Source organism: Diabrotica undecimpunctata, chromosome 1 (assembly GCF_040954645.1).
Source record: "Diabrotica undecimpunctata isolate CICGRU chromosome 1, icDiaUnde3, whole genome shotgun sequence".
Taxonomy (NCBI): domain Eukaryota; kingdom Metazoa; phylum Arthropoda; class Insecta; order Coleoptera; family Chrysomelidae; genus Diabrotica; species Diabrotica undecimpunctata.
The window spans coordinates 45,271,032-45,374,074 of record NC_092803.1 but is presented as its reverse complement, the minus strand read 5'-3'; the positions used below and the strand labels follow the sequence as shown (position 1 = coordinate 45,374,074).

The following is a 103,043-nucleotide window of genomic DNA, read 5'->3' as shown; positions in this document are numbered from 1 at the left end:
TTATCTGGACGAAACGTGGGTGAATGCTGGTCATACAGTATCTAAGATCTTGCAAGATACTACTGTCACGAGTTCTTATTGTGCCCACGAAGGTTGGCGATCACTTCTTTAAACGCTAAAACACTGAGGTTAGTCCAATCTCTGATATTCCTCAGCCAAGATTTCTTCTTTCTTCCCAAGCTTTTGCTTCCCTCTACTCTTCCTTGCATGGTGACTTGCAGAACGCCAAGCATTTGTGGAAGGTTTATTAACAGGTTTATTAACATGAGGGTAAACGGGTAAAGGGTAACGACTGATTGCCGCCCATATAGGTAGTGAGAGTGGTATTTTAGACGATAGTGCACTAATTTTTTTTATTCAAAAACGGGCGATTATCACGAAGATATGGGCGCCCAACGCTTTGACAAATAGTTTGAATTCCTTCATTCACGAGTCGAGCCAAATTCGGTAATGGTGATGGATAACGCTTCTTATCACAGCCGATTAGTAGAACATCTGCCAACTGTGGCCACCAGAAAAGCAGACATGCAGAATTGGTTAGGACACAAAGGAATTTCATTTTTTCCGGGGACATGGTTAAGGCTGAGCTAATAAGGGTCATTAGACAGCATCGTGACAGATATCGCCACAATGGCTCGTGATAAAGGCATCACCATTTTGATACTTCCTTCTTACCATTGCGAGGTAAACCCGATATAATTAATTTGGGCTCAAGCAAACGGTTACGTTGCTCATGACGTGACTTATAATTTCTGAATATTGTTCTGAAGCTATTTTCTTGTGGCATTTTAAATTAATTAATATTTAAATGGGAATAAGCCACAATTAAAGGTTAAAATACATTTATTGACGTTTCAATTTCCACTTCGGAAATCGTTCTCAAAATACAAACATTAGTCTTCTTCTTCAAGTGCCATCTTCGTTCCGAAGGTTGGCGATCATCAGGGCTATACGTATTTTCGAAACTGCTGACCGAAACAATTCGTTGCTGCTACAGCTATACCATTCCCGTAGATTCTTTAGCCAGGAGTTTCGTCTTCTTCCTATGGACCTTTTTCCTGCTATTTTCCCTTGCATAATTATTATTATTATTATTATTATTATTATTATTATTATTATTATACAAACATTAGTAAATTAAACAAATTTTGTTTTTGTTACTTAGTGAAAAATTCTTCTAATAATTTAATTTTATCTGACTCATCTATATTGACAATTCAGACATACATTATAGTATTATGTAAGCTTGAATTGGAAAAGTCTAATAAAATTGAACAAAACATAAGCAAAGAGGAACTAAAGTCTATAAGAACTTTAAAAAATGACGACTCCATAATCATCCTACCAGCAGACAAGGGGAATGCAACTGTGGTAATGGATAGAATTCAATATGAAAACAAAATTAAAGATCTAATAATAAACGGACCTTACACAAAATTAACAAAGGATCCAACAAAACCTTTGGAAAACAAAATATATAGAACTTTATTCAAGTTTAAAGATTGTTTACCCAGTTATCAGAGAAGATTAATTACACCTCATTATAGTAAGACCCCTCATTTTTATGCAGTACCGAAAATTCATAAAACGAATATACCACTTAGACCCATTTGTAGTACCATGAATTCTCCTTGTAGTGAACTATCAAAATTTTTATTAAATATTTTAAAACCAATTGCAAATAAAAATGACACATTTATAAAAAATACACAACATTTTTTAAATAAATTATCAAATATTGAATTTAATTCAAATAATACTTTAGTAAGTTTTGACATAAATAGTTTATTTACGAATGTGCCATTAGATAAGACTTTAAATATAGTCAAGACAAAATTAGAGAGTGATGATACATTGGCAACTAGAACAAGACTAAATATATCAGCTATAATGGAGTTAATAACAGTATGTACTGATAATACATATTTTCAACTAAATAATGAATTCTATAAACAAAGTTTTGGACTAGCAATGGGCTCTAGTTTATCTCCATTATTAGCCGATATATTTATGGAAGATTTTGAAACAAATATTATTTCTAAACAAAATTTAAAACCCTCAGTATGGTGGAGATATGTAGATGATGTATTCTCAATATGGCCTCATAGATCAGAGTTGTTGGACACATTCCTAAATGATATAAACGATAAAGAAGAGACAATAACATTTACCATGGAAAAGGAATATAATAACACATTACCTTTTCTGGATGTTTTAATCTCTAAGAACGATACTGGATACGAAACTCAGGTGTATAGAAAACCAACACACACCAACAGATATTTAAATTTCAAATCAAATCACAATATTAATATTAAAAAGGGAATCATTAAATCCTTATACGATAGAGCCAAAATTACTTGTTCTAACGAAAATTCGTTCTTGGAGGAGAAACATTTGTTAACAACTGTTTTATTAAAAAATGATTATCCTTTATCGTTTATAAATAAGGAATTTTCAACAATCGATCGAATAGAACAAAACAACTTAGAACGAGATCCTACAGCATATACAAGGAATAATACGAGGAAAATAACAATACCATACATAAAAGGATTATCGGAAAAGCTTAAAAGGATAGGAAATAAATTCAACATTTCAACAACATTCAAAACAACAAACACGTTGAGATCTATTTTGTCCAAAACCAAACCTAACAATGAACAAGAAAGGACAAAGAATTGCATTTATAAAATACCTTGTGAATGCGATCAGTTTTATTTAGGTGAAACATCAAGGCCATTAAATGTTAGAATAAGTGAACATCAATCCTATATTAAAAATAGAGAATTTGATAGATCTCAAATATGTAAACATGCATGGGATAATGAACATAGGGTTCAATGGAATGATTCAAATATAGTCCTAAAAGAAACTGATGGTAAAAAGAGAAAAATCAAAGAAGCGGCTCTAATTATGCTAAATGAGACCAATTGCTTCGCGAATTCCTCGGCAGAATGTAGTAGGATCTGGTTACCCATATTGAAAGAGGAAGTTATTAAAAGGAAAATACCAGTATTGGTAAGTCAGTAACATATAGAGAATACATCATTTATATTTTTTAAATAACAAACATATAAAATCGGAATTTGGTATTTATTGAAGGTAAACTAAATGCAAGATCAAATACTTACCATGTCGGGATAGTATTATGAGGTTTTTTCCTGGGTTTTCCCTCATAATTTACTATGGAATCACTAACGGGAGAATTTTACTGTCATCATGGCATGTATATGTCTTTTTAAAGACGAATTACATGTTATGATTTTTTCTGACGGATATTCTCACGTTAAAGTTGATTTCATGTAATCGAATGAACTATCTTATAAGTAAAGTCGTCCCAGGAACGCAACTCAACAATATTGGCAATATCATTTTAAAGTCGTCTACTTTAAAATGTATAATGTATGTCTGAATTGTCAATATAGATGAGTCAGATAAAATTAAATTATTAGAAGAATTTTTCACTAAGTAACAAAAACAAAATTTGTTTAATTTACTAATGTTTGTATTTTGAGAACGATTTCCGAAGTGGAAATTGAAACGTCAATAAATGTATTTTAACCTTTAATTGTGGCTTATTCCCATTTAAATATTAATTAATTTAAAATTTCTGATGCCCAACTTTTGCTAGAACTCGCAATAGAACGTATACGGAAAGAAGACTTGGCTAATGCCGTAGCCCATGTTAAGTAATTATTTCTTTGTGTTGTAGTTCTATATAAATGAAACATAATTATTTTGGAAAGTTTTCTGTTTTTTTAGTACTGTATTAGGCTCTTTATAATAACAATATTTTTCTTTATTTTGGTAGATAACTATGATGACAAGATACTTGTCAAAACACACATAATAATTTAATAATTATATCGGTCTTAGATTTAATTTTTACTTAATTACTTATGTGTTTAAATAAATAATAAATAACTAAAATTTTGTTTTGGTACGCCTCTGCAAAGGTGATAAGAGGAATATCGTTTGGTCGCTTTAAGTGCGATGTTGCCAATTAATCACCTTCAATTGAAAATTGTTTTAGTATTAGTATGTCAGTGACGGATCATAATATTTGAGTTTGGGGCACTTGGGGAATTATTTCAAGTTTCTTCGTATCTACAACATAGCTAGAGCATTTGGTGGGTCATTTCGCTCATTTACTTTTGTAAATGTAGAGTGTAGACTTTTCTACTAATACATTGGTTGCGAGGTTTGTGGGCTGAGCCTCTGAAATTGTTTCTTCTGTAATTGCTGCAGGCATTATAAAATCAAGATAAGCTGAAGCCCTCCTAACGTTCTGTCTGTATCTTAAGACATCAGGCAGGCTACAGCCATTGCCGCGTTTCTGTTGATGTTAAGCTTATCAGTAAGAAACAGTTTCACAGCCTATAAACCACGAACATAAATAGGTGGAAGGGAGGCTGGTACAGACCAGCTAGAAGGCTACTGTCTGAGCTCTACGGCAGAATATACCTGTCCGGTCTGGTCCAGATTAACTCACACCAAAAAAAGTTGATGGCATCCTTAATGAAACGTGCCAACCAATATCAGGCTGCAAGCAGACGAATTTATGGATTAATCAGACAATTGATGAATTGAATCTGAACCCAACAGATTAAAATCTCGCAGAGGATTTCTGGATGTGGACCTGGATCGAGATTTCAGGGGCCAGTAAGAAGAACAACCTAATAAGAACCGGCGTGACACCAGTGAACACCAACCAAATATAGTGGAGCCTTAGACACAAAATAGATAATATGTAGCAATGCGGCACCATACAGAACATGTAACATCTACTGATGTGTTCAAACTGCCCCACTACCTGCAGCCTCCATGACCTTTGGCTTAACAAGCTAGATGCATTAGAAATAGCCCAGTAGAGCGCCGAAAATTTTGAACTTCTGGACATGAAAATATGGGCCGGGCTGTCAACCAAAACAACTCTTGATCTTTTAATACTCTTCTCAAACTTAAAACTTAATGTTTTTATTTTATGTTTATTTAATTAACTTGTCTCGACTACTTGGGGTCATTAACCCGGACACAGTTTACAACAATTGTTACATTGAATATAAAGTTACACAATTTAAGTTTAAAATTAGATTTATTTGGACGTTTCGATTTCCACTTCGAAAATCGTTTTCAAAATACAAAACATTGATAAATTAAACAAATTTTGTTTTGTGTTACTTGGTGAAAAATGCTTCTAATAATATAATTTTATTTGACTCATTATGGTATATATATATATATGGAATATATCCTCGATATGTTATTTGCTCTCTAATAGTGGTATTTTCTTTTTATTGATTTTCTCCTTTATTATGGATAACCAGATCCTACTGCATTCTGCCGAGAAATTTGCGACGCAATTGGTCTCATTAAGCGTAATTAGATTCGCTTCTTTGATTTTTCTCTTTTTGCCATCTGTTTCTTTTGGGACTATACTTGAATCGTTCCGTTAAACCCTATGTTTATTTTCCCACACGTGTTTACTTATTTGAGATCCATCAAATTCTCTATTTTTAATATAAGATTGATGTTCACTTATTTTAACATTTAATGGTCTTGATGTTTCACCTAAATAACAATGATTCACATTCACAAGGTATTTAATAAATACAATTCTTTGTTTTTTTTTTTGTTCATTGTTAGGTTTAGTTTTAGATAAAATAGATCTCAATGTGTTTTTGGGTTTGAATGTTGTTGAATGTTGAATTTCCTATTGTTTTAAGTTTTTCTGATAATCCTTTTATGTATCTTTCTCTCTCTCTCTCCCTCTCTCTCTCTCCCTCCCTCTCTCTCTTGTCGTTTCCCCATTACTGCGGATTGTGATTCCTTCTAATTAATACCCCTAACAAGTTTTCTCCATTGGTCTCTATCTTCAGCTGCTCTGAGAGCTTCGCAGAATGAGTTTCCAGCTTAATTCTTAATTTGGTCGGACCATCTAGTTGGTGATCGTCCTCTGATCGGACCACAGATTTATCCAGCTTACACAATAAAATTCCTTTTGGTAGTCAACGAAGCATATAATCATAGGTACTTGAAATTCTATAGACTTTTCAGTGAGTTGTGTCAAGTTTAGGATTTGTTCCCGTGTACCTTTATCCTTTACAAACCCCGCTTGTTTCTGATGTATTTGGTAATGTAGATAGGTTTTTAATCTATTTTTGAAGGTATGCAACAAGGTTTTACTAGCATGTGTTATTAGTGACAGTATGCGGTAGTTTTCACATCTAGTAGTAGTTCCTTTTTCGTGTAGCGGGATATAAATTGAGGTTACTAATTAGATGGCCATTTTCTTGAACTCCAAACAGCGACACAGATAGAATGGATGATATGTAATCCTTTGTTACCTAGAAACTGCAGTGTTTCAACTAGTATTGAATCAATCCATGGGGATTTATTTCTCTTTACCTATTTAATTTCAACTTTGACTTTAACGAGTAAGACAGTAGGTTCTCTAGGGTAGTCAGAGGGCTACTGATTTTCTGCTGGTACCTCGTTATTTTTATATAGTTCGCCACAGTAGTTTCGCGATGTTTCCAATATTACGTCAGTATCGGTCTTTAGATTACATTCCTTATCTATTACAGACCACGTTTGAGATTTATATTCTCTGGTAAGGAGTTTGATCTTCTGAAATAAATCCCATGGTTCATTTCGATAGCCATGTTCCTCTATCTCTCTGCATATTTGATATTTGCGATACTGTTTTCTGATTTCTTTCGATAACGCTCTGTATCATCGTTTGTTCCGTATCTAGTTTTATTTTCTTTTCTGCGTTGAATCACAGTCCACGTATTATCGGATATCCACGGCTTACGGCCCGTGGAAACCGCTGCCTCACAATCTTTTGCAGCCTCCATTACCTTCTCTTTGAGATAGATCCAAGTGCTCTCAGGATCACTATCTACTTGGTCTAAAGATTTAGATTTAGAGACATGACTCTTCTTAAGGGTCTTCTTTTGGGGACTTTAAATCGAACTCGAACGTTCAATACCACGAGTTGATGAACGCTTCCACGCTTCCCTTTTATGTATGGTATTGTCATTTTCCTCGTTTTATTCCTTGTGGGTGCTGTAGGATCCCGTTCTAAGTAGTTATGTTCCATTCGGTCGATTCTTCAAAATTCCTTTTTTATAAACATCGAAGGGAAATCATTGTTTAATAAAATAGATGTTAACAAAATGTTTCTCCTCTAAGATCGAATTTTCGTTAGAACAAGTAATTTTTGCTCTATCGCATAAAGATTTAATGATCCCTTTTTAATATTGATGTTGTGATTGGATTTGTAATTTAAATATCTGTTGGTGTGTGTTGGTTTTCTATACATCTGAGTCTCATATCCAGTATCGTTCCTTGGTTAGTATTGTCTCTTCTTTGTCGTTTATATCATTCAATGTGTCCAACAACTCTAGAAACAAACCCTAAAATTGTGGTATACCGTAATATACATAATATACATACATATTCACTTATTATAATTTTATATAATACATTTTTTTATAACAACTCGAGAACGACTGGATCGATTTGGCTAATTTTTATTCGGATATGACGCTGCTTAGATATGAAGTGCCTGAATATGACGCTGATAGAAAAGATTCACGTATCAAATATACGAAAATATTTTCAGGCTATGGTAATGAAAAAACCTCCAAGATTCCAAAATACATAACAAGATACAATGAGTCTATGGTTCTTTACCCGTGCGTTATCATATGCATATGCGATAATATATATCTTCTCACAATTACTGCACCAAAAACCACGGTTTAATCTGTACCTGTCTTTTTGTCTAACTACACATAAATGTCGACAATTTCAAATTTTACATTTAAGTTGTTCTTTAATTAGTCCAACATTTTGCAAATGTTAGATTAATTGCGCATCGTTTTTTGTGTAATATTTGTTAAATTGACATTGCCAAAAAGTTGTAAATTACATCATTTAAAATGTTTGAAACTGAGAGAAACCTACGACAAAAGTTGGCAACCGCGCACAAACGCTGTCATAATTCAATGCATGTGTCATAATAAAGACAGCAAAATTTATTATTTTGGTGAGAAGAATACCAACAACTATTGCATTACAATCCAGTATTCTAATAAAAATTATTAAATATTCCGTACTATGATATAAATAAAAGGTAGGTAGAAATATGTCGTTTTGTTTTATAAAAATATGTCTCAAATTAGTGTTGTTAATAACCCAACCGGCATCATGTTTTCAATGAATTAAAATTTATAGAAAAAAAATTAAAAGCAATGATTTTTTTTAAATATTCTGTAAAATGGACTACTTAAGTCTGACGTCACAATTCACGGGGCTTAAAAACCTTTCCAAACATTTCTAATTTATGTGTATTTATCCCATAAGAAGTTGGAAATATTGGTTTTTTTAATTGTTTGAAGAATAGATAAAGACTTTTGTTTATGAACATTCATTCTGTGCGATTGGTATTATTTGTTGTTCGTGAATTTGTGAGGTAAGAATAACAAAGGAATAAGATATTTAGTATGAATGCTCATATTTTAAGGTTATGTTATGGTTTGATTCAAACTTTAATTATTGAAGTTATACTTCTATACGCGCTTTCAACGTTGGAAATTTGTACGGGAGTAAATCGGCAAAATCATTACATATGTAAGATATAGGTAAGAGAGAGACAGAAGATCTAGTTTCTCTCTCGAGAATAAAAAAATCCTTTTGTAAATATATTTAATATTTATTAATATTATTATTATTTTTCCATTCTGTTCAGATTTGTCTTGAGCCTCGTTAGGCATGTTAAATTATAAATTAAAACTTGTAAATATCTCAAGAAAGTTCAAATGTGTGGTTATATATACAACAAACAACAATTAAATTGTGTATCTGTCAATGTCAGACAAATTGACAGTTGTATCACCAAACAATATTTTTATTTTATTAATATTATTATCATGGTAAATTAAACATCTGCGTAAATAAGTTATGTGTATTGTCATTTTTAAATACTTATGAATATTGCATTTTAATTTGTATTGTATTATTATATTGAATTATGGTGCAGTGTATTGTATTGTATTTTTATATTAATAACAAAATAAACAATGAATTTTACTGCAGAGTATGTGTAAAAAAATTTTTATATAAAATATACCTAATTCTGTTTCTTTTTGTGCTCTCTCTTACCTATATCATTACATGTGTAATGATTGTGCAGGTTGACTTCCATATAAATTTGTAACGGCGAACGCGTGTACAGAAGTATAACTTCTACCGGCAGTCCCACTGGACTGCCACACCCATTTTTTTACTGTATTTCAAGATATATTGTTTTTTTTATCGGAGTCATTTCAAAATTACTCAATAAATCGATGAATATATTTACGAAGTTAAAAAATATATGAACTATATATTATAATTTTTGAGTTATTTTGAAAAACGAAGAATTTTCTAGAAATTTTCACTTTTTTCAAAATTAATGCACTTTAAACCAGTCAAACACCTGGATCTAATGAAGAACACTAAAATGAAATGAACTGTAGAAGAAAAACGATTAATTTTGACTCTGGTGGATGGTTAATTATATATATTTTTTCCTTAAAAACTTTAACATCTATACAGCGTTCCACGTTAAGAAAATAACATTGCGGAGATAGGGCCATGTATTTCTCATGGACGATAGAAGCGCAGCGATGCCACGATGAACACAAGCACGATTCAGGGTTGTATAATTTGTATTTTCGTTTTCACAGACATGAATTAAATAATTGTTTTTTAACGTAATTGACCAAAAGTGTCCATTCGAAACAAGAGATGAAAAGTAGGGAAAATGATTTTAATTAAATAAATAGTATTTACAAAAGATATTTTTATTTTATCTTATTTTAATTATATTTTTCGGTAAGAATATCATATACCATGAATCATAGAAATCAGTAGAAAATATTGCTTAGTTAAATCATGCACTTTGCCGGCTATTAAAGATTTAAAAGCAAATAAACGGACCGCTTGGAATGCGTACATCTAATTACTAATTGCAACTTAAAATAATACGGTGTGCGTATGTCAGCGATTTTATGTCGTTCTCTGAGACTACATAATGATAATAAGGCTTTGTGGTTCTTGAGGTGTTATTCTGACTTTACAGTTAAATGTTAATTGAAAATGGAAATTCGAAAAATATATCGACAATCTAGTAAACCGCATGCCTGAGAGTTTTGGCAACACTGATCTCCATAAGCCCAATGTTATTTTCTTAACGTGAAACGGTCTATAGTTAATCGTTAAGATCGTTAAAGAGTCCATCTTTAACGAGCTGTAACTTACTCAGTTTATATGCAAATGACTTTTTGTAGAGCTTTAATATTATTACCTCCGAAAAATAGACTCTTTTCTTACAATTTAATGTTGAATACATTAATCCAAATATTCGCAAAAAATATGTCTCCTTTCAACGACCATATCTCACTTTGTGTTGTATCTATAATACCTTGTTGCAACCGAACCTCATTCTTCTGTTTTAAGCTTCATTTTTGTTTTGCATACTTTTTCGATCAAAGGCACATTCATAGCAAACCGTTAAAAAGCGTGACTTTATCAATGGAAATTCACTGTTTTTAACTATGAATACCTCAAACAGTGACTTTCTGAAAAAACTCTATAGAACAAAAGTTGCTTAGAATTTAATCGATTCCCGTAATTATGTTGAGCAAAGAAATTTCCACCACGAGTAGGGGTGGCAACGAGCCCTGGGACGGAAGCACACATCGTTGTTATATAACTTTTGTTATTTGAGCACTTTCCCATCAACTTACCAAAATTCATGTGAATCGGTTCAGTCCGAAAAAATTGGGAGGTAATAGCCCCAGTGACTGGAGTAATTGGGAGCTTACCAGATCCGGGCCCTCTTCCGTTTCACAGTTTCCAAAGCATATTGAATCTCCGTTTTCGTTATATCTGGTGCTTTTAAATTTATTAGAGTATCGTTTCGTTTTCGTCTCGGTTATCTTCAAAAAGGTTTTCAATACCGTTTTTCTAGTTTAATTTTTTCCTTTGATGTTGCTTATGATTGAATTATACTCGTCTAACAAATACGGGCTTCCTTTAGTTTTTGTTTTTTCTGTTAGTTCTTCTACCCCCTATATAAATTAAAAGAGTCGTGTTTTCTTGTAGTTTCACTATATCTACGAACTTATTTGTAAACCAATTTTCTTTTGCTTTTCGAATTTTCTATTTAATTAGCTATTCTATTTAATTTTCTATTTAATTAATATGGGCATTAAAATTTCCTCTGTCAAATGTTTCAATGGCGGTGGTACCACGGCTTCTTTGATAGATATCCACATTTTATTGATATTTTTCGACGTTATTTTCAGGTAGATTCTCTACTTCTTCTAAATTTTCATTAATTTCTTCTCCTAGTTTTCCTTTTATTACGTTTTTGTTTAGATTCCTTACGTCTATTTTCCCGGAGATTTGCTCCTTTTTAATATCTGTAATTCTATTTTTATTTTAGCAATAAAGGGTTGTGATCTGATCCTGCATCTGCTCCGGGATATGTCATCGATTTGATACTGTTTTTATATCTTGTGTTAATCATCAAATAAGCTATTTGGTTCATCATGATTTTGTCTTTTGAGATAATGTCCAGGTATAAAGTCTTCATTTTGAAAGTTTAAAGAACGTATTTGAGATGACCATGTTATTTACTTGTCAGAATTCAATTAGATGGTCTTCTCTGTCATTGCGAGTCCCAATCCATGATTTTCTCCATCTTTGGGCTTTATTTTAGTATATCCTTGATTTATCATTCATCCTCTTTATCTGCTGTAGGTGCATAGATCTGGACTATATAGGTGTCCCGAATGTTGTCTTTACCAGGAGTTAACATTATTCGTTCAGAATAAACTGTGATATTGATAGAGAAGTTAAATATTTTCTTTTTGATAATAACAGCTATGCCATGTCTGTGTTGGCAATCATTGCTTCCAGAGAAATATATTTTGTAATCATTTGCAATTTTTTATTTTCTTATACATGGACATTCATTAATTTTGATTAAAAACTTTCCATCTGTAAATACTAATCTATAAACGACTGTAAAATGTTAAAAAAAAAACATTTAGATCGAGCAGGTACTCTGGTAAATGGAACTCGAAACAACTCTATGTTGAAAATGTATGAAAATGGAACCTGATTTTTATGGTCTGCAAAATGAAATATGGCGCTTCATAAGAGGTCAAAGAACGGAGGTCGGGAGGTGAAGGAACTAATAGAACCAAAACACATAGAAAATAATACGTGGATTGACTACCTAAAAAAGCTCTATGCAGAGAAAGAACAAACGACGCTAGAACCGGATACACCAGAAATTGCCACAAATGAAGAACCTAATATAAATGTACAGGAAGTTCGGAAAATACTTGAAAACCTGAAGAACAGAGCAGCAGGTAAAGACGAGATACCAAATGAATTACTGAAATATTGTGAAAGCGTTTGACAGAGTAAAAGATGTAATCCATCTTCTGTATAATAGAAAAGTTCCCCTAAATATTATAAAAACTATCGAAAACATCTACCAAACCAACAAAATGGAAGTCAGAATGGATAGACAATTTACGGAACCTATAGAAATAGGCAGCGGAATCAGACAAGAGGATTCATTAAGCCCCATGCTCCCTTTTTGGTCATTTATGAAATCATGTTACACAGAAGACGCAATATTGATAGCCCAAGATAAAGATAAGTTGCAAAGGCTGGTCCACAAATTTAACATAAGAGCAAAAAAATTTAATATGATAATTTCATCTCAGAAAACTAAAACAATAGTAGTCAGCAAAGAACCAACCAGATGTAAAATAGAAATTGATGGCATCAGTATTGAACAAGTAATGGAAATAAAATACCTGGGAATTACACTGTCTAGCTATGGAGACCTGGACAAAAAAGTGAGAGATCAAGTACAAAAAGCAAATAGACTGGTAGGATGCCTTAATAACACTATATGGCGAAATAGATACATTAACACTGAGATGAAGTCAAGAATTTATAAAGCCGGTGTAAGACCAATAATGACATATGCCTCAAAAATAAGACCCGACACAGTCACAACGTAAAGGCTGCTGGAAACGGCAGATATGAGAATACTGAGAAGAATTACAGGAAATACGCTAAGAGATCGACTGAGAAGTGAAGACATTAGAAGAAAATGTAACGTACAGTGTATAAATGAATGAACACAATAGAAAAAAAAAAGAATGGAATAACCACATAGCAGAATGGAGGATACCCGTGTCGTCATAATAGCAAGAGGTAAGTGACCAACCGGTAGAAGAAGTATCGGACGACCACGCAAAAGATGAAGTGACAACAATTTAAGAAATTGGTTTGACCATACACATTCAGTCAACTATTTATTGCAGCTGGACGTAAAACATTGTGACTGTCGTTAATCTTAAAAAGACGATAAAATAACGGGGAAGGGGTTTAAAAGAATTTATTTAGTTATTGGTAATTATATTATACATCTCCATCAGCCAATTCATTTTCCTCTTCGATAGAATCTGACGCAACTTCTTGATAATCCATTTCCAAAGTTGCCAAGTTCTCCCTCGCTTCTCCAAACTCGCCGTCTTCCATTCCCTCTCCTATATACCAATGCACAAAGGCTCGTTTGCAAAACATCAAGTCAAATTTCTTGTTCAGTTTCTTCCACGCAGATTCAATTGCTGTCGTATTTGAAAGCATACAAACAGCTCTTTGTACGGGAGCTAAATCACCTCCTTTTACTACAGTCGGGGGCTGGTTGTTGATACCGACCTTGAATCCAGTGGGACACCAGTCGACGAATCTGACGTTACTTTTGGCTTTCATCAAGGCTATGGATGCGTTGACGTCTTTAGGAACTACGTCTCCGCGGTAGAGTAGACAGCAAGCCATGTATTTACCTAAAAAGTGGAAAAATTAAAAAATAGTAAATATAGAAAGTGGTCAATCAGATAATACTATAACGCGATTATTGTAAAACAAAGTTTATAACAAATAGTTATACATGAATAACTGTTATAAATGAAATAGACTGTCAAATGTTCATGTATAACTATTTGTAGCATATCCCTGATGATGTCGATGACCATCGACGAAATATTGGAATAATAAAGGAATAAGATTACACTTAGCCTATTCTTTCAGCTGTGTTTACCCAAAGAGTCTCAAAGTTTATATATATATATATATATATATATATATATATATATATATATATATATATATATATATATATATATATATATATATATATATATATATATATATATATAAAGTAGTTAGTTATAATTATTATTATATTATTTTTATTTATTAAAACTTTATTTTATATATATATATATATATATATATATATATAAAGGGAGACTGCATATTACTAAAAAACTACAAGCCAATAAGGCCACTATGTCAAATCTATAAATAACTTACCAAGATTATCACAACCAGATTAAAAAATAAACTCGAATGCTACCAACTATAAGAGCAGGCCGAATTCGTATTCGACAAAGAGACACTATGTCACTACAGTTGTTCAACTTAGCGATGAAAAATTCTTAAAAAGCTAAACTGAGGGGACTACGGAATAAACATAAATGGTGTAAAGATGAACAATCTGAAATACGCAGATGATATACTGACATTACCGACAGTCTTATTTTCAGAAAACGGAAAGTTCTGAACATAATAACAGAGCTATAAAAGAAATCAAAAGAGATAGGTCTAAGGATGAGTATGAAAAAATTAAAAGTGATAAGTCCGGATGATGAAGAAATCACACTAAACAACAAGAAATTGGAAAATATGAAACATTTTCCTACAATTTAGGCCAAAATATAGATAACAATGGGAAAAGAAAATAAAGATATTGAAGTAGACATGAGAGTGAGAATGGGGTTTGAGCCTTTAGTAAAATGAAATACATCCTATTTCCCAACTTTTGAGTACAAGACCAGAGCACAACCTGGACACAGACAAAATAAAAGTTGCGCAAGGATCTTAAAGAGAAAAATGAGTTACTCTGAGAGACATAATTAGAAATGGAGAGAACAAAAGCAACTGATGTATTAGAAAGAACAAGAAAGAAAGCTATATTTGGACACATTGCAAGAATAAAAGATGAAAGGTGGAATGAAAAAATTACAAAATCCGGAAATTATGAAAAGAAAGGTCAACCAGATGCCTTCCCTGAAGTTCAAATGATACAACAAATATGAATAATCAAATAAAGAATCCCTCAAGATCATAAAATGCTTCATCACCATCATCACTAGTGCTACAGCCCTATACTTTTTTTCGTCTTTATAGAGGGGGGGGCTGGAATCTTTAAATACCCTCTCGTCGTGGAGACTATGTCGAACGCCTACCTGCTAAACCAGACCCTCCTCTATCATCCAGCGATCCGGAAGCGGAATGGCCGCTGTAAGGCCGGCATCACTTCCGAAGCACTACCTCCATTCATTCATTCTCCATGCATCCAGGAGACTCTCTGTCTGGTTCCAGGTAGCGCGTAGAAGACCCTCATCGCTCCTAGTATGGCATCACTTCCAGATGGGCATTTCTTCCTTCCCCACAGTCTGACTTACGCAGTCTAACTCATACAGTCTAACCCACTTTTCTAGCTTCAACTTCCAGCATCTTTCCCTCTTACCTTTGCCTTGGTCCAGCTGTCTTTCTTCCTCTTCTTTTTTCTTAAACATTCTCTCAATCATTTCTCTCACTGTAACAAAATTCACATTTGTCTCTCTTTCCATTCTGTTCCTTTCTACTATCCATCTGTTGCACTCTAACATCGTATGTGTCACAGTGCCCGAGTGTCTACAGTATAGGCATTCATCTGTGTCAGCCTTTCCGAACCTAGAGAGGTAAGCCCTAAAACACCCGTGTCCATTCTTCTTGCCATCTTTGAATTGACCTTTCCCTTTCCTGTCTTCTCTCGGCCATAGTAAGGTTTGGGCTTCTTCCCTCATAGAGCTCTTTTCTTTCCACCGCCAAAACATGGAAGGAACACATCCAGTGATAGTCCACAAGGCTGTCGAAGACACAGTCTTGTAGGCGCATGCCACTTCAGAATGATGGCTTCGGTTTTCTCTGTCGCAAGTTTCAGTCTGAGCTGCGTCATCTATTTCTTTACGACGCGGCTTGCGTTCCGAACCCGGTATTTGAGATCTGGCTCATCCCGGGCCGGTACCAGTACAGCGATGTCATCCGCGAATGCGATGGGGGGTTGTACCCTCTCTGTATTCACAGTTCATAACCCCGTCATATGCGAGGTTCATAACGTCGGACCCAAGACAGATCCCTGGGGAACCCCGGCCGTCACATCCTCGATCGCCCACGATGCCCTTTTCCACCATAATCCTTCTCTCGGCCAGATACTCCGCCAACACATTCATCAAGCAACCAGGACATTCTCTCTCCTTCATTCCCTTCATTACCTAGTTCCACTGGAGCGTATTTAATGCATTCCTAACATCGAACAACAGCAGAGCCGTCCAGCGCTGGTCGTTGCCTGTGTTGCGCAATGCTTCGAATACACTCACGATTGCATCAATTGTGCTTTTGCTTTTACAAAAACCAAATTGCCTTAGTGATAAACCACCTGACCTCTCAATCATATCGTCTATGCGTACTCGCAGTATCCTTTCATACAGCTTACCGATACATGGAAGAAGACAGATGGGGCGATACTTTTCCCCAGCCTTGGGGAGCAGTACTAAGCTCGATGTCCTCCAAGGCTCAGGAAAGGTTTGTGTTTCCAGCAGTGTATTCATGTGTTCCAGAAGCCACGCAGGCTCCGCTACAGTCTATGCAGCCCTATACTTGAAGCCTAAACCTTCACATCACAAAAAGAATTCATTTGGGAAATCAACAGGAGCAACTGTAGAATCTTGTTTATATTAGAAGACACTGTTTTGGCTGATAGGAAAAGGTAGGTAAAGATAGCTGAGAGGAAAGGGTCCGTCTATTGAAGGTTTCGAGAATTAATGGCTGAAAGATTTAAACAAAGAAAGATCTAAACCTCTTCTCTTGATATTGACAGAAATTTTTAGATACACTGGGCTCCTTAGTATTCTTGAATTCCTGATTTTTTATGATCCTAATGATTCTAACGATTCCTGAAATAGTGCCTTTTGCTAATAACCTAAAATATGAGTGAAAATTTAGGAAAATAATCTATGAAAAGTGTAACACCAAATTTCTATAATCCAAGACAGCCAGCGTGGACAAAAAACGTTATTTTACCAAGAAAATAAGGAAATTATAATAATAGAATAGTAAGTAAATTTACAAAAAATACAAACACTGCTTATGAACACAAAAAAAAAAGATAGCTACAAGACCAGAAGTCCAGAAACGAGTAATGTTTAAATCAACGGCGGCGTTGCCAACTTGCCAAACTATGCCAGAAATACGAATGGAGAATATAAAGAAATCATAAAGACGTGCACTGATGAGAGTCGAATCATTAAACATTTGATGGGGGTAGGTTCATTCCATGATTAGACGGGTTTTTTGCTTGGACAAATGAAAAAAGAAGGCTCAATAGAAGAAGTGAGATAAAAACAAAACTAGTTAAATCTTGCAAAAGTAGAAACATAGGTAATACAAAACAAAGGTAATTAGGATGCAACTAATAAAGCAAAAAAACAAGAACCTCAAAAATAAAAATGTGGAGAACAAAGTAATTAAGATACTTATAAATTAAGCAGATTTAATGAAACCTGGAAATACGTGATAGACAGAGAGGAAAAAAAATTAACCTAACTGGCCTAACAATTGATACAGATAAACTACAGGAATTTAAGAAGATGATAAATTTATGAAGGTACATTAAAATTAAAGGGTTAAAGTTAAATTTCAAATTAATTTTAAAATGAAAAATTCGGAAACATCGTGTCTAATTCAGATAAACGAAGCTAAAGAAAAGAAAACAGAAATTAAAAAAATATGAAAAATGAAAGAAATATTCATAAACTATGATATTAACAAGATATGAACATGCGTGAAGAATATAAGGAAAAAGATCTGTGAGGAAAAACATAAGGGAATGCATTGAAATATTGACCTTAGTAAACTGACAAAAGGCAAAAGTGTGAACATGGATCAAAAAAGAAGAAAATTAAAGGAAGCAAGTGTATATATTTATACAGTGTAACCGACCCATTGAGATTGGAAATATCTACCATGCGGTCCATATGTATGGAATAAATTCATTTTTGGCGTTAATATGTACTATTTGAAAAAAACCTGAAACAGGTCGATTTTTATTCTTAAATTGACAATTTACAGTATGAAAATATTATCCCGTTCCAGCACCCCCTTTGAATTATAAGCACCCCCTCGAAAATTTTAAATAACCAAGGGGATCATCTGGCACCTTGTTAGAAAGGGATTTTAGTCCTCTGTTCAGCAATATAAAGTTTTTTGAGTTTGTGCAATAACTGAGAAAATTGATTTTTAAGATGTAAAATTTTGATAATGTCTATCACAAAACTTTAGGTTGAATGAAGATAATAATGTCACATAATATTTAGAATGTATTTTTCAATATAATTTTCAATTAAATTAAATGTTCAAAATGACCACCATTCACTTCTTGACAATAGCCGAGGCGATTTTGGAATTCTCGCACAACATTTTGTACGACTTCGGGGGTTATTTTGTAAATTTCTTCCTTTATCCTAACTTTTAAATCAGGAATACTGTTTGGTCTATTAAAATATACTTTAGATTTTAAATAACCCCATGAGAAGTAATCGAGAGTCAAATCGGGGAGTTAGCCGGCCATTCGATCGTTCCACGTCTTCCAATCCACCTATTGGGAAAAACCTCGTTTAAATAATTTCAAACTAAACGTGCAAAATGCGGAAGAACTCTATCTTGTTGGTAGTAAATAGATCGATCTATCTCATTTGGACGATTGATATCAGGAAAAAATCTTCGTAATGTAGGCACTAAAAAGTTAATCAAAAAATCTAGATAAACCTCACCATCAACTGTGCCCTCAAAAAAATAAGGACCAATAATTTTATTGTTAATGATACCAGTCCAAATGTTAATTTTTTTAGGATATTGCGTGAGTCTCACACACCCAGTGAGGATTTTCTCTGAGTTTGTTAACCGTTCCGTTTAAATGAAACGTCTCTTCGTCAGAATAGACTAGTTTGTTTATGAACTGCAAATCTGCGTTCATTCTGTCCATCATCATTTCACAGAATTCTTTCCTACTATCGGCATCATCTTCATTTCACTTCTTAACCAACTAAACTTTGTAAGGGTGGTATTTTTCTTTATGCAAAACTCTCAAAATAGATGATTTACTTACATCATTGACGGCGGCCAGTTTTCGAGTTGTCTTATGCAGATTTTCCTCAATCTCTAGAAGTACATCTAACTTTTTTTCATCAGTAAATTTAACATTTCTACCTGATTTTTCAATATTTTTTACATGTCCAGTATAACGAAACTTATTTTCAATTTTTCTAACTGTTCTTTTTCTAACTTTTCAAAACTTGTTGATCAGGGTATTTATTATTAAACCTTTCACAAACCTCCTTTTGAGTTCTTGTTTTACTCCAACCAATCATAATTAAAATTTCTATTCTTTGAGTCTCGGATTAATGAGCCATAATTAAATTTAATACGCGCAGACATATTACGCTGACGTCTTTTAGTAACTTTAAATACCTAACTGACAGCAGCCTACTAGATTCATATCAATTGTTTATTTGGCTTTTTGACTAATATTTTATTATCTTTAAAGTTTTTTTCCCTAATGTTTAGCAGAACAGATACGAAAATAACTGATTATTTGTAAAGTATATTTTAATGGACCAGTCAATATTGCTGATTTAAAAGTTAGGATAACGGAAGAAACTAACAAAATAATCCCCGAGGCCATACAAAATGTTTTACGAGAATTCCAAAATCGCCTTGGTTATTGTCAAGAAGTGAATAATGGTGGTCAAGTTGAACATTTAATTTAATTGTAAAAATCAATTTTCTCCGTTATGATTGCACAAACACAAACAACTTTATATTGCTGAACAGAGGACTAAAATCCCTTTCTAACAAGGTGCCACACGACCCCCTTTGTTATTTAAAATTTTCGAGGGGGTGCTTATAATTCAAAGAGGGATAATATTTTCATACTGTAAATTGTCAATTTAAAAATAAAAATCGACCTGTTTCAGGTTTTTTTAGATAGTACATAATAACGCTAAAAGTGAATTTATTCCATACATATGGACCGCATGGTATAAAATGTTATAAAAACTATAAAATTTGAAGTTATTAACCTATTTTAACCGTTTCTTTTTTTCTTTAAATATCATGTAGGTTATTTATGGGTAAAATATCTACTTCGGGACATAATTTAAAATATTTTGAAATATACTGCGCATTCTACGATACTTTTTGTTCTTAGAAAATGGAGAATTTTATTTAAAATATATTATCCTAACATTAAGTAAGTTAGCGTATATAAATTTCGAGTGAACAATTTTATGCTTCAATTTTTGTGAATTCAACTTTCATGGAACTGTCGTTATTGGAATGGTATAATAAAAATAGCAAATTGCTTCCTAGAATATATTTTATGGGGCTTCAAAGAAACAAAAACTGCGCTAAAAATTAATTTTACATATTATTTTAGATTTTAACTAACAAAAAAGTTAGAATTTTTATGACTTATGTGAATTATGTTGTTGTGATATTTGTGTAATCCTCAATAATGAATTGAGGTAAATATTTCAACTAAATACTGTTCATGAAGTCGAATATGCCTAAAAATTATCTAGTTATTTTAACTGATTAATAATGTAAGTAATAAAATCCCTTTTTATAATTCCTTCAAACTTGAATACAGAGAAAACCACACAGCTTTTTGCACAATAATTGTATTTGTTAGCTTTGTAGTCATAGCAATCTTATACTGAGTAAGAGCATAATGTTAGAAAAGCTCTACTGTGTAGCCTCTTTTACTTCATATTTCTCAGTATATATTGCCTTGTAATTCTTAAGATATTTGGGTTTGAGAGCAAGTGTATATCTTCACAAAATCTAGTTAATTTGGTATTTTCAGATACTTTTTCCATCGACAATGTCTTTTTAACTATTTCTGTCTTTGTATGTTCATACAACTTTCTTTGTATATCCAGTTTGTGCGACAAACTCAGTGTTCCACAACTCAGTTTAGCCATTATCAATAAAACCTCTCTTCCTGTTGACATAAAACAATCTCTAATTCCTCGTGAAAAGTCTTACAGAACATCTCGAATATATGGCCTGCCAAAATTCACAAACCCGATCTTCTACGTCCCATTGTCAGTGCATACAACTGCTCTACACAACCACTGGCCAAGTACCTGGCCAAAACTATACAACCTCTCGCCGAAAATGCTTCATCCTTCGTCAAAAATTTTCATTTCATCGAACTTCTTAAACAATACCTATCTCACCGTCGGACATTCTAGTGTCTCGATATCGTCACTCTTTACAAACATTCCTATAACGAAACTTTAAACATTCTAAAAACTAAATACAGTATTCAGCAAGACCACTTATCTCTCGTTAAACATTGTATGTCCAACACTTATTTCATCTTCCAAAATCAATTTTACCGACAAATAAATGGTGCCCCAATGGGCTCCCCAGTATCTTCAGTAATTGCCCATATCTTTATGGAAGACTTCGAAACCCGAGCACTATCCACATCAATGCTCAAACCCACATGTTGGCTACGATATGTTGACGATACATTTGTCATTTGGCCCCATGGCAGGAAGCTTTGGTGTATTTTCAAACCCACTGAATGGTATACATCCTAGTATAGAGTTCACAATAAAGGTGGAAACTGATTCATCCCTACCGTTTCTCGACGTTATCATAAAGAAATACCAATCCCCCATATCAATCACCCATAAAAAATCGTTACTTGCATGCCAACTCTCATCATCCTCCTTCACAAATTAATTCAGTCATTAATACCCTTGTCTCCAGATCAATACGCAATTGCGATTATGTAAGTAGACTCGCTGAGCTACCTAGTTTAAAACAAATCCTCATCCAAAGCGGTTACCGCGAAAATCACATCAATATGAGCATCCACAGACATCAATCTCTCACTCAATCTCAACCCAAAGACCCAGCCCCTTATCATACGAAAGCTTTTCTTCCTTACATCAAAGGTGTCACTGACAAAATCGACAAAATTCTTAAATCAAGAGGAATAAAGAGAATATTTACCCCCCAACAAAAACTTTCATCTCTTGTCCGATTAATCGAAGAGAACTTTCCACGGAACATGGAGTTTATGAAATTGCTTGTGGTAGCAATTTCATAAACTCTTTAGAACTCTTTAGAATACATTTCTGTTCGCAATGCCGACTTAATTTCAGCTCTAGGTTAACATCGTCTTCATACAGGTCACAAAATTGACTTTGAAAGCTCTAGAACCATAGCCATCTATAAACCATGAATTATTCGAGAAGCCATAGAAATTAAAAAAAGTCCTAATTATCTGAAAAAGAAATGACGGCATCCGGTTACCTTCGACTTGGAGATCTCTCATAAAGAAAATATCGTCCGCTCCACCCGTCAATCAAAATCCTACTGTCAAAAATGTTCGCCACAACCCCCGCGCCAATCCCACGCTAACACCCACGCCAACCTCTACCCAAACCAGATCACCATCGAAGGTATAAATGAACCGTCTTCTGTTCCCAGTACCAGTAATGCATTGGTTAGTGATTTGTGTAGTAGTGTCTGGAGGCTCGTGAGACTGAGACCTCTGAAGCCCTGAAGAAGACATCGAAGAGGATGTCGAAAGCTCGGTGCAATGATAATCGACGCGGTTCAACCCGAAAGACTGTTGAAATATTAATTCCTGTAATAGTATAAATCTTAGCTCTAGGTTTAATATATATATATATATATATATATATATATATATATATATATATATATATATATATATATATATATATACAGTTTACTCCCTCTATAACAAACACGATTATTACGAGGTTTCGCTTATAACGAGATACATTAGATGTCCCGTGAAATTTCTATTGAACTATAACCGTCTATAGCGAGGCAAATTTGGTTATAACGAGAGAAAATAAGATCCAAAAACGTGTTTTTTACGTTTTTAGTCCGGTCGTGGCTATAAATAAATACCTTTTCAAACAGCCCCTCAATAAACTTAACTGCAGCTCGCAATAAACTTCTTTACAATGAATAAATACAACTGTTTCACATCTTTAGAAAATATATGATAGAATGATACTGGACCATTTAAAGCAGTTAAAAATAACAGAGTTCTTAAAATTGCAGAAGCAGTAGTTTATGTTATCCTTGAAAATACGATTTATACATTATGTAGTTGGAAAAAATATAAGTACAGCTTTTTTGTTTTAACGTCTATCATTGATAATAAAAGTAAACAACTCTTTTATGTTTTAATATATTTCATTGACAATAAAAGTAAATAACTTTTTTTCAAAAACGCCATTCAAACAATATTTATTAGCATCTTATATTGCTCCGAATGGCTTCACTAAAGGAAGTTAATGGTTTAGAAAACTACAGATTCATATGTATGCACAGTATTATGATTGTCTGATATAACGAGATCGGCTTATAATGAGGTAATTAGTCTGTCATTTCAGTTCTCGTTATAGAGGGAGTCTACTGTATATATACATATATATATATATATATATATATATATATATATATATATATATATATATATATATATATATATATATATATTTATATATTTATATATTTATATATTTATATATTTATATTATGTGATTAGGTTTCAGAACCCATGTTTTGCCACAAAGCCTACGGCACGTTCTAAGAGCTATTGCTTTATAGGAGATATTTGCGAGGTGTGCATTCCACATAAATCGCATCCGATAGTTTTACCGCATCAGATAGTGCTGTTTTTGTCGGTTTTTTAGGCTTTACTAAAAGTCCTTCTTTCGAATAGTAGGTAGTCACTGGATTTAATGCACCTTGCAATAATTTTGTCATGCATGCTCACCACTTGCTTACCACTATTAAACAATTAGATAAGTAAAAGCATTCAAAATGTGGGTAATCGATTAATTAATAAGAAAATAAGAAAATAAATAAATGTTGATTAGGAAAACTTAGAAGCTAGGTTTCACTATATAAGGCTACGGTTCTTGTATAATTGTGAACATGGTTAATCATATGTTTACACTTTTCTTCACTGTGATTCATTAATGGAATACCTCTTTCGGCTTCGGGAATCAAGTATCGTGCACCACGTTGTGCATGACAGTTGATACACAAGTATCATGCACCACAACTTCGGTTGACATAAATCTTTTTATCTGTTATCTTTTTTAGCTTTTATCTCAACCGAAGAGAATTTTACAGTTACTTTTGGAATATTGTTTTTACACACTATACTCAACCATTGTTTTAATAACAGTTATTAACTTACCTTCTCTTGGATCACATTTAACCATTTGATTTGTCGGTTCAAAGAGTTCAGCGGTGATTTCGGCCACCGACATTCCTTCATGATATGCTTTTTCAGAAGAAACCACCGGTGCATATGAGGCGAGGGGGAAATGGATCCTTGGGTAAGGAACCAAATTTGTCTGAAACTCGGTGAGGTCGACGTTTAACGCTCCATCAAACCTCAACGATGCTGTGATCGAGGAGACTACTTGGCTGATCAATCTGTTTAAGTTTATGTAATCGGGTCTTTCGATGCCCAATTTTCTTCGGCAAATATCATATATGGCTTCATTGTCGACCATAAAAGCACAGTCAGAGTGATCCAGTGTTGAATTTGTTGTAAGAATAGAGTTGTAAGGTTCAACTACAGCTGTACATACCTATAAAATAAAACAGTAACATTTTAGTTTATTTTCTTTAAGATTAAGAAATTTACATACTTGTGGGGCAGGATAAACTACAAACTCCAATTTGCTTTTCTTTCCGTAATCGTTGGACAACCTTTCCATCAATAAAGAGGAAAAACCGGAACCAGTACCTCCTCCAAATGAATGAAAAACGAAGAAGCCTTGAAGACCATGGCAATTTTCGGCCAGTTTATTAAGTCGCTCCATCACGATGTCCAACATATCCTTACCAATACTGTAGTGACCTCTAGCGTAGTTATTAGCAGCGTCTTCTTTGCCCGTGATCAATTGCTCTGGATGGTAGAGCTTTTTGTAAACACCGGTACGAACCTCGTCTAAATAACAGATAAATATAAATATGAGCATAAAGGATTTGTGTGTATCTTAAGATATCTTACCGACTACAGTTGGTTCTAGATCTACCATAACTGCTCTTGGGACAAGCTTCCCGTTTTCAACTTCGGAGAAAAAGGTACCGTAGCAGTTATCTGAGACTATCTGGTCAGTTACTTCGACAGTACCGTCTGGTTTGATTCCGTGTTCTAGGCAGTAGAGCTCCCATGTCGAATTGCCAATTTGAACACCTGCTTGGCCAATATGGACTGATATGCATTCTCTCTATGGTATTATCAATTGTTAAATTTAAATTCTACCGCTTGCCTAAGTTATATTTATGAAATCAAATATATTAAGTACATTATGTTCTTAATTATTTGAGCAATTAGAAGCTCGTATCTATATCCCATTACGTTCTTTGACCATATAAAATTGATATAAAACTGGCTGTAGCAGCCAAGAAAACCTATTTACAGTTCATTCTGCATCAGGAATGGTCTCATGGATACTTTGTATAACTCACCCTTCTTAAGTCTTTTTTCTTCTTAAAATATAGCTATTCACTTTTAAACTCCAAGAGCGTCGATATTTCTTACAACTATTCCTGCTTTTTTAATGTTTTTGTTGGGCTGGTTCCACAAGGTCATCATTGCCCGTTTTGGCATCTAATATAGTACTAGGTATAGGTAGTGATGCGTGCAAGATGTTGGTTCGTCTTTTAAGACTGATGTTATTCATTTTGGAAGTGCCGATATTATCTAGTGAATACACTCGTTAATTATATCTTCATAAGTTTTGGTTGTGTTGATTCCTTGAGAGCAATAGTTTTCTGACGATTTTGTCCAAATACATTCAAAGAATATAGAAAACATAAAAGCTACCTACTTAATTAAGTCTTAGAATAATTAGGAGCTAGATATACCTAAGCCTTATAAAATTATGATAATTTAACACTATTCTATTGCAAACCATAGTAGATTTCCTCTTCATTCTGTGTTGTGTATCAAGGATCATCTCATATCCAACGTGTCGGTAATTCTTTATTTCTGTGAGGCCATTCTATTTTGAATAATATGGTATCAATATTTTTTTGTGACTATACTCCTTAGGAATATTGTTTTAAAGAATTGGCTAGATTTGCTTCACAAGTCTTCACTGTATCCACCTTTTTGGAAATAATATCAAAGAGGGAATTGTTTTGGGACAAGCCAGTGTTTAAATAAATCATTCTTTACACTAAATTTTGTAGCCACAAATCATTCCTTGTCTGTTACAACAATAATTTTGTGAGATTTTTACAACAAAAACTACTACGGTTCCATTTAACTGATTCTTATAGCTGATAGATGATATTTAGTGTAAGATCAAGATTACCGATATACAAAAAATATATGTTTTCTAACGAAAATAAAATGGATATACATTACCATTTTGCTGTTGTTTATGTTACACTTGAATTTTCACTTTTTCGCAAGAATTTTTAAACTTGACCGAAATTTTGAAAAATAACTTCTCAAATTGTGAATGTCAAACTGAACTTGTCAAAATTTTGTTACCGGTGTTACAGAAGTACAGACTACCAGATTAGCAAAATAAAAAGAAATCAAAAGATATTTTAGTTTTCTGAGAATCAAATAGTTTTCTATTAAAAAAATATTACAAAAACAAAGATAAAATTAAAGTTAATATATCATTAATAAGATAATTTGGGGCAGGAAACATTGCGTGTTTTCTTTGAATACAATTTTTGTTCTGATTATTAATAATCATATTTTTGTCGTTTTCTTTCTTCCTACCAAGTACCTTACCAAGAACGAATTACAGCAAGCGATATCTCTGCTCATTTCTCATAATATATCCCAGATATTTTACTTTGCTCTCTTTGATTATTGTATGATGTATGAACAATATTCCTTCCCCATTCTACTTACAACCTCACAATTAGTTACTCGGTCTACAGATGAAATTCTTAAGATGTGGCTGTAACACCACATCTTGAAGGCCTCGAGCTTTTTTAAAAATCTTTAGAGCCCTTACTCCATACAAGAAGGTAGAAAAAAACATCTGATAACGATGGAGACTTTGGTTCTCAGTAGTAAATCATGACTCCTAAAGATAGTTTCATCTTTTTAAATGCTGATCTTGCCTTTCCTATGTAACAAGAATAATGATCCACCACCTTGAAGACATTGAGTGAGTAGAGAACTACTACAACAAATAGTATTGGCGCAAATGAAAAGAAAGCTCGAAAGAAATATACGAGCATGAAATCCAGCTCCTGACTCAGATATACAATAATAATACTTGGTGCACAGGAGGAATTGAGCAAATTCTGCAAGAATTGCAGGTTATCATTAGAGGAAGTGGAAATACTTTATTTTTGGTTTAAAATCAAGTAATGTTGCATTTTCCAATTAAATGTTTTAACTAAAAACAAGTGATTTTAGTAAATGCTTCAAGAATTTGTTATAGATGTTTAATATGTAATTTATGTAAGAAGAACAGGGAGAATTTTAAACAAAATTTGGGAAGACAAGAGAAACAATATTTTAATTTTGATGAAAAATATAGAAATCGTAATGGATGATATGAATGAAGAAAAGAAAGCAATAAGAAAGGAATTTAGGGATGAAATCAAGATACTAAAAGAAGAACATGAAGAATTATAAAGAAAATATGGGAAATCAAAGAGCAAAAATATTGTAGCGTGTTTCAATAAAACGAGCGGTTCTAATTTATATAAATATATTTATTTATAAGTTTAGAGCACGATAATATCTTATCAACTGAACCTACAAGGTATTATGTACTAGAATATTCTGGAATAGTTCACCGCTATTCACTTTTAGCGCTACGGTGCTACGATCTCCATCTCGGTTGATACATCCGGAAGGTTCCCGAACACAGATCATCGTCGTCTCGAGATGCAACCGTTATATGGGCTACGTGGAAATAAGCATGTTCGGTACACTGCTCCCCTCTTAGATCTGAGCGTCCCGATCAGCAACTCTATATGTAGGCCCACGAATAGCGGAATCTACAGGACTCTCCAGCTCTGCATGAACCCCTCAGAAAGAAATAACAGTCTACTGTCTTTGAAGGACACGATCTCTTCGGATTAATGCAACACACAGTAATTCGTACGCCGGTTTCTCAGAAGATCACTTCAAGCATGCTTCTGACAATCTTCCAATCCAAATTTTCTAGTGCCTGGCCTATCTTATAGGCCCTCGTATATCCTCGTAGCTTGCCCTGTCTGTATACGACTTCCTGATCACCATATATAGCAAAGATCGAGGAGCATCTAATCTCAGTACTTTTAGGCTGCTGATTTTATAAATCATCCAAACGACCGAACTTCTTATAAAATACGGATGAGATTCCTTTAGTCATCTCAAGATCTTGGGCAACACAGTGGGCTAGAGAGACGTTATACGGAACACTAAAAAGATCCTGCTGAACTTCTGTTCAGCTGATCACGCCTAATCTAGCACTCTTTCTCTCTACGTAATTTGACATAAATTCATTAAAGCTTGGTCGCCGGTCATCTTTGATCTCATGTTGAAGGGTTCGTGCTTCTTCTGTTTCATTTGAGCTATCATAAGGTGCAAGACGATTTATGTGAACTACTTTTGGTTTACCTTTCGGCAACGTCTATTACGTATCTTATATTACGTTATTAATTCTCTTTTTAATTTCATGCGGACCTTCCCATTATCTTTGCAGTTTAGGAGACAAGCCTCGACGACGTTATGGTTTATAAAGTCAAACAAGATCACCTACTTCAGAGCTTTCATTCTTGCAACGAGAATCATATTGATCTTTCATTCTGTCACTGGCTAACTGGATGTGTTGTCGGGCTAGTTCATGAATGTTGTTCATTCTTAATTTCAGACGGTCGACAATCTTCGCTTGCAACATGTTCTTCGGAAGGACTGCAGGGCAAACGAACTTCACGACCTAACATCAGGCAGGTTGGAGTCTGACCTGCAGTTTCATTCACGGTAGAGCGGTAGGCCATTAGGAATAAATGAATGTGCTGGTCCCACTCTCTTTGATGTATGACACAACTTTGGACAGGTGTTTACGCATTGTTCGAATCATCCTCTCCACCATTTCATCTGATTGATGATGCAAGTGTGCCGTTCTGGTCTTATTGACACCAATCAATTTACAAACGTTTTGGAAAAGGTTTGACTCGAAGTTTCGCACTTGGTCGGAGTGGATCTCCAAGGGAACACCAAATCGGCTAAAGAATTATTTACCAAGTACCTCTGCAACTGTAGCAGCTTCTTGATTTGGTATCGCATAGGCTTCAGTCCATTTCGTAAAATAATCCATGGCTACCAGGATATATTTATTTCCATCATTCGTCTCTGGAAGTAGACCTGCAATGTCGATTGCTACTCTTTCCATAGGACTACCAACATTATACTGTTTCATGGGTGCCCTCTTTTTACCAACTGGTTGCACACAGTTCACATTTCCGGCACAATCTTCTTACATCATCTTTACAGTTCACCCAATAGAACCATTCTCAAACCTTTTGCAGAGTCTTCGTAATACCAAAGTGTCCACCTGATGCACCGTCATGCAATTGACGCAATACTTCTGACACTTTACTTTAGGTACAATCAACTGAAGCTTAGATTTTGTACCATCATCGTTCCCAAAGGTTCTATACAGAAGATCATCTTTTAGAACTAGGCAATTCCATTGGCTCCAGTAACACTTGACTTCTGGACTATATGCACTAATGTCTTGCCAAGTAGGTCTTTCACTTCTTCCTCTAATTTAAGACAATGGTTACAATTTGCACTGCATGGCCGTCTGAACTGAGCATCAGCATTTGAATGACTTTTCAGCACAGTGTTCGATCTATTCTAGCTTTATGACTGTTGTATTATTTTCTTGCAATTTACGGCGAATATGACCTACATCATTCCAACATCTGTGTTCGCGTCTCTTTAGCATCGTGTTACGAACTACTTTCCATACAATTTTCTCTAGACATTTATCGTTTTGTTCATCGTTCTCTTCAGAGGTTCGTACTCGATAGCTCCGTGAAGCTTGACTAGTTGTTTCGTGTTCCAAGACAATGGCGAGCGCTTCATCTAAAACTTTCGATCTTGCCAGTCATAAGGCTTTCTGTAGTTCACTGTCTCTCAACCCATTGATGAAGGTATCTACAGCAATTTCTTCCAATATGGTGTCTGGTGCCTCTGGATAACTCTCATTTGCTTGTTGAGTTCCACTTCTTATTTGTACTTTGTAGACTTGTTGTAGAAGGGCATCTTTGTAACGTTTGTCTAGCCGAGTGAACAAGGTCTGGTAACATTTTTCTTGACCCTTTGGAATCGATCTTAGGATATCTGTAGCATCACCTCGTAAAGCAGCAGTCAATAAAAGTGAACTGTAAAAGCTGCAATAAATATTAAGTAAATTTAGGGAAGAGCATTTGAATATTGAAATAAAAGTCAGAAATGAATAAAACATAGAGGGAGAACAAATTTAATGGAGCTAGAAAACAGATGTGAAACAAGTGATACATAAGAAGTTGCAATTAAAAAGAAACAAATTAAAGAATCTTCATTAACTATGATCCAACTAAAAAAAGAAATACAGATGTGATAACTATTAACAATTACAGCAAAAGGAGAAAAAAGGTAGGGAAAATCAGTTGAACTTAAATTTAGATGTCAGTTCAAAAAAATCAGTGTAATTAATGTCCATGCACCAAGGAAAAAATCGAGAAGTTTTTAAAAAGAAGTATGATATGAAAATTTTACAAAGTATAGTATGAAAATGACAGCATATAATTTCTATGCCAAAGTTGGAAAAGAATATTATAAGAGCACCACAGGAAACAAGAGTCTACATGATGTAAAAAAATGGGAAAAAGATGATACAACTATTAATCAAATAAATTTGAGGCTAAAGGAAAAACATAAAAGAAATGGGAAATGATGGGTGATAAGTGTTAAGAAAGGTGTTGGCAGGTAAAGTTAAAAAAGAGCTAGTATAATTAAATATCCCTTTTTAGCTCTGTGGTGAGAAAGAACATCCACATTAACATGATGAAGCAGAAGAGAAGATAACTAATCTTCCATATAAATTATAACAGATGACTTCTAAAAAAAGTTAACATAAAACACATGAATAATTCAATAACCTCAAGAAAGACAATGCAATTATAAAAATATCTTTATTACCTTTAATACATAATGTATTTTACCATATATACAAAGAACATATTTATTATTTCTAACTAGATGATTCACATTACAAATTATAGATACAAAATATACAAAAAAAAGTTGTAGTTATAACAATTTAAACCACTTTGGATGGATATATAGACAACTGTTTAATGTAGGCATCCAATTTTGTTTTAAACAAATCTGAATCAATTGGCTGTGATAACCTGCATAATGGATTCTTGATTACATATTCTACATATATCTACAAATAAAACAAAACATTAACTAAGTATTAAAGCGAAGAGATTAACTGAAAGAAAATTAATAATGATGAAGGTAGCATTTAAGCAGAACCCTTATGTACAACATTAAAGTTGAGCCAGTTGTGCTACTAATTGGCCAAACAATACAGATGAAAGACACTATTAGGAATACTTACTTGACTATACAACTGTTGTAAAATCTCCCTAACTCCTTGAGATTGGGTATCTGTATTAAGCACAAACTTTAATCCAGAAGGAGTTTCAAAGAAGTGGAGTGTGTATTTTGAAGTTTTGTAGAAGAGAAAACCTTCTTTGGGATCTGTTGGTGATATTTTGCTGACAAAAGATTTGATTGAAAACAGCATTCCATACATAAGTTTGGCTTCCTAAAAAAATATTGTGTAGACTATCATTCGAGTATAAAGTATTGTAATACCTCTTCCTTGGTCATCCCTGATTGTTTTACTCTATTCCATTCTTGATAGTAAAGCAATATTCCTGACTTGTCGAATATATAAATATTATATATGGTCATTTTATTTAACTAAATCTATGTAATGTAATGTTAACCTAAAATGTTCAATTTAAACTATAAATTGAAATAAAAGCAAAAGCATCAACGTTGTTGTCAAATATTATCAAATATTTTATCAATTTTATTGTTGCAATATACTGTACTGTGCTACAGATGCTACAGAGCCACAGGCCACACTACAGAGCATGCTCGTAGTTCTACGTTCTACGAACCACGAAAATCATCTTATATTTTCTGTTTACACTAATAAAAGTTCTAGAATATACTACACCTGAAAAACTATAACCAGAAATGCCTTAAAAGTGAATACAAGATCATTAAAATTAGATAAATAAATAAGAATTAGATAGATAAATAAATTTACTATCATTAATATGACATTTATATAATATTTACTAAAATATTTCTGAATTATCAATTTCCTCATTAAATTAAAATTATTTCCCTCAAACCCTGTTCTAAAAACAAAAGAAATTCATCCATTTTGACCATTAAAATTAGTTCATTTGCTTGTCCACCCTGTTCTTCATAACAACAAGAAAAGGAAATTAGTTTTGATGGTTACAATTACGTTCATTTGTTTGTCCACCTATATTTCATTACTACGCATGTAAAAAATATATACACATATAAAATAATATAATATCCTGAAAGTAACAGATATAAATGTATATATCTTTAATTCATTGAAGATATAAAATATATTTTACAATATTATAATCGTAAACGTGATTTAAAAAAAATACTACAGTTCTCTATTTATTTATATACCATTAGAAAGAAACGAATATATTTCGCGGCGCGCTTTCTTATGAACACGTGACCCGTCTGCAAAGGTCGTTATATTTTTAGTAGTGCACTGCCGGTCGACTTCTGCTTCTGATATTTGTGAGGTGAAAAAAAAAACATAATTTTAGTTTAAAAGATACGATAATATGTAAATTTTTTGAAGCAAAATACATTCAAATTACTTAATTCAGATTTTTTAATATATTTTGTTTTATGTTGCAAGACCTAGTAGTTCAAACAATAAAATTTGCTGTTGAGTCTTAGAAATGGCGGAAATATAGAAGTATATTTCATAAAATATTGAGGTAACGTATAAGATTTTATGTTTAACTTATAAGAGGTAACGTAGAGTTTAAAGGAGTAATATTTTAATTGTAGAATATTATCTATCTCTATATATTAGGTAGGTATATTTGAAAAAAATTGGGTAAAACCAGAAATAAAAATAAATACCGGCATTCGTCCATTACTTCTATAAATTCTATTTAACTTTAGTATAATTTAAGAATATAGTAATTATAGTAATTGATAATAAATACAGTTTAATAGAAGGTATCTAAACTAAAGAGTAACTAAAATGATAGGACATCCTATAAAGTCACGTAGGCCTTGTAATCAGTATATAAAATGACACACTAACCAAAATTTTGAATGTGAGGTTACTGTATGAAGTTTATAAACAACAGTTTTTAATTTATTAATAATTTAAATTTTTATTCAGGCTGTATATGTATAAAATCATGTTAGTTTTTATAAAAAGTTAATTGAAGTCTTGCTTCCGTAACTTCTCAGGGCCAATTCGTTCTTATTGAGTAAAGAATATTAACATTTACAATTACATCGAGGCAGAAACTTGGGATTCGAAGCCAATAATGTAAAAATACTGTAATACATTTTGTAAATGTTAAAAGTAATCAGTAGATCGAGAATATGCCTAGCATTTTAGATAATTCAAGAAGAAAATATGCCTAACATAACTTTTAAGATTGACATACGTCGCACTGTCAGTCAATTCATAGAACTGTACTCTTCCTTGAATTTTGAATTAGAAAAAACAAGATTTCTAAATTTGAAGAAAACCAAATAAAATTTATTATGAAGATAGATTTTTGTATATTATTGTTGTTTCCAAATCTTTATTTTAGTTTTATTGTATTATGAATTTTTATTTTTTAACAAGTACTATAGTATATAATATGGACACTAAACAAGTCATAAGGATTGCAATAAAGTATCTTAAATATATAACTAAATATGTAATTTCAAAATATGAATTAGGTTGAAAGAAGGCAGTTGAGGTAAGTATTTAATAATGATACATTTTATTAATGAACGTCTAATATTTTTTATTGCAATATTTCTCCTAATGTGTTATAAAAATACAAATGTACATTAGCAAACATTTGTAAAGATATGTGTTGTTTATTTTGATTAAATTATTTATCTCTTAAGTATTTAAATCATGAATTACATATATAACAGACTTGTGGAACCATTTGCATATGTATATTTTTAATTCAGTAATGGTATATTATAATTTTAATCTCTAATACAGTCATTAGATAGTCTTAACTTATTTGTTCTATGTCATTATAATTTGTGCTTGGTTCTTCTAATTTAAGACATTGATTGTTCTTTATATGTTGAAATGTTTTTCGTTTATTATCTATACCCTAGGGATAGTGACTATTAATTTTTAGACACAAGTGACATTGATAGCAGCTTTTGCTGAAGCTGCAAACAAGCTAAGGTCTTAGAAGAGGAAATTATATCTTTTGTAATAACCAGGCAGCACAAATGGATTTGGATTTTATGGGGAACATGCCTAGCTGGCATATTGGTCTCTCGCTGTCTTTACTACTCTAGTTGTTGTCATTCGGCTTATATGATCGTTCCATTCTATTCTTCTATTTCTTACCCAGTCCTTGATGTTCTCCACCTTGCATCTATGTCGTATATCTGTAATTCTAGGTCTGCCCCATAGTGTTTTACTATCAATCTTTCTTAGTGTTTTATCTCTGCTGTTTCTAATATCCTTTTTGTCCTCTATGTGTAAGGTCGTATTTCTGCCGCGTATGTCATTATTGGTCTGATGACTGTTTTGTAAATTCTGCCTTTCATTTGTTTCTTCATATTGTTTCATTCAGGCAACCTGTCGCTCTGTTTGCTCTATTCACTTGATCTTTCACTTCTGTTCTGAGCTTTCCGTAGCTAGATAATGTGATGCCTAAATATTTAAACTCCATCACTTGTTCTATTATCTGACTTTCAAGCTCCAATTTACATCTTAGTAAATTTGCTGTTATGACCATGTATTATGTTTTTTTTTGCGGGAATTAACATGTTAAATTTTCTGGCGGTTATATTAATGCAGCATACATTGTAAATCATCTTCAGTCTGAGAGAGGAGTATTGCATCGTCCGCGTAGCAGATTATTTTAAGCTGTTTCTCTCCCATTTGGTATCCTTTTTTAGTTCTTATTTTTTTTTTATTATTTCATCCATAATCACATTGAAAAATAGAGGACTTGGGGAATCTCCCTGTCTTATCCCATTGCCAGCTTCAATAGAGTCAGGTAGTTCTTTTTCTACTTTTACTTTTATTGTGTTGTTTTGGTGATATTTTTGATCTTTTTGATTATTCCTAAAGGTATCTCTCTTGCGTACAGTAAGTGGATAACGTCCTTTAATTTGACCCGATTAAATGCCTTCTTAAGGTCCACGAAAAATAGATATGTCAGTTTATTGCATTTTAATGATTTCTCTTGCATTTGCTTCATTATAAATATAGCGTCGGTGCTTCCTGACTTAAAACCTTGTTGTTCTTCTGCTAGTGTTATAATTTCATTCAATTTATTTGTTATTACTGTGGTTGTTAATTTTAGTGTTGTATTTAATAAATTAATTCCTCTAATTTTCCGGGTCCAATTTGTCTTCCTTTTTGAAGAGATGTATTAGGATGTTTGAACTCAATTCTTGAGAAATTCTGTTTTGTTCTATTATTTTTTGGATTAGTTTTAATAGTTGTTTGATCAGATCTGGTTAACCCTCACTTTAGGAGTTCGTTCGGTATTCTGTTCTCTCATGGTGATTTTCTATTTTTTAACTTCCTTAATGCTTCCTTTACCTCTGCCTCCTCAATATTTATTTCTTCGTTTGTCGTCACCTCTACTGTTAGTGGTTCATTATCGTTAATTTTAGCAAATAGGGATCAAAAGTAGTCTGCCCATGGTTCCCTCTAAATGTGTTTCGTTTTTATTAGTTCGTTCATCTCTTTTTTGTCCTCTAATCATTCTACATATCTTTGTGTTTTTGTATTATGTAAAGTGTATATTCGTTATTTGTGGTTTACCAGAGAGGTAATTAAGTTTATGTTCCTAAATAAACAAAAATATTATGATAATTAGGGCGTTATATAGGGTTTTTATTTAAGATATGAAATAAACATCCTTGTAAAAAGTTTTTTTTTTTTTTTGGAAATCATCTCGCGATTCCACTGTACTAGAGTATTAGTGTTTTTCTTATTAGACAGACCATCCACTTCATGAACTTTATGTTGCATATTGAACATGTCATATTTATTTTCCAATTTGTTTTCTTCTGTATTTGTCTGCCTTGTCCTTGTATTGTCTCCTTTGCTCCATTAGATTTAGTATTTCTTTTGTCATCCATTTTTGTGTAACAATTTATATTTTTGCTTATTGTGGGCTAAAAGGGGGGACTGAACAATCATTGGGCTTGGAGATAGAGTAAGCAAATACTTGAAACGTTTGCGAACGGTCACTCGTGTTTTGGTTGGAGAGCTAGGTCATGGATAGGGATTCCTTTATTTGGGGGGACTGGGAGAACTAACTACGAAAGAAGAAAAAGAAATCAAAAAACATGCAGAGATTATCCTGGGTAACACTAAACAAGAATATTCCTAAACTATTTAAAATTATCACTCTGTTTAAAAAAATCCTTTTGTTGCTAACAAAGAAAGGTTTTTCTTTCCCAAAAAATTTCACATAGTTCTTACAACTAAAAATATCTAAATTTATCAACAAATATTACATTGAGTTTAACCTTCTAACAAAACAGAAATAAAACTATGGTTATATACCAAATGGCAGAAAAGGATGTACTAATAGTCATATGTCGAAATGAGCATCCAAACTTTTCTGAATTATTAATTAGTTATCAAAAGTTAATTTGATATATAAAAGAAACTAACATATGACAATTAGCTGATACATGAAACTTATATTTATAAACTTTTAAAATTTAATTGAGAGCAAATCTTATTGTATTAACGATGAATGTTTATTTAGAAAAATTACTCGTTTCACTGGTTAATTATTCCTTTTTAATTATTAAAAAAAAGTTTATTACCTTAAATTTGAATATAAAAACACTGTTTCACAAACTTCAAACAATCAAAAACTGGCCCATAGGAAACGAAAAAATTGATGCTGGACAAGTCCTGGGAGAAATTAAATTAGATACCAAAACTGGACTTCAGGTTATCCTGGATGATAACAATCTGTGGTTCCTTAAACTTGTCTGCTCATCTTCCATCAGGACGTCATCAAATCACTTGAGAAAGAAAACAGTTTCCAATAATATGGTGATTTACTCACTATACAAAGACTGTCACATAGCATTTCAAGCTCAAATCACCTTCTTCTAAACAAAACTAATGGAATTCAGCGAAACTGCCGGTTTTTAAAACTCTGTGAAGAGAAACATCGAAAACGATGTTTCTCTTCTCCGTTTAGACCCTAAATTGTTTTTTTCTCACCTAGACCGCCACACACCGCGTCAAACTCGTACCTCTTCGTACTAATTTTTACTCGCAGCAAATTGGATGTCCCATTTGCGATGCCTTAGGTTCGAAATTTGACTTTAAAGCGCCGGACCTTCAAATTTTTGTGGGAACTTGTTTCAATTAAAACGCAGTTAAAATGAGGTCCAATTCGACAATTAATATTTTTTTCCAGATGATTCCTCCAATACCCTTGGGTTAACAAACTTCAGGTCGCTGTGACGTATCAGCCAGGGGCGTTTAAGTAAACAACTTCAGATAGCTGTTACGTGCCAGCCAGGGGCGTATCAAATAAATTTTATATATCTGATATTCAAAGGAAAAAAGTCATGCTACAGTTGTCTATTGAATCTATTAGTTAGACTATGTTCTTCTATTATCTTGGTCATATGTTCACGAAATAATTTAATTTAATTCACAATCATTTTCGATCTTAATTTACACTTGTATTTTAGATTTTACAAAAAATGTCCAAAGATTTCTTGGAATTCTTTTCTTTCAAATGCAAAGAAAGATTATTCATCAGATTTGGAGAACTTTTACCCTGTAAGAAAATTTAAAAAAACTTATGGACAGCTTTTTAACCATTTTTGAGTAATTTTTTTTTAAATTATTTTGTACATCACCTTGTGTACTTTTGTATTTGGAAAGTCACTCTACCTGAGTATGACAAACTTACAAGAAACAAATTTGAAGCATTTTTTGTTTTAGGTGAACCAACGAAATCCCTTAACGTATAAATATATAGTTATTATAAATACAAAATACCAACATGGCCCATAAGAACGAAAAATTTAACTTCAAGGCTACAGAAAAATCTAGGCTATACCTTGAGGATCAGCTCAGTGATTTCGAAAGATCTGACAATTATCCCATTGTACCATATAAAAAATCGGGAAGGACTCAGCTAAGTCCACCAGGTATGTATACTTTGTTTAGAGAATGTTGCTTATAGTACAGAGAAATAAGGTAAAAAGATACCCTGTTAGGGCATTTGACCCGGCTAGGTGTCTGAAAAGTTTTTTGAATTTTATGGACCTCGATAACCAAAACCTCTATGTTTCTTGTAATAACTTCGGTGGACTCTTTAAATTATTAACAATTTAAGGTCAAAAATGAACCATTTTGAGAATTTTCGTCTAATAGTAAGAAGTAAAGCATTTTGAACGGATTTGGAGGTACAGGTAATAATTATTTGTTAAAACACGTTTAAAACATTAAAATGGCGATTTTGGAGTATTATTTTAATATTAACATTTCAGAGTGATTTTTTTGCAATACCAAACTTTTTTTTGCAATAACGTAAGTAAAAAAAAATATACTTTCAATGCTTCTACATAAGCAAGAGAGAAAATTATTATATCAAAATAATTTTAAAAAAGTTAGAAAGAACCATTTCCAACATTGTAAAACTTGATTGCAAAAGCCTTACCTATTAAAAAAATGAATAACTTTTTCGCTATTGCCCGAAAAAAAAAATATTTTGTCATATTCGAAAGGCTGACATTTTTTCAGGAATAAAAAAGTTGTCCTGTGACAATTAGGTACGAAGTCACTTTTTTTAATTCATAGCTTGTTCGTTAATAACAATAATTAAGAAACCTAATTAGCGGCATTTGAAAGATCAAGGACTGAAGCCTTAATGTATAAAGCTTAAAAAAGATTTCCTTTGAACAGAGTCGTCTACAAAGCTTCAAATTGTGGAGCACAAATTCGTTCAACTTGTAGTAGTGGAGGGGGTACTTTAAAAAATCCCCGCTATAAACTGTATATCCGGTCCTTGTTGGTGGATTTTGACGTTTCTTTTTTAATTTGTATGTACTCTTTTCGTACAGTATTATACATATCTGATTTCAATGTTTTATTGTTAGATAAAGTGAACACGTCAAGTAACGGTCGAATTTATTACTTATATAATTTATTTTAAAATTATAATATTAATATATTCATTTTATTATTTTCGCCAGGCATCCCTAAATATGTCTTACCTTCTGACCAAATTGAACAAGTTCAAAGATCGTTGGCAGCGTATAAATCCAAAGAGGATATTATGAAAAATATCAACGAATTCCGAACAATTTTTGTATACGGTGAACCGGCTTCTGGCAAGTCTACACAAATTCCACAATTTATTATAGAGGAGGCGTCTTTTAGAAGAACACCCTGCAAGATAATAGTTATCCAACCTAATAAGATTTCTGCGCAAATTACAGCTGAAAGGGTAGCTTTCGAAAGAAACGAAGCTGTTGGGTTATCTATAGGATATCATATCGTGCTTGAGCAACTGTATGGTTGTCATACAAATGTGATCTATTGCACACCATCAGTCTTTCTTCGAAAATTGTGTGGTAATTTGAATGATTTAAATAATGTTACGCACATTATAATAGATGATATCCATGAATACGACTACTTATCAGATTTTATTTTAATTGCTGTAAAAAGATATTTGCAAGAATGGAATATTAAATTGATCATGCTTTCTGCCGATTACAACATCTGTAAACAGTTCGTGGAGAACTTCGAAAAATCGGAAGTCTGCACCCTCAAGCATCCAACTTTACCGGTAAATATAATGTATCTGGAAGATCTTTCGCAAACATCCAACCAACAACCAGGTGAGTACCTACTATATATATTTAAATTCGTATTACGCATTTGTATATATACGAGTATATATTATATATATATATATATATATATATATATATATATATATATATATATATATATATATATATATATATATGATGAATCAGAAGTATTTGTTGACAACGTAAGGAAGTAAACATTAAATATTGGGTTTGCAGCAATAAAAAAATGAAACGTGTACTCTTGTAAATTTTTTTTATTCCAAGCTTTCGGACCTTGGTTATGTCCTTCATCAGGGAGAAACTTAATGAGGTTGTATCATCAATTATGTTATGTAATGTTGATAAAATTTATCACAGTCTGTCATCTTTGTACAATATAAAAAACCTATTTCTACGTTTAAAATTCAAAAATTACTTTACATCCACAACACTTAATTATTCTAAACACATTCATGTCATTATTATTCTTAATTTTATTCTATCGCCATTAGTTTTTGTCAAAACTGCAACTCCAACTTCACTTCACTTCAAACTTGAGTTCCTCCTAACCTTCCCCTGGAGGGAATTTCTCTTAAGTTTTACTTAAATTTGGTTGTGATACCGTATCTAAAACCAATGGTTTTCCACTTGTGTTCGGATATATCTTGGTCAAACTGCTCTGCCCCAAGTACAATATTTGGCACCATATATATATATATATATATATATATATATATATATATATATATATATATATAAACAACACAGTTTATTAGGGCTGCAGTCAGTAGGTTTGGCCGGGATGTTATAGAAACACTCTTTTGACTTTTGGTCGAGCTTTCGGAATTCTTTTATTCCTTCTTCAAGACACTGTAATTAGAAGAAAGTGTAAATATTTACAACATATCTCAAATTGTCATTACAACTTACTAGTCGTTGAGATTATTTTTGCAAAGCTACGACACTCAACATTAAAAACACACATATAAAATATAACATTTAAAATTTTAAAATTTAGTTGGAAAGTTAAAATTTTGTTAGTAACATCTTTTCATGGTGTGTTTGACTGATCTATAGAGAACAGAAAAAAAACCAATGTTTTTTAATCGTAATGTTATATTTTTAATAAAAATTTTTAATCGTAAATGTTATATTTTATATGTGTGTTTTTAATGTTGAGTGTCGTAGCTTTGCAAAAACGGCCAAACCTACTGACTGCAGCCCTAATAAACTGTGTTGTTTGTTTATATCGACAGTCAATAATATCCAGTATTTCTTCTTCTATATATATATATATATATATATATATATATATATATATATCTATATTTAAACTTAGAGCTAAGATTAATACTATTATCAAAATTAATATTAAACTCACCAGTCTTCCGGGTTAAACCGCGTCAATATCCATTTTGCCGAGCTTTCGACATCCTCTCTGATGTCTTCTTCAGGGCTTCCGAGGTCTTAGTCTCCCGAGACCCCAGACACTACTACAGAACTAGAAGTGACTCACTAGTCACTTCTAGTTCACTCACTAGTTCACTACTATATATATATATATATATATATATATATATATATATATATATATATATATATATATATACGGGGGCTGGCGCGAACCTTTTTCAATTTCTATGGCTTCTCGGATAATTATTGGTTTATAGAAGCGGATGGGGCCTATGGTTCTGGAGTTTTCAAAATCAATTTTGTGAATTGTATAAAGATGGTGTTGACCTAGAGCTGAAATTGAGTCGGAACTGCGAACAGAAATGGAATGTTTATAAATCCTTTTGTAGATTCTACAATTTGTTTGTCCTTTATAGGATCGGGGGCAGCCTGCACAAGAAATTTGATGTCTGTGGATGCTCCTATTGATGTGATTTTCGCGGTAACCGTTTTGGATGAGGCTTGTTTTAAACTACAGAGCTCAGCGGGTCTACTTACATCATCAAGGCGTATTGATCTGGAGATAAGCGTAATAATGACTGAATTAATTTGTGAAGAGGGATGATGAGAGTTGGCATGCAAGTCAGTGGCGCACCGAGGACAATTTTGGGTTAATCCCCCCCAGGACACTATTACGACAATGTTACAAATTTTAAGGACTCAAAATGGAGGTAGCATAAAAAAATTTCGGTGCCCAACCAAACCTCCCCTCCCAGGAATATTCTAGGTGCTTCACTGATGCAAGTAACGATTGGTATGGGTGGGTTTTCGATAAACAGAGTGATGAAAACCTTGGGATTGGTTTTTCTTTATAATAAAGTCGAGAAATGGTACGGATGAATCAGTTTCCACTTCCATCGTGAACTGGATACTAGGATGTATACCATTCAGATGGGTTTGAAAAGACACCAAAGCATCCCTGCCATGGGGCCAAATGACGAATGTATCGTCAACATATCATAGCCAACATGTGAGTTTGAGCATTGATGTGGATAGTACCCGGATCTCGAAGTCTTCCATAAAGATATTGGCAATTACTGGAGTGGGGAGCCCATCGAGGCACCATTTATTTGTCTATAGAATTGATTTGAATTGGAAGATGAAATAAGTGCTGGACACAAAATGTTTAATGAGAGATAAGTGGTCTTGCTGGATACTGTATTTAGTTTTCAGAATATATGCATGCTGCAAAAGTGCTTCGAATTACAATATAAATGTCTGTTATTATAGGTGTGATCAAAAAAAGTTATTTACACAAATTATAGGCAACTTGATACTTCACAGTTAAAAATTATTTTTATATCGACAGTGTGTAAAATGAGAGAGAGAGAGAGAGAGAGAGAGAGAGAGAGAGATTGTGATTAATACTTTTTTATTACTCTTCGTTTTACTGAGGTTCATTCTCATATCTATTTCGACTTTCTATTTTCATCAACCATCGATTTTAATATATATTTTTGAATTAGTTACAGATATCATTGATAGAGTCAACTACGATCTGATTGTATCGTTATTAGAATACAAAGAAGGTACAATTCTTGTGTTTTTACCGACATGCGAGGACATAGAAATATGTAAAGATCGCATAGCCAACAGTTTGGATCCTAGCAGCTACACGCTCTTCACGATTCATAGCTCTATGGACGCTAAAGAATTCAAAGAGATGTATCAGTTCCACAATCGAAAAATCATTTTATGTTCCGAAATCAATTGTTATAATCATAAAGTTAACTGTGTTATAGATACAGGTAGAGCCAATAAGGTAAGTTACATTTTCTGGTTGTTGTCCTCTATGTATTGCGTGAAAGTTATGGCAAAGTTAAAATCAAACTATTTCACTATAGCTTCCCATTCATTATTTTCTTCTCGAATTTACGAAATGATTTTTAAAGAATTTTTATTTTATATTGTCTGGAATTTAGTATTTATCCTATAAATAATTGCCAAAAATTTATGTTGCAAGAAAACGAAATAATGGTAGTCAATACTTTTCTGCTAATAAATACAATAATGCTTTGTTTTGTAACATTTTCTTTTACTCGTATTTACGAAATTCCCATGAATTGCAAACTATAATAAAAACTCACTTGTCTGTTTTTATCCAGCAAGAATAAATGCCTTTCATTCTTATCTCCACAGATTATTTTTTAGAAAAATTACTTACTGTCTTGTTATTATAGACCCAATGGATAACACAATCTTGTGCCGTGTTGAGATCAAAATTAGTCAGCAGTAGCAGTGGATGTTGCTATCGCTTGTATACTAGACAAACATTTAAAACAATGGCCATTATCAGGAGGGAGCAAATTACATTTGATTGTCTACAAGTAAGTAATAGTAATAAATTTTTGGATAGTTTAAATTATTTAGATTTATCTGGTTAAACTATTCCTAACAAATTCGTCGTTCAAATTACGACTTATTTCTTGAGCGGTATTTAACAAACCTTTCCATTCCATGTTTGGATACAACTGCCCCATCTAACTGGAATTGTTAATATTTTTTTATAATAACTCCACATATTTAGGTTCTTTAAAATTGAAAAATTCTAATTTTTTTCTTATAAATGTTCTTTAATGATTTTGGTAATTTCAAAATTGTTTAAATATAATATAGAATTTATTCATCATGTAAAAATTTTCATTATTATCTTGTATTTATGTTTAATTACTTCATTTTGACTATAATGGATTAAAAAAACATATGGCACTGTGGGAGCGGCCGAGGAGTTCTTATCGTCAACGCACGGAGCGATGGGTTTGAATTTTATTTATTTATTATTTTTTTTTTATTAAAGTGAATAATACCTCTTATATATCGGTATAATATTTTGACGGGCTGGAAATCTAGCGTGACTCGAAAAATCGAGACGTGTATAGTAAATTGTCGTATACAGTCAGTCATTAAATTTATAAAATAATAAACTTTCTGCATATTAACCAAGTAAATATAAAGTATTATCTGATATATATATATTGATGGCATGCTATATACATTTATATGTACTATACGTCTCACGTCGTTTGAGGCCTTCTTTAGGTCAATAAAGCAAATATGTCTATTATTATCCATAGTGTCATGTGATATGTCGTATGTCGCTATATGTTCATTAATAACGAAGATGATGTGTAGTGCCCTTTTGGTAGTCACTTTTGTATTTTCTATCTGAATATATTCGTTATATCCTCCACTTTCATTTGCTATGTCGCATGTTAAGATTCGATCAGTTGTTTAGTTTGTACTCATCCAGATGTCTTCTTTAAGGCAATAAATCAAAATTTGTTTTTTAGTTAAACTATTTGTATCCATAGTGCCCTAAGACATCTCGTATATAACTATATGTTCATTAATAATGAAGACACTGTGTAGTGCACTTTTGGTAGTTTCTTTGTTTGTATTTTCTATATAAATATATTCGTTCTATCTTTCCCGTTCATTTAACGTATCATACGCTCCAATCGGATCAATAATAATGGAGATATGATGTAATGCCCTTTAGGCAATGCCGCAATGTTTAACATATTCGCTACCCTCTCTCCTTTCCAATGATGTATCACGATCCGACGAACTATCTACCCCCACAACAAAATGCTCAAAAAAGGAGCCGAATGAACCTTAGCATTTTCTTATGGGATTTTACATGGGAAATGAAGCAGAAATGGTATAGCAGCCTTTTTATAGGTATAGCTTTTACTTAATTTTATTAAATTTTATTTAATCGTTATTTAATTTTCCGTAATTCTGTTGAACTTAATTTAATTTTGTTTAATTCTATTTACCTTTATTTAATTTTATTTTATGTTGGTAACACGTTGACGATTGTTAAACGTCATTTTATTTTTATAGTAAGTGTCTGTTGTGATTTTAAAATATTTTTATGAAATAAAATTATTTAAAATGAAATAAAATTATATAAAATAAAATTAATTAAAAAACAATAATAAATAAATAAACAAAAGTTTATTTTAGAAATTTTATAGTCGTTTAGATATAGATAAGTTTTTACAAATAAAAAGTTTTCAATGAAAATTAATCAATGTACCCTTCCAATATTCATGACTATTTATAGATTATACTGATAATCAAAACGAAATAATTTTATATAATTATACAAAATTTAAAAAAAAAGTTATAAAAAATTGCTGACAGATGCTGCAAGAGCGGTGACTTTAGTTCAAGATGGTCGTAGCCAATATTATGCAGCTGAAATGTTGGGTGTTAGTCGATCTTCGGTTCAAAGAGCAGTTCGGCGTTTTAGCGACACCGGTAACTTCACAAGAAGATCGGGATCAGGTCGTAGAAGGGTAACATCCGAAAATGATGATCGATTTCTGGTCTCATCATGTTTGAGAAATCGGCATCTAACTTCAGTTGAACTGGCAAATCGTCTGAGCGAAGTGAGAAATGTGGATGTAAGCAGATGGACAGTTCGTCGACGACTTGTAGAAGGTAATTTATTATCCAGAAAGCCAGACCTATCTCCAATACTATCCATAGAACATCGCAGAGCTCGCTTTGCTTTTGCAAGAGAACATGAAAACTGGAGTGATGCAGATTGGAGCAATGTATTGTTCTCAGATGAGTCCAGATTTTGTATAAGGTCACCAGACGGCCGAGAAAGGGTTTGGAGAAGACACGTTGAGTGATTTTTTTAATGTAATATTGCGGAAAGAATAAGTTATCAGGGGGGCTCCGTTTGGGCTGGTATCAGTTCAGAAGCCCATACTGATTTAGTTATTGTAGATAGAGGTTCTATGACTGGTGCAAGATACATAACAAGTATTTTAGATCAACATGTGGTACCTTTTGCTCCTTTCATTGGACCTAATTTTATTTTTATGGACGACAACGCGCGTCCTCACCGTGCTAGAATCGTAAACCAATATATAGAGGAGGTGGGAATTGTCCGTATGAACTGGCCAGCTTGCAGTCCCGATCTCAATCCCATAGAACATCTATGGAATATGATGGGAAGACGACGAGTACCCCGTCCAAACAACTTGGCTAAACTTACAGCGGCTCTTCAAGAAATATGGGACCAGTTGGATCAATTTGATATCCAGAGGTTAATTACCTCAATGCCTAGACGTGTACAGGCTGTTATAAGGGCCCGAGGGGGAAACACTAGATATTGATTTGTTATCAATGTTTTTCTTAATTTCAGAAAGTTTTGAATATTCTTGTATTTTTGAGTTTTGGCGTATGTCTCTATAAATAAATGATGTTTTTGGATAATCTGTAAAAATTATTTTAATCTAACATATACTTTTACATATATACCTGATTTAAAACTAATATCTTCAAACGTTTTCTTTTTCAGCAAATAATACCCATGGATCGATTTTTTTGCACCTGAGTGTATTTACAAATGAAAAGTTTTCCATGAAAATTAATTAATATACCCTCCCATTATTTATTACTGTTTATAGAATATAATGATAATCAAAATGAAATAATTTTATATTATATTTAACAATTTTGAAAATTACTAAAATCATTAACATTTTTAAAGAAAAAATTATGATTTTTTAAATTTGAAAGAACTTAAATTTGTAGTGTTATTATAAAAAAATGTTAACAATTCAGTAATAAGCGGACATAAAATTTCTTTTACCTACATATAGTATAGTGAGGGACAAGATCTATGCGAAATTTTAAAAACCGACCTACTGGTAATCCGATATTGATACCTATTGTAACACCGACCGCCAGAGAGATCCAACATTCAAATAAAATTATCGGAGAAAGTGTTGAATTTCGAACTATTAATTTGTGTACTTAAATGTTTTTACCAATTGATCGAAATACTTATTATTTTTAAAGTAAACTACCTCATAATATACTATTTAGAAAAATTTACCTTCACCTTTTTTCAAAATTAAGACTGGTAAAATAAAATATTTTTTCAGTTACGAAAATAAAATTTTTCTTTTGGTGGATTTACAAGTTTTTTTTTATTAATATTTTATTTTGCCAGTCCTAAGTTTAGAAAAAAGATGAACGAAAGTATTTTTTAATAGTATATTGAGAGATTGTTTACTGCTAAAAACCATTGTTCCGATCAATTTGTAAAAACATTTAAACAAACTAATAATTCAAAATTCAACACTGCTCTGGTAATTTTATTTGAATGTTGGATAAAGGTTAGTACAACTCTGTAATGTCTCTCTATGGGTCTGTGTTACAATAGGTATTAATAGCGGATTATCAGCAGGTTGGTCTTTAAAATTTCGCATAGATATTGTCCCTCACTATAATAACAGGCTATAAGAAGTGATCACTTCTGTCGGCACTCCCCAAGTGCCACACTATTTTTTTATGTTATTTTATTTTTATTTTAATTTATTTTATTTCATTTTATTTTAATTTAGTTTATTTTATACAAATATTTTAAAATCAAAATGAGCCAAATCGATACATTTATTCTCGAGTTATAAAAACGTCATTTTATTTCTATAATAAGTGTACCTGTGCGTATATTATGTATATTACTGTATACCGCAAGGTTACTGCACACGTCTAGATTTTTCGAGTCATGCTAAATCTTATTTCGGGCCCGTGCAAAAATATTATACCGAGCGATAAGAAGTATTCACTTCAAAAATTACTTAATCTTACTTCCATCCAGTTGTGAAAGAAAATGGAGAGTGCCAGTATTCAATTCTAGAATGCAAGGCGAATTCTATTAAACTCATGGAAAGTTATATTAACTATTTGCCTTTTTTTAGGAACTGTGTCTACAAACTAAAATGTGGGCCCCTGATATCCCAAGGATACAAAAATTCCTCTCATCATTAATAACAGCACCATCAAGTTCCCTGATTGGTCAGGCGATAGAAAAACTACAACTTATGGGAGCTTTAGACGAAAAGGAAAACCTAACAATCCTCGGAACTCATCTGAGAGGACTCAGCATGGAACCCCGTATAGGAAAAATGATAATATCCTCGATAGTATTTAGATGCGCCGACCCTATTCTTACTATAGCAGCATTTTTGTCTCGGAAGTAAGTATCTACATCCACAAATTGTTAAATACATACTCTTTTGAGTTTTTTTATGGTATTAACAATAATGTATGATGTTTAGACAGGTATTTCGCTCAAGAATTCAGGTATCTATGATTTTTTCCATATTAACTCTATTTTTGAGAAAAAGTATTACTTTGAAAGTGTTATACGTCTTAAAAACTAAACATAATGCCTATATTTCCCGTCCTGTCAAAAATTACATTAAAACGAAATTTGCACCATTAATAGGAAACTTTATTAAATCAAGCGCAAATAAAATTAACTAAATCTTAAATTAATAAATTTATAATTCAAAACAGTTTACTCGTCAGCTATGGTTACTTAATTAAATGTTTAAAATGATATCCAGCAACGTCCATACAATTATAAAGTCGCTGTTTGAAATTACGAAGAACATTTTGGAGCATTTTAAGCGTTACTAGACTACATTCATGCACTGTTCGTCGTCTTTATTCTTCCAATGAAGCAGGAACAGTATTATAAATCTTGCTTTTTAAAAATAATCCTATGGGAAGAAGTACAGGGGATTTAAATCGGGAGATCTTGAGTGATATGCCGATTTGATGATAATTATAAGTAACTTCATCAACTCCCGTGAGTTGATGAAGTTACTTATGATTATCTCTAAGAAGTTGATAAAATTTTTCCGCTGTTCTCTTTGCACACTTTCCACTTTCAAAAAAAATGGAAATAATACTTTCACAAATTTTTTTTGCGTCATCAGGGTGCTGTAATAAGCAAAATTAGAAAAAATTACAGAATAAAAAAAATTATTTTGTATCTTACACTAATTGAGGTTAGTTGTCATGGTGTTAAGAAAATGGAATAAACAACTCATCCGGTTCCTACAAATAATAGCTAAAAATTGTTTGTTTTAAAAAACTTTTTGTCACACATATTGAAAAACTTTTACAGGCAAACATTTAAGTAAAATTATGTTATAAAATCATCACAGAAAATGTAGTCATTTTATAAAAATTCTAGGTTATACATATACTTAATCAGAAACAAAGCAATTGGTTGTGAATTCCTAATTATTAACTTAAAATGGCAGAACGTTGGATATTAGTCTTAAAATGGTAGCATATGTAAAGATGTACCTGACAGGCGCTGGATTTTCTGAAAAATAAGAGGCAAAATGACTTATTTTATGAAGTAGAAGAGATATTATATTATATCACATATATAAGGAAACTTATTGACGATGAATTGCCTTTATTAATAGATGTGTAGTTATCTAAAGTTAACAATAATGAGTTGGTATCTGTCTTTTTATTAATGGTTTCTTTCTCGTTAAAAATGAATGCCATCTCGAGAAACAATCTTTTTGAGTAATTACTCTCCATGGATAGGATAATGTCACTCTTGTGAAGAGCGAAACGACTGGAAACTTCTTGGGAGGTGTTACCTATATAAGAACCTTTACAGCCCAAACAACTAAGTATGTATACAACAAATCACTTTTATTTGAGTTTGATACTTTGTCTTGCAATGACTTATTCAAAGATCCCATAACTAGAGTGCTTTTATAAGCAATTTTTACATTTGGTAAGTATTGAGCAAAAATTCTGGTTAATTTGGGAGTGACATCCTTAATAAATGGAAGTGATACAAGAGATTTTAGGAATATTGGTAGTCAGTGAATGGGAGTCAGAACTAACTTTCGTAGCACCTGTATTTTGGAGAGGGGTCTCTTGTGTGTTAAGTATAACAAAGGATGTGTTGAAGATGATTTTCCTGAGTAAGGATTCGGGGTAAGAATTGTGTAGGAACAATTGTATAAAGTTATATTGACATTCTTCTTTCTAAAAACAGGGCCAGCCAGTTTACAAACTCTTGTGGTCATTTGTTTCACTAGATTAAGTTTCATGCTTAACTTGCGGTAAGAATGGTAGTTAAAGTATCTCCCAGAGTTACATTTTTTTTTCTATACCAATCAATTGTAATGATGTTATCCAGTTCTCTAGTGAACATTGTGCCAAGAAAAGGAACATATTATTTTTGATCCTCTTTTTTAAGATTAAATTGAATGTGGGGGTCATAGCTATTGAAAATGTCTAAGAGCTCAGTCTGTAAACCTAGTGGACAGGGCATAATAATGTCATCAATATACTTTTTAATAAATGGACCAACCTGGAGAACAATACCCAACAGATCGTCCATTACATATGTAGCCAGAATTGGGGAGATCCTATGCAGTATTACATGTTAATCTCGATTCCATGTTAAGTATGAGGCAAGTAGCAGCTATATCTGGAATGAACCGAACTAACATCCAAGCAATTTTGAAGAAGAACAAATTCCATCTATATATAAAATACTCTTGCAGGAACTTAATGGGGATAATTGTGACCGCCACGCTTTGTAAAGTTTTGAGAAATAATCAGTGAGCGAGAATCAACAATATTATGAAGATCATTTGATTGTTCAACAGTATGGTACTCCCCCGCATTATGATTTACTTGTTCGTCGACATCCAGACCATTTACCACGACATTGGATTGGGTAAGCGTCGAATGGCCTCCTCGGTCCCCAGATTTGTCTCTTTGTTTTTTTTTGTGGTGGCAACGAAAAAGTAAAATCTGTCATCCATATCTTTAAAAGATTTACGTCAACGAAGGGCTACGAATCACTCCGCAAATGCTTCGGATTGTGGAAGAACGTTTCGAACCAAACTATATCATTGTATGGATGGCTGAGGTCATCAGTTTCACCATTTGTTTAACTAAGAAATAAGTAACTAGCTAAAAATATTAATTTTAAAATTAATTTTTTTTTCTTCTAATAAATCAAATAAAGTAGTGGACTGGACCAAATTTAAAAATTTAAAGACTAATGTATAGGGAAGTTGCCAGCTTGGAATAATGAAATAACTAACAAAAGAAAACAAATTTTGGTTAGGTTTACCAAAAGTAAAAGCTGATCATAGCCCTCAAATGTCAAACGTGGAACAAAAAATTTCGGTTTAGCAGTGTTGGCATGTTGGCAAGAATGAGTAAATATTTGTTTCTTTGGAGATTAATTGCAGTTAATTATTAGAAATTTTTTGGCAATTACTCTTTGACATATTAGGGAATAGATTTGGCAATCGTCAAATCAGCAGTTGCCAGATTGCAACAGATGTTTGCAATTAATCTCGAGAGAGACAAATATTCACTCGTTATTGTTTCATATAAATTAAAAATTGCAAAATTCATAAAATAATATAATCGATATATACTTTTTAAAAGCTTTCTCTCTTTATATTTGAAGCATACAACATATGCATTTTAAAAACTTCCCAACACTGCCAAACAGAAATATTTTATTTCTTGGTCGACATTTGCGGCTATATTCAGCTTGTACTTTCGGTAAACTCCACCCAAATGTTGTTAAACATTCGGACACTTTAACTGTTACCTTATCACTACAAAACGAGAATTAAATATGAACCTATAAGGGATAATTTTTTTAACTGCACATAACATTACAACGCTACATTTTTGTCGCATTGTCTCGTCTATTTGATGACTGATGATAGTGATCTTGTAAACAATTTTTAATAATATTGAACTGTTTTTATTAATCTAATTTATTGTCTTTATTTATTATTAAAGGTTCTATTTATAACCCTTACAAATTTATTAAAGTCTTTATTACTAATTTATTTCACACTAATAATTATATAATTTATCTACATTTATTATAATACGTGCGTTACATTTTAAAAACTCGACGCGATGTTCAAAAACTAACTGTTCTGTTTACAACAAAATTCCTCTTTAAATATAAAATTCCGTTAGTTCCGGAATTGCCGTGATTCCCCATCGAAGAGCCCAGAAGGTCGCTTATATTGGTTTTATTCGGCCTGCTTCTGGAAATTTCAAATCGCGGGTGACTCATCAGAATTCAGATAGACGGGTCCTTCAACTGAGCGCCGAAATAACTAGAATAGAAAAGATATTAGTACTAAATATGTTTACAGTTTTGAATCATATGATGCGTCATTATCTATCGTAACAATATAAATGTTTCTAGATATTTGCTGCAATGGTATTCCCATGAAGTAGAGTTTATAAAAGAAAACCGAAAGAGATTGGTAGAAGGTTACATGAGCTCTCACCTATTTTATGTGGAGATTTTCAGAAAATGGCAGGTAAGATCCAGAATGAATGTTGAGACTATTAAATAGATAAGCTACTTAAAACTATAATTGAAATATGTGCCATATTTAATATATCTGCTGTTTTGTAATCTTACAATCCTCTTGTGTGGTCTCTGGAAGGCGTCCGTCAATTTACGGTTGAATTTAGGGAGTATTTCAACGTTAATAACTATCGCAACTAGATTTTTTCTTCAATTCAATTTCAAAAATACTCTTTTTCAGCATATATCCACTCAAAGAACCCATTTATAAGTCAATTTCTTTCATATCTAAGAAAATATCTTTATCGGTAAGTTTTATTAGAGACTCTATTTTTATTAGGGTTTTATGGATCTCATTTTTTTATAGGACACAATTTTGCCGAGTAATTCTTGGGGAGCACTGCTATCTTGATCCCCATTAGAGCAGTTTTATTACTTCCACCACCACAATCTTTTGGGGATGAATTTGCAGCTTTTTTCATTTTATAATTTTCCCGTCGGAAGTACATGTGGTAGAAGCTGTTCACTTAGCAGCTTATTTTGCATCAGACCTTATTAGTACCAGCAAGCTTTTCATCCCCTTCTTTGAATTCCTTACAAGTATTGTTTAAATTTAAATATGGTTGTATAAATTAATCAATACATTTGTCCTCCCTGTATTCCTACGATCCCTATAAGTACCGCCATCGGGCTCGTGGAATGCGTCCCTTTAAGAGAGAAGAGCACGAGTCGTTGAAAAGAAAAGACGCAACCTGGCACGTGAACCCATGCACGCATATTGAATTGATTTCGTTCGTTGTTTGGTAGTGCAAACCCTGGTAATTAGACCCAGCGGTAAGTTTTAACCTAGTTTTACCTAAACCTATAAATTGTCTTTGATTGTTTATTGCAACCATTTAAATTTTAATAATTATTTGCACATATGAGGAAAAGTCCATTTTTCTCGCCAGAGTTATCGAAGGAATAGTTCTGTTAATTAAGTACTATTAATTTGTAATAGTACATTTGTTTGTTAATACCCCACATTGGCCTATCTAGCCGGATTTGAACTCATTTATTGAAAAAATATTTTTTGTTATATTTAAATTTGAATGGTTGGTTTCGTCTCGTCGTATTTTTTATCGTTTTGAGGGTTCTTATCTTAAGTTTGCGTCTCTTGTCGTGGCTCGAGAATAATTTATGACCTTTTTGTAAAATCGACCATATGGGACTTTTTAGAAGGGAATTATCGTCGTTTTAATAAAGTATCAAATTACAAATCGGTAATTTCGGGTTTTAGACCACATTTTTGTACATTTTCGTTTGTATAAATATTATTGGAACTTGTTAAAAATTTAAAATGGAAAAACTTGAAGAAAAGAATAGGAAGCTCAAATTTTTAAGAAAAACTGCTTTAAATGATATTCAGTTAATTTTCGATTTAGGTTTTAAGGCCCTTTCAGACGTTTCTATTCGCCCTTTATTTAAAATTAGACTGGAAGAATTAGATTCGATTCGCGAAGAGTTCTTAAAACATCACACTAATATTATTAGTAATATTCTTTCTGTACCAGACGCGGATACGAGGGTTGAAGAAAATGTTCGGGAATTATTTTTGGAACAATTTTATAAAATAAAACTATTTAGTGCGGAATTATCTGAGCCACAATTTGAAACTTCAGAACCGTTTAGATCAGTAGTAGTTCCACAATCAAATATTCGCTTGCCTAAAATAGAGCTGCCTAAATTTAAGGGTGATTTTAAGGAGTTTAGTTCGTTTTTAGACTTATATAATTCGGTTGTACATAATAACGCAGGCCTAGCAGACGTAGAAAAGTTTAAGTATTTGAAAGGATGTTTAGAAGGGACTCCACTTAGTTTGATTCGTAATTTGTCAATAAATAGCGATAATTATCAAATTGCTTACGATCTAATTGTTAAACGCTACACAAATGTTCGTCGTTGTGCGACCGCGCATTGGGATGCGATCTTGGGCGTACAGAAAATATCGGTAGTTAATTCGAAAAATCTGGCTAAATTAGTAGATACGTTTTTAGAAAATTTAGCCGCATTGAAAACATTAGGTCTTCCGACAGAACATTGGGATTTTATTATGTTTAATTTACTTTTGTCGAAATTAGACGCGGATTCAGTAAAGTTATTTGAGTTAGAAAATAAATCGAATAAAATCCCGTCATTTCAAAAATTGGTAGAGTTTATTGAAACTCAGTACATTGCTTACGATAATTTGAATAGTAGCTTAAGTGAATCTAAGAAATCGTCGAGGGCTCCAACTTATACGGAGTAATTATAGTGTTTAAAGTGTAATTATAAACATTCCAATGAGTCAAGGCATAATAGTAGTTCATCCTTTGTTACAAATTCGTCGTCAATATGTTGTGCTTTATGTAAACAAAGTCATTTTCTTAACCATTGCTCGTTGTTTTTGAAAAAATCTCCAAAAGAAAGATACCAATTTTGTAAAGAATCTTCCTCGTGTTTTAGATGTCTTAATCAGGCTAATCATTCTGTCAAGTCGTGTCCAAAGGCCTTTAAATGTAGTAAATGTAATAGTCACCTTCATAATAGTTTGTTGCATTTTGATAGAAATCGTTCCAATAGTCAGTCGTCCATAGAAAATACTAATAATCCAGGGGCATCGGGAGTCGAACAAAATTCGCCTGAAATATCACATTGTGCTGCTAGTTTTATAGGGAAGAAAAACGAGACAAAAAAGGAAATTTTGCTCGGTACCGTTTTAGTTCACGCGATTGATAGTAAGGGGTGTAAACAGCCCTTGAGATGTCTGCTAGATTCAGGTTCAATGAGTTCGTTCATTAGTCGTAAAGCTGCCAGTAGATTAGGTTGGCCTAAAACTCCTTGTTCATTTGAAGTTAACGGACTCAATTCGATGCAAACGAAACTGAATCAAGGTCAAATAAGTTTTTCTATCCAACCTCGTCATCAGGAGTCACCGGTGTTTCACTTGAAGGCTATTATTACAGATCGGGTTTGCTCGGATTTGCCGAGCACGAAAATTGACATATCGACGTGGAATTATATTAAAAATTTGAAGTTAGCCGATCCCGAATTTAACTGTAGTCAATCTATTTGTTGATTTGTTAATTGGTTGTAGCATATTTTCGAAGGTGTTGTTAGAAGGTAAAATTGAAGGTAAAGCGGGACAACCAGATGCCCTAAATACCGTTTTTGGTTATATTTTGTTAGGACCTACTAGCACACCTAACCTTTCGTCGACTTCGCTTGTTTGTCTTTCAAATATTGAAGACCCACTAAATTCTTCGTTAACGAAATTTTGGGAACTGGAAAACGTACCGGAAAAGCCAGTTTCAGAACCAGAAGACGTTCTGTGTGAGAACATTTATCTGGAAACGCATAATCGGGACGTCTCGGGTAAATATGTTGTATCTTTGCCTTTTCGTGAATCGCCGCCTTGTTTGCAAGATAGCTATGATATTGCTTTAAATAGATTGCTATCATTAGAACGACGCTTATCTCGTCAACCAAGTTTGAAAAAAGAATATTCTTTTCATATGCAGGAGTATCTTGATTTAGGTCATATGCAGTTAGTCTCTAATGCCGAAAAGAAAAGGGGAAAGTATTATATTCCACATCATTGCGTTGTGAAACCAGATAGTGTTTCAAGTAAAATTCGAGTTGTATATAATGCGTCTCAGAAAAGTCCCAGTCGCGGTAAATCTTTAAACGACTATTTACTGGTCGGTCCTAAGCTGCAACAGAACATAGTCTCGCTGTTGTTGAATTTTAGACTTAATCGTTTTGCGCTGTGTGCGGACATTCGTCAGATGTATCGTAATATTTTAGTCGCTCCTGAACACACGGATTATCAACGCGTGTTATGGAGATTTTCTAGCGCTGAGGAAATTCAGGAATATCGTTTATTAACTGTTACTTTTGGAATAGTATCTTCGCCGTATCTCGCTTTAAGAACTCTCCAACAATTAGCATTAGACGAAGGCTCTCGTTTTCCTAACGCCGTCTCGCTTATTCGTCACGCTTCGTATATTGATGATTTTGTTTTTGGTGCTTCGACTCTCGAAGAAGCACAAACTTTAGTTGACGAATTAGTCGCTTTGCTAAAGTTAGGAGGCTTTGAATTACGGAAATGGTGTTCGAATGAATCCAAATTGTTGTCGCAATTTCCTGAATCCCATATTAATCCTCACTCCATTAATTTTGATCCAGAAGCAAATGGTCCTTCATTAAAAATCCTTGGTTTGAAGTGGATTGCACAGTCCGACGTCTTTCAATTTTCAGTCAAATTGCAAGACGTCCCTTGTACTAAAAGATCGTTTTTGTCCGAATTAGCTCGAATTTATGATCCTTGTGGTTACTTAACACCTATTACCTTTTTTATTAAACATTTAATCCAACAACTTTGGGCAACCGGTCTTAAATGGGATGATCGCCCTCCTTCGGAAATAATTCGTGTATGGGAGCAATATAAGAGCGAACTATCTCTTATTTCACAGTTCAAAATTCCTCGTTTTTTGAATATTTCCTCATGTCCCATCTTGGAGCTTCATGGATTTGCCGATGCTAGTGAAAAGGGATATGCTTGTGTCGTTTATATTCGTAGTATTGATACTCGTAACCTAGTTCAAGTTAATTTACTGTGTGCCAAATCGAAAGTAGCTCCTATAAAACAGATTACTATACCTCGATTAGAATTGTTAGCTGCTGTTCATTTGGTAAAACTTATGTCGTTTGTGTTAGAGTCGTGGAAGCATATAATATTTCAAAATGTGTATGCTTGGTTAGATTCTCAAATCGCATTGCACTGGATTAAAAGCTCCCACTCGAGATTCAAAACTTTCGTCGCAAATCGCATTTCGTATATCCAGTCCCATAGTCAAAATTATTCTTGGCATTATATCGAATCTCGAAATAATGCAGCCGATGCGCCTTCGCGAGGCATGCTACCGGCTGCTTTTCTATCAAAATTAGACTGGTTAACAGGTCCTTCGTTTTTGTATAATATTCCATTAATTTTTCCAGAGGTTCCTCCCTCATTGCAGGAAAAATCCTCTTTGGAAGAGATAAAGAAAGCTTTAGTGTTTGTTTCCACTCGTGAGGAACATTTTCTGTCTTGTTTGCTGAAAAATAAATCGTCTTTTACCTCGATCCAAAGAATTTTGGCTTTTATGTTGCGATTCGCGCACAACTCTCGTTATAAAAGGTCGAAACGGTCAGGACCCTTGACTTTCGTAGAATTAGAAGACTCGTTGATTATTCTTGTCAGATTTACACAAGAAAAGTATTTTGAAGAACATCTTCAATCAAATTCTTTTCCAAAACCATTTCGTAAGTTGGGAGTATTTTTAGATGATAGTACTCAGTGTTTAAGAGTAGGTGGTCGTCTATCTCAGTCTTCGTTATCGTATGAAGCAAAACACCCGTTTTTGTTACCAAAAAAATCTCGTCTTACTACTCTTCTAGTTCGTCATTATCATGAGAAGTATTTACATGCTGGATTTAAGAGTACTCAGTTTTTGGTTAGTCAAAGGTTTTGGATAATGTCTTCTAAACAAGCCGTTAATTTGGTATTGTCCAAATGTATTAGATGTTGGAAACAATTTCCTACAAACTTACAACCCCCTATGGGTAATTTGCCTAGATTTCGTCTCGGTGCCATTAAACCCTTTTCGATTTGTGGGTTAGATTATGGTGGACCGTTTTCGATAACCATGTCTCGTTACAGGGGAGTTAGAACTCAAAAGGCCTGTTTGTGTCTATTTGTATGTTGCGGTACTAAGGCTTTAAATCTTGAATTAGCTAGTGATTTGACCGCGGAAGCTTTTTTGGCCGCTTTACAACGTTTTTATTAATTTTGTTTTGTTCGACTTTTGTCAATATAACCGCGACGAAACCACCATTTTAATTTTAATTTTTTTATTGTAGTTTAAGTTTTGAATATTTGTGTAAGATTTGTATAGGAATTGTTTGTATTAATTATCGTTTTAGTTGTTTAAGTAATTATAGTATTTGGAATTCGTTTTGTTTTTTAAAGACCTTATGGCCTTTAAAGGGGGGAGAATGTTTAAATTTAAATATGGTTGTATAAATTAATCAATACATTTGTCCTCCCTGTATTCCTACGATCCCTATAAGTACCGCCATCGGGCTCGTGGAATGCGTCCCTTTAAGAGAGAAGAGCACGAGTCGTTGAAAAGAAAAGACGCAACCCGGCACGTGAACCCATGCACGCATATTGAATTGATTTCGTTCGTTGTTTGGTAGTGCAAACCCTGGTAATTAGACCCAGCGGTAAGTTTTAACCTAGTTTTACCTAAACCTATAAATTGTCTTTGATTGTTTATTGCAACCATTTAAATTTTAATAATTATTTGCACATATGAGGAAAAGTCCATTTTTCTCGCCAGAGTTATCGAAGGAATAGTTCTGTTAATTAAGTACTATTAATTTGTAATAGTACATTTGTTTGTTAATACCCCACAAGTATTGTCGAGGTATTTTGCCATTCTTGGTTGGAGAATCTACGTGATTGGTTGATTGACTTATGTGGAGCAGCAAGTTTAAAAATAAAAATAGCCATTATGATTGCCAACCTCCGTAGAAAGACGACATTTTAAGAAGAAGATTGTTGAGATATGCCTATACTTTCTCGGTGTTTTCTCTAAAAGTGCGGAAATCGAGCTCTAACACCGATGTTGTGGGGATTCGTAACCCTTTCTTAGTCTGCTAGACATTCATTATGGAAGTTGTTTTGTTTGTTTTTGGATCCTTTATTTACTATGAGAGCTTTTCCCACTTTATATAAGAGCCCTTATATGAAGCAACAATCTAGTAATTTTCTAATCACACCCCGATTTATTTTTTTTATTATTGTAGGAATCAATTGCAAATGGGTCTTTATTGAGTTTTTGCCGAGAATATGACGTGAACCATGTAATGATGAATTCTGTACTGAGCACAAGAAAGATTCTGGTCGGTGAAATTCGTTCACTTGAATTTTTTCCTCAGTCCAGCAATCTCCAAAGGTTTAACCAAAACTCTAATTGCTGGCCTTTAGTCAAGGCCGCACTTTGTACAGGCTTGTGTCCGAATTTCGCATATCCCTACAGAGGAGCATTTTGTGCGGGGTGAGTACTATAATTTTTTATTAATTTTCCAACTTAAAATGTATATTGTATTCACGACGAACAATCATTATAATCCACCACTCGTCCAATATGTTATACATTGATATAAAAAGTGCAATTTTTAATCATTTTATTAGAAACTTGAAATATGAAGTTTTAATTTGTATGAAATGCTTCATTAAAAACTACGAACATCAGTTATGAAATGTCCTTACTTCCGCTAGAAGTGAAACAACCTGCTGAAGTTGACAAAAAAATCAATAAAATTATTTTGGACGCGTATGTGTCTTTCTTAATTTTACTCAAATAAAAGGCAGATATCAAACACAATTTTTTATTAAATCTCGCCCAATTACTTCTGCTCTCAGAGCATCTTCAGGGGTATCTGAAATAAGCCAAGAAACGTTTTTTCAAGCGAAGGAAAATTAGTTAACTTCGAAAAAACTCGAAGTCGATGGTTGATAAAAAATGTTTTCCATTTCCAAAAAAATATCAAAACTTTTTACTTTTACAATTGAGGACATCAAAAGATCTTTTAAGTCGCACAACACTTTAGGTTCCTTTTTAATTAACACCAAAGATAGTATGGACACTTTGGATAAGAGTGGTATTTATAAATTGAGATGTAATGATTGCGATGCCTCTTATGTAGGTAGAACCATTCGAAAGTTGTCTACTAGAATCACAGAACATTTGAACCGACCAAACGATTCAAGTTTTGGTCATCATTTACTGTCCAGTTAACATAATTTTAATATCAATACCGGTTCATATATTTTACATGACATTAGTAGAAAGAAAAACTATTTGGAGTTGGACTTATTAGAAGATTTGGAGCTTACAAAAGAAACAACTGAAAACTCTCACCATGTAGGGGCAGCTCGACTGTTTAGATTTCCTACACGGAGTATATTGTTATGTTTTTATTATTCTAATTTATTGTTTTTATTTATTATTAAAGGTTTTATTTATAACACTTACAAATTTATTAAAGTCTTTATTATACGAAAATGGTTGCGTTTCGATTTAATTTGAGTTTCTTACCACTCCCTGACACGTCTTTCTGGGTCTTCCCGTCATCAGAGAGAGCTTGTAAGAAAACTCAAACTAAACCAAAACGCACCGACTACTCTAGCAATTATAGAAAAAATAATTACCAGAGTATGCTACTAGAGACATCTAGTGATGAAAGATGAAGTTAAATGTGTCGATAGCAATTAAAGTAAACTGTATACTCACGCTTAATCAAGCCATTAAGAGCGATGCTGGGAATATTTATATTCCACTATGCATTCCACTAGGCTCTTTACGGAATAGACGAAGGCATCCTTCTAAATGGTGAAAGAGTAAACAATGTTAGATATGCCGACGACACCATGGTCATAGCAGATAGTTTAGAGGGACTTCAGAGGCTAATGGACAGAATAAACGAGTACAGTCAACAGTACGGACTAAACATTAATACCCACAAAACCAAACAAATGATTGTCAGCAAGGATAATATAAATGGGGTTCATCTATACATTAATGGGACGCAGATAGAGCGAGTAAAACAGTATTGCTACCTGGGAACTATTATAAACGAACAGTGGAGAAATGTACAGGAAATAAAGTGCCGCATAGGAAAGGCAAGAACGGTCTTTAACAAAATGAGCGCCATCTTCAAAAGTCACAACATATCCCTGGATACAAAAATGAGACATTTGAGATGCTATGTTTTCTCTGTGTTGTTGTACGGGGCGGAGGCATGGACGCTTACAGACACCACTATTAAAAAACTTGAAGCATTTGAGATGTGGCTTTATAGAAGAATGCTGAGAATATCATGGACAGCAAGAATCACGAACAACGAAGTTCTAGAAAAAATGAAGAAGGCACCAGAGATTTTGTTTACGATCAAACGCATAAAATTGCAATATCTGGGACACGTTATGAGAAATCAGCACCGTTACTCCCTGCTGCAGTCTATATTGCAAGGTAAAGTCAAAGGTAAGCCAGGACCCGGTAGAAGGAGAATATCATGGCTGCGGAATTTAAGAACATGGTTTAAGAAAACCTCAACGGAGCTGTTTCGAGCCGCAGCGAGCAATGTCATGATTGCCAATATGATTTCCAACATCCGAAACGGATAGGAACCAGAAGAAGAAGAATGCATCAACAATTTACTCATATAAATTACCATCTTTCTTGTACTCATTGCGTCATGACGGGAAGACCCAGAAACACGTGTCAGGGAGTGGTAAGAAACTCAAATTAAATCGAAACGCAACCATTTTCGTATATTTATCGTTCTTACTCGACGCAATGAGTACAAGAAAGATGGTAATTTATATGAGTAAATTGTTGATGCATAGTGGAATATAAATATTCCCAGCATCGCTCTTAATGGCTTGATTAAGCGTGAGTATACAGTTTACTTTAATTGCTATCGACACATTTAACTTCACAGTCTTTATTACTAATTTATTTTACACCAATAATTATATAATTATTCTACATTTATTATAATATGTGCGTTACATTTTAAAACGCGACGCGATGTTCAAAAACTAACTGTTCTGTTTACAACAAAATTCCTGTTTAAATATAAAATGCCGTTATTCTCGAAGTTCCGGAATTGCCGCGATTTCACATCGAAGACCCCAGAAGGTCGCTCAGACTGGTTTTATTCGGTCTGCTTCTGGAAATTTCAAGTCGCGGGTGACTCAGAATTCAGGTAGACAGGTCTTTCAACTGAGCGCCGAAATAACTAGAATAGAAAAGATATTAGTAATAAATATGTTTACAGTTTTGAGTCATATGAGGCGTCATTATCTATCGTAACAATATCCATTAAGAATTTTATTAATTTCATACTTTAATAAATATCATATCATTAATTTCAATTTCAATCATTAATAACTTGCTAAACAAGCTTGTTCGTGATTAATTGATCTAGAGTTAACATTAATTACACTTTCTGTATCTTTTCGTAATTTAGATATACCATTTCCACAGTTGTATATTTTAACATCTCCCACTGTTGGTCTGTTGGTCTTGAGTAGGTAATGCTTTGAAATTTTCAATTTTCTGATTTTCCCATGGGACTTTTCATCATAAAATAGTGTTAGCAATTTTTTTCTGGCAGACATTTTGTAAACAAACAGGTTAGATTAGTAATATAAATAATATAGATAATTAATATAAAAAATACCAAATAAAGTGCTACTGTACGGTAATTACTGGAATCTGTCGGTGAACCTTTTTTATATATGGGAATAAACGTGAGTGTACCCCAGTCATTTGGCCACTTTCCGGTATTACAGATCTCATTGCAAATTCTAAGCATTACTTGCGTCCCTAATTCTCCCATTTCTTTGAGTGTTTCAGCTGTTATTCCACCTTCTTCTGCTTTTCTGAATTTTATCTTTTTAATTTCTGATTTCAATATTTATGGTTCTTTTTCATAACTTCTTTTCTCTGTATTATTGTCTAGGTCGTTGATAGAGAATAGTATTTCGCAATATTGTTTCCACACCTCTGCGATACCGTCTGGGTTTGTTATGGTATTTCCACTATTATCTTTGATGATCTGTGTCTGCGGTTTGAATTTGCAGTCTGCAATTTGAGCAACTGCAATCTTCAGTTTGAAAAAACGTCTAATTGTTTATAAATTGGCGCTCAGTGGCAACCAACTTGACAGTTAACTTTCTTGGCCTTGATCTTGTGGGCAAATAGCCATAACTTGAGTGAAATTCAGTTTCTCTGGCCTTCTATTAACTTATTAATTTTCCTCTTTTTGCTGTATGTTTCTTTCATGATTATTGATGCATAGTTTCATTATATTCGTTGATCATTAATATGAATACTTAGCTTATGTAATGTTTTTTGTAGCTTAAGAAATAACTTGAAATTATTAGATGATACATGCCCCAATCCACTAATGGTAGTTTATGATGATATTATCGAACGAGACAACGTGGGATACTTAAGGGGAGTGACTGTTATTACACCTATGACTGTAAGTAAAAGTATTTTTATTTCAAATATTGACCGAAATGAACGCTGCTATTTCTTACATATAATATCAGTTGTATAACCTACACCCGAGTTGGTATTTGGAAAAAGTTTGGGTTTATAGCTTTCATTGAAAAGAAGTAACATGGAGGAAGAAGAACTGGGGCATAGCGTGAGTTGGCGTGAGCCAAATATATGATTCGATTATGAGGGGAAAGGTTCATAATATAGTCATTAAGGTTAAAATCAAGTATTTGATTGCTTCCCTCTACATAGTATACTTCGAGTGTAGCAATCGAAGGACTAAAAACATTTTGATTTTATGTTAATGTGCCTGTTTTATTTTATTTATTTATTTACTTACATAATTCCTGTACTTATTTATTTACTGATCTATTTATTTACATAATTCCTATACTTATTCAATTATTAACGAAAATAGTTCATAAAAATGTATAGTCTTTAAAAAAATGTCGGTAAAATAAGATAAATCAACCCCACACAAAAACAACAAAAAATTATCTATGACTTACATGACAAAGTCACTGGCCTCTAAAGGGAACATATGCTAAAACCAAGACAAAGTAACTGGTCATCGGCTTCCTCAGCCCTGAAAAAGGTGGGCTCTCCAAATGTGGTCGATAAAAAGAAGGTATTTTTACTCTCTTAGGAAAAAGGAAAAGGAATACCCGTGAAACTTGGAATTTCCAGAAAAACTGTATACGCAAAAAAAGTTGTATTATTTCTTTTTATAACTTCGCCAAAGCTTCAAAAAATTGTTAAAGTGAAAAGTAACAAAAACTAAGTGATTAGTTAAACAAACAAAAGAAATATGTTGCCTTCAGGGAACTTATTAGGATTTGATAATAATGGCCAACCAATTTATTAACAAATGAATACTATACAGGATGTACCAACCATAAATAACCAGAACCAGTCAAACCAAACAACAGTAAAACCGCAAGTACCATTTTTGTATTTTAATCAAACACCATCTAACCAGATAACAAATCAAATGTCATGTCTAAATCAAATACCTATTCCAACCCAAATAGCTATACCAAACCTAGTACAATTTCCTAGTCAATCAACTGCACAAAATATTCAAAACACTCAAAACCTCATTCAGTCCCAATACACAACAGTATCCACAAACCCTCAATGCTCACTCTCATCATCACAAAACACCAATAACTACACGGATAGCGATAGCGAAATAGAACTTAACGAAACAGGAAACGAAAATAAACGTCCTAGGCAAGAAGTTGCCAATAAATAAGAGAAAAAGGGTGAAAAGACAAACAACTTCAGAAATTCCCAACCAAATCCAAACACAAAACAGATTTGATTCCCTCTCAAAAGAAAATCTAGATGAACAAACAGACAATTTATCAAATACACAAAACACAAATATAACCAAAAAAGTTCCCTCACCGCCACCAATCTATATTTATGGAGCTACTGACTATAGTGCTATGATAGCAAACCTTTAAACTGCAACTGCGGTAGACACCTATTAAACCAAAACCATTTCAAATAATACAGTAAAAATTAACCCTACAAACTCAGACACCTACATGACACTCATACAGCACCTTAGAAAAGAAAACATTGTACATCACACTTACCAACCGAAACAAGAGAAGGCCTATAGAGTTGTCATAAGAGGATTACACCATTCAATACCCACAGGAGATATCTCGCATGAATTAAATAATAAGGGTTTTAAACTTCGCAATATAATTAATGTTAGACATAGAGTTACCAAAGAACCATTGCCCTTTTTCTTTGTCGAAGTCATACGAAACTGCATAATAACAGTAGAAGCACCTATAATAAAAAATACAGTAGTACAATGCACAAGGTGTCAAAAATACGGGCACTCAAAAAGTTACTGTCTGAGGCCATTCGCCTGTGGTAAATGCGGTGGATCACATGACACAAAAACGTGCAAAAAAGCACGCGACACTCCAGCAACATGTGCCTTATGTAATGGCAATCATCCAGCAAACTATAAAGGATGTGTTATACATATATATATATATATATATATATATATATATATATATATATATATATATATATATATATATATAGAAAAGAAATTTAATCTTTGCAGATAAGTTAAATAGTAAACTCTTAAATATTGGGGAAATCTGCAAGAAAGACTCTAATGAGTATCAATTGTTTCGCCGAACGTTTTCGCCAAAGAGAATTAATTTGGCTTCTTCAGGGCTGAAAGAGAATAAATTATAATTAGCTACCATATATTATCTATTAAAACATTATTGATCTTACCGTAACTTAGAATTGTAGAGTTAGAATATTAAAAAACTTTGCTAGTAACATAATGGTGTTTTTTTGTTACTATGTGCAAAAAAAGTTTTTTTTAAAGGTTTGAAATGTATGGTAGCTTTGAACTTAACACGCAAAGGTATACCCAAGGTTAATCGAAAAACTCAATGTAACTACATTTAAAAGGAGGTAATTCTTTGAATTGTCGGCAATAACTAAATTTTTGATTTTTAGAAAGTTTAAAAGTGAGGTTCTGTTTTAGCCAGAACGCAAGCGCTGACAAATTCAGTAGTTCTTATGAATCTTTATGTCTTTAAGGTTCATTGGTAAAAAACGAATGAAATTAAATCCCAGTATAGGGAAATATTATTTTGATTTTCTTTATTTAATTATATTCTATTGTTCATGCATTATTATATCTTATTGAGATGTATCTAAGAAAAGCAAGGGAAAGTTATCTTTTTTAGTTAATGAAAATTAATTATAAAGGTAGGTTAGTTGTTAATGGATATATCAGTCAAGTTAGTTATCTGTGATGTTGTATTATTCTTGGTATCTGATTTAAATAAGAAGTGGTATATATCGCTTAGATTCTTAATGTCACTCTTAACATTAATGGAGAAATCGTTAAGGAAAATATAAGACATTTCGATGAACTCTCTTTTAGATTTATTGTTCTCACGGTGGAGAATTGTAGTGTTCGTATAGTCCATGAGATGACCAGTGTAATGACCAGTGAGATGACCAGTGTAATGGACATGTTTGGCTAATGCACAACGGTCAGGGTGAAGTCGAGAATCACTTTTGTGGAGTGTAATACGTGATTTCAATAATTGAGATGTTTGACCGATGTAGGAATTGTTGCAAGAGAGACATGGAATGTTGTAGACAATGTTACTAAGCCTATCTATGGGAGTCTTATCTTTTATCTTAGAATAAAGATTATTAATTGTTAGGGCTGATCTACAAGCCACATTAAGTTTAATGTTGTTATTATTATTACCAAAGCTATTTTCAACACTTTTCAGAATCCTTGTTAACCCCGGAGTGATATCTCTGAAATATGGTAATGAAAAATATTTGTTGATAGGAGTATCCGAGACTGGGTTCCCACTTAAGACATCAGGATCAGCATTGTTAGTCGCGAAGGAAGGTGAAATATCTTCGTTATGGATAGTATTAAACAAAATCTTATTCACTAATGGTGTTGGATAAGCGTTTGAAATAAAAAGTTTCTGTAGGATTTGTAGATTTTTTGTATGAAATGAAGGATCTGATAGTTTTATTACTCAATTTTTCATCTGTTTGATTAAGTTGACTTTGGTAGAATTATTATGGTATGAGTGGTAGTTAAGGTATCTACCAGAATGGGTCGGTTTTTGATACCAATCTATTTTGATGTTGTTGTTTTCCCTGATCATCCTTATGTCGAGAAAGGGGACGGACCAATTACCATCTTCCCTCTCTATAGTGAACTGGATGTAGGGGTCATAACCATTAAAAGTATCTAATAGTTCATCTACCTTGTCATTGGGTATAGCCAAAATGATATCATCAACATATTTTTTAATAAATGGAATTTTAAAGGATAGTAAAGGAATGACTGAGTCTAATACATAATCCATAACGTAAGTTGCAATGATAGGAGAAATATTTGCTCCCATAGGGGTACCGAAAGTTTGTTGATAGAATTAACCATTAAATAAGAAATAAGTGTTGTTAAAGAGAAATTCGACGATGCTGATGAATCTGTCGTAAGACATGGAACAACAACCTTCACCCTAACCGTTGTAGATTAACCAAACATGTCCATTACACTGGTCATCTCATGGACTATACGAACACTACAATTCTCCACCGTGAGAACAATAAATCTAAAAGAGAGTTCATCTAAATGTCTTATATTTTCCTTAACGATTTCTCCATTAATGTTAAGAGTGACATTAAGAATCTAAGCGATATATACCACTTCTTATTTAAATCAGATACCAAGAATAATACAACATCACAGATAACTAACTTGACTGATATATCCATTAACAACTAACCTACCTTTATAATTAATTTTCATTAACTAAAAAAGATAACTTTCCCTTGCTTTTCTTAGATACATCTCAATAAGATATAATAATGCATGAACAATAGAATATAATTAAATAAAGAAAATCAAAATAATATTTCCCTATACTGGGATTTAATTTCATTCGTTTTTTACCAATGAACCTTAACGACATAAAGATTCATAAGAACTACTGAATTTGTCAGCGCTTGCGTTCTGGCTAAAACAGAACCTCACTTTTAAACTTTCTAAAAATCAAAAATTTAGTTATTGCCGACAATTCAAAGAATTACCTCCTTTTAAATGTAGTTACATTGGGTTTTTCGATTAACCTTGGGTATACCTTTGCGTGTTAAATTCAAAGCTACCATACATTTCAAACCTTTAAAAAAAACTTTTTTTGCACATAGTAACAAAAAACACCACTATGTTACTAGCAAAGTTTTTTAATATTCTAACTCTACAATTCTAAGTTACGGTAAGATCAATAATGTTTTAATAGATAATATATGGTAGCTAATTATAATGTATTCTCTTTCAGCCCTGAAGAAGCCAAATTAATTCTCTTTGGCGCAAACGTTCGGCGAAACAATTGATACTCATTAGAGTCTTTCTTGCAGATTTCCCCAATATTTATTAAGAGTTTACTATATATATATATATATATATATATATATATATATATATATATATATATATATAAAGACTTAGTAAATTCGAAAAACCAAAATATAACAATCGACATTCCTATACGTAGAGTTGCAAGCCTAAATAATAATAACAATAATGCTCACCACATACGCCAATCACATGTAACATATGCTTAAGTTGCAGCAACTAATACTTCTTCACAAGACAACAACAATAATTCAGACCTTTCAAATAAACTTACAGAATCCCTCAACGAATTTAAACATATGTTTGCACAATTGATAAACCAAAACAGCATGATACTAAGCATGCTTACAACAGTAATAAATAGAACGTCGTAATGGCTAACTCATTTAGAATAGCAGAGTGGTTAGCAAATGGTCTAACAAACCATGTGCAAGAAATTATACTATTTCTAAAATTAAACAAAATAGACATCCTACTTATATCTGAGAGTCACACAACTGAGAGGTCTTTTATAAAAATTCCACACTACTCTGTCTATTACGCAAACCATCCAGATGGAACAGCCCATGCTGGTTCAGTTGTAATAATTCGTACAGCTATAAAACACTACGAACTTGCTCCATATATCACCAACAAAATTCAGAGTACTATCATAAAAGTACATGCGCTCGCCTTCCCATTAACAATAGCTTCTATCTACAGCCCCCCACGCCATACCATCAATCTGGAGGAATACAGAGAGTTTGTTGAACAACTTGGCTCACATTCTTAGTGGCAGGGGACTGGAATGCAAAACATACAACCTGGGGAGCAAGACTGATATCTCCAAAAGGCAGAAATCTATTAAAGATCATACAATATAATAACCTGAAATACCTAACAACTGGTACCCCCACATACTGGCCCACTCATAATAACAAAATTCCTGATCTGTTAGACTTTGTAATAACTAAGGGAATACCTGAAATACACAGCGACATCACCCCCAGTTTTGATCTACATTCGGAGCACAGTCCCATCTTGATTACCTTAAGTACCAATATAATTTGGAAAACTCTTGCACCAAGGCTATGTTCCAGTAACACAAATTGGGTTTAATTCAAAGAAGAAATCAATGAAAAAATATCTCTTGACATTTGACTCAAACACAAAAACGATATTGAAGAAGCTGTAAAATATCTAACGGAACAAATACGCCCGTCGCAAACGGCAAAGAACAAGAAACGCGATAGATAAAACAAATCTAAACAGGCTCACACAGAGACTTCATTCCGCTATCCAAACAGCCAAAAACGAATCCTTTGAAAGATATGTCACAAACCTTTCTCTTGACGACAACTAACTCTCTCTGGAAAGCCACAAAGAAATTCAAAAAGCTGGTAGTAATGAAATCACCAATTAGGAAAAATGATGGAACCTGGGCTCGATCAGATATAGAAAAATCCAACAGATTTGCAGAACATCTATCAACCGTCTTCTGCACCCCACAGGCCAACGATATTAACGACGAGAAAATTAGAGACTTCCTTAACGCACCCTGTCAGCTATCATTACCACTAAAATACTTCTCGTCAAACGAAGTCCGTAACGAAATCAACGTGCTTAACCCTCATAAAGCGCCAGGATTTGACCTTATAACTGGCGAACTCTTAAAAAACTCCCAAGAAAAGGTGTCGTCTTAATAACCAATATTTTTAGTAGCCTCCTGAGACTATGCTATTTTCCAGTGCAATGGAAGTATGCACAAATTATGACGATACCTAAACCTGGTAAACCTCTAACTGAAGCCAGTTCGTACAGACCAATAAGTCTCCTTCCGACTTTATCAAAAGTCTTCGAAAGGTTAATTCTTAACAGAATAGTAACAATTATCCAATTAATTATAGAAAACCTTATCCCAGATCATCAGTTTGGTTTTCGCTCAAATCACTCAACCATACAACAGTGCCATAGATTAGTCAACAAAATAAAAGAGAGCCTAGAAGGGAAACAAATCTGTCTATCAGTATTCCTCGATATACAGCAAGCATTTGATAAAGTGTGGCACGAGGGTCTTCTCTCATCATCATCATCATCATATAACGGGGGTCCTACGGCGATTGCCGCTTCCCGCATTTCAGCCTCCATCTTTTCCTATCTCTCCAATCTCCCTCTTCTAAGCCTCTAGATTGCAGTGTTTTTGTAATTTCTCTTCTCCAGGAATTTGGTGGTCTTCCCCTTTTTCTTCTTTCTGGCGGAACATACATTAAGGCTTTCTTTGGCCACCGCTCCTCCTCCATTCTCATCACGTGACCATACCATTGTAATTGCCTTCCTTGTATTCTTCTTACAATACAGAATACAAGGGTCTTCTCTTTAAAATAAAAACTATGCTAACTGACCAAATCTACCTTCTCCTTAAATCATACTTGTCCGACAGATACTTCCAAGTTAAATACGAAGGTGCTCTATCTAACTACCACCAAATAAAATCCGGAGTACCTCAAGGCAGTGTACTTGGCCCATTCCTTTATCAAATCTTAACTGCTGATATTCCTATTAGCGAAAATACACTAATGGTAACTTTTGCGGATGACACTAGTATACTAGCATCAGACATCAACGAAATATTAGCATTTAACAAATTGCAAAATCATCTCAACGAACTAGAAGACTGGCTTACATGCTGGAAAATAAACGTCAAACAAACAAGTCTTGTCAAGTAAATTTCACAAATCGAAGAATTAGATGTCCACAACTACACCTAAATAATTCACCTATACCAATAAAAACAGAAGTAAAGTACCTGGGCCTTCATCTAGACGAAAAACTTACTTAGAAATCACATATTGCAGCCAAACGACGACACTTCGACCTAAAAGTTAAAAATATGAGCTGTCTAATCAACAGAAAATCGCAACTTTCATTAGAAAAATCAAAGTCAAACTATACCAACCATCTATAAAACAATTCTCAAACCAGTGTGGAAATACGGAATGAGCTGTGGGGCTGTGGCAAACCATCCAACACCAAAATACTACAGACATACCAGTCAAAAACTATTCGTATGTTAGCTTAAGCCGCATGGTATGTGTCAAACCAAACCCTTCATGCAGACCTCAACAGTCATCAATGATGTGATTGCTGAGACCTAGCTGCTAGCTAAATTCCAGAGAGTCGTCAATGGATAACACATGTTAAACACTTGAATGAAGTAGTTTAAGAAAAAAACGTGCCTGTTCTTTAGAAGTATGCACATTCTAACCCACACATAATTCATTATAGGGGAGGCTGAATTTAATAATTGTTATGTTTTAGAATAATTTGTTTTAATTTATGCCGTTAATAATTGATTATGTTATTTTTTATGAATTGAGATTAAAGAAACTGTTGATTTAATCTAAGATATGAACCTGCTTTTAAATCTTGTAATCACATTGTTGAAATATTTCCCCAGACCATCTAAAAAATAAACTTTCTTTCGGCAACAACGTACAGACAAGACTGGCCATAGTGCTTACGGGTCTATCCCAGACATATGGTTACATGTTATTCTCTCGGACATACAAGTCTATATAATAGTTTTTCTCAGTTCGTTGCGTTGTCTTAATGCCTTATTGTCAGATAATTTTTTCCATACCTGTATATAATGTTGTTTAACTGTTGTAATCTTATATATTAAAAAAATACAATAGGCATATAAAAAAACAATTAATATCTAATTTTAAAAGTTTTAGTGTTTTTGAATTAACTGTATTATTTACATTTTTAGATCAGCTTATTATCTAAAGGAGTTCTAGGGGCATATATTACAATAGAATACGGATATATATTTAAAGAACTCGCTAGGCTTATTAACACTCTATATCAGAAAGTTGTAACAAACCCGCAATGGCATAACTTTTCAAGCAATGACGACATTATTTTGAGTTGTTTGAAGGAAGTTCTCGAAATCGAAGAACTCTCTGCCGAATTAAAAATTCCGGTTCGGATTGGTCAACAACCCAGATATTTTTACCCTCAAACAACTATTCGCAATCAGTCACAGTGGTCGTACGACACCGCATGTGCTCTACCGGTACCGGAAGCAAAGGATAACAAGATGCCTTTGTGCGAAAATCAACAGGTAAATCTAATTGTAGTTATTATAGTACCTATCACTTATCTTAAAATTGCCGAAGAATTTAAATATGATTTAATACAGATATTTATTGTTTATAGTAATTTCCTTTACGATTTATGGAGTCAAATTGTAATAATTTATGCATCCGCATTGTTCTCTCAATGGCCTTACAGTTACTGTTGGCCTTTCCACTTTATCGTTTTTTTAGTCCTTTATTTTAATATTTTGTTGTTCTAATGTGGAATACCAGAGTTTTAACTAATGTTTTTTTCCATGTTAGGTGGAGCTTGGGAAAATCGGCTCTTTTATCTCCCTCTCTCCCTTATGCCTCTATTCCAATAGTTTTCTTTATAATTCTGGTGTAATAATTTGGAATGCTATTTAGGAACTGAATTATATTTTGCGTCTTATGGTGTATTGGATGGTGTGTGGAAGAAATAAGGCCGATGAGGACTGTTAATCCTTAGACTTAGATTATGTTCCTGTTGTGAAGAGTCCCAACAAAGTGTTTCTTCGCCCAAATATAGGAATTATTATAATATTTAACAATAATTACTATTATTATTTAATAATAATTACTATCTGTATGTACCTTTCATTACCTGATTAAAACCCTTCTCAAGCCGCAATTGCCACTTTCCAAACCCTGCTCGCCACTGTTTTACCTAAGCAGTCACCATTAATTTATTATTGTTTTGGCAGTTCAACAGTACAGTAAGTAAAAATTTCTCTCCAGTAAGTTGTTATTCCATTGTTTTCGTGGTCTTCCTACTGATCGTCTTCCTATTGGGGAACCATCTCTTGCTGTCTTTACTACTCTGTTTTTTGTAATTCGGCTTATATGATCGTTCTATTATACTCTTCTATTTCTTATTCAGTTCATGATGTTCTCCACCTTGCATCTATGTCGTATATCTGTATTTCTAGCTCTGTTCCATAGTGTTTTACCATCAATTTTTCTAAGAGTTGTCATCTCTGCTGTGTCTAACATTCTGATGACTGTTTTGTAAATTCTGCCTTTCATTTCTTTCCCGATATTTTAATTTTTTCATATTTTTCCATTCATGTAACCCGCTGCTCTGTTTGTTCTATTCACTTAATATTCCACTTCTGTTTGGAGCTTTCCGTAGCTAGATAATGTGATGCCTAAATATTTAAACTCCATCACTTGTTCTATTATTTGACCTTCCAGCTCCAATTTACATCTTAGTAAATTTGAGTTTTAAAAATTTAAATAAAATTTAAAATTCTTACTTTTTTTTCGTCCATGATCACGTTGAACAATAGAGGACTCTGGGAATCTCCCTGTCTTATCCCATTGCCAGCTTCAATTAGGCCAGTTAGTTCTTTTTCTACTTTTACTTTTATCGTGTTGTTTTGGTAGATATTTTCGATCGTTTTGGTTATTCATAGAGGTATCTCTCTTGCGTACAATAAGTGGATATAAGTGGATAAGTGGATATAGGTGTAAAGTTAGTAACGCATTTGTCAACCTTATGTGATACAGTTACTCCGACTCAATATTCATATGATCCATCACGTTGTTTCGAGTAGTATATCTTATGATATTCCACTTGTGTTTCTCCAAAATCCGGCCATCTCATTTCTTCTATGCCCATGATTTCAATATGCATTCTCTTCATCTTCTGTATTACATTGTGGATTTTTCCTGCTTTGTATAAGGTTTTGCCATTCTTTATGCAGATCTTGATATTCTTTCTGCATTTCAATTTATTATCTTTTAGTGAACTCAAAATGGTTCTCCCGGGAGATCCGATCGGAGGACCTACTCCAGAATTTATTTTGGTATTGAGCACTATCATAATTGATTGACAAGGCCATACCGCTGTGGATCTTTAATGCATTGTTGACCAAATCTTTACTTCATCTGCCTTTGGGACCGATTTCTCAACCCCAGAACAAGAGGGTCCTACCACTTACCAACTCATCCGCTCGAAGCCGTTGGTCAGTATGTGGGAGATTTTTTTATACAGACAATCACTCGGCAAATAACGTCACACTGATAAAACAGATTGGCGAGTTGGAGGAAATTTAGGAGTGTGTATATATGTCACAGTCGCATGAGTGAGAGATATATGTCACACACCCTCGCCGCTCAAAATGGACCCCTTCCATTCAAACATGGTCAAAAGGACCCCTCTGACACTTGGGGTGTGGGTGAGATGGGTTCTAGGATAGTTAATTGAGTAAGGTTAAGATGGAATATCTGGTAAGGACAGCGGTCAGTTGCTCCAGTTAGTAGCCTTTTAGGACAAGTAGGAGATCCTGTGGGTATATTCTTTTTAGAACTTAAATCAAAAAAAACCAAACTGTCAACTAATCTAACAAATATTTGGTGCAATATTACTTTGAGCTCTATACGAAATAACAGATCACAGGGACGTAATATTCTTCATAAAAATACGTAACCTAAGATGAAACGAGAACATCTGTTACGAGCAAGTAAAAACTACGCTCCCTGACGAACTTTATGAATTTGCGAAATAGAAGTAGAAGCAGGCCAAGATTGAGGTGGGAAGATGTTGTATCGAGGACGCAAGGAATATTGGAGCGGCAAACTGACAAAGGTTGGCAATGAACAGGAACGATTGGCGAAACAAAGAAGGTCGAGGCTCTCCTAGGGCTACATTATAATTAATGATGACTATTGTTCCCGTTAATCCCTATGAAAAATTTGGTTTAATATCTATAGGATTTTGTTGTTGACGTGGCTGTAATATTTTCTGTATAGTGTACGTCTTGTAGCCATTTGGCCTAAGAGTACGCTTAATTCCTGTCAATGTTAGCTGCAATTGTCCCTTAGTTGCTATAATCGTATAACAAAAATGGTTACTTTATATCACAAAATGAATTACTAGATTTATTAGTTAGTTGGGACTAAGTTCAGTGAATAGATTATAGGCCAGTTATTCAGTTTTTAATTCGTTAGTCGTCGTTAACTTTTAATATCTAAAGTGTTACAACTATCCGCGTTTTCCACCATCCTTAGTTCGTCGACTACTATTTTAACCTTTCGTCTTTATAAATGTAATCTGAAACAAGAAAATATATTTTTTCTCTTTTAGGGCAATGTTTTCACTACAAATCGGTTACCGTATTTTCATAATGTTGACAGGACAAATAATATTTCCAATATATCAAGCTTGTACAGAGAAAATGACCTACAGTATTCCAATAAGCTAGATCGTCTCAAAAAGTCATCAAAAGTTTTTCTACTCATAAAAGCCAGAGAGAGATACAGTATTAATATAGGATATTCTACATCAAGATGGACATTTTCACCACAGACTGAAAAGAAAATTATTCAAATGAACTATGTAAGTACATATTTATTTTTGTTTGGGCAGACATTTGTTTTGCTGTTATTTAATCGTTAGAGCTGATGTATTTCTTATTCATAATAAACCAATAGAAACATGTCGTTATTTTGGAATTTATACCTCATTTAATGTCAATTTAACAAGTTTGTATAAACATCTCCTGATTTAATAGTTTTGTGGAGGAAAACAAAGGTAGTGCCAAGTGTAGCCTAATTTACTGAATTTCAAATATCTCACAGTATCAAACGGCCTATTATAGCAAACTATATGTCAGAATTCACAAAAGTTGAAGACCTGTTAATTGATAGAATCACAATTAGGCCAATTAAGTTAGATTTTTACTCGACACAACTGTACAGACGGGTTTGACAGTTGAAATGTGTATTATGAAATATTACAAAAATACTCTCATCATCTAGGGATTCATCAATTTTTTAATGGAAATATGTTTAAATAAATAATCAAAACGCCAAACTCATTATTTTGTTCGTTACTTAAAAACTTGTCTATATTAAAATATAAATATAAAATGGAGTTCTCGAGCCTTAAAAGTGGCCATTTTCGCGCTTTTTAAGATCTTAAATTGTTTATAACTCGAAAACGATGCATTTAAGAGAAATATGAGCATATTTGAGTGGAGCCGTTTTTATCTAGTTTTCTGTTAAAAGTTTCCAAAGTTAGATTAAAAAGTGTTGTTGATAAGGCATCACATTGCATAACTCCATTTTCAATATCAAATGCCTCTGCCATATCTCCATCTATTCTCACCATAGCCTGGAACCCGCCAAAGTCATTTGTATAAATTTAACTAACTTAAGGAGAAAACCTTAGTACAATGAGTACGATTACGGTCGAAAAAGTATAACTACTATCAGCAGAATAAAGTTTGGTCACGCATGTTATCCAGCACATTTATTTAAAATAAAAATACTTGAGAGGGATCTTTGTGAAGCCTGTAATAAAATCGGTGACCTGGACCACATCTTTTTTGATTGTTTAAAATATAACGCCCAATCTAATGAGCTTTTCAGAAAACTTTTAAAATTAAACATTGAAAGCCCATATAATATACTGCATCTTCTTGCTTTAGACAGAAAAGAAATTTAACGACTGTTTGCTGTCTTTCGTCAGAACAACGAATATACAAATATAACCACCTTTGTTGATACCTGATACCTACTAAAAGACCTTAATGTATGTATACCTATCTGTCCGAGGCCTACCTTTTATCGTTTATAAAAATGCCCTGGGCGATAACTAACTTTTTCGGTATTTGTAACATCGATTTAGGGAGATTGAAATATGGAGAAACATATTTTAACATTTTTTATGTATGGATTCCATCAAATGCCCGTTTGAAATCAATATATAAGTTATAAATTGATATGTTATATTCAGTATATTTTTCATGTATACCTGTTAATCTTTGGTCTGAAACCACGTTGGTATTTACCAATTATTTCTTCCGAAAATGATTCATGATTTCTATATATAATTCCTGATGTCTTGTAGGCGGCATTTAACACTGTTATGCCTCTATAATTTTCGCAGAGTCGTTTGTCTCCTCCCTTGTACATAGGAAATATGATTTCTACTTTCCAATCCTCTCGGATGACTTCTAGTTTCCATATGCGACAGATTACTTTATAGATACGCTTCCATAGGACATGTCCACCATTCTTTATCAGTTCTGCAATTATATCATCTGTTCCAGGCGCTTTGTTATTTTTCAGAAGTTTTATAACGTATACAGTTTCTTTTTGTCGTGCACCTTAAATGTATCACTTGGTTTTCTTGTAAAATTTCCTATAATAGTCTCTCTTCTATTATTATAGTTTGTAATTTGTTGTATTTTCTATTTAACATTTCTCTCGTTTTCCTTCTGCATATTCTCCTTGCATCCCTTCTTAGTTCTTCATATATCCTTCTATTCAATTAGCAATTCCTTTGTAGACATTTCCGCCTAGCTGTATTTTTGCTATTTATTAGTTGTTAGCAATCTTGATCAAACCATTCCCCGTTTCTTTTGCTTGAGGTTTCCCCTAATGTTTGCCTTTCTGTATTAGTAATTGTCGTTTTGATGATTTCCATTCGTTATATATCCATTAGATATTAATATTATGATCAATTTGATTAAATTTATTAGTCAGGTATCAACCACGTTCCTTTATGAATATTTTTGTGAAACACATACTAACTACTCTGAGTTTATTTGCCATTGCCAACTTGGTCGTAGAATTGATCGGTTACTAGTTCTTCTGTTGTGGTATGGATATTAATAACTGTAATACAGTATAGCCCAAAATAAACAGTACTGAACTTGTAATTGCTTTATTTTTTTTTAAGAAATATATATTATTAACGCTTTATTACATGTTCTAAATGTGCTCCTCCTCGCTCAAGACAGGCTTCATACCGATGTTTTAAGTTTCTCGTCATGTAATGCAATAAGGGTTGTCTCACGTCCGCGAAGAAGGCTCTAACGGTATCCTTTAATTCATTGATGGTTTGTGGTTCCCGTTTAGAAATGGCAGTTTTAGTCATGCCCCAAATGTACGCGTCTGGAGATGTGAGGTCTGAAGAATGTGAAGGATAAGGGAAGTCAGTTAATCGTGAAATGAATCTGCTTGGAAAATGTCCCTGAAGAAATTGACAAATTGCGACAGTAGTATGGCAAGTTGTCCCGTCCTGCTGGAAAAATTGGTCTCTAAATGCCAAATTACGTTCACGACAGAATTGATGTAGATCAGAGATAAAGCGTTTTAAAATGTGTATGTACCTCTGTTGATTAATTTTCTTCGATACAGTATGGACCAATAATTCCGTGTCCCGAAACTGCACTCCAGACACTCACTTTTGCACTATGTAAAGGAACTTCATCTGGTCTGGCAAAGTTCAGGGATCGATTTGTGCGACGATTTTTATGTGGCCCGACAGATGAAAATGTGCTTCGTCTGAAAACCACACATTTTTAAAAAATTCAGGATTTTCATACCGTAACGCAAGAATTCTGGCGCAATATTCCACTCTTTCGCGATATTTCGAGGACGAAATTGTCAATGTACCTGAATTACATACGAAAATCCACCCAGCTTCTTCAGGATTCTTTGCAAAGAAGTTCTTTTTAAGCCAAGATGTAACGCTGTCCTTGTCTAGCTGGCTTTCGGATTTTCCAAGATTCAGCCAAAAACATGTTCCTGGTTACTATTCTGGAACTCCCCGAGATTCCTTTCCGTTTGCACAATACATTACCCGTATCTCTGAACTTTTCAATAGCTTTCATAATTGCTGCATTGCTTGGAGTACATTTATTAAACCGTTGTGTGAATTGATCAGACACATATCGCAGACTTGCACCATTACGTCGGCCGATTCCGTATGAGCGAAAATAGTGTTCCACCAAAAACACTTTCCCCTCTTTACTTAATGCCATTTTTAACAATTAGGTCTTACTAATTAATTGTTTAAGGATGACTTGACAGGTCTATACTATTTAATTTGAGTATGGCAGCGCTCACAAAGAGACATCTACGTTTCAGTTTCAGTACTGTTTATTTCGGGCTATACTGGAGTAAAACCCGATATCGATCTGCGGTATTTATGGTTTACCATAAAAACAACTCCAAAGTCTCCTTGTCTTTCTTCACCACAGTAGTATAAACTATATTCTTTTTTATTGATGCATCCATTTCCTTTAAATCTGATTTCTTGGAGAGCAACTATATCTACCTCGTATTTCTGCAGTTCCTTGGTAATACTTTACATTTTGAATGCCTGCAGCATGGTTTGGACATCCCAGGTTTTCAATCACAATTCCATTGGTCGTCATAGCTTTGGTCGTTGTCCGTTACCCCTTCAGTAGGTACTTTGTTTACAGCATTCGTGATAGCTGAGTTTAAGGTAAATAGGTTATAGGCCTATTGCACCGGAGTCCAGTTCCAGGGCTGCTGGCTATAGCTTCTGAACCAGCCTCGGTTTATTCCAGTTATAGTAGCTAGGCATTTCCTCTAGGCCAATGGTGTTATGTTATGTGTTAGGTTAGGGTTCTACCGCCTTTGTTCGGTCCGGTGTTGGGGAATAGGAATTAGGGTTTAGGACAGCAGGAGTGTTGCTCCAATCAGTCGCCTTTTACGAAAAGCAGGAGAAGATATTTTTCTTTCTTGGGGCGTACCCCATAAGGGAAAACCGCCATACAACTATTGGTTATAGTAACAGCTCACTATTTTAAAATAATTTTTTTTGAAAACAATTTCCGGAGTAGAGGTCGAAACGTCAAATAAAACAATTATAAAATGTAATTTTAATTACAATCGGTTTTGGCTTGATCCCATATAAACAATATTTAGTCTGGATAATCCTTAAATAACATCCCATGGTCACGTGGTATGTATTTCCTGGTGAAAGACAGAAAAACAAATTTTTAAGCCAGCAAAGCAACATCTGTGTAATTGTTGCAAGATTAATGAACACTTGTACATATTATTTAGGTTACTAGGATGAAAAAACTCTTCTTTACGGTTTAAGAAACATAAGAACACTGGATTGCGAGAACCGAGATTTCGAAAACTATAATTTTCATATCACTACACTTTTTAGCGCTTCCAATGGTCACAAGGTCGTTTTACCCACAGCTACAATAATGTAAATTTTCAACAGAAAACCCTAACTGTTTTTCAATTGTCGAAAGCCAGTCCTTACAACGGCAAATTCCAACCCAGGTCATTTACCACTTATTTAGAATACATAATTTAGCAACATTATTTCCACTTTTTTCTAAAATTTTTTGATGCTTACGAAACAATTTAAATATGTTCATGTATAAAGTTTGGCTTACATTGTCTTTTCTTTTATTTCAGAGTGAACCCGAGAAAGAAATATGGTTATTCTTCACAGCAAAAGATGCCAACGCATTCCAAGGTGTCGCCAAATTCATTCGGTTCAGAAATGAACAAGTAGGAAGGCCCAAAGCTGACATTTTATGGATACATAAGAATCATATTCTATTTACGAATGTCAGGTAAATATTATATATATATATATATATATATATATATAAATATATATAAATAAATATATATATATATATAAATAAATATATATGTATATATATATATATAAATAAATATATATGTATATATATATATATATATATATATATATATATATTAAACCTAAAGCTAAGATTAATACTACACACAGGAATTAATATTAAACTCAACAGTCTTCCGGGTTGAATCGCGTCGATTATCATTGCGCCGAGATTTCGACATCCTTTTTGATGTCTTCTTCAGGGCTTCCGAGGTCTCAGTCGTCCGAGCCCCCAGACACTACTAGACTGATCACTAATCACTGATGTTGGGAATAGAGGACGGGTCATTTATACCGTCGATGGTGACTTGGCTTTGGTGGAGGTTGACGTGGGGATTGGCGCGAACATTTCTGACAGTAGGATTTTGATTGACGGTAGGAGCGGACGGTATTTTCTTTATGATAGGTCTCCAAGTCAAAAGTAACCGTATGCCGTCATCTCTTTTATTTATTGAGACAATTTGGCATTTTTTTCAATTTCTTTGGCTTCTCGGATAATTCTTGGTTTATAGAAGCGGATGGGGGCTATGGGTCTGGAGTTTTCAAAATCAATTTTGTGACCTGTATGAAGAGTGTGTTGACCTAGAGCTGAAATTGAGCCGGAATTGCGAATAGAAATGGAATGTTCATAAATCCTATTTTGGATTATACGATTTCTTTGGCCTATATAGGATCGCGGGCAGTCTGCACAAGGAATTTCACAAACTCCGTGTTGTTCATTTGGAAAGTTGTCTTTGATTGATTGGACAAAAGATGAAAGTTTTTGTTGGGAGGTAAATGTTGTCTTTATTCCTCTTGTTTTAAGAATTTTGTCAATTTTGTCAGTGACACCTTTGATGTAAGGAAGAAAAACTTTCGTATGATGAGGGTCTAAGTCTTTGGGTTGAGATTGAGTGGGAGATTATGTCTGTGGATGCTCCTATTAATGTGATTTTCGCGGTAACCGCGTTGGATGAGGGCTTGTTTTAAACTACAGAGCTCAGCGGGTCAACTTGCATAATCGCAAAGGCGTATTGATCTGGAGACAAGGGTATTAATGACTGAATTAATTTGTGAAGGTGGATGCAAGTAACGATTGGTATGGGTGGGTTTTTGATAAACAGAGTGATGAAAATCTTGTGATTGGTTCTTTATGATAACGTCGAGAAACGGTAGGGATGAATCAGATTCCACCTCCCTCGTAAACTGGATACGAGGATGTATACCATTCAGATGGGTTTGAAAATATATCAAAGCATCCCTGCCATGGGGCTAAATGAGGAATGTGTCGTCAACATACCGTAGACAACATGTGGTTTGAGCATTGATGTGAATAGTGCTCGGTTCTCGAAGTCTTCCATAAAGATATTGGCAATTACTGGAGATAGTGGGGACCCCATTGGGGCACCATTTGGCTATACAATGTTTAATTAGAGATAAGTGGTGTTGCTGAATCTATCATTTTGGAATAAATAATAGATTTTTGTAATCACAAACAATAATGTTAAGTTGGCAAACGAATTACGAGGTGATTAAGAAAATTTATCCTCACGAACTATGCAGAGGTTTTAAAATAAATATTTCATTCAACTGATTTCTTATTTCAAAGGGGAAATATTGTGGTGCTAATAAATAAGCAGCAGAAGAAGAAAATTTAATAGTTTTTACGAAGTCTTCTTCTTCGGGTTCATCTTCTTGTCGTGGGTTGGAAATTATCATCGGTATCTTAATCTAATTAGGCATTTCTAAAGAGTTGTAATGAATTGTAACCAAATCAATTCCTTTCTCAGCCAGGTTATTCTACATCTTGGTCTCTTGGGAAAATATAAACATATTTTTTGACAAACCGCGCATATTAGTGAAAAAATTTAATATCTGATGATTGTATTAGATCATTCAGAACTTTTTATAAAGAATAACTTTTTTTCATAAAACTAAAAATAAAAGTGTTCCATATGGTGCGGACTTTTTACTAATTTACTTTTTCGTTTAGACATTTAACAAACAGTGCGAACTCTAACCAGCGCATATACGAAGGCGTTGATGGGCAGATAATTGAAGAATCTGTGGGAAATGAGCTGCTGAGAATTTACCAAGGATAAGTGTTTAAAAATTTTGTAACATGTAAGTATGGTATTTTGTGTGTGTGTATATATATCATATAGTAACGTATATCAACGACTGTAACAAGGGTGATAGTTGCAGCTGGAATTCAGAGATCAATAATTAGTTTTTTGAAAAATATGCATTATTTTTTGTGGTTTTTTATCTAACAAAGTATAACATTATTCGGTTTACTGATATCTCCTTGTTTTGGTTGGAATAATTAAAAACTATTCGCGATTAATATTAGTGGAAAAATATGAGTATCAACAGGGTACTGTCATTTTTAAAATTGTCATTTTTACAATTTCGAAAAAATTCATGAACTAATGGAGAGTCTTAACATTTCGAATTTATTGGATACATTTTGAATTTAAATGTTAAATTACAATTACTAATCAAAAGTCTGTAGGTTATTTCATTTGATGTGATTATGTCAAAAAAACTGAAAGAGACTTTCAAATAACAAACTTAAAAATACAAAACCTTGAACTAAAAACAAATGACAGTGATTCGTGAATGTGAATGACTGATGCACCTGCACGTAGTAGTCGCTGAAATGTTCCACTTCTTATAGCAAAAAATTATTGGTTTAACTTCTTCTTCTTCTTCTTTAAGTGCTACGTCCACGACGGAGGTCGGTTCATTTGATGTACATCCGTTGCCAGTGTCTCAGTTTGCACAGCAATAATATTCTACGTCTCTCTACGTTTCTCTTTCCTTGGACCTTTTCTTGCATAATTAGTTGAACAAAGTGTATCTATCTCCACAGGTAATGTGTCCGAGGTATTACAATTTTCTTGTTTTGATTGAATTTAAAATTTCTTTATTTATCCTTCCCATAAATCAAACCCAATAGAATACAAACGAATCAATAAAATCGTTAGAACAAAGTGCAGAGAAGCTAAAGATAACCGAATGTCAACAAAATGCCTAGAAATTAAACAACTTAAGGAAAGAAATGTCCATTAAAAAAGGAAAGAAATGACAGATAGACGCAGACAGAGACAAGAAACAGTATTAAGAAATAATAATAACGAAATAATTATAGGTACAGAAGCCAAACTGAAGAGATAGAAAGAATATATTGAGACACTTTTTGACGACGATAGACCTTGTTCTTCACGATGCACAGATGATTGTATAAATGAAGAAGGTCTAGAAATAACCAAAGAAGTAATTCATGCAATAAAAGCTCTAAAGAACGGAAAAGTCACTGATCCAGATAACATCATTGTCCAAATACTTAAATTAATTGCAGACATCGAAACTCCATGGTTTTGTACAGAAGTGAAGGAACAATGTAAAGAAAAGACAAAAGCTTACCTGAAATATATGTCAACCAAACAAAAGAGACATACCATAATTACAAGACAATTAAAAATGAAACACATGCACTTGTAAGATAAATAAAAAATGATCACTGGGAATGCTTTTTGAAAGAAATGGAAGATAACTTATTAAACTGTTTGTTCGGGCTGTTAGGCCGTTGTCTTCTGAGATTAGTTCTCGACGTTTTGCCAACACTAGGGGTTGGCATCTTCTGGAGATGTTACTGCTTCGCTTTAAGCTGAAACTGACCGGTCAATTTCAGCTTTATAAGTTTATTTTTAAAAAAATTATTAACGTTTATAAAAAACTGAAATTTTGGACTTATTTTGCAACTTTCTACAAAGCAAATAAGGATAGAAACATTGAAAAGACACCGTTTTAAAGGTTTTTATATGACTTATAAGTTTATTACTCTCAAATTTGTTTCAAATGCTTCACTTTTTGCTGATAGACGAAAAAAGCGAAAATTTACCGTTTTTAATATTAATAATTTGTTAATAATTAAGTCCAAAAAATCGACTGCAGGAAACATATTGGTTTTTGTTACAGAGGTACATATTACTCAAAACAACTCGTTTGCCTGGCCGGTTCAGTTTCACAAACAGGCTACTTTTTGCTTATTTCCCTAACCTATTAATCATTGTTCCAGATATGCATATCCTTCCATTCGTTCGACATTTACGTACCTTTAGTCCAGCTTTCACCCTTAAAAGCTTTTTTCAGGATCTCTTCCGAGTAGGCATTAAAAAGGATTGGCTATAATACGCATCCCTGTCATATCCCACGTCTAATTTCAATTCCCTCTGACAGCTGTTCATTAACGCGTACTTTTCTCGCGGCTTATAATATAAATTCGATATGATCCTTAGATGATTATAGTCTATCTTCTTTAATTTCAGGACATTTACTAATTGTTCATATCGTACCTAATCGAATGCTTAATTATAGTCAATTGTTTCAACAACAGCAATATTTATGTTATGAAGACCAATCTCATATCTTTATCTTTTCAGAGAGAAGAATATTACCAATCCAATGGTTATAAAATCAAAACATAATTTGATAAAACGTTATCAAATATAAAAATAAAATTACTAATATGTTAATTGTTAAAGGAATTTATTTATTATATTTATAAACTATTTGTTCTTAAAGAGGTAAATAATACATTTAATAAAATAATATAACTATAGCATCGAGCAAAACTTGCTCGATGAACTAACTCGATTGCTGAACTATAGTAATGGCAAAACAATTATCGTTGCATGTCATTCATTCAACAACGTCATAAATAATGCCAACCTGATCTTGTCAAATAAAAAATTTCAAGATTCACAATAGCCGTCACCAACATGTGATCTGTAACGAAATTGACGACATCGTAATTGATATTTTTGTACCTGTATCTTTGTATATTCATCATTACTTGATAACATTACTTCAGATTTTTTCTGCTTTTAGGTCTTTTTGGCTCATTTGTATTTTAGATCTCATTTTTATATGGCGAAAATGCCCTCTCTATGAGAAATGGCGTCTTGTTTAATATTTTTCATCTTTCATATAATTCTTTTAAAGATATTTTCCTTGAATTAGGAATCTACAAAATTATGAATTATAATCAAGAATTTTGTATTATCAAATTTGAAGGAACTAAGGAAAATTTTATGTTGTTTGTATTCAAATGAAGTAGATATTTTATTTATGACGTTCAAATGACTTAAGAGGAAAGATGTATAAAAACTACTTTACTTTTACAAATTTTGCGTCATAAAATCAAAGCTTCTGCTACTTTTTGTTATCTATTAGGCTATTTTTTATATAAATCCTTTTTTATATAAATCTAAGAATTATATTCCACTCATATGGTATACTGACAAACATTCACGAACGAGTCTCCAGAAAGAACGATTACTTACTTATCCGCAACCACTTCTACCTTGGGTGTAAAGGTAATGATTCTTCTCCATTTTTTTCTATCCTTTGGTTTTTTTTGTTGCTTAAGATCAGCTATTTTGTTTCATGCTTCTTCTCATTCTTCTTCTTTTGACTTCAGTTTCGGTTTTCAGATCACTTTTACCGTTTTTTCATTGTCAATAAGCACTAGATAACCGAACCATCTTAATTGTTGTCGTTTTTACAGGTTTTTCCGTATCACTTCGTTTTTGATTTTTCCCATTTTCGTCTCTCCTTCAACTTTCCGGCAATATTTTCATCTCGCAAACCGTTGTCATTTTTTTAATAATCAGTTAAACCCATGAATTGCTTCCATATGAAGACCACACGGAAGAAAGGCGAAATGTCACAAAGAGGTTAATTCGAGAAAATTGAATTTTTAACTTTCAAACCCTAACTATCATCATACAATTAAATATTTTGCGTACTTCTTTATTTAAGTAGTCTTCATAGTTATTTTGTAACTTATTATTTAATCAACGGAATTTAAAATAAAACGCAAAACTTAGAAACATTGCTTTATATAAACACAAGATACTACAAACACGGGAAAAAAGCGAAATGTGACAACAATTTTTTTTTCTCTTCTTCATTTGTCTAGCTTTTAATATTTACTCCTTATTTTGTTTACGTTTTACTGACTCAAGTGGACCAGATCGTTGAATTTTTCCTTAGCTCTAAAAAACATCTATATGAAAAAGAGAAAAGGAAGGGAATTTTTAAAACAAACTCACCTGTATATAATTTTGGTGGCAAAATAAACTGCCTCTCGGGTAGTTGCACCTCGTCGGAATTTGTAAATGGTTTGCGTATAAATGACGTCTTCCATTATCCGTTATAGGAATCTCGGTGTTTGAAAATGCGCGGATGATCTTTCAATTCCATGAAGGCTTAGAAAAGCTTTAAAACAAACTGGAACGTCAGTAGTTTTATCGTCAGTCGTTATTCTAACTCTAAAAGAATACGTTGCATCATGCAATGTTGATGTAGATTCATCTCGGGCTCTTTTTTGCTTTACGGGCATTAGGTCTGCCAAGTAAATATTTTGTTCATCACGCACTATCTGGTTAAAATTGTTTATAATGTTTGATCGGTTTTGTTGATCTACTGTTTTATAACACAAGTCTCTTACATTGATAATCGTCACCTGTTTCATGGCTCTGTTGTCTTAACCGCTTTATTACTTCATTTATTCGACTTGCAATTTTCCTTTTTCTAGTGTTTTTTTCGCGACCCGTATCATCTCTTTCACTATCCGTCATTTTCGAGCACAATAACACTTACTTTATTTAATAAAGGCTAATCGAAAATTAAACGTTTTTAGTAAACAAAATGCGGCGTGTACTCCCCCGACGTGACGTCCCGACAAGCACTGACATTCCACCTTTCTCGAATTCACGCGAGGACCATTCGCCTTTCTTCCCCGTATGACGAATTTTATAACTTATTTTAAGCTATGAGGATTCGTCTTTTTCCCATGTTTGAATGACTCACATAAAACTACTACTAAAAACCTACATATTGCTGCTCTGAACAAAAAATAATAAAAAAATGACATTTCGCCTTTCTTTCGTATGGTCGTCATATATTAATGTGATTGCCTGACTCTTACAATCTCATTTTTGTTTTCTTTGAAATTTCTCCTCTATTAAAGAGCGCGTTATATCGTGTTTGGTATATGATAGTACCTTTATACTTACTCGGCTTATTATTTCTTTCATTAGTCTACCATTATTGTTCCTAGATCTTTCAATTTTTCTACTTAATAATTTCAATATCTTACATCTGTATTTGTTCCTCTTCTATTTCGTTTGTGATGGTTATTATTCCTGATTTTTTGTTTACCCCATCTTTTAATTCTTCTTTGTTAATTTCAAATAGTATGAGATCGTCTGCGTAAATTAGTTCACTTATAGTTGTCAGCTTTAGTTTCCTGTGACCTAGGTGAATTCCTTTAACCTGCTTATTTACTTGGTTCGAAATATGTTCATGATTGTTTTAAATAAAAGTAGACTTAGAACCCTTCCCCGTCGGAATTCTTTATTTGTGTTGAATGTATTTGACCTCATATCATCTACTTGTACAATGTTTTGTGTGTTTCTATAAAGGATTTTTAAAATGTTAATTATTTTTTCATCTATCTTTCTTATTCTTAATATATTCCGCAGTTTCTTATATTATACACTATCGAAGGCTTTTTTTAGATCTAGAGTGCAAATATCCAACCGCTGATAGATTTTTCTGCTCTAAATGCTGCTTGTGTATCACTTATTGTTTTTTCTATTTTTCCCTTAGCCTTGTTTCAATTATTCGTTCATATACTTTGCAAGTTTTACAAAGTAGTGAAATGAGACTGTATGTAATGAGATAGGTGTCAATACTGCCGTCTTGCATTCTTTAGGTATCTCATAAAAGAAGTTTCTTACATTTTAATTTCGTTTTCTTCTACTTGTCTTCTCTCTTGCATATCGTGTTCATCCTCCTGTTGTTTTAGTTATTGTCCAAGTAATTCTTTATATCTCCTTTTTTCTGGTATCTACTTCCCATTTTTTATCATTTGTTAGCAGTTTTTTGTAGTCCGTCTTCATGTTATTTCCTTTTTCTCTTTCTTCTTTCTCTCGTTTTCTAATATGTTTCTGTATTTACATTTCTTTTTCTATGAGTTCATTATATATGTTTTTTTGTTCTTTGGTATTTATTCTTTAATTTTGCATCCAGAATTTTTTATTTCTCTTTCCAGTTTTTTATCATTTCACAGGTATTATTGCATATTCCTTTGGCATTTATTATTTTGGTTTCTACTTTTAGTGTTACTTTTACGAAGTTTTTCATTTTATAACGTAGGTTTCTGTTATCTTTTGCAGTTGGGGTTATATCCCAACGATTAAAAAGAACGATTAATTGCCTGCTTTTAACGTTTCATCTGAATCATTTCAAGTACTTTCAGCATCGTTTATGCCATTAAAGCAACACCCTACAGGTGTATTAGTTATACTGTTTTAATAGTTGAGGTAAAAAACCTCTAGTTGACTGTCTTCTTAAAAGAATAAGAAGCACTTAAAATAATTAATAAGACTGAGTTTACCTCTTAGATATAAGTCAAACTAGTTAATTCATGATAGTTTCTTTTTGTTAATTTTTAGTGGATAAAATATTTTTCTTTTAAATAGAGTAAACTGGAGCAACATGGTTCTAAAATTCACTTTTTTCCATGTATGTGATTTTAACCTATTCTATCGAAATTTTATATTAAAATATGACTATATATAATTAGTTTTGATATATATATATATACTTATAATCACTTGAAAGGGAAATTAAATCTTGGGATAAAATTTAAGTGAGACTTCGTACAAATTCATCCAAAAGTCTTGAGATTTATCAGCAAAATGTTCAAAACCGTATGTTTAGCTTACATTGCATCTTTTAATCTATTTTGAGTTCATTTTCAAGTTGGAAAAGGAGTCTACTTTTACATGGAATAGAACTAAACGATAGAATAAACTTTTTATTTTAAGAAATTTTAATGTTTTTCTCCATGCATTCTGTAACATGAACATTAGGAATAATTTTTTTAATCTTTAAAGGGTAATTTTGGTCATTCTAAAGAACCACAACAAAGATATCGCTAACTGAATTAACAATCACGCAGTCCTGTACATTCGTATGTTTTCTTACATACAATGGTCATGTTCTTCTTAGAAAACCAGATTGTTGGAACTGCTGCATCTGTCTCTGTAGAAGATTCGGAACTAGATGTTCCAGATAATACTTGTTATTCTTCAGATGCTATGTCTTGAGTGACTGTCTTGTTCCATTCGGAAAAACTAGTAGCTCCATCTACTTGGTGTTTTCCTTCTTAGAAACTATTTTTCTGTACAACAGGTAGTTTCTTTTTTACTTGTTTTTGTTGGTTTTCTGTTACTAATCTATGAATATCTTCAACACTTAAGATTTTTCCATTAATTAAGCTTTTTGGAAAAAGTGCTGAAGATATTTATAGAATAATAACAGAAGGCCAACAAAAACAAGTTAATAAGTAACAACTACTGTAGAGAAAAATAGTTTCTAAGGAGTAACAACAAGTAGACGGAGCTACTAATTTGTCCAAATGGAACAAGACAGTCACTCAAGACATATGATCTGAAGAATAAAAAATATTATCCAAGACATCTAGTTCCGACTCTTCTACAGAAGCAGACGCAGCAGTTCCAGAAAACTGGTTTTCTAAGAAGAAAATGACTGCTGTATGTAAGAAACTAACACTGCAGCTTTTTCATTCTTAGACTGATTTGTCGAATGTACAGAACTGCGAAATTGTGAATTAAGCTAGCGATAGCTTTGTTTTGGTTGTTTGCCCAAAAATACCCTTTAAAGATTTAAAAAATTGTGGAACGCAGGGACGTTATCTTTCTTCCTCTTTCTTCTGTGACCACACGTTTGTAAAACATCATATCTACTGCTGATTAGTTACTTATGTATCGACCCACGAGTTATTTTGAATAAATTCTTTCAATAAGGTAGGGGAAACTTCTTTAATGATCCAGTGTGTGTTGAATTCCATTGTAATGATGATTTCACGCCAAATTCTTTTATTGGTCGGACAAAGGCATCTTTCAGAGATAGAGTCAAGACAAAGTTAGTCAAAATGTTGGCTAATATTATCCCAATGCAAACAATATCTCAGAGACATATTTAATAGATATTTGGATCTCTTCTACGAAGGTTCACGTGTAAAAGCTTTCGAATGTTTAAGTCCATTCGCCCAGTTCATTATCGTTCTTTTGGCTGTGCTTCTTGCCTATGAATGTTTTTTTTTGCCCCTACCCTGGTAAGCAACTTTCGTTCCCTTCAATACCACAATACCAGTATGTCCAGGTAACCAGAGTATTCGCAAGATATGAATTAAAATTTCGCTCAACTAATTTGAATTGGGTGAGGTTTTCCATATTTTCCTGCCTTTAAAAACAAAATCAAATAAAAATGTAGTAGCACTCTACTAGTAGAACAAAAACTTAACAAAACAAAAAAAATGCACCAGTTTACGATATTTATGTGGTGAGGTACCGTTTTATCGTCTTTCGTATTACGTTAACATTTGTATTTTATAATAGCTAATTATTTAGTGCAATATGTTTTGCTTTTAACATTCACCTATTAGTCTTTTTTCGAGCAAGAATTGTGTTACTTTTTTTATTATTAAGCTTGCTTCTTTTTACTTTTAGTGTTCAAAGATACAAAAATTTGCATAAGCTTCTGAATTCGATTTAATTGTCTAATGATGAATGAGGGGTGATTCTTAATCATTCTGTGTTTTTATCTCGTTTAATATTTTATTTCCGTTCATAACATATGAAAGTATATAAAACGGTGCCTTTTATTTTAATTAGTTTTTAATGAATTTATTTTTGAATATAATTTGTGATATAGTTTCACAAATCTCTGTGATAAGTAAGTATTATTGTCAAACTAAGTTGTAAAAAGTAAATAATTGTAGTAATAAAAATGAAATGAAAGAAATACATGAAATATATTTAAGTACAGCAAACTCCAATTATGATGAAGTTTTGTCGCGCAGAACTCATTTTAGCAGTTAAGTAAATCGTGGCAAACAAACAGTGACAACTTTGTCTAATTAACAGATAACAGTGACTACGTAGCATTTACTAATCAGGTATATACCACTAAATGAATACTGAGCAACCAATCGTTTCGACGGTGAAAGAAGTCCAGTGACTTAAGGAGAAAATTGGTGTTTGCTGTAACTGATTGTAACTTTATTTGTGTAAATTGTAAGTAAATTGTAAAATCAAGAATTTATTGAATTTAGCAAATAAATTTAAGATATTTATTGAATTGTACAGCACAGTCATGATTCTTTGTTCATTTTAATAATAGTATAAAAGAAATTTATTTAATGTGTCTGTTTGTACGTTATTTGTTTAATGTGTATCAATAAACATGAGTTTGATATATTGTTTTTCATTGTACTGTATATTTGAACCCTAATTACTCAAAAACCATTAGAAACAAGCAATTGGACTTCGTAAGTCATAGGTTTTCACCCAACGCAACCAGAATTCGATATTTGAACTCTTCGTGTAACTTTGTGTCGATTTCACTAGTTTTGAGTCAGTTTTACCAGACATCCGGTCATAACTTTTTAACCGGAAGTGATATATATTTTTTTAGCGATAATAAAATCTCTAATGACCATGTGAATATGAGGGTGAATTTTGTGCATTAGAAATTATAGATATTAAAACTGTTTTAGTAACAGTGTATAGAACCGGAAATGGGAATTTTAAAGTTTTTCTGGACATATTTGAAAAGTTATTGGTGTTTTGCTCTACTAATTTTTTAGAAATCATAATAATTGGAGATTTCAACATTGATTTCGAAAAAGCTTCTAATGAACTAAACAGTCTCCGTGATCTAATTTCTACTTTTGGCTTAACCATAAATATTAACGAATTTACTAGGTTCACAACTAGATCAGCAACTTGTTTAGATAACATCTTAACAAACATAAGCAGTGAGATAGTTGGTTGAGGAATTGTGGACCCATGTATTTGTGATCATCTTGCTCAATTTCTCTACTTAAAAATAAAATCTGAGAAAAGTCATAGTGCTAATACATAGAGAAGACATATAATAAGTAATGGCATCCTGATGTTAAAACAGTCGTTAAAGACTGGGTTTCCGTTGCTTCTCTCAAAACAGCAACAGAATTAGCTCAATTCACGAACTCATAGTAAAGCTCAAATTTCTTGGTTTGATGATTAACTAATAGTAATGCGAGAAAATCTTTCCACAGTCAAGATAATTGTTGATGTTACAAAGGAATATAGTCGGTATAAAAAGTTTAAGAAGCACTATAAATCAACAATATCATTACAGAAAAAACTAGCTTATGAGAATTTCTTTTCCAATTCAGAAAATATATCTCGTGACAGTTGGAAAGTTATAAATTATCACAGAAATAAATTTCAAACTAAAAAAGTCTGTCCAAGCGCGATTACATCAAACGATTTCAATAATTATTTTACTTCAGTAGCTAAACATATTAGAAGTTCTTTTAATTCTACAAATGAAAAAGTAGCTATAGATTTTTTGAAAGATGTACACTCTCCTTGCGACTCATTATTTTTATTACCTGTTAGTGATACTGAAATCAGGAATGTTTTGCATAGATTGAAAAATTCACACTGCACGGATTTTTATTTCTTAAACAAAAAAATAATGGTGGAAACAATCGATATAATTATTGACAAATTAATTATACTTTATAATAATTCCAAATGACTTTATATACCAATGTTCAAAATGGGAGCTTTGGATGAAATTGGAAATTATTGTCCCATCTTAATCATTCCCATTTTCGGCAAAATTTTTGAGAGTGTTCTAAATGTTCGTTTGATAGAATATATAAAAAAACGCAAAATACTTCACTGTACTCAATATGGCTTTAAAAAAAGTGTAGCACTACACTAGCTATATAGAAAATTGTGAGATATAGTTGATGGCTTGGAGGAAGGTCATTTTGTGTCTTTGACATTGTGTGACTTATCCAAATCTTTTGACTGTGTTTTGCATGAATTAGGTACTGTTGGAAAGAATGCATAAATACGGTATTAGATATTAATCAGAATAATTTAAAAATTAAAATAGCTAGTGATACCCAGAAAGCAAAAAACTGGTTTGTACATAATGGGCTGAAGCTAAATGAAGAGAAAAATCAGAATTTGATTTTTAGTTCCAATCGGAAGTATACTTTAAGAAATAGTGTTAAACTATTAGGAATTTCTCTAGATGATAATTTGGATTGGAGTGCCCATACAGATTACTTAAGTTCTAGACTTGCTAAAAGTGTATTTTTAATGCGCAACTTAGTTTATATGATTCCTAAAAGTACCCCTAGAATGTGCTACTTTGCACTATTCCATGGCCATTTACAGTACGGAATAAATGTACATTATGTACATACAGACCAAAACAAGCATCTGCGGTTGCTAGTACTTTTTCTATTGATACACTAAATAATTGAATATCCTTCTGAAATAAAAAGAATATATCTACTAATTTAAGTATCTTATATCTTTGGGTATATAGTCGAAGATAGCAAGGAAATACATTTTCCTACGCGCAGCCAATGATCAAATTCAAAATTTTCTAGAATTCATGAAGAGCACGTGATTTCTACATTTGACCACTTACGACGCTTGATTTTTTATTTATAGTTTCATTTAATATTTGCCAGACTTAAGTATTGGTTAATCCAGCCACATGATTTTAGAAGACTCAATACAGTATTTCGTTGTTAGACTTTAGGAAATTCCACTATCTCCTATAACTTGAATAATCCAAAATATGGTTTATATTTAATATATAAACCATATTTTGGTTTATATATAATATTGTAATATTCCATTTTCCTGTCATTTTTTTTACTCCAGATATCTGTTAAATATTAAATTGTGCATTTACGTTTTATATATATCTTTTTGTTGCCGTTTCGACTTAAGATTTTTTCATCTTACTCATCACTAAGTTTTCCTCCTCTGTCAGTAGGCTTTCATTTTAATGGAATGTACCTCTTTCCTTTTTTAGGAGATTTCACCTTAACTCTGATACCTTGACGATCTTGGAGGTTGTGTGTAGTGACACAGTTTTAAAATTAAACTCCCGTATCCCGTATTATATGCTATATTTAAATATTTATTGTTTATAGTTTAGAAAATATCCTCAATTCACTAAAATCAGCATTTTTTTAATCAAACGTTCTCTCGTATACTGTCAAACATAAACAAAGAATAGACATGCTAAAAGCTAAATAATATATTGATCAAAACAGTTTATGATAAATTACTCAGGATACATCAACCTCTGCTCCGCTGTATTAAAGTATTCACTATTTCTTAAAATTTTTATACACAAATCATCTGGATCCCAAATATACCAAGACCGCTTCTGAGTAATCGGCAATAATCGTACTTGTTCCGATCCAACACATAGAATCTTTTAATATTTTTAGTAGGTAACACTGATTTTGGTGACATTTAACAGAAATCAAAAATATAACCTAAAAATTAATTCAATCACACAAATTTTAGAAAATGGCTCTATTTTTTAAACGAGCCTGTTCTCAAGTTATTAAACTTTCACAGTTAACAAACACAAATGTAGCTTTTAAAAACATACCCACTGTATCACTTGTTTCTTCCGTACATTATTCGAACAAACCAACTCCATATGAAGTAGTAAACACAGACGAGGAAAAAAGTGTTACAAAAGAAATAATAAGTAAAGTTAATAATTTAGTAACAAACAAATCTCACGGAAGGCTCTTCGCAGTAGTTCATGTAGCTGGTAAGCAGTTCAAAATAACAGATGGAGATGTTATAGTGATAGAAGGTTACTGGCCACCAGACGTTGGAGACAAAATAACCCTAGACAAGGTATTATTAGCTGGATCTGCCGATTTTACCCTAATAGGAAGACCTATTGTAGAAAATGGGTTAGTAAAAGTAGAAGCCACTGTTATAGAAAAAACTTTATCACACACTAAAACACATTTCCGAAAGAAGAGGAGGAAACAGTATATGAGAATTCACTTTTACAGGATTCCTCAGACCTATTTAAGAATTAATCAGATTAGTATTGAAGATGAAGTTAATAACCCAAAAGAAATTAGAGGCTTAGAAACAGCTGTATTTTAATTGTATAATTTTTTTTCGTTATTTGTTAATAAAGGACAATTTGTTGTATTTTTCTAAGATAATACCAACAAATTTTGCTAATATGTATATGCTTTTTCAAAATTTTTATATTATAGTTGAGTAGGTCTCAATAATAGACTTCACTGGGTAGTGGGTACCTTCCTTTAAAACATAAAAATCATGGGTTTTAAATTTTGCAGAAATTTAAAACACGTGGTACAAAAATGGTACTTTATAATTTTAAATATATGTAGGTTCTCGATGTAGTGGTTATAGGCTGAATATATATTGTCTAGCAAAGAAAATTATGGCATCTTTAAATAATAGTAAAGATCTCATATTCTGTAGTAACATGGTTTCAATATTAATTACTTTTAAGCTCTCTAAAGACAACATGTTTTGCTTTTGAGAACTGTATAAATAGGATTTTATTTTATTCTTTAAACAAGTGAACTTTTAGCAGAAATAACCGAAATTAAATGACATAATTTGGGAAACTCTTATAAAACCTACTACAACTGAAGAGATAGAATATGGGTTAAATTCAAATAAACTGCCTTTTTGTACCTACAATTCTATAAACTACCCCAAGTTCACTTCTTAAGCCATCAGTATTTAAGGAAGAAACTCATCAGGTAAATGATTTAAATATGAATTAAATTTTGTCAAATGTAAGTATCATAACTTTAAGATATCTCTAAACAATTCAATCATATTTAAATTAATAATGTCTGAAATTTCATAATATATTCTGGAGTAGATATTTTTCTTATCCACTTGAAACTTTGCAGTAATCCATGGAGATTAAAAAATAACTACATTTAATTCTCTTTTTCTAAATATATGATAACAACCAGTAAATTTTTTTCACTGAAAACAAATGGCATTTTCTTGATTTTCAACAATTGTCTGAAAAAGGGCTGACAAATATTCAGTACCTATTTGTATAATCCTAATTGAAAGTTCCATCTTGTAGGAACAACAGAAGCATTTTTCTTATGCACATCTAATGCATATGTACCTTGTAAGTAGGTATGTATTTTTTTTCTACAAAACACTTGTTGTTCTATTGTAGATACATCTGGTCTACTTAGCAAAAAAAACTAAAAAGGTTAAGATATTAGTGAAGAAAATAATTCCACTTTATCTCAGTTTGATGTTGCAACACCAGCAAGAGATAACAATAACGAACCCTCCACTTCTACTGGCACTTTCACCACCACTGAAATAATTGGACCATCATCCTCAACTGGATCGATTTCACATAATCAACAACTACGACGAACATTAATAGAGGACAAAAACCAGCCTTCTACTTCTACTGGTACTTTTACCACACCTCAAATAATTAGATCACATCCTGTAAATGGAAATACTTCACAAAATGATCAAAGAGAAAAGAAAAAGAGCAAAGGCCAAAGTAAGAACACTTAAAAAAATGACTAAACAAAAACTTAAGGATTTGAGGGAATCTTTAAGTTTGGGGACAGTGACATTATGCTACCCTAGTCAGAGCCTGAATATGATCCTAATGATGAAATGCAAGTAGAGACAGATACTGAATGTGAATCAGAAGCAGAAGGTGACGAGTTTGAATTGAGTGTGCAAGATTGGGTAATTGTAAGCTTTATCTCCGAAAGAAACTTAGCCCATCGTTAAGTAGGGCAGATAACGGGAAGAAAGAACGAGGATTTTAAAATCAAATTTGCCCAAAAAAGAGATGATAAAACCTTTAAGTGGCCAGAAAAAGAAGACATGGGTGAAGTCGCACGTGACCAAATTTTAAAAAGTTACCAAGCCCGACTTTTAGGAGCTACAGTAAGCGCATAGGATGTTTTGTCTTTACTAAATCACTGAGAATGTTCAATATTCAACAATATTTTTTTTTTCACTTTTATAACTTTTGAATATAATTTTCTGCCAGAAAGTGTTTCTATTGTTATGTCATGAATGAGTCAAGTTAGTTTTCAGCATCCAATTTTTGATTTGATTTTAATATTGTAAATTTGGGAAGGTATAATCAAGTCACCCATACACAAGGATCAAGTCTCCCGAAGTACAGGGAGACATGATTAGTTTTTCTCTATTACTAGATTCTACAAAAACTCGTTATTTATTAGCAGTATATTTCGAAGACTTCCTGACTCAAGAAGACTCTAATAATGAAATAGGCAACACCGAAGAAAACCCACATGAGAACCCAAATCAAAACGAAATAACAATAGAGAAAATAAGAGAAATAATACTCAGGCTCAAAAGAGGAAAGGATTCTGGCTATGATAAGATAACTGCGGAAATGCTAAAAAATATGGGAGAAAATGGAAATAAAATGCTTAGAAAAGTTTGCAATAAAGCATGGAATGAGAGCAAGATCCCAAAAGACTGGGAAGTGGGCGATATTCTACCCATTTTCAAAAAAGGTGACAGACGAGACTGCAGCAACTACAGAGGTATAACCCTCCTGAGTATCCCTTCCAAAGTTTACGAACGAGTACTGGAGAAAAGACTACTACAAGAAGTAGACCATAAGCTGGAACAATCACAGAGCGGTTTCATGAAGGGAAGAAGCATCCATGACCATATTTTTACACTCAAACAGCTAATACAAAAACGAAATACAAGCATAGAGGCCTTCATAGACCTCCAAAAAGCATTTGATAGAACCCCGCGACCCGAAATAGACAAAAGCCTAAGAAACAGAGAAGTAGACAGCAAACTCAGAAAAGCTATTATAAGCCTATACAAGAACACAAGAAACAGAGTGAGAACAGATAATATGGAATCAGACGAGTTTAGAGTCAATGATGGCTTACGACAAGGAGGTCTACTAGGCACTACCCATCCTGTTTAATATTGTACTAGATGATGTATTGAAGGAAACTAGAGAAGAAACATCGAGAATATTTTTTGGACATAGAAACCTGGAAATGATACAGATAGCGGAGTGCGCATTTGCAGATGACCTCGTCGTATCTGGAAGAAACGAGGACGCACTTAAGAGAAACCTCCAAATATGGAGAGATAAACTCGAAAAACGTAATCTTAGAATCAATGAAAGTAAAACCAAGGTCATGGTATGTGGGAAAACAGACCAACATAAAAACATTAAAATCAATAACGATACTTTAGAACAAGTCGAAACCTTCAAATACCTGAGAGTGCAACTAGAGAGTAGGGTACACAAGAAGCAGAGATAAACAATCGAATAGCAAACGCTTCCCGGATATACCACGCAATTAAGAGCACATTCCTATCGAAAAAAGAAGTATCCCAAGAAGCCAAGATAGCTACAACACAGTTTTTGTACATATCTTAACATTTGGATGTGAAAGCTGGACGCTCACCACCAGACTAAAAAATAAACTGCAAAGTATTGCAATGAAGTATATAAGAAGATTACTAGGGGTGACCAGAATGGACAAGATACGGAACGAAGAAATAAGAGATCGCCTTAAAGTCCAATCAATAGAGAAGAAAATCGAAGAAGCCCAACTGAGATGGTACGGCCACATGGTAAGGATGGATCAAGAAAGACCAGTGAAACAAGTGTGGGAAGCGAGAAGAATCTCGAAAAGACCGAGGGGCAGACCCATGAAGACCTGGGACGATGAAATTGCCGTCATCCTAGACAAGAGAGGAGTCACCAAGGAGCAAGCGAAGAAATTGGCAAGCAACAAGAAGACTTGGAGGAAGTTTGTATACGAAACCTAAAATGAGACTTTACACCCAACACCTTAGGGTAAAAGGGTTATTGATTATATATATATATATATATATATATATATATATATATATATATATATATATATATATATATATATATATATATATATATATATATATATTTATTTATATTTTCGGGTGTATAACACCAATAACTTTGATAAATGTGTAATGTTCTACTAAATTATCAAGGTTCTAGATCGGTTATAAAAAGTTATCTGAAAAAATGTAACGGTGGGATCAAGTCTGCCTCTTCTTCAAGTCTAATTTTGCAAAATAAATACTTAGTTTAATTGTTTAAACAAATTACTTAGTTAAATAAACAATTCACAAAATAACTAATTAAATTTTTATAATCTATGCAACGAGGTAGGTACCTCAAATTAAAAAACTTGAATGTTCATTTATTAGACGCAGAGATATCGTGACTTCTATTTTGAATTTATGAGTTCAGTTTTTGAAATAGTAAAATCGAGAAACAAAAAAAAAGCTGCAAACTCGGGTTCTAACGATCGTATGATATTAAATTTTGTTTTAAAATTCGTGTAAAAATTCCGAAATTATGAATAAGCAACATTAAATTCCTATATGTGGATGCGACTGAGTTATTTTAAATGTCTATAAGCTTAAAATCACAGTACCAGTATTAAACCTATTTTACAATATTTCACATAAATTATTTAACCATTCTGATGAAATTTGTTAAAATAAGGCTTTCTCTTTAATTTGGTGCTTTTAGAATTTCTGTAGACCTGATAGTTTACGCATAATACTTAACTTTGTAGATAAAAGCTTTCTGGGATAAACAATTTCAATTTTACAATAACTGTTAAATGAAACTTCTTGAATACATGTGATATTGTCCCTATTAACACGCAAAATTAAAGTTTTTTTGTTTTTTTACCATTTTTAGAATTGTTATTAAGAATTTTCAAAAAATCGACTTTTTAAACTATTTTTGCAATAATTAAGCAACAAATTACCACAAATAACTTTATAAACTTTTATTTTAAAGGATTTTCTATGCTTTTTCAGTAAAATTGTGTCACTTTTCCATATAATTTAGCTTACATTGTTTATAAGTAAAAAAGTAAGTTTAATCTTTTGCATATTTTTTTATTATCACCAAATTTATCAAAAGCGGTTGTTAGATACCTGTATCAAGTGTCACGAAAAAGGCTTTATATTTGCTAATTTCTCTGGTCTAATAAGTTCAATAAATTTTATCGAAACTAATGCGTTAAGTAGTATGTAGCGCCAATGTAACAGTTCTTCATACATGCGGGGCTAACCCGCACCATAACTCCTTTAACTGATGGTTACGAGAGTAACCATCCATTCCCTAGATTCTTGTGGGACAAGAGGGAACCAGGAACAAACAAAGCAGTTAAACTAAATCATGTTACAGGCCTTACTTATGAAAATGGTTGACTGAAAATTAGTCGACAATAATGAATTGCAGCTCAACAAGGAGAGAAAAATTAATGTTCATCCAGCAGTCGAACATAAGTAACATACCATGAAGAAGGTTTAACTACTTTTTAAAGCAAGACCTCAAACTAAAAGAGGCTAATACCTATCCAAAAGCCACATAGATATAGAGTATACTCAAAAGATCTTTCAGATCCTGGTATGGTTTTACAATTTAGTTATAGTATTTAGTACTGTCTTTTATTTGCTACTGATATTTAAATAGAGAGGTAAAGTTGAGTAATTAAAGAAGATGCTCTGTGTTTCTCAAATATGAAGAATAAATGATTTAAATCCCCTACAATTGCCTCATTGTACTATCCGTTGCAAGATAATTCGGATGGAATTCTCCAGTTAAGATATCAAGCACAAAATGACTGTACTCCCTTAATGCTGTAACGAATAGTCACCCTTAGTCTTTCGTTACATTAGGTTCAATTTTAAATTCTATCCAAAGTTTAAAGGTACTTTACTAAATGATACAAAGTAGGTGTAGCCAGGTACGTATTTCAATTTTGAGTTGTTAACGATTGGTAAATAAAATTTTAAGCATAATTTTGTGTACCTATTTAAATTTAATCAGTTAATTGCATTTGTACTTGGAATTCACAATTACAAATTTCTAGGTACGTAAAGCCACTGTTTCTAGGAGATTATAGTGTATTTTTATGTATGAGAGAGTAATAAAACAATAAATTATGTATGCAAATCCCTAAACTGTTGATACGGGTGACTCAATGAAAAACAGATATTTGTCAACAAGTTTACAGAAGTATATAGGAAAACAATTTTAAATTGAGTATGATCACCAGGTATAAAGGTTGGAGCAGAATAGAATACAATAGTTGTGAGGGTTACTAATCCCTAAATAAGTTTGCCAGTGTCGGAGTGATGGAGGTTAACAGGTACTAATGAATTTGCAAGAAATGTAAGATGTTTATTTTATTGGTTATATATAACCAATAAAAGTTTAATAAGTACCTACCTATTTGCAAAATAAAGTTTAATTCTTTAGATAAAATAAAACGTTTTATTTTATCTATTTGCAAAATAAAGTTTAATTCTTTGCCTATTTGCAAAATAAAGT

The 103,043-nt window shown here is 32.9% G+C and overlaps 4 protein-coding genes across 6 annotated transcripts; 2 read left to right on the top strand and 2 right to left on the bottom strand.

The window, feature by feature from the left end:
- Positions 1-13,444: 13,444 nt before the first annotated feature.
- Positions 13,445-26,842, bottom strand: LOC140448817 (tubulin alpha-8 chain-like). The gene is made up of 5 exons (XM_072541939.1): positions 26,711-26,842; positions 25,346-25,565; positions 24,981-25,282; positions 24,521-24,920; positions 13,445-13,934 (listed from the first exon to the last, which is right to left on the bottom strand). The coding sequence occupies exons 1-5, from the start codon at positions 26,711-26,713 to the stop codon at positions 13,507-13,509; spliced, it is 1,353 nt and encodes a 450-aa protein (XP_072398040.1). The 5' UTR covers positions 26,714-26,842; the 3' UTR covers positions 13,445-13,506.
- Positions 26,843-31,471: 4,629 nt separating this feature from the next.
- On the bottom strand, positions 31,472-32,464 carry Bet5 (blocked early in transport 5). The gene is made up of 3 exons (XM_072528482.1): positions 32,183-32,464; positions 31,923-32,132; positions 31,472-31,745 (listed from the first exon to the last, which is right to left on the bottom strand). The coding sequence occupies exons 1-3, from the start codon at positions 32,279-32,281 to the stop codon at positions 31,617-31,619; spliced, it is 438 nt and encodes a 145-aa protein (XP_072384583.1). The 5' UTR covers positions 32,282-32,464; the 3' UTR covers positions 31,472-31,616.
- A 618-nt stretch (positions 32,465-33,082) lies between these two features.
- Positions 33,083-92,999, top strand: LOC140448807 (3'-5' RNA helicase YTHDC2-like). Of its 3 annotated transcripts, XM_072541930.1 has the most exons (15): positions 33,083-33,174; positions 33,294-33,375; positions 38,586-38,794; positions 39,842-40,492; positions 43,366-43,661; positions 44,080-44,226; positions 48,628-48,905; positions 52,947-53,064; positions 59,928-60,178; positions 64,052-64,178; positions 72,898-73,251; positions 76,335-76,586; positions 81,446-81,606; positions 83,650-83,780; positions 86,105-92,999. In XM_072541930.1, the coding sequence occupies exons 3-14, from the start codon at positions 38,647-38,649 to the stop codon at positions 83,756-83,758; spliced, it is 2,892 nt and encodes a 963-aa protein (XP_072398031.1). In that variant the 5' UTR covers positions 33,083-33,174; positions 33,294-33,375; positions 38,586-38,646; the 3' UTR covers positions 83,759-83,780; positions 86,105-92,999. The 3 variants fall into 3 exon arrangements, with proteins under 3 accessions (XP_072398031.1, XP_072398033.1, XP_072398028.1); XM_072541932.1 differs by lacking the exons at positions 33,083-33,174; positions 33,294-33,375 and adding an exon at positions 33,631-34,368 and having other exon boundaries at positions 43,372-43,661; XM_072541927.1 differs by lacking the exons at positions 33,083-33,174; positions 33,294-33,375 and adding an exon at positions 33,631-34,368.
- Positions 93,000-96,078: 3,079 nt separating this feature from the next.
- Positions 96,079-96,811, top strand: mRpL21 (mitochondrial ribosomal protein L21). The gene has a single exon (XM_072528476.1). The coding sequence runs from the start codon at positions 96,161-96,163 to the stop codon at positions 96,761-96,763; it is 603 nt and encodes a 200-aa protein (XP_072384577.1). The 5' UTR covers positions 96,079-96,160; the 3' UTR covers positions 96,764-96,811.
- Positions 96,812-103,043: the final 6,232 nt, after the last annotated feature.

What these genes read in the sequence shown, in the direction of transcription:
- LOC140448817 (XM_072541939.1), bottom strand. An exon ending in TAGTTTATCCTGCCCCACAA is followed by an intron (nt 24,921 to 24,980) that starts GTATGTAAATTT and finishes TTTATTTTATAG; the next exon opens with GTATGTACAGCTGTAGTTGA. An exon ending in TAAATGTGATCCAAGAGAAG is followed by an intron (nt 13,935 to 24,520) that starts GTAAGTTAATAA and finishes TCCACTTTTTAG; the next exon opens with GTAAATACATGGCTTGCTGT.
- Bet5 (XM_072528482.1), bottom strand. Translation starts at nt 32,281, where the DNA reads ATGACCATATATAATATTTATATATTCGACAAGTCAGGAATATTGCTT. An exon ending in CAGGGATGACCAAGGAAGAG is followed by an intron (nt 32,133 to 32,182) that starts GTATTACAATAC and finishes ATATTTTTTTAG; the next exon opens with GAAGCCAAACTTATGTATGG. An exon ending in TACAACAGTTGTATAGTCAA is followed by an intron (nt 31,746 to 31,922) that starts GTAAGTATTCCT and finishes TTTTATTTGTAG; the next exon opens with ATATATGTAGAATATGTAAT.
- LOC140448807 (XM_072541930.1), top strand. Translation starts at nt 38,647, where the DNA reads ATGGCCCATAAGAACGAAAAATTTAACTTCAAGGCTACAGAAAAATCT. An exon ending in AACATCCAACCAACAACCAG is followed by an intron (nt 40,493 to 43,365) that starts GTGAGTACCTAC and finishes TTTTTGAATTAG; the next exon opens with TTACAGATATCATTGATAGA. An exon ending in AGATTTTCAGAAAATGGCAG is followed by an intron (nt 53,065 to 59,927) that starts GTAAGATCCAGA and finishes TTATTATTGTAG; the next exon opens with GAATCAATTGCAAATGGGTC.
- mRpL21 (XM_072528476.1), top strand. Translation starts at nt 96,161, where the DNA reads ATGGCTCTATTTTTTAAACGAGCCTGTTCTCAAGTTATTAAACTTTCA.